The 144179-nt window shown below is 41.5% G+C and overlaps 3 protein-coding genes across 3 annotated transcripts; 1 reads left to right on the top strand and 2 right to left on the bottom strand.

The window, feature by feature from the left end:
• Positions 1–35025: 35025 nt before the first annotated feature.
• Positions 35026–65161, top strand: LOC139652010 (V-set and transmembrane domain-containing protein 2-like protein). The gene is made up of 4 exons (XM_071528931.1): positions 35026–35143; positions 57509–57678; positions 64508–64552; positions 64850–65161. Exons 1-4 carry the CDS (start codon positions 35026–35028, stop codon positions 65159–65161), a joined length of 645 nt encoding a protein of 214 aa, XP_071385032.1.
• A 5357-nt stretch (positions 65162–70518) lies between these two features.
• Positions 70519–82882, bottom strand: tgm2b (transglutaminase 2b). Its single transcript, XM_071528887.1, has 13 exons — positions 82779–82882; positions 78792–78971; positions 77246–77464; positions 76704–76822; positions 76098–76226; positions 75704–75881; positions 75393–75528; positions 74672–74775; positions 74333–74572; positions 73495–73770; positions 73225–73385; positions 72378–72514; positions 70519–71124 (listed from the first exon to the last, which is right to left on the bottom strand). The coding sequence occupies exons 1-13, from the start codon at positions 82786–82788 to the stop codon at positions 70974–70976; spliced, it is 2040 nt and encodes a 679-aa protein (XP_071384988.1). The 5' UTR covers positions 82789–82882; the 3' UTR covers positions 70519–70973.
• Positions 82883–85178: 2296 nt separating this feature from the next.
• quo (quattro) lies at positions 85179–116577 on the bottom strand. Its single transcript, XM_071528886.1, has 24 exons — positions 116304–116577; positions 104488–104685; positions 102337–103897; positions 101027–101230; positions 100568–100691; positions 99121–99214; positions 98577–98663; positions 98325–98441; positions 97184–97282; positions 96935–97083; positions 95909–96047; positions 95548–95670; positions 94959–95156; positions 93653–94683; positions 93064–93313; positions 92229–92318; positions 91646–91870; positions 89339–89509; positions 88524–88701; positions 87956–88072; positions 87441–87710; positions 86301–86578; positions 86066–86119; positions 85179–85853 (listed from the first exon to the last, which is right to left on the bottom strand). Exons 1-23 carry the CDS (start codon positions 116304–116306, stop codon positions 86081–86083), a joined length of 5745 nt encoding a protein of 1914 aa, XP_071384987.1. The 5' UTR covers positions 116307–116577; the 3' UTR covers positions 85179–85853; positions 86066–86080.
• Positions 116578–144179: the final 27602 nt, after the last annotated feature.

Raw genomic sequence — 144179 nt, 5'->3', positions numbered from 1 at the left:
GAATGAGCGACAGTCTCTCCACTTTCACTCTCACCAGCAGGGGAGGAATGAGACAGAGGGGAGGAAAAGCATACAGGTGCTTTCCTGGCCATGGCGCATGTCCGAATGCGTCCACCCCCAATGGGGGAGCGTCCCGGGGAAACAGAGAGAACCACAGGGGACAGTGGGCGTTCTGCCGGGTGGCGAACAGGTCCACTTCCGCCCTCCCGAATCGGGACCAAATCTGGTCCACTATGTCAGGATGTAATCTCCATTCGTCCTCCAGGGGCCTGCCCCTCGACATGAGGTCGGCCCCCGTGTTCTCCAGGCCAGAAATATGCAGTGCCTTGAGAGAATGGAGGTGCTCTGTGGCCCAGCGCCACAGGTTCTCGGCAGCCTTCAACAACGGTGCGGATCGCACTCCGCCCTGTCTGTTGATGTAGGCCACTGTTGAACGGTTGTCGGTCCTCACTAGCACATCCTTCCCCTGTAACAGAGGCAGGAAGTGCTATAAGACCAGCATGACTGCAGTCAACTCTAGTAGGTTGATGTGCTGGTTTGTCCCTGAAAGCTAACCCTAACCCGACTGACTGCCCCAGGCAGGTTCCCCCCCAACCCGTCAGGGAGGCGTCTGTGAATACCGACATGTAGGAGGTCACTCTCCCCAGCGGTGTTCCCTTCACCAGTATTTGGGGGGTCCCCCAATATGCCAGGTCCTCCCTGGCTGTTGGGGGAATGGTTACCATGTGATGTTTGTGACATCGTGGATCCAAACGCAATCTGGCAAACCATCTCTGAAGGCGTCTCATATGGAGCAGCCCCAGTGGAACCACAGGGTGAGCTGCCGCCATGAGACCCAGGAGCCGCATGACAGTCAAAGCCGTCACTGTTCCGCCCTGTCTCGCCCACCGAACCGCCTCCATGGCCGTTTGTCTGGGATCTAACAGACATGCCTGTAGTGTGGTGGAGTCCAGCTGCACTCCCAAATACACCGCCTGTTGGCTTGGTATGGGTGCGCTCTTTCTCCAATTGATGGCAAAACCTAACCTGGTTAAGTGCTGCACCAATTGCACTGTGTGGAAAATAGCCCCTTCTTTCGAGCAGGCCATAAGAATCAGGTCATATAGATAAAAGATGATATTCCCTGGCGGCGCAGGGGTACGAGCGCCATGTCCACACACTTCGAAAAAGTGCGGGGGGCCAGGGAGTAGTCGAACAGTAGTCTGTTGTACTCGTAAGCTACCCCCTGAAAGGCAAAACGCAGGAATTTCCTGTGTCTCGGCACCACTGTAAGCATCTTTCAAATCCATCGTGGTGAACCAATCGCCCGGCTGTAACAATTCCAGCATCTTTTTCACAGTAAGAATGCGAAATGGTCTCTGGGTGATGCATGTGTTGAGCGGACGGAGATCCAGAATAGGTCTCATATCTCCGGTTTTCTTGGAGACCAGGAAATAACCGGAATAGAGACCTCTCTCTCTGTCTTCCTGGGGGACCACAGAAACTGCTAGTAGTTTGTGTATCTCCCTGAAGAGGGCGCTCATGCCTTCCTGAGAAGACTCTTTTACACCTGTGAATGGGGGTGGTACGCAATGAAACTGGAGTGAGTAGCCCAGTCGTAACGTCCTGTCCATCCATTCTGTCAACACACATTGGGTTCGCCATTCTTGATAAAACTCTGTCAGGGGGCGAGCAGACAGCTGTGGAGCGGAGGAGAGAAATTCTCTGTATGCAGCCTCGGCCCTCGCCGCCACCGAGCTGCCCGGTAGGGGCAGAACGGTCCATGGGGGGCCAGGGGCAAAAGGGCTGGAGAGGCTTGGCAGCCAATGAATGGCCCACCGGCATCTGAAGCCCCGCCTCCACACTCGCATAACAGTTGTCTGATGCCGCCGCTATTTGTTCAGTGGCAAAAACGGCATTAGAATCAGCAGACGGCGTTCTCGCCATAGACTGTAATACACAGTCCCCTTTGACGTCCGCTATTCGCTTCGACGCAGAGTAGGCAGCAGAGACGGAAAACGCCGTTGACAGTGCTGTGTGAGACTGTCCTCACACACGTCTGCTTGCCTCTGAGGGGAGGCAATGATGACGTCAGCAGAATGGTCCAATGAGCGGGGGAGAGGAGTATTTTGAAAACTCATCTGCTCTCGCTCTGTATGCACTGGCCAGTGTCTAGGAGAAATCAAGCCCGCCGTCGGAAATGAGAGGCGGGGGGCCGACCTCTTGTTGGAGCCGGGCAGGCGACTGATTCCCCGTGCTTCACGAAGGATCTGCCGTCTGGAGCTCATCTGCCGGCCAAAATGGTTGAGAGGCCGCTCTGCCGTCATCAAGTCCGCGTTCTTGTGGACGAGTGAGGCGGGCCGAAGAAACGGCGTGCCGGTTTGTTGTTTATCCACCGTTCTTTCATGGAAAAAAGGTGGAGAGTTGGCAGCGACTCCCGGCAATGCATCCCTTCGTCCCGAAGCACGATCGGGTGGGTTAACGTTGCCGATACCAGCCTCCAACTCACGCCAACTCACGAGATCGGAGGGCGGAGATTGGTTACGCAACGTATCAGTCGCCAGCCACTCTGCTGTGTTTTCCGTGTGGAAGACAGGCAGAGCGGTAAAAGCCTTCCGGCTGCCTTCCTGTTGTCCCGTGGGACAGCAGGGTGGGTTGGTGATACTGAGACCATCAGCTGTCCCATTTTGGCCCGAAGACCAGGGGGTAAGGGGGTTACCGCACCACCGAACCGATTACTGCTCCGCCGCGCTTCTCATGTGGGAAGAGAGCAGAGAGCAAAATGATGACTGCGATCGCCGCTCTGGCCGGTGTCCCTTGTGGGAGGAGGACAGAGAGCAATCGGCAGTCAGGGTGGTAGGAATAGGCTCTTTATGGAAGAAGTAATTTGTTTTATTACAAACAAAAACATAATTCACACAAGGCACAATGGGAACATATCCAGGAACATTGTGGGGGGATGCACGGACAACGGCACTAACACACGGCTGGGGCTGAACAGAAGCCTCGCAAGCCGGGTCGGTTCCCCCCTCCGGCAGTCAGTATCGCTTCTTGCTGGGCAGCTGGTTCCCAGCATTCCAGGAACAAGCCAGCGGTCGACAGGAGCCCCGGGGTCCTCTCTGGGCCGGTGGCGGAGGAGGAGTGTCGCCATCGGAGCAAGCCGGTGGTGGAGCGGGCTGCGTCGTGGACGCCGGCGGGGGGCGAGAGGAGGATGTTGCGGAAGAGGAAGCCACATTACGCTGTCCACGCCTCTTGGACGCCGCCGTACACCGTTCCCTTGGGTCCTGGGAGGAAGTCTTCTGCTTGGCAGAAGAAGACGCCAACGGCAGATGCCGGCGCAACTGAGCCTTTTCCTCATCTAAACGTTGGAAACGCTGTGTCGCCAAGGTGACGGATGCGCCAAAGAGCCCATCAGGCGACATTGGAGCACCCAGCAGGTCTTCCTTGTCCTTCTTCTGAAGGGCTGTCAGACCGAGCCACACGTGCCGAGTACCGACGGTAGCCAGAGCCATGGCGCGTCCAGCGGCGGTGGTGATTCCCCTGGTTAAATTATTCATCTGTCCCACAATACGGGATACATAATCCAATTCAGAAGCAGGGGGGGAGGCTTTTCCAGTCAACACGGTGGATAGGGACACCCCCAGCAACCCCAGGTTGTTGGCTATGGCTGCCGTCTGGGCCGCCAGGTGGAAAAACTTGCCATAAAATTCCACCGTCTCCTTGTCTCTGGGTTGAGGAGGAGCATGTCTTCAGCTGGTTGACCCAGGAGAAAAATGAGCGGCCAGCGCGTCATCGAGTGGTGGAACACCAGAGCGACAGAAAGCGCTTTTCCCGTGGACACTGGAAAAATCAGAGAGGCCGGAGATAGGAGCCTTGCAGCGGAGCGGCTCCTTCAAGGATGCTTCCACAGCCGCCCAAACCTTGTCCAAGGTGGGGGCGACAAAGACCGGCTTGGTCCCTCCCACCCGCCGATACTCCCTGGGCCAGGCGATCAGCGGCGCGAGGGGGTTTGGGGGGGCGGAAGCGGAATCCCGGCGTTCTCAGCGGCCGTCCTCATCACATTGGGGAAGTCTCGTTTCAACCACGGATGAGGTAGAGCGTTGGAGGTGAAGGACGCAGCCATGACGGAGACGGAGGAGATTTTGTCATCGCTGTGCCCCGGTGGCATCCCTTCTTCATTCTCCGCTACCAGGGGAGGAGCCGGCAGCGGAAGCGCTGTGACAGGGGCAGAGAAGAAGGGCTCGGGCAAGCCCCCGGCGGCCTCCGCCTCACTGTCATCACAGCGGAGCTCGATTTCAGGGGAGCGCTGAACCTGATAGCGTTCGAAATGAGCCCAACGCTGCCGGCGTCTCACCCTGGAGAGAGCCCTGCAGCTGCTGCAGTCCGGCGAGTCGGAGACATGGTCCGTGGCGTGTTCCAGGCCGAGGCACTCGAAACATGCCTCATGCGGATCTGACATCGCGATCAGGCCGGGGCAGCCCGGGCAGTCTTTAGCAATGTTGGTCTCAGACGATGCCATCCTAGGCAAACTTGTTCGTCAGGCGCTGAAGAAAAAGTGGATGCTGAATGAGGGGCCGCTCGCCATTTATAGTGCGAGGCCCCATAGAGGGTGTATAGGCTCATCCTGATTGGCTGAGCACGTGCATGCAAATTTCAGTGTGCTGAGGTGACTAGATGAGTGGCTAAGCCAATAGAGCCCTGTTAGAGGGCGAAGCCTGTGTGAAATAGAACATGAACTTTTAAATGCTTCCCCTGCACAAAAGGAAGAGAGATGAGTATGATGGTTTTCATTTCATTTCCACAGATGGAGTAGACCAGCGGGGCGATGGACCTGTACTTTTCAATCACAAGATAGAATGCTGTGGAGACCCTGGGACAAGGTAGAGTCTGTAATTGAGATGATTTCAGCGGAGTGGTGGTTTGAGGAGCAGACTCATTCCCCCCATCTTTCACTCTGCCATGCTATTCTGGGTTCTGCCTTTAACACCCTACAATCTCCGTCCAGTCATTTGTAATCATTTTCGGTGATTTTGGTTATTTGTTAAGTAAAAATTCTGGAGCAAATTACCTACCATATTTTGGTGAAGACAGAGCTACCTTGATATTACTAATCCATGTGCAAATCGAACTTAATTTCAGACATAATTTGTTTTTGGCGCTCGATTTCTTCTTCTAAACATGTGATTTCTATCTTTCTGCTGCCTTGAAAAATTGAGGCAAGAGTGGAATCTATAAGAGAATCTATAGAGGTTTTTAATGCTTTTTCAGCACAAACTTGAAGTTTTGCTTAATTGTAAAATGTTGACCTCATACAATTGCATGAGGTCATGTTCTTTGGTACACCAGTGATTTCAGCAAAGGTTGGGGGGTTATTCATTAATTACATGAGGTCCCCACATCCTATTAGCCCTGTGCATAGGGCTTTGACTGGAAGAAAAGCATTTGGAGTAGGAATGACTTGATGACTGAAATGTTTGCATTGTCAATACCGTATGTTGACATTTAGTAATATGGAATGAAAGTGTAGTAGTTTGTGTAGAGCTTGTAATAGATATGAGGAAATCAGATAATCTCCGTCCTGTCACAGATGAACACTCTTCATCTGCTAGAAATACAATCAATTTAATGTAATTGTATAAATATATATATAATAATTCTGTTCACTTTTGAATTAGTTCAATTTGTGCATTTTTAAGTCCGTATGGTTGTCTATCATTCTGACAACCGTTTAGGGTTGCAGTGGCATTGTGTGGAGAAAGTTTGGAAACCTGGGTGTCAAGGAGTGTTAAAGAGCAGAAAAGGTGTAAGGAAAAGCTCACTCATTTGGTAAGAATATGCTACGCCTAACTCAAGATTGCACTTTTGAATTAGTCTGATTGATAGTGCTGCGGGCTATCACACTATCAGACAAAGGACTCGAGGGTTTGTGATTAATGATTGCTAGAATGAATTACACCTGTAATATGTGCAGTAACTCATCCATTAGCAAATAAAGAAATGGATATTTATGACAGTCATCAAACCATCTGTCTTGTTACATCTGTTTGACTTCTAAAGATTCAAAGTTTGAATCTAAAATTTCCCTGCATCCCATTTACACTTCCATCATCGCTCCTACCCCACCCCCACCCCCCCTCTCTTTGTGAGTGCTCTTTCAAGGTTAAGTGCTCCACGAATCTTCCCGTTTGCATGTTGCGGTTATGGCCTTGCATGACTGATGGCCAGTGACAACCAAAGCAGGTACTGCCAGCCCGCACTCATAAACCTTAGACACGCTTGGAAAAAAAAGGATTATCTGCCTGTCTGACAGCACTCGTTGCCTACAACTGCAAATGAGAAAGAGCATTGTCACCATGTTGCCAGGCCAAGTTGAAATAAGACATAGGTAGGGACCCAATAAAAAAATGTTATTCAGTAGACTGAAAGAGAGGACAAGCAATTTACTCCACAAGACAAAAAGATTTAGTACGCAATATTCAATAACAATATGTATTTTTCTCTTAGTCCAAAAGGCAGCATGTTTCAGTATTGATGTTGAGGTATTTGGAAGTCTAGACACACTTGTTAGATTATAAATTGCAATTAGAATGAAAGTATTTCAATCTGAACAGCCCCAGGCTTCAGCAGGTCATAACAAAAAAGAATCACAGTATAATTTTTTGTGACTCCAAAACAAAACTTAAGTGATAAGTGAAACTGAATTAAAATTTAATTCCAAAGCTTTGCATGAACTTCATCCAGTTGATGCTGGCTTTGAATAGACTTAATGTTAAAAGAATAAAAGTTATTTGACATTCATTATTCACTCTGAGGAACACCCGACTCATATCAAATAGGCGGTTTATATGCATTGTGTGACTTTTCATATATTCATCATTATGCAAGACTGATGGTTTAATAATAGCTTAATCATGGTTTTCCAGTCTATTGGCTCACATAATCAGCCTTTTCAGGAAATAGGATGAGAAATAGCGTACAACATGAAGCTAAATTTCATTATTATTTTTTAGTAAACAACTTAACCCCATCCACAAATGTTATCTCTACCCTCCAGCCTTCAGATCGGGAAAACTTGGAATCAAACTTTGTTATCGCATCACATTTGACACTTAGTCTTACAATTGTATATACAATTGCATTTCAAATGAGCCAGAAGGCTAATGACTTTCTCCTGTTGAATAATTTCTGAACTGCATGTCCACTCTGTCGCATGCTAAATCTGTCTGTTATATCGTCAGAAAGAATTTGGGCTGTTTCATGCCAAAACAAATTGATCATTGCTATTTTGAATTCTGTCAGGGAGTTTTCGGAAAGTGCTCTAAAGTGTTTTAAAATGGTTATGATTATGAAAACCAGATTATGAAATTTGTATTTTTAGGTCTCATGTCTACGGTTCCTCTCTAGTTTCCTTTTTATATTCTTCTCAATTTTTTTTTTAAACCAAGATTTGTTCTTTTTGAATTTGTTGGATCAAAAGCTCCAGCTATGATTTGTGGATATGCTGATCATTTTCTATTCCCTTGCAGAAGTCTTGCATTATTCAAAAAAGGGCAGCAGAGAGGTTATGTTCATTTGGGTTTTCTTTAATACACTTGGCCCTTTGCTGCTGTATTTTCTGTGATGCACTAACAGGAATTACATGGTGGGGAATTGAGAGGTGGAAGGTGTTAGCACTTCCTAATGCCCCGGAGAGCTGGCCTGACTTCTTTTATCTCAAATGAGCAGATCAGAGGGCTGCTGATGGATTGCTGACTGGCTGTGAGAGATTTTCAGCACTGCTGGATTTGCTCTAAGTCATGTTGCAGAGTTGAACTTGCATACAAATAACCCAGTTTTCTTTTTTTTTTGTACAAGGTGCATGCTTGAATGTTCCAAGACTATTCATTCATTGAGTGAATATTTTGAGTAGTGTGTCTGATTTCATTATTTTTATGTATTGATGAGAACCTTGTTTCTGTATGATGTGTGAAAGCTTTCATACTCAGTAAGTATGGGTGACACTGTAGTGGGACATGAATTTTAGACTGTTGGCAAGACCAAGCTCTTTTTAGGGGGGGGCTTCGGGCTTTAGGCCCCCTAAAAAATGTGTCATTATATATTATATTTAATAGTAATTCCTAGAATATAGACTGAAGACAACATCACACATTCAACAAAAGTCAATAAGACCCAAGCATGATTTTAGAATCAAAGAAAGAAAGAAAGAAAGAAAGAAAGAAAGAAGGGAGGAGGGAGGGAGGGAGACACAGCTAGAAAGCAGGTGAGAGAGAGAGAGAGAAATAGACAGAAACGTAGGGGATGATCTTCTTTCATTCAGCCTTATTTTCACACTGAACCTGCACTACACTCAGGGATCATTGTCAGCTCTGCTCCACTTTGGTATATTTGAAAAGCAAGTCTAGAAGTAATAATTCTAACAAATAAAATGAATACAACTAAACTATATCTTATTTGTGCACAATCTGTTTATAGAACGATGCAGTTGATTTGCACATCACTTGCATACGGTCAGCCACATATTGATCACTGCATTTGCATTGCCACAGTCTGCTCAGACAACAAGGCTGATATGTAAATCAGAGTACTATTTATAGTTGACTGAGGAAATCATCCATTAATGCATCACGTCTACAATGTCATGCAAAGAACATATACAGTATATATTATAACATCACAGACCAAAATATGACTGTCATGCCATATTGATTATTGATTAGTAACCATTAATCATCATGCCTGCCACAAATTATACTTTTTTGACTTTTTTGTGGATTTACGTACAACAACACTGTGCTGTGAAACCGGCCTTTGTTTAGCTACAAGTTAAAACCTAGCCAGTGAAGATGAGTCAGAGTTGACAACTGTAATAATAATTGTTCATAATGTGTACTAAGTATAATATTTGAGACACTCCTACCTGAGCTGATGCTGTTCCAGCTGCACCTTGTAGTGCGCTGGAGTGGTGACAAGGACCAAAGGGTCTGCAGGGCTGAAGACAAAACAGTTGTGTCACAGTAACCTGAATTTGGAAACAAATCTACTTCATCAGGCTACTCACTTTTACTTATAATGTTACTGAATTGTCGTGCACCCAAAACAGTCTTTTTCTGTCTGTTTTTCGCCTGGTTGTTATGTATTTAGCCCTTAATTGTGCACAGCCAATTTTCCACTTGACCTCCATGATTGATGGTTGCTAGGAGATTTGTGATGCAGGTGCAAAGCCCATGTCGACATGACATCAGTTAAAGTTTTGTTGTGTGGGAGTTCTGATCTCTTCATCATCAGCAACAACAACCAGAGGGTGAAAGACAGCAGCAGAGGGCTCGAGAGGTAATGCTTGAAGGAGGTTATTTACAGATGTTTTGTTTACAAATCCACGGGTCTACTGTTACCCTTTCCAGCACCCAACACTGAAAAGACTCACACACAGACACACATTCAGCCACTAGATGTGACTACTCAGGCAGGTGCGGTTTGCACCACTTTACACCAACATCAGCTTTGCTGTCTACCGCTGAACATCTCTGAATGCAGCATAAAGTCAAGTGAAAGGCTCTGCCATCAAATACAATATACCCAACAGGAAAAAACTAAATCTAGTTAACATCGATGGATATCCAAACTGCCAGCAGTAGGCGATTGGAACAGGAGAGTGAAATAATGAAGATATTTTACTGACGAGAATCAATAATGAAATAAAATATGGCTTTTTATGAAAATCGTTAGGCAAGAGAGAAGGCCTTGTTTCACCATTGGTTGGTTCACATAAATATATATTATCTATATATAAAATATATATTGTTTGCACTTCAGTCCTTGCAAAACATGAAGCCCTGTTGGCTACCATTGTTTTCACTCACTTCACCTCTGACATTTTAAGCTGCCATTCAACAAAAACCACAGGTTGACCTGTGATTGAAGTCTTTATGTGAGAGAATTTACCGAAGCCCAAGGCACTGAATTAGCTGCTTGGTATGCAGACAGACACACGGTATTCCAATTGAGGCATCACACTGTGATCCACAATCCCTAATCCATGTTGTTCATGGTCACGACTGCGCAAGAATGTGCTCTTCATAGCAAACAAGTGATTAGGGATTTTGAAACATCTCGAAATTGTATTCTGTGTCACGGAGAGACAAACTCTCCATTTTAATTACACTCTCTGACTCACTCCTTTTGTCCCAGTTGTCAAATGCAGGTATGTTATCACTGTGTTGACACTGCTACCATGATTGTGACTATGTCTCCATTCCATTCACTGCTTATCTATCCATTTCTTTTCTGCTAAGTCTACCTCTGCGGGCTGTTGTTCGTTTGATGACAACAGGGCTTTGTGCAAATCCATTTTCTAAAGGGATTACAAAAAGATGCTCTACTTCCTCATAGGAGACAACGTATATTTCTCTGTAAACCTTGTGTCTACTGTCTGAAAAACCCTGCTCTCAGTGAGAAGAGTGGGAAGTTAAATTTGAGCTCTTGGGATTGGCAAAACGGGACTGACCCAACCTTTCTATAATATTATAAATAAGCTATTGTCCTAATATTGTGTCAAAAGTAAGCGCACCCAAGAGACTCGGACAGTTTATTGCCGGCACAAAATTTAAAACATCACATATTTCAATTCCATGATGCAGGATATTACATGTAGATGACCATCATTTGCTCTAAAACAAAGAGTGTCAGCAGTTGATCCTATTATAGGAAAGGTTGCTAAGCGCTCTCATTGACGCAGTTCAGCTGAGTGATAAAGTCACTCTCTCTCAGTCAGTCCCTCTCCACTGGCTCTGCTTGCATCCTCTCTCCTTTTCTCTTTCACTTTTCTATTCAACCCGTTTTTATGTTTGCATATTCCAGGTTTTTCTTTAAAAGCTATAAAACATGATTGTGGCAAACAATCCAAATCCCCTATGTGCGATGCAGTGTGAATATATATCAAGCAGACTAAAGCTTTTGCACTGTGGGCACAGGTGGGGAAGGCACAAGGAGAATGAGTTATGTGATACAGGTGGAAATTTAGAGCCCGTACACTTTTATGAGCAAACCTGTGAAGTGTCACAGCGGCTGAAGGCAGGTGGAGCTCCACCCTGCCTGACCTCGCTATAACGTCGCCCACTGGGATTTATGAAACTTTACTTTGTTTAATAGGCCCAGGGCTTTGTCTCATATATCCCTTAACCGAGGACACAAAGAAAGGGGGAGACCATTCTGTGAATAGCAGAAAGGTTAGTGGTTATGTAAGGGAATCTATCTATCTATCTATCTATCTATCTGAGTTTTTTTATGTTGGTATTTTCGTCAGGTCTGCGCGGATCAGTTGAGACAAATCCCTCAGTCAAGTTGCAGCCATCAACAACAAGACTTCAGGTTGGAGTCTATACTTTTTATTTTGCACTGCAGCTTGTGGCTATACTTGCATAAACTCACCCTAAGCCTTCTGCCTGTAATTGTGTATAAGACAAGGTTTTCCCTTGCTCGAATCTGGGCTACATTGACATTCTGTCAGCATCGCACCACATGCCAGTTACTCTGCGGCTTGTCTAGTCTTCAAAAGAACAGTTTCCCCAGTTTGGTATGCATCCTTCATTGAGCCCCACAGTTTGATCGATTTCCTCTCTATTTCTTGTGTTTGTCAATGTTTGCACTCCAGCGCCATTTGTTACCATTGTCTCTCCATCTGCTTTTGTCTCTCAACCTTTCTCTCTTTCTCCACCACCTCATCAATCTCTATTCTGTAGCACTATCTCTATATCTGCTACAGCGCTCTCCCCCTCTTCCTCTGGCCTCTCTCTTCACTTTCACCACAGTTCTCTAGTGTTCCCTGGTGCTCCCTTGAGGAAACCACTTAGATTGATGTTTTATTGCATCTTTCAGCAGACAAGCTTTTACTGCAGTCCCACGGCTGCTGTACACCCTCTTTCCTAACTACAATTCTGCTTTTAATTGTTTATTTTTTGTTCTTTTGATTTGGTTGTGAATCTTTTTTTTGAACAATGTATTTATTGATTTTCAACAATAGTAAGACAATTAGACAATTGAAAAGCAAAATTGACAAAACATTACTGTGGCCAAATAACTAAATAAAATGTACAAATCAAAAAAGAAAAAAAATATACACAGGTGAAAAGTAAATTAATAAATAACAATTAAGAGAAGAAAAGGGTTATTCTCTTCTCTGTTCATACCCCACCTTTCATCACGTAAACATTGGTTACCATATGGAATCAAAGGTCTCCCTTTTACCCTTCAAAATATAGGTGATTTTCTCCATTGACAGGCAGGAAGACATCTCCCGGAGCCACTGACCTAAGTGCGGCCTACTTACATTTTTCCATGATAAAGCTATGAGGCGTTTAGCATGGAGCAAGCATATGTTAATAAGCGCTTTCTTTTTGTTTTGGAAAATTTGATAATTCGGATATACTGTATGCCTAGTATAAACAACTTAGGGTGTAGAGGTAGATTTACGTCCAGCCATAGGTGTCATTTACACTGGGGACGCTGGGGACATGTCCCCACCACTTTTTGAAATGGCTGATTTTGTCCCCATCACTTTTTAAAAGCATAATTTGTTAAAAATGTTCTGAAAAGTAGCTCGCAGAAAGAAATGTTAATTAACAAATGAGAATGCTTTGAGAAAGGTTTATTTGCACAATAAGAAAACATACAATGCAATGTAAATATAAAAGAAACAAATGTGCATCGTCCAAAAAACAGTAACATAAGCTAAAAAAAATAAATTTAAAAAAATCCCCCTAGCCTACTGATTCTAAAATGACCCAAAAACGTGCATGCGCCGATCAGTAACTTTAACAAATTCTTGACTTGTGTTGCAGCTGTGGATGTGATGCATATGGATGACTGTACTTGTGCGGTTGATGTTGTTGTGTGTTTTATGCTCAGTATTTTCATATTGTCGACTCTGTAGTAGCCTAGGCTATGCCCTTTTGATGCGCCGTTATGCAATTTTTTTCCTCGCCATAATTATCTACTCTGACCTCATACTCTGCCCTTATGTCCCCACCACTTTTCAACACAAAGTGACGCCCTTGTGTCCAGCATATCATATATTGTGTGCGATACCTCCCTCCAGAACTTTGTAATCTCCTCGCACTCCCACATACAGGGAAACAATGTTCCTTTTTCTTGTTCACACTTAATGCATGTGTCTGGGATATTTTCATTAAATTTGTGTAGTTTTACAGTTATATATGTGCACATTAACCAATTAAATTGTAATAGCCATAACCTTGTATTCGCCATTTGAGTACGGGCCTCCAAGCATACGGTACCCCACTCTTCCAAGGAGACTTCCTCCTGCATATCCTCCCTCCAGGCATTCAGTCGGCCTACAGAGGACTCAGTAGAGCTAGAAACCAACATGTTGTACAAAAAGAAAATTTGTCCTTTACTATACAAGTAATTAGAAATTGCTTCCTCCAAAGTAGACAGGAGGGGTAAAGTTAACTTTTGACTTTGGACTGCAGCAATAAAACTCACTTGCAAATATTTAAAAAAGTGTTTGTGTGTTAGGGATATCAATTTTGCTTTAATTTCTTCAAATGTCATCATAACCTCATTATTGTACAAATCCCCGATCTTACCTAACCCGTTGCTAGCCCACAAGCGAAATCCCGGATAAGCTCTCCCCGGATTAAAATGGTCATTTCCCCAGATAGGGCTGAAGCGGGATAAAGAATGTTCTTCTCCTAATACTTCCCGTACCTTGTACCAGACAGTGATCGTGTTTAAAACAATGGGATTACTGGTTTGTTTCTGAAGCTTTCTAATGTTTGTTGAGTAAATATACAACCGAAGTGGTAGTTTAGGGGTAAGTGCAAATGATTCTATATCTACCCATACAGGGAGCGACTCTGAAGAGAAGTAAAACATCATTGTTCATAATTGTGCAGCCCAATAGTACCACTGAAAATTCTGGGCTTTGAGTCCCCCCGGTCATATGGCAGGAACAGTAGGGTTAAACGGAGCCTATGGCATCTGTTATTCCAGATAAAATTTGTACATATCTTCTTTAGCTTCGTAAAGAGTGATGGTGGCGGAGGTAAAGGGATATTTTGAAATAAATAAAGTAGTTTGGGAAGGATATTCATCTTCAGTATATTGATTCGACCAATTGTAGAAATAGGCAAGTTTGACCATCTGTCTTGAATTAGTAATTGACTGTAGGATGGGGTCATAGTTGGCTGCAACAATTTTATCAACCTCGGGTACAATACGAATACCAAGGTAGGTGAAGCAGTCTGTTGAGTTGAATGAAGATATAAGGTCGATAGGCCTGATCGTTTCTGTTTTATTGAACAGCATCAATGAAGATTTGGAATGGTTTATTTTATATCCAGAGAAGCTTCCAAACGTCTTGATGACATCCAGCAGAGCTGGGATAGACCTTGTTAAGTCTGTTAGGAAAAGGATGGCGTCATCGGCGTAAAGAGCTATTCGATTGTCTAGATGACCTAATCTAATGCCAGAAATGTCACCGTATGACCTGACAGCCATGGCAAATGGTTCTATGGCCAGAGTGAATAGGAGTGGTGACAAAGGGCAGCCTTGACGAGCTCTGCGTAAAATATTGAAGGGTTTAGAGACAATATTGTTGGTGAGAATTTCAGCCGTAGGTTGTGTGTAAAGAAGCTTTATCCATTTACAGAAAATTTCCCCACAGCCAAAACGGGTCAGAACCTCAAAGAGATAAGGCCACTCGACTCTTCGGCATCCAGTGACAGAATGGCAGTGTCTGGAGAGTCCCTTTTTTCATGTAGGATATTTAATTCTCTCCTTACATTGTGAAATCCTTGACGCCCTTTAACAAATCCGTTTTGTTCTTGTGTTATTATAAATGGAAGACAATCCTCCAACCTGCGAGCAAGTGCCTTGCATAGGATTTTTGTATCTGAATTCAGGAGGGAAATGGGACGAAACTGCCCCTTGGTTTGTCTGGTTTCAGAATTAGAGTGATCAGGGCTCCTCTCAGTTATGGGGGGAGCAAACCATTCTCAAATGATTCCAAAAACATTTCTAGAAGTGGAGCTTGGAGTTTGCGTTTGAACTGTTTGCAAATATCTATAGGCAGTCCATCTGGCCCAGCTGTTTTACCTGCCTTCATAGAATCGATTGCCTCTAATATTTCATCTGCTGACAGTCTGGTGTCCAGACTACCCCTGGAGTCCTCTTGAGATATGAGGAAATTCAAGATTGTCGAGAAATCATTAATGGGATATTCAGAGCTGTACAGAGTTTCGTAAAACTGTTTGAAAGTATCATTTACAGTCAATCTACAGTCACCGCACCTTTAGTGTCTTCAATTGAGTTAATGGCTCTTTCTGATTGGAGTTGCTTGATACACCAAGCCAGAAGCCTTCCAGGTTTCTCCCCTTGGTCGTAAAACGTTTGTTTAAGTTTCATTAAACTATCCGTCATTTCATTGTATTGGGCTCTAAGTAGAAGTAATTCTTGATGTGAATTAGTGGATTTGTTGAGAAAGACCTCCCTCTCAAGAGTTTTAATTTTTGAATAATGCAGTTTGATTTTTTGTTGTGAACACTTTGATTTGGTGCTAATAAAGCTTATGATTTGGCCCCTTAAGAAAGCCTTAAAAGCCTCCCATCTTGTAGAGGCTGAGGTCTGTGAGGTGTTGAATTAAAAAAACATATCAATTTGAGTACTAATAAAAGCTGTAAATGCTGGGTCTCCAAGCCATCTTGATTGAAAGCGCCACCGAGGTGAACCCGTAACCAGCTTAATGTCAGAGTAGGTCAATGACACCGGAGCATGATCTGAGATCACTATACTATCGTAATAACAGTCCTCAATTTTATGAATAAGTGTCGCCGATATTAAAAAATAATCTATTCGTGAATAACTCTGGTGTGTGCCGGAATAGCAGGAGTATACTGTGTCATTTGGCTTCAACTCCCTCCAAATCTCGGCCAAATTTAAATCTCCAATAAAGTGCTTAATGGACTTTCTTGCTCAAGTATGAGACTGATCAGAACCAGACAACCTATCCCTCACCGGGTCTAAAGCCACATTAAAGTCACCTCCTATGATATAATGACCCGTGAGAGTTGAGAGTGTTAGAAACAAATTATCAAAAAATTTAGGGTCATCCTCGTTGGGACCATATACGTTAACTAGGTTTAGTCTTACAGATAATAACATACCCTCTACAATGATATAACTACCTGCAGGATCTCTGGTAGTTTTTAGAACTTGGAAAGGAATAGTTTTATGGATAAGAATCAGAACCCCTCGTGCATGAGAGCTAAAGGGTGCCGAGAGCACCTGCCCTTGCCATCTCTTACTAATCAAGGTATGGCAGTGTCCGGCAATTACCGGATAAGAGATGGGACTCCTGTAAAAAAATAACATTTGCATGCATTCGTTTTAATCTTGTCAATACCTGCTTCACCTTACTTAATTTGTTCAACCCCCTATAATTCCATGAAGTAATTTTAACCTTCACACTTTGAGACGTAGCCTAATATTTCCTTCCCTGTGGTGGAATTGAGTGAGAGTACCCTTGAACAGGAGAAGGCTGTAGTAACATAGAAGAAAGGAAAAAAAAGAAAGAAAAAAAAGACATACATACAGACATATCACAACATGGAACCACTGAACTAGTTAACCCCCCAAAAAAATCCCTTTAAGGAACCCCCCTCCCCCCTTATTGAAACTCCACTCTATGACCATCTCTACAGATCCACACAAAATGCGAGGAGCCATATGTTCCGCTCATACCCTCCCTCCCGCCCCGCTGCAGTATAATATGAACACACTGAATTGTGGCGCATATAAGCAATTCCCTCCACCCAAATAATGCCACTAAATAGAGAAGCACATTCAGCATGTTAATGCAACCGCAATTGTGGCATGAGGAATTTGTCTAAATTGTTTAAATAAATGCAAAATACAAAATCACCCTCCAGATTAGCTGGGCCACCCCGCGACCCGCAGTTTTCCGTTTCAACAACTTACCAAAACAATTAGGCTACCATAAAAAGAGCGCGCTTAAATAAAGTTATACAGGCATGTCATTAAACAGAAACAGCAATGCCCTCATTTGGATACAGAATGTACTTATTCACTCCAGGAAAATGAGATGACAGCGCTCTTGTTTAGGAAAATTAAAACATCTCTATTTTTTTTTTTTTTTCACATCGTCTTCGATGCACAGTTCAGTCCTCTGCTCCAGGTTGAATCCCCTTGTCCAACCTTTCAACAAAGTGTTCAGCCTCCGATGGATTTTCAAACATGTGGATACGTCCTCCATATGTGACCCTCAAGCGAGCTGGAAAGATGATTCCGTAGCAAACATTCTTAGCTCGGAGTTTCTGCTTGACCCCGTCGTAACATTGTTGTTGTTTGTGAACCTCAGCCGACAAGTCTGGGAAGAACATCACCGGGTGGTTTTTGTAGAGGACTTTTTGTCTTTTATTTATTTAATTTGTCTTTTAAGTTGAGAAACTTCATTATAACTGTCTTTGGTACGGTGTCGCTGTTTCTGTCGAGCTTTTTCGGACCAGGGAGTCAGTGGCACCTCACGATGATCAACGGAGAGCAAAGCGGCTCGAGGCCCAGTGCTTCAGGGAGCCATCTCTCCATGAAAGCGCATGCATCTTTTCCCTCTGCACCCTCTGGAAGGTTTATCAGCCTGAGGTTGGATCTGCGGCTTCTATTTTCCTGGTCGTCGATTTTGAAGGTGAGCATCTTCACTTCTGTTTCAAGTTTTTTCACCATGGCTTGAAGGGTTGACAGACTGTCTTCGGTGTTAGAGATGCGGTCTACGGCATGTGTTATTCTTCTCACATCGGTTCTAATGTCCTGAATTGCTGATAGCACACCATCCAGTTTTCCGGAGAATTCCATCTTCAGCCTGTTAATTGCTTTCAGGATATCACCTGAGCTAGCTTCGTTAGCTACATCAGTGCCATCTTCCTCCTCGATGCCTTCATGGCGTAGCATGGTGTCGTTAGCTTCTTCGGTGCTTTCATTCGTTGTTTCCAGGACTTTGGAACAGATTTTCCCTGGTTTCTTTAGCATTGCGAACTCTAGGAGTGTAATTAACTAGATTTGTTAAGTTTTGGGTAGAATTAGAGTGTTTTAATAAGGATGTGTCTAAATATGCAGTGGAGCTAGGAAAGCGTGACCTCTCAGCACCCTGCCATAGCTGGAAGTCCTTGGTTCTGTTTCTGCATCCACATGTTTAGAAACATTTAATTTTACAAATAGCAAATTTCCATCTACCAATTTACATTGTATATCTGACATTAAAAAACAAATAAGATGTGACATCTCAAGGGGCTTTTCCTACTACTAAATAAAAAAATCAGATAAATAATCACAGATCAAAAATGTACAGGCATGTTCTTATAGAGAAGTAACCACTATATGAATATAATCTTTGAAAGTCACACAAAGTGATATACAGGGTGATTCTGTATTTCAAGGACATTTGCATAATCATTCTGTAATTTATCACAGGCAATCATGTCAAATGATCCAAAGCAAAGCACGTGGTTTCTTACTTTATTGCTCATTGTATTTAATTTATTATAGTTCAGAGGATGAGAATAAGCGCCAGACAGACAGACTGACAAGGTGACAGCCTTACTGACACTGTGAGGTTTCTTTGTATCTGTCATTAAGAAACATCCCATTCACGACCATCACCTAGATCATCAGATGAAGTCTGTATCTTTATAGTATTTCATGAACCGAGAAAGACCAGGATAGGATCATCTGATGACAAATGATAAGAGGAAGAATATTGAATTTGGGCAAAATAAATGAAAGTGTCTCAAATCCAGAAAGCATGTTGTGCTGACTGGATGGACTGAAGGATTTACATATTTGCATTTGCAACATCATTCAACCACAAACCCGTTAAATCATCTTTGACAGTGACAGTTTCATCTATATGCCTGTAGGTGACTTTACCCATGAAGTTGCCTCTGACCTCAGGTCACATGCTGTGCTTGTAAACACAAACTGCCTGGTTCCTTAGCATTCCTGTTGAACTTGAAAGGGCCGTGACCTTGTGTTTAATCTGAACAGAGACATGTTCGGCCTAAACAGAGGTCATCTCTGGGTCGACGTCTCCACCCTCCTCCCCCATGGAGATGGTATCAGAGGCAGGGTGAGAGCAATACACTGTAGGATGGATTAGTAGCGGTGGCAGGTCATTACATGCGTGGAAGCTAAAGCTAATCAGAATGTCTGCAGGGCAGCAGGCCCATGGAATGGATCGCCACTGTTTTACCTCACAACACTCATCTGTACTAATGGTGTTGTCACAGCGCTGGCATTTTTATGGCCACCTATGCACATTTTCAATGCAAACACTATGAGAGGGTGTCCATAATTCAGGGTTTTTTTTTACGATTCTTGCATAAAAAGGGCATAATTTAACTACAAGAGGACAGGAAAGCTGGAGCAAATCTTTCAAGAAAAGAGGATTTTGCTTTAGTAGGAGAACTGAGAGGTATATTGCTGAGCCACATGACAATATAATTCACAGAATTTCCATGTTTCTTGACATAATACCTATAAACCTGTACTCTGAATACACGTCTACATGCATCTGTACATACGTATGTAGACTGTTAATGTGAATATGAGAACATTTTTGCACATGCTTTCAGGGTTGCCAACCTTGTTCAGCTGGTTGGAGTGACATTTTCATGTTATGGGCTGTAAGTTTTGCGCTTGCATGTCTTCGCCATAAATCATTATGGGTTACAAGCATTTCTCAATACCGAGTTCTAGTGTTGTAGTAGTATTATTTAGAAGTGGAGGAGTGCCAACCCCTCCCCACCCACCCAAAATATAAATACATTACAGACAGTTATATATTAACAGATGCTACACCTTGGGTACAGTAGGCTACAACAAATATTATGTTGCTGTCTTTCACATTCAAAAATAATTATCTGGACAATTTGCATCAATGCACAGCCGACCAAAACTGTGTAATTAACAAGGCAACACTTTAAAAGCATTAGTGAAGTGTTATAAAGTAATGCGTTTCTGTAATCACATTACGTTTTCCTGTAACAGAGTTGTTCCAGTTTCAGTAATCATATTGCAGTTACTCATCGAACAGATCATCAAAACTGTCACTGTGGAGAGACAGTTTTGATGACAGTTTTGAGACAGAAGATGTCCTCCGCCATTCTCTCGAGTCCTTCTCTTTCTCTCAGCTGGGAGAAAGAGAAAGAAGATGCCACGCTTCTTCTGCATTGCACTGTGGTATACAGGAGAAATTGAAGGGTACATCGTCTGCTCACTACAATTTGTAGTGCATTGTGGGTATTTTATAGTGAACTAGTGAATCAAATTAACTGTTGAGAATTCGGACACTTATACAAAATGGCGGACACTAGTGTAGTGGGTTTCGAACAGAGCATAAGACAAACCATCGATAAGTCCGGCAGCCCTCTGCTCCAAAGAGAAATTTGTTGTTCCCTCTTTCAGAAATATTTGTAGGCTACTGACTGCTCTCATTTACCATGACCAATGTGAGGTGTTAAAATGCAGGAAAGAATTGACATTGAGTTGTTTTTTCAAAATGAAGAGTCTGGGGAAAGTGGTTGTAGGAAGTAATGCGTTACTGTAATCACATTACTTTTTCCTGTAACAGAGTAAAGTAAGGCATTACTGTTACAGTTTCAGTAATCACATTAGGCTATATTGACTTATCTAACAGGCTACATGTCCCAAAATTGAATAAGTCAACATTTACTGTCATCTGCTGAGTAGAGTATTTGGTCAGGTGTTACACACTGACCCAGAAAACACTAACTGCAGTGAGCCTTTGTGTTATGTGAATCTTTGGTTGATTGTATAAAATATGTCTAGGCCTACTATAGGATAATTTACTTATTTAACTTTGGAACCTCTTGTTTTACTATGTGGGCTACTATACTGAATTATACACAATAGAAATACTGCAGAAAAGGCTTCAGTGTACTTTACTTTTTCACATTCTACAGTAATATGGATGCTTTTTTTTTTTTTTACATAATTACAAGATACAAATAACAAAATAGTAGTATGGAAACAAAAATTCCAATACTGTAATACAGTAGCATTGGCATAGTTTACAGTAAAATAGAAAATCAATGTATTTTGTGTCAAAGCAATGAAAACTCACACAGTTTGGTCCACATAGAACACTGTTGTGCTAACTGCATGAAGTATTTTGAAAAAGTTAACTCAGTAGTGACTTGTGATGAAAGGCTATAACCAATTGTGATGCCAGATTGTGAGTCCAGCCTGCGGTTCATATTGACTCATTAAGTTGACTCAACATCTTGCTCTTCATTAAGTGATGATTCCATATTATACAGGACGGGTGACAGCATTAGCACCGTCTAACAGTTTAAATAATTATACCGTATATGCCAGGTAGGCTAACTGTGGATGCAGATTCTTACCTCTACCCACCATCTGGTGAATGCCGTCTGTATTTCAACACATAGCAGTGCTGTGGGAGAGAGGGAGCCAATCCACAGCCTGTCCTTACCGTCTGTGAGCCAAACTGATTCCATCATATATATTTGAAATGCTTGCTATAGTATAAAGTGGCGTGAGATATGACTTGAAAGCGCGAGTCTCCCGCCAAATGCGTGAGATTTGGCAACCCTGTGCTTTAATCCTTCACATATTCTTCACATATTATTGCTTATTTATATACAGTACATTGCATATAGCAGGGCTAGTTGTCACATGGGTAAATTGTCTTAATAATTTGTCTAAATAGTAATTTCTAAAACAAAATATTTTAGAGCCAAAAGTGCAATTACATAATGTTTACTTTCTTAATAAGAGGTTACCTTTGTTGATTACAATTAGAAATAGCTTTAAATTCATTCTTTTCTGAAAAAATATTATTTTGGTACTTGAACCCACAAATGTTTGGCTTATTTGACTTGCTACACTGTTGCATCCACCCTCACATACAACCACAGAGCCACAGAGGCAGATTACTGCTATTACTGTTTTACTATTATTACTGATTTCTTTATGTGACTAAGAAGCCATTTTACATCATAAAACATCAAATTAAATGTGTATATATTATATGTAGTTATTTTATATTATGTGGGTTATTATTTTACCTGGTGTGTGGTGGTCGATTTCTGAGATGAAGTATGTTTTCAATACAACAGCCTATTTTTGATGTTATTATAGTATACTATATACTTCAGACAAAATGGAATTGACTGCACAAACACACTTGTCTATGTGACAACATACAGTGACATGGTAAGTTGTTACAAGTTGTCAAGTGGTATTTCATCAGTAGTAACTTTTGCCTCCAGTAAATTATTCAAAATGTAAAAATTCTGTTTTTTAAAGAAGACCTTAATCTAGCTAGAAAAATAAATATTGTATCTCACTAAAAAGGCACTGCTGAGAAATAAAGTGAGTAAAAAGTGTGACAACATGCCCTGGTCCCCCTCTATTGATATTTTGTACAATTTTATAATTACAGTCTTATAATTATAAATCTCCACCTATTCACAGCTCTCATATCTCACCTTGTCTTATGTCTCAGTAGCTTCTGCTGCTCTGGATAAACAGTTTGAGTATGTTTATATAATCAAATTTTGCTGCTTGATGATGATAATAATAAAATATGATGATACCCATCATATTTACATCATATCATAGGATCACAGAGCCAGAAATTTAAGTTTCGTTTTCTCCGCCATCTAGTTTCTCCGCTGAGATCAGGAGCCCGTTTCTCCCACACAGTAAGCAGGCTGACCAATATCATGCATGTAAGCTGAAGCTAAAGTAGAATCTATACAATTATATCGTATCACCGTTTATTTTGATGCACATGCGCGAGCTCAGTCCACCTGAAGCCCTCTGTTCTGTCGGGGGAGAGAGAGACACAAACAAGCATGGAGGTTTCATCACGGCGAGGGCTTACTGCCGACCTTCCCGAAGTTTCCCGGGGCCACGGTTCCGGCCAGTGCCCATAGCTGGGCGCCGATTTGTTCCCGATGATCCGGCCGAGATTTCGGCAGGATCAATGCGGGCAGTGGGCGCGGTGGAGACGACAGCGGCGGAGAGAGGAGACGGGACGCGCTGGAATGGAGATCAGTATGGATGTATGGACTATTATTCTGTATTAGCAGTCTACAGTGGAGTTAGTTACACCATTGGTCGGCCGTGGCACGCGGCACATCCATACACGGTCCAGCCATATACTAGGTTTTGACCTAGTCTTGTTCTAATTCATCCAAACCTCATCTAGACTTCTGGCTCAATGTTTATCTCAGCCTCTCATATGATTGGGAATAGCTTTATTTAATTACTGGGTAAATAGTGAGACTTTGTATCTCTGTATTTCTCCTGGCTGGAACTCCTGCAAGGGTCCTTTGTGTTAAGTAGCTTTGAGGTCTAATTAGCGCGTGCCTGTTGTTCAGGCCTCTGTTCAGGCCGTCTCTATGTACTTGAGGGTTAGCTCTGTGTGTGCTCAAGGATCATGGCGTGTGTGGAGGAGGTGTGGGGGGTGGGGGGGTGGTGTGAACTCATATCACCAACCTTCACTTCACAGTCTCTGATGACTTTAAACAGAACTGGGAAATTTATCCTTGCCATTGTGTAAGATTCAAGTAAGAGTTGTCTGCTTAGGTAAACACTTAGTTATTCCAGTGTATTAACCTATGGTAAAGTATTGTAAGTACACAATATTACTGTGTAGGTACTTGATGAAAATCTCCCTAATACATAATGTACCTAAGACGGTGTAATAACACAATGTAACTTCAAAGTATAAATGTAATGAAGGCTACTAAACAAAACATTGCAGCACCTACTTTTCTTTACTGAATTAATGTTATGTTGTGCCTAAACACTAAGGTGATAGGTTAGAATATCTGATGTTATGTTTGATGATTTGCCAGAACGATAGTTGAGTATTGTAACTCTAGTTCTATGATCACAGGCGGAGCCCTCTAACAAGGCTCTACTGGCTTAGCCACTCATCTAGTCGCCTCAGCGCAATGAAATTTGCATGCACGTGCTCAGCCAATCAGGATGAGCCTATACACCCTCTGTGGGGCCTCGCACTTTAAATGGCGACCGATGACTTCACTCCCTGCCGAGACACTAACACGAACAACATGCTGTGTCATAGCCTGGATTGACTGTAACAATGCAATTGGTCAGCCAGATATGGTTCCGCTCACACCCATGTCTATAGAAAGGGGGGTGTGAAAAACCAACGCTACACTTAATCATGTCGACAAACAGTAAGGTGTAACGCTGGCCAACCCAGTGGCAGGTCTCCATCGAGCTTCAACATGAGAGATTCAGGCCTAGTAGGTAATTTCTTCACAGGTCTCGTGTACCAGTACTGAGCACAGAACCGGAGAAAGACCCAGACACATCCAACAGATAGAACCTGATGAATGGACAGGGCGTCGACCAGGACGCCACTGTGCAGATCTCCACACCTGTTCCACTAAACAGTACCATCGACGCAGCCACACTCCATGTTGAGTGCACGCGGATGACTGCAGGAGGGTCCCTACCCGCCAGCACATAAGCCTGTGACATTCCTTCACAGAGCCAGTAGGCGAGTCTCTGCTTTTACAGGGGCTTGCCAGCCACACTGTCTGCATAGTACACAAAAAGCTGCTGTGTGCGCCTCACCGTGGCTGTACGTTCCACATAACATGCCAACGCACGCACAGGGCATAAACGGTGCAATCTCTCCTCTCTTTCCTCACCATGAGGAGGAGGATAGAAAGCTTCCAGCTGAATCGTCCTAGACCGAAAAGAACTATTGATGTTCTTGGGTGCAAAAGACGGATTCTGTCTGAGTGTGGTGCCACTCAGGTCCTCACATATCAGCAAACAGCTGGGATGGACCGAAAGAGCGCACAAGTCACTCACTCTCTTAGCTGAGGTCAAACTTTACAGGGTTAATATAACTGGTCTTGAAAAAGGTTGTTCAAAATATCCAGAACTCAACTTTTTATTCTAAAACTATAACATACACATACAGCTCAAATTCAAATCATAGGATTTGACAAATATGTTCACAGGATAATGCAGCACTGGTTGTAGGATAATCAAACTTAATAGAACGTGCAATGTTACCTTTAGTATGATGCATTTACAAATTCTAGTTAGTGACAAACAAATTTACCACATACCAACATAAAAAATGAGGGAACAGAAATGCTAATGCATGTTTAAAGACTTTTGATATGTAATACCTTAGGACAGTAAAGTGTACTTACTGGTTGGTAAGTTGGAATGGCTTCATTAAAGTAAAGTGATACCTGTGTATTTATATTGTGCTTAGGCTACAGTAGAACTCGCAATCCATTAGACACAATACCACGTCATGGGCCAATAATTTCCAACTGAAAAGTAATTCACATTTTGCTACATATAATACCATAGTATTATACAATGTACTTGCTGTTTGGCTTCATTAAATTAGTGTAACATCACAGTTCAATTACCTACTCATAGACACTTCTACCTTAGTGCTCAGCACGGCATGACTCATTAATTCATTAACAATAATTCAGTGAGGAAAAGAGTGGGAAATGGAACAAATCTCAGCACCACTTAGGCAGCTGCACTTGCTTAGTTTAATATATTATTTTTGTACACTCTACAGTTACATTGTGTTATTAGGTACATTGTGTATTATGGAGATTTTAATCAAGTTCCCACACAGTGATATTGTGTACTTACAATACTTTTTCATAGGTTAATACACAGGTTTTGCTGAATGATAACAATAAGACATTCCTATCTAATCAATGGATATGCCTAATAAGTCCCCATGGGCAAAGTTTACTGTTAAGACCTCTGGATAAAGAAAGTATTTTCAAAGTTTTCTAAATGAATTGAATATTTCAATTCCTAATGACAAATTATTTTATCCATTAATTTCCTTTTGAGGTCACTCCATAGGTCAGAAATTCAATTTAAATTGCACAAATCCCTGCAAATGAAAATATGAAGGGAAAGGGATTAGACATTATAAAGCAGTATATTTTTCCCTGTGATTAAATTATGGCAATCCCACAGAAATACCAACAAAAGATGTTCATTGTATGCAACTGTTATGAATTTTTACTGCCTGAAATCCTTCTTGCTCACTGGTCTCATTCTGTCTAGTCCCAGTGGTTCTACTTAACACACTCTGTGCCATTTATTTCCATCAGACTAGTCTCAGACAGTTGGTACTATTGTACAACCAGCAGCATTTTATTTGTTTTGGCTAAGGTAGACAAAACTTTGATAATTTCATTCCATTCTCCACTTATTTATCATGCAATAGCCTTTCGTTTATGAGGCTTTCTTCTTCAGATTCACAACATGGCATTTTATTTCAAATTATGTACCACCAAATAAATAACAGCTTGAAAAGCTCAATTAGCTTAATTAGCTATAAGCTGCATTTTTATCATTGCCAACAGCAGAAGTAAACAATGAACGAAGATCAGCTTTTTCTCTTGCAAAAATGTTTTTATTCAAAATACAATTTCAAAGTTTATGGACTTTTATTATCAAACATATGCATGAAATGAGCTGAGTGTCCAACAAATCCTGCATCTGACAATGCATAATTCATATCTCCCTAAGGCGTATGTAATCCTGCATGTGTGTGATTTCCTGCCCAGTATGAATGAAGCTTAAGCTTTTCCATAAATGCTCTCAGCAGCCTGCTACTTTCATCCTGGAGAGGAGAAGCGTACCCCACAGTACCTCTGAAGGAGCAATTACAGGACCTCAGAAAAGCCAACTGTCATGCTCCTGTTAGGGACAGCAGCCTGATGTGGACAAACTGCCCTATATGGGCTTACTTACTGCCAACCTGACAACAGAGCATGTATGTGAGCATGGATTTAATAAGAATAGCACACGTGCACACACACAAACACATGCACACCAACACAAACCCCAAACACAATACAAATAAAAGGCTGCTGTCCAACTGCGTAAATCCCCCTCTCTCCTTCCGATGTCTGCTGCCATCCAGCTGCTAAAATGTGCAGGGTGATTTGAAGTCTATGTTAGGCTTAGGATCACAGAGAATATGATGTGAAGGAGAAGGAGGGACATGGGAGTGGGAGGACAGCAGCACAAACAACCAATCTCTCATGTCTCTCTTGAGGACTCTCTTCTGCCCTGGCCACAGTTGCTGTTCATGAGCTCTAGCCACACCCAGCTGACAACACACACTACTGGGAAATTACTCAGCTATGAATGTGTGTTATCAGTGTCCCCAAAATAATAAAAAGCACCACTATATCAGGCATTGTGGCAAAATAGTGAGCAATAATTTAACTTTACCCAGAGTTTATCTATAAATTCAGGTCTACAAGATAAGAGATTTAGACAAAACTGGCTGTGATAGAAACTTTTTTATAGCCTTATTAATATGGTGATGAATGGCAAAATACAGATAAGCGTTGTTATTCATGCACAAGCAGCTCAGTCATTATAGTTTCTCATAGAAATGACCAATCATTCAACTTGCAGCCTTGGAACAAAACAGCTTGGCTATCTACAACCCCTGTGCCTATCCTGCTTTTTATCATCACTATAAAGTTGGAACCATACCGATTGCTACTCTGCCCCGCCGTTAAGCTGATTTTTTTTTACAGCTTGGCACACTGCACCAGGGCCCTTGTTGTTCAAAAGACACATGAATCCTCCAGGGGGTTGGTTTGGAGCACATGCCAGTTTATTGGGTGAGCTTGGCACCACTGCACATGAAACTGTAATAAAAACCCATCTGTTAGAAGACTGAAGCTGAGCCAGTCCAATAGAAGTGGAGCTTGTGTTTGTGTGTGTGTGTGTGTGTGTGTGTGTGTGTGTACACTTGACAATTTGGCTGACAATATCACAGTCCTCTTCTTTTTGAGGCCTTTCTCCTGTTGAAGGGTTGTGATTTTCAGTTATGTTTTTCTGATATCGTAAGTATGCTGTTTGTGTTTATATAAAGATGTAGATATATAGATAGAAATGCATTTTGGCACTGGCAAAAATAAGAAAGAGAAATCACTGATTTCATCCAAGACAAAAAATCCAAGCTACTGAACACATACAAAATTTGATAATAAACAAAGACATTAGCCGCATTGTCCTGATCGCTGTATCAGTGTATTTCAGCAACTGTAAATGCTGAATGTCGTGCCTCTCTTATTTCCTTTTGAAGGCAATGGCAATGTATAATAGTGTTGTCATGACAACAGGGTATAGCGATGGAAATAAGTAGCTGCACAGACAAGCAAATGCAAAATTGATTGACTCTGCATTCATGCTCTCTGAATCATGGGATCTGCCTTTGGGAATACTAATGAACACGAGACCAGTTTCACCAGCGGAACAACATATGAGTCTACACAATCTAGAAATCTCATCACCTTACAAATTAAGTAATGCATTTTTCAGGTGGCCATGGGCAGATGGAGCTCCATCGTTCTTCATCTTTTCCTCATTTCCCTTCTCATTATTATACGCCACTTTTTTCTTTTTTGAGCAGGTAAGATCTCTTGAAATCAGAGATTTTGAAATATCTTTAACCATTCAAATTTACATTTGTTTGATATGTGAACGCAGCAAAATGTGTTACGACTGCAGTATCTGGGCCGATTTTCCCATAATATTCTTACGGCCTGTTGGGGATAAAAGTGAGGAGGGAGATTGAATGTGGCTGACCTGCAAGAGGCTTTATTGTTAAGTATACTGTACATTCACATGGTTTAAACTGTAAGATTGTGAGATGTGGAGTGGGTAGTAATGAAATCCATATAAATGCATGAGAGAGTCAGGCAGTTCAGCAAGCTTGTGTGGCAAAAATGCTATCAAAAGTCTTACATGTCAGTGCGCTCCAGAAGAGTGTAGAGTAGGCAGCTGAGTGGGCCAGCTGAGTTGTAGTACAAGTTAAATTTTAGCAGTCTGTTGCACAGTTTTATTCTTCTTGCAATTTGAAGGAACATTAATGAGTACAAGTGACACCAGAGCTTTCAGTGTTGTTTCAAATGGGAATAAACTTCATCAAACAAAAATGTATACAGACAATTCTATCGCTAGCAGCCTACTGTAGCAAAACACATAATATATCTCAGGTACCTCAAGTACTTGTCTTCCAGACAGGTTGCTTTATCAAGTTTTTTCCTAACACGTTTTCCTGAAAGACAGGCCTATGAGGAAATAGCTTGAGAAATATAGTTAGTGCTTGAAGCACATTGTTTTTTTTATTTACTCTACCTGCTTAAGCCATTTTAGGGTCACGAGGGGTTGGAGCCATAGACAGCAAAAACCGTAAAAAAAATAAACAAAAATTAGCTGGAGTCTATGCTACCATTAGCTGTAAGGCAGGGAGACACCCTGGATAGGTCACCAGTCCATCCATTGCAGGGCAGATAGACAAACTCATCCTCACTTTCATACTATTGTTAACTTAGAGTCTCCATTCCACCTGACCTGTCTTTGGACTGTGGGAGGAAACTGAAGCACCCAGAGGAAACCCACACCATACCTCAAAGAAATCATTGAATTTTATTTCAAAATTCTATATAGATATATACTGTCCTTATCTATTTTGGGGGGAAAATGCAAAATCCACAACTAATTTCAACCTCCAAATTTTATACATTGTAAGTAAATGCCTCAAGATGACTAATATTATCACCAGTACTAAATACTCTCTTTTATTTTCATGCCAGAAGTAATTTTGTCACAGCAGGTCATATTTCATATCATATTTTTGAATTGTGCTTTTCATATGCCTTATTAAAGTAGAATCAAAGTATGAAATATTTGCAGTTCTTCAGTCTTTTGTTATTTCTACTCTTAGCTACATTGGCTAAAACATGCTGTGTTTGAAAAGAAGTAAGATAAGCATGGCTCCGCACCTGACGCACCTTGATGGCTTAAAATGCCCCACACAGCTACATGGTTTGCCTGGTCAAAATTCCTGTCATTTGGCTGATCAGAAGGCTGGTCACTTCAAATAACCGGCCAGTGGGAGGCTGAAGGGTAGAGAAGTGGACTCAAGAGAACGGGAGCCTGAGGTACTGATGAAAATTGGTAGAAGATTAAAAAGCAGTTTGCTGCAATCTGCACCCACTGGGTTGAAATGCCAAGGGCTGCACAGAGTGGGAGGATAGAAGATTGCATCACCTCCTGTGTAAAACGCTTGCTGTAATGATGCTGTATTAACTCTGCACTGTTAATAGCCAGAGTAGGTCTTTAAGTGCTTGTCCAGCTTGACATAAACTAGCAAGCACTGTAATTCCATAGAGATGGCATTTAAAGTAGGTGATTGCAAAGCTCCATTGATTGCTGAGTCATTTGGTTATTAAATGCAATAATCAAGTAAAGGGACAAGGAAACTTCAACACATTATGTTCAACTTCATAAGTAAAGACCACAGTAATGTCCTCACAGTATGAATCATATTTATCTGTTATTTGTCAATACTTTGTCTCCTTCTTGTCAAGCCCCACTTTCATTACTGCAACATCCCATCTTCTTTATGTTGTGTAATAGCAATAGCCAAACTTAAGAGTAATGCTGCAGAATTGTTTATCTTAATTTGACCAAACAAGACCCTAAATGTCTCCAAATTGTACTTGACACAGAATCGAATGTGCTGAAAAATAATCTCTGAATGTTTGGCACCATGAGGCCTATACATGTGACGCACAATCCAATCATCATCACCGCTCCCCGGTCTATCTTTATTCATTGCGTGTTTCTGTCAAGCCACATTAGCCCCAGGAGGAAGGCGCTAAACGGCAGAGAGGGTTAATGTGCCGAACCTGCAGCTGCTGGGTTGCGAGTTGACATCTTCGCTTCTCAGCGGCAGCCAGTTAAAATTGCAGCAGAAATGAACAGCAAAGATTTAGTGGAGCGGGAAGCTGAATCCAGTGAACCAGGAAATGGTGGCGAGGTTTTACCATCATATAATTTTTCCTGAATGGTCAGCGAGATGACAGGTAGAGACAGAGGAGAGAGGCTGGCCGGTGATCTGCCTGACTGGAAATTGATGGGTTTACTGGAGTGTGAAAACACGTTCCTCCTGTTCTGAACTTGTGTGCCATGGTGTCATGTTCATGAGGGGTCATGTGCAGGCAAATGTCATCATATCAGTCAGTGCCACCAAAGATTGGCCGACAGTTTGCAGTCTGGTGGCTTGACAGTTGTAAAGCAGGGATACACTTTCAACCACACTGCAAATTTGATCTCTTATTCCATTTTTAAAATCATCATAAACAATGCACGGTGGCGTTGTGTATAAAGTATTGCAACAGGAGAAGGCTTAGCAGGAGAATGCTTTTATTTAACTGTCAAAATGAAAGCGTATAGCTCCTTTCCTGTGTGGTACTTGCGATGCACTTCTTCCAGTTGCACTTCTTCTGATGCACTGAGATTGCTGAGGCTCCAGACCCCGAAGAGTTCTGGTCCCGGCCTTACCGAGAAGCTGTATTCTTGCTCCACCACTCTGCTCAAATCAGCTTTCTCCTCCGCTTGACCCCCAAGGGGGACACTTTTCTCAGAGTGTAAGCCCTGCACGTCTTCACCTGGGTATAGCAACATTTTCCAACATTTGACTCACAAAATAGCCTTGCTTTTAGAGGTGATACCCACATCATTTACATGCTAAAAAGCTTGGCCATTGCAAAGAGAGAGAGAGAGCGAGGGTGAGGGAGAGAGCAGAGGAAGAGAAGCCTTTAGGACTTACATGCCGTTGGAGCTAAATCCCTGTGGATCGTGTAAAGGATCCAAAACACTCGCAACGATTGAGCATGCATGCGCCCACATTCTAAGCCCTCACCTTGTGCATTAAAGCAGCGGTTATTTGGTTTCTCCAAAGCTTGGAGCTTGGTTTAATATTCATGAAGCGCTGTACAGCCTGAGATCTCTGTGTACTAAGGAGCCAAAAGGTATTCTGTTATTTGAGCATTAAAATGGTAGATGTGGTAAACAGAGCACTGGAAAAAAGTAACTACATGAGAGAGAGGCCATTTCCAAGACACACTGCCGTTTCCCCGGCCTTTTTAGAATATCAACACATGTATCATAAGCTGAGGCTCACTGGGTACATTACACTTACATAGGGACTATCCACAAACATTTTGACTGTAAGAAGACTGAAAAATAATCAGAAATAAAAGTGTATTTCATTTACCAATGACAGCACAAAAAAACATCTGTCTAACCCTAATAAATAAGCAATATTTTGACATGATTTGATTTTATTGTTATTTTGAGAACAACTATTGTGTTCTACATTCCCTGCTGATTGCGTCGATTTGCTCAGAGAGAGAAGTGTGCTCTTGTGCTCTGGTATCTAAAGCAGCAGGTGAAAAAAAATGGCTGAATGTGTCAAAGTGAGCTCAATAAATAATGGATGTCATGAAGCTTCTGTGGAAGCTGTCGGCTTTGAAATCCACTCCCCGGTTGAGTCACACTCCCAGTTCGCTTCCTTCATTTTACATTTAACGGGCCCTGTGCTGTATAACCGTCATCTCCGACGCACACACACACACACACACACACACACACACACACACACACACACGTACACGTACACATACCTCATCTCTGGATGGGGCTGTCTGAAGCAGTTAGCATTGGGGAGGTGCCGAGCTCAGAGCTACCAGGCAGGTGTTGTGTCCTTCTCAGGGCCTCGCGTCTGCATACATCAGCTTCAATTTCACCCTCAGTTCCCCCGGCTTGAGCCCGGGGCTGACACCTCTAGGAAGAGAACAGACAGCAACACCAGCCAAGAGGAAAAATAAACGGCTATATGAGCCCCTTTTGGACCTGGCGCACAGTCAGGCTGGTGGAGTTTCTCAAAGACCTCTAAGGTTAACCGGTTTTCTAGCCATGAATTGATTTCTGAACTCGTCAAATGCTGCTATGTGTTTCTTGTTTCTATGAGTTGACGGAGCAGGCATTTAGCTTCCGATATCCCAAATGTTTAAGCCTCAAACAGATCATATTCCAGTCTTGCTGACACCAACAGAAAAAAAAGCAGGTGCCTTGAATTTCAATACCTCATTCAAGCTCTAGCAAACAAACTGATTTTATAGCCCCCGCTTGCGATCTCCATATGACTGTAATACATCTCATATGAACCTGGATAATCATAATAACAGTCTTAATCTATTCATATATTTAAACAAATGTTGACCTTTTTTTTCCGGCAAATCTAAAATGCACGCAGTCAGCTCTACACGTGAGGCTCTTGCACAGATGGATCAAAGTCACCAGGATAAATGGTTCTCTTGCCTTTGATAATAATTAATTACACACTCAAGCAAAAACAAATGAGTATGCAGACTGCATATTAAATGTGGGTGGATTACACCTCTCTTGAAAAACCAGAGATACACACTGGCCTTTTTGCGTCGTTTGCTTATCACATATTTTAACTTGTTTACCTATTAGCGAAAGAGGAGAGCAGAATTGTCTTGTTAGGTCAGCACAGATGGCCTGTCAGGATCTTGGACTTCATCTTGGCATTAGGCATTATTTTAATGTACAACAGATATATAAAGATATATATTTCCCTGTAAACAACAGCAATTATATGAAAGTGAGAGAATATGTCAGGGATATTCAATCTCTCGTGCATCAGCTAGTACATGCTGTACAGTAAGGGATACAGAGAGAGGTATCATGTGCTGTGTATTGTGAAGTTATGCTGATTTATGTATTTCTCTGCAGAATACCCACAGATACAACAGAGAATAGTCCTTTTAATCATGTATCTTCAATGCAAGATTCCTACAAACATCTAGTGAATCTTTGGGCTGTTGTACTGTGAGAGAAAGAGCATGGGCTAAGGCCACATGTCTTTTCACTGAGCCCAAACATGTTTGTGCAGTGTCAATCTTGGATGGCTCAACCTTTACTGTGTGACTAACCATAGGCTCACATCAGAAACAGCTTTGTAGCATGTGAAGGCAAATCTACACAATAGATGCAGTGATGGAGGACCTGCAGCTGTGGGCTACTCTTCAGAAATCTTCTTCGCAGCACTTCACAACACTGTGGCGATCGACGCCCTGATCGCCCTGATGAATAACGCGTGTGCTGTTTTATGAATGCTCTACTCAGTTATTCAACCACACCACAAATAAGTAGCCAGCCTTCACAAGGATGACCATTAAAATTCAAGGGCATCATTTCCATCTCGATGCCCATTAGGAGGCTGCAAACTGTCTGCATGCCAATGGGAGACCCCATAGGAGGCAATGCAACATGTGAGCAAACATCTGGGACAGCCAGACCTAGGTTAATCATTCTGTTATGCTCTTGCTTAATTATGGTGGTAGACAGCAGTTTGGAACTGGTACTGTGGATTTTTCCTGAAGTAACATGTGAGTCTCCCAGCATCCTGCAGGATAAGACTGATGTTTAGTGGATCTAACTGCAGTAGCAAACCTACATGTGGAGCTGGATAGCTCCAGGTTACATCCTCTATGGAAAACATGTGCCAATCGAGTAATCATATAATTCTTGAAATAAATATTACAGTGAATTATGTGGGAAATGTAACAAGTGTGAAAACGATTAAGTTATGGCAATGAAAACGTCGGAAAGCTTTTTCTAATTCACAGCAAATGTTAACTGATCTCTTATTTCCATTGTATCGAGAATATATTAGAACCAGCTTCATATCATAGACTTTAATAACGGGTCTAAATATTAAAGTTGAAAACACACCATCATTATTATGAGATCCCTCCGCCTAATTGACTCTCCATACAAGCCGCTGCACCTGTCTCCACGCTCGCTCTCCATCCGCCGCCGCTGGCGCATCTCCCGTGCAGAGCCGAACAGAGGAGCCAGTGGCGCTGAAAGCAGCAAGCCGTCTGTCACCAGCACCCACTTTATGTCTGTGAGGGCTTGCTCTATTTCTCGGAGACCAACAGACAGCCAGCACGGGTGGGGATATTTTTCGATGCTCTCCACCTAATGTGACATTTTCACACAGCACTCGAAATACCAGCTGAAGCAATGGGAGCGTTTGGAGTGGTGATAGGGATTTTACATTACGCGGGACTTTATATTCAACTTAACGCCGCTTTCAAGACGGTCGGACACGGCGAGGTAGACAATCACATCTCTGGAAATGGTAAGTTGTTGTTGTTTTTTAGGCTATTTCTCTGTTTATTGGCGGTATGCTGGCAAGAAGTAGCCGATAGATCCTAATGTTGTGATATTTACTCCAGAATAGGAGTGACTGGGTGGGGTTGCCTGGAGCCTTGATGATTCTGGTGGTGCTTTATTATTATTTTTTAAATTTATCAATTTATTTTCTTATGTTACAAACAAGCGTTACCCGATAGATACCTGTCGACTCTATCTTGTAGTCCCAGAGGAGCCTATGTGGTCACTTGAGGTTGAGGAATCAACTAACCAATAGACTGGTCAAAACTTCTGAATATCACGCTTTTATAATGTTTTTGTTAAACTAATGTCTCTGCCTGAAGGTGGTGGGTTAGCACGGGGTTGTGTAGCATTTAATCCCCCACAGTATGACCGATCAGTTTTAATAACTTATTAATAGCGTGTAATAGCCTATTTTAGACTTTGTGGGCTATAGGCTACACCACAAATTCATAATCGCTTTTATTATCCTACACTGAAATTAATTATGAATTGGCTTCAGAATGACCCATTTTTTAATAAAAATAAGTTACAGCGAATGGGGCTTTTTTAAGCTGTTTGTGTTTCAGCATAAAGCACGGGCACTGCAATATTTCAGGTGGCTGGTTGAACCAGATGAAATAGCCTGATCAAGATGTCTTCAAGGCTGCTAGGCTGAATTGTTTTCAGAGGACTGCAACGGGAACTGTAGTGATACTATGATACATTTTAAAAGGACAGGAATAACAGTAAAATAAAAAAGGGTCCTAGTGATACCATATGAGACAGAAAAAATACCACAAACTACCATCAGGTCACTCTAAACTCACTATTAGGCATCACAAACACGCTATAACTCATGCATATAGGCCTGTTGGTGATTTTTCGTTAGGGTTAGGACCGACACGCTGCATCACAACTCTCAAAATAGGATGAGATTTGAAAATGTACTGGCCTACCTGTATGAGTTAAATGATGCCATTCTGCAGGCTGTATGCTTTGTGAAGGCTCTGGCCAGTCTGTCCTGGCCTGCTTGGCGCCCACCCAAGATAATTTAAAAGTTTTTTGTTTTTTTTGTTCTAACTTTAATTTATCCAGGGAATATCAACTGAGCACTCATGAGTGAGCACTCCTTTACAGTAGCGCCCTGCTTCACATACTGTATAGCCCATAGTTATGCAAATTCACACCTGCTCGCTGCCCAGTCTTCTGCTGCTGGCCACTGTCACGTGCTTTACTGACAGAATTCCCTAGCCGGTCCGTCCGGGGATTCAAACCCGCGACCTTCCGGTCACAAATCCTAAATAAGGATCTGTGATTTGTAATAGATAAAGGCTTATCATCCTTAAACTCAGCATATCCGGTGTAAAAACTTACTATCTTGTCTAAGACTAGCCTACATTTATTTTTTAGAGTAACCAAATGTTAATTTTGAACACTGTAGGCTACTTTAAATGATCCATCCATAAGCATATAGCCTAAGCAAAACAATGTCTTGGACATTGACAAACACAAATTATGTCAAGTGAGTAGGCTTAATATGAATGTAGAATCTTATGCATACCCATACAGCTATGTTAATTTAGCTGTTCAAGTTAAGGCCATAACGGTTAGGAAGCACACAGCCTAGTCTTGACTGAAGTTAGCTATGTGGACATTAAAGTAATTATTACCTCCACCAAGGAGGTTATGTTTTCGGTGCTGTTTGTTTGTTTGTCTGTTAGCAGGATTACGGAAAAACTACTGGCCCAATTTTTATGAAACTTCGTGGAAGGGTGTAGCATTGGCCAAGGAAGAACCCATTACATTTTGGAGCGGATCCGGATCCGACTCAAGAACAAGCAAGAATAGCGAACGAAACGGCCATATTGAACCCCCCACCCCTCCATCTCTACAGAGAGCTCCTGGGAGCACCCAGAGGAGAGAGGGGATCTGTGCTGCCCTAGGTGTCTTTATTTGGGGGTGGGTGAAGGCTCTGGATGCCCTGTTCGCACCTTTAGCTTCACCCTGCTGTGAAAATATATTCACACCCAGGTGCCACTTGAAAGAGAGCGAGAGGGTGAATTCTTCGGTGCCCTTTGCCAGTTGGTACCTCTATTTGTTCTGTTGACCGCCACTTTCTCTGACTAGTTGGCTATGGCAAAATAAAGGGTTAAACCAATATTGGCCTTTTATTAAATCGGCCAGTCAGTCTTGTCCATTGTTGATATGATGGAGATTCATCCCTCACTGCAGCTACATAAAAACATTTAATTGTTCAATTATGTGTTTTTGTGAATTCACTCTTGATTGAGTAGGTGCAGTGGGTCACCCTGCTTTAAGGAGCTGCTAACCCACCTACAATAGTTTCATTAGTACTGGTTTCAGTGGAGCATTTTAGTGTCCCATGATGGCCTAAATGCTGTCAGAGGCTTTTCCACCCTTTTCCTCCCCTTTTGGGAAACACTGTATACTTAATAATTTTTGGATGAATATGACATAACATAAAGCAATATTCCCAATGTATCGCTGTCAAAAAATCAGACAGAGAAATACAGCAAAAGAAAAATCAATATTCATATTTCTGAGCCATAAATTACTACTACTGTCATGGTTTAAGTTAGTTTGAATGAATACACCGTCACGGTTTAGAGACAGAAACAGCCAGCCTTTCTGATAAATCTGGCTGGCATCTGCATTACTTATCCCATAACACGGAGAGCTGGTAGCAGCTGTGGGGGATGAAGCTTAGAGAGGAAGATCTCGGTGTCTGTGGATGGAGACAGTCTGTGCAGCCTCAACAAGTAGAATAGCGATAGGGGGTAATATCCTGATAAGATAAGTGAAGGGGTGTGTAATGGAAACAGCAGGAGGATTCAGACCCAGTTACACAATGGTAAAGATTAGTTTGTTGTTCTGATACTTTGATCTAATGGAAATGTCCATCCTGGTCTTTGGTTTCGCAGCTGTGAATATGTAATTATGGTTCTTAGACTTGGAACTGAATTACTTGAACAGTCACCCTTATTATGGTACAAATTGGTCTTCTCTTTTTAGCTATAACCAATTTTTAAATATCCTAAACAATGGCATCCAGTAATCTGTTTTGGAATATATTGATACCTGATATTGATTTAAAAGGCACAGATGACTGCGACCTCTAATATGTTACCGTTTTGTAAGTAAAGGTTTTAAGACAGCTGCTGAAATAACTTCATTACTATTCCATGAAGAGTCTTATTTTCAGCTGGGATTAATTTTAACAGTGTCAGCTTTTTCAAATGTTGGATACCTCGTTTTGGAATTAAACTCTTTCATATATCCCAGCATCAATCCAGCATTTCAGTTTGGTTTTGTGGTGTAGCTTTTTTCAGATAATTGTCGTTTCACATAACACAGCCCAGCAATTTCACCTTTCTACAGTAAGTCCAAACATAGATTTACTGTTATTTAATTGTGTGTGATAACCACTTCATCATTGTGTCTCACCAGCCGTCCCTTGAGCCTTCTCTGCTTAGCAAGTTAGCTTTAGCTCAATCACTATAAATGAGTGTGGTATATAGCGGTTGCAAATGGATTAACTATCTTGGACAGGTTAGAAAATCAATTAGCATGCATTACTCCCAAAGGGACTTAATTAAAATCGGCTTTAAAAGCTGTGTTCTCTTTCCCAGTCCATGTCTCATACTAGCCATGAAGAAGAATGCCTCGGGGCGTGGAGTCTAACAAGAATGAAAACTCATCTGGAAATGGGACTGTAGAGATTTTTAAATCCAGATCCAAAAGACAATCTTCATCTAAAAAAAGCCCTTTGTTTTCACTTTTGGAAGACAGTGGCTCTAGCACCAGAAATGAGAGCAGCGGTATCCTTTGAGGTTAAGTAATCCCCCGGGGAGTTTTTTTTATTTTTTATTTATTTTTTTTATCAGGCCAGACACTGGTGGGTTGATAAATTTCCCAGGCAGAGGGGAGCTGAGCCTTCATGTAGAACAGACAGGCTAGATGCGGCGTTCCGGAGAGCGCCTGTTAGATCCAGCCCTGACTCATTTGTTTCAGATAAGTGCATTTGGCTGCAGCCCGGTCGGCCCCCTGCACCCCTGCACCCCCCAGGCTGATGTGTAGATCGAACGCCTGTGAGGTTAGACGTCAAAATATATGTTCCTGCGTGATGACAAAGTGTCCGGGTTAGGTAGAACAGCACCTTCGCCTCGCTGCGTGCCACATGTGTCCGAGTGTGCCTCTCACCTGTCAGGCTCACACGGGTCAGGTCTCACAAGGTTACATTCGCACAGCCGGTGAAGACGGGAGGAAGACCTAGCTATGAGTGAGTATTGTGTGTGGATGTGTGGGCTTGTGAGCTTGTGTCCTTGGCGGCAGAGTAAGACAAAATGATGATGCCTCGCAGTGTTTTATCATCAATTCTGAGCCCTTTATTTCCAGTACAAGCCAACGCAATGTTTCTGCTCTTTGGTAGTGTTCATCCTGTTATCCGTGTGTATACCACTTTCACAGTGTGGGGGCGTGTACCAATTCATTAGGCTTCCAAAGTGTCTGGGATCCTCTGCCAGTCCTCTGCTTGGTGTCCCCTTAATGAGGACGGCCAGCCCAGGCAGTTTGCATTGGCTTTCAATTTAATGGAGCTCTGACTGTGTGGGTGGGGGCAACAGATTGTACACTCATGCTGTCACAGTGGAGGCCACTGGCGGAGGCTCGACAGGAGCGAGCAGGAGAATGACAGGATGGTTGAGACGACGCACAGCGGTGCGCTCCCACAACGAGAGGATACAGGAGGTATGGTGGATTTTAACATGTCGAAACTTGAGGGGACAACTGCTTCCTCTGTGGAAGCAGTATGTAGACTAATGTCTGGTGTGAAGTAGTTACACTTGTCATGACCTACAGCTGAATAAATATTACTGAGTCAGTCTGGCATCAATATTATGTTGACAACACTGATGTTTTAAAGATTGAATTAATTCTAGAGATTTTGGAGAGCAAGTGATGCTCTTTCAATTCTGGGTATCTCAAAATTTGGGCCAAATTGCATATGTAAAGTTGTTTATTGTTGATTAAGTCCAGTCTTTGAAACAGCTACTTTCATTTGAGGTTTATTCAACTGTAAATAGAAACAAAACGTTCATTTGAAAGAGCTGGATGCTTACCCTGGTCTCACTGCTAAATGAAAGCAGCATAACAACAAAAAGATCAGCACTTGAAAATTGCACTGAAATACTAGAGAGGAAAAAAAAATCAAAAGAGACACATCATGGCTTTGATCACAGGAGAAAGGTCTTAGGGAATTGAAATCACAGGCACTGGAAAAGGCAGTGAGGGATAGGTCCACAGGATGTGACATTTAGTGGTGAGCCTGGGGAGTTTAGCTTTGTGTGGGTCCTTATCTCTCTTCACATGCAGTACACGCCATGGACAGAGAGCTTCAGCGGGATAACCTGTGGTTGAGACGCTCAGGACTGGGCAAAATTGGGTATTTCGAGACGTGGTGAATTACTTACTCTGACACTGATTTTATAATCCAGAGGATGGAGAATATGTAAGTTTGTACCTTGTATGTATGATGAAGTGCTGGTTGTATACACTCACTGGGGATGTGAGCATGTGTAATCACTGGACCAACCCTAGCTTGAAATTAGCATTAGGCTGACTGACTTGAATTGAAATACTTTACATATTTACATTTCTGAATGGCAGATTTCATCCAAATTCAACTTTAATTCAACTTCAAATTTAGTTTGACACGGATCACTGCATGTTGATCTAAATTTGCAGAATGCTCTAAGTGCCGTGGTCCATCAGTGAAGCAAAGCCGTTCTTGCACGCCACTGTCCCGGCTCATGAAAGCGTGCACACCATCACAAAAAGGCTCTCAAGGGCAACATGCTTGGAAGGAACCTAATTTTAGCTTTCATCCCTGGGGAGTCCAGATGGAGTACAGTGAGGAGTCTCGCCGATGGCTCCAAGCTCCATGTGGTGTCAACACCAACTTGCTACATTGTGTTGCGACACACTGGGAGGAAAGGCGGAAATAGCCTGTGAGTCTTCTGTCCCAAGGGCTATGAAAAATTCACTCCGGAGGCCTGGAGTATCAGCTGCAACAGGCAGACAGCTGCTCGCTTGATTACCGGCTCCATTCTTATTTCATTATTTTACCTTCCACCTTGAATGGAGGCTGAAGGTCTCGCAGCAAGCGATTATTTCCCCAAGGAGACTCCTGTCGGCTCGCCCCACCGCTGACTCTGAACCAAATAGAGCATTACTGACTTTGTGGCAAATTCCCAGACTACATATTTTTGTTTATCAGCATTATGTGTTTTTCACATTTGGTTATAAGCTGTCGACAACAGTAACTGTGCTGTACAGAAATCCCTTGGCACAGTAAGACGGGATGATAGTAGGATTCACACAACTGTTCAGGCATAACATATTGGTCTTTGTCTGTAAATGGAGTTGTAGCAACATTGTGTGAACATGTTACTATTAATGAGGAAATTGCAGTTAAAAAGTAAACCGAATGGATTTGGTTGCTAAATAATGACATGTTGTTACAGCACTGGCATTGGGTGATAACAGTATTCTCCTGAAGAGCATGTTTTTCTTTCAGTAACAATACAAAGCGCTGTAACAAAGCACTGTAACCCCCAAAGGTGTTTGCCGTATTCGGTACCAAGATGTAACTTCCACTAGTTAGTTATCTACATTAAAGCTTTTTAGGATCAAGATAAATATCTGCAGTGGGTCTCTTCATTACAGGAGCTTCTTGTTGTTTCATCCACTGTTCCCTTGGGGCTTCCCTGATTATTAAAGCCATTCATCAAATTAGTGAAATACCTCCTCCCACAGGGATTCTGTTCACAGGCTATTTACATTCACCTTGGTGGAAGTTACGACAATAGCTGTCTTTTTATGCCTTAGTATATACAGTATCTACTTTTTTTTGTTCTCAGTGAATCATTTGCTTTGTTTAACACCCTCTGGATGTGACTCAAATGAAAGCGATGAGTTAATGACTCTTTGATTTTACTAGCTCTCCCCTTAGGGTGGCACCTTTTGTACCTTTTGAAAAATGTTTGTACTTAACCTAGAGACGGATTTCCATGATGCTTCCAGCTACCTTACACTTGTGCATCGCTCCAATGCCTCTGTGTATCTTGCTGTTGTGATAATGCTTTTCTTACACCACTTTTTACATGACTGCAAGGCATTTGTTAAGATTCATTGATTTCATGCATAGTAATACATGCGTGTGTTGTCTGCATTCTTCCATTATCTGTATTCTCTTTTAGACAGTCAGCAGCATCCAGCTGGGCACAAAAAGGCAAAAAGATTATTACAAATTAGTTACCACAATGCCCATTCTCAGTGAGAAGAGAGCACAAGCTTAATGGTCTGACAAAGAGAAAGGGAAGCTTGCAGTGTAAGTGATAAGCTGACGATTCTCCAAGGAGGAAAGGAACAGCGAAGAGTTAAAGAGAATAACTTGTCTTTATGCTTTTCAGTCTGATTTGTCCCATCAGGCCTCAGACTCTTGTCTTGAAGTCATGTACCTGCATGCGTGCACACACACAAAACACACTCTCTTTGTCTCACACACATGCACAAGCAAAGATATGGTACACTTGCTTCAAGCCCATGCTAATTATCCCTCAGTAATTTAGTCACTCTCACACAGCAGCACAGGCTCCCTCTTTTAGGAGGGAGGGAGAGAGGGAGAGAGAGACAGATCAATGGATTGACCTCACACTGGCACTCAGCCTGGATTTATCCATCTCATTTTGCCCAGGACTCACCTGAAGTGAGAAAACGTAGAAGAGTGGTCTCCTCTGAGATTGAGCTGTATATATTCATTTGTTTATATATTTATGTCCTTCACAGCCTTGCTTTATTTCATTATTTTCCCCCTTTTAATTTTTAATGAGTCTTGGGTGGATAGCGAGCAGCCGCTCCTGTGTTGTCATGGCCACACTTCTATCATTGCTCTCTGAGCAATACAGTGAAAAATGCCAAGGAGGACCATTTTAAAAATGCATGTACTTGCATCTTCAAACAAGCATCCCCTGCCATTGCCAGAAGATGATTATGACAGTACTGCCTTTATGAAAATCTATACTTAGAAAAGGCCAAGCCAAGCAAACTCATCCTGTTCCAGCTAAATAGCATTATATATGAGACAAGCCAGCGTTGCTTTAGATTTCTCTGTGGAAGTCAATACTCACTCCAAGAGTGCATGTTTTTCCCGTCTTTCCCATGCCAGTTTTCAGCCATAAAAATATACCAGTGGCGCCAACTATTGTGTTGATTTAGCATTTGGCCAAGGTTATGGGATTGATTTCTGGTGACTCTAATTTGATTAAAGTCAGGAAACAGTTGGATGTCTGCTGAGCAGGCTTGTCAGGGGCTGGTGTCGGCACAGTGCTCACTGGGAGACAGCCTGTTTGTCAACAAGTCGTGTTTCACTGGCGGGTTGAAGAGGGCGCCTGCATTGCTGGCTGAAAGGCAATTTGACAACTGTCAGATCGATAAAGCAAAGGGGAGAAGAGGGAGGGAGGGCAAGAGAGGCAGGGAGGCAGAGCGCTTGTCTAGCCATAGCATGATTTGATGGTAATAACTTGGGATGTATTCATAGAGCTATAGGTATAGGCTATAGGTATGTCATGGAGGAGAGAGAGAGAGAGAGAGAGAGAGAGAGTGTATGTGTGTGTGTGTGTGTGTGTGTGTGTGTGTGTGTGTGTGCGTGTGAGTGTGTGTGTGTGTTTGCTTGTGGGCACATTTTTGATTTGTGACTTTTGTGATTTTGTTGGATTATGATATGTTTGTGAGTTTATTATAAAAAAACCTCCAGCCTCCAAAGCCTCCAGCATAGAATATTGTATTTCAAGGAAAACAGCATTTAATTACAAATCATCTGTCCTTTTCCTTACCATGTTTATCACAATAATTGATAAAATCAACTAATGGGACAGTTATTACAGTATGTTGATTTGAAGTAAAAAAAAAATACAGAGATTCCAAAACAGCTAATGTATAAAATGTTTGTGTACTGTATGGGTGAGATAGATTGTTTCTGCCACTAAAAATCCAGACCAGACTTAAATAACTTGTATTAGAAAGGAAGCAGCACCCACTTCAAGGATAAGATCAGAGCTGCAGAGCGTTATCCTTCCTTATCTTATCCTTCCAATTTCAAATAAAGGATTCCAAGCCCAGAAACGAGCAGAGACCCAATATACAGCAGAGGAGGGAGATGAAATCCTAGGCAGAGACCATTGTTTTAATTCAGCCCCATGCTGACCAGCACACTAATTATTAATATTCATAAATGAAATATGGAATAAACTTGAGATGGAAAAGAAGATGGTAGATGCTATACATGAAGCTAAGTTATAAGCTAATATCTAATATGACTAATCATTAATTCACAAATTTTATGGGAAATGTTTGGGACATTGATTTCACTCCAGATATATTAATTTTTATTAATAATGTGTGGATTTTGAGGTTGGAGCCGTGGAGGAGTTGATTTGATGACAGCTGTCCAATGGAACCTTTTCAATACAGATTGCTGAACAAATGTTTTTCCTTTATTCCTGCCACTTAATCCCTCACTTTACATATTAACCATAATAGGCTATGTCATGTTTTCAGGGCGAAAAAACTATATCACACAAAAAAACAACTTGTAAATATATAACATTATCATTGTCTTTGATGGATGAAAAGCTTTTTCCTCTTCATCAAAACAAAATTTCAGTGGTAAAATAAGTTTGGTTTCTTCTGCACTAGACGTTCGTTGTGCATGGTGATGACAACTCAACTCACTTACTGCCTGCTTAGTCGTGTGCAATATGGTTTATTGGCCTGTATGATATGACTCATGCGTAATGTGATCTGTCTGCCTTGGAGGAGCGAGTGTCCCTTCACTCAACTGTGCTCAAGTCGTGCATTGTTTGAAATGTGTCCTTGTCTTGTTATTACCTCTGTCATTGCGGTTAGGTTTATTCAGGCCTTTATCTTCTGGTTGAAGCCTGTACATTTATCCTCATGCTTTTCTTCTTCTAACTTGGTTGCTGAAATGATCTCAGCTTGTGAGTTATGTGCTGCATCTCTGATTCTCTATTAGACCCAGGGCTGCGTCTCGCGAGACAATATGCTTTCAGACGGTGATGTGGGCATGTAAGCGTATTTGCATGTCACACTATGATATGATCTATTAATAGGCTACATTTTATGTAATTATTGAGCCATTTTTAGTATCGCTTACATAACCTATCTGGCAGGGCGGGTACTTGACAGGATGGGTTGACGGAGCAGCATAGGTGGGATAATCCGGGCATGCTAATGAAACCATCATACATTATTTCTGCTTTTTATTCATATCATTTGCATGCTCTCAAGTCAGAAACCACAACTGACTGCAAGGTTTGATATGGTTCTTTGTTCAGTGACAATTGATAAAACATTTACATGCAACATTTATCATAAGTAAAGTCAAAATTTGTAAAAATGTAAAAAAAATAAAAATAAAAAGGCAGTCAATTTAATTAAACAATCCAACGAGCAAGACTTTAATCGTGGCAATGAGTTTGACATTAAATCATGAAAAGCAGACTGTGATCCTCTTCTACTCAGTGACAGCCAGTCCTGGTGTATTTCATAACTACTCAAGAGGATAATGCTTAGTTTCACAGAATATCAATAAGAATATCATAAGAAAATCAAGCTGTTATAATCTTTATTCCGGTATCTCAAGGCCTGCTGCATGGGCGAGTTAGTGAAAAGTTCTTTTCCCAAGTTGCGGAAAGTGACAATAGCTCTGATGCACATTATTAGAGATAGAAACTCTGACAGAAAGTTTCACAGTCGATGCGCCAAAGTTCCATGAAAGTGCTCTAATGGGGCTCTTGACAGACAAGTGTAGAAACCATTTGCATTAGTGAAGAAATTTAAAGGAGTGGAAAGAAGTATGTTCTAACTCAGCTACAAATGCAGAAACTGACAGGCTATAGGCTTACTGTATATAGCGTATAACATAGGGGAGGATATAGGGGATTTTTCTTGGTAGCCTAAGTATGATTGCACATGCTGTCTTATGTAGTTTTCCCATGGCACAGTCACCAGGGTGCCATGAGCATCAAAAGGCAAATTCAGGTCAGTCAGTCGGGTGTCAGACACTTCTCCATACCTGTGTGCTATCAAAGCTTATCGTGCACATCGGCTGCTACAGCACTAGAGGAAGTCATTTTCTACACATTTTGTCTGTTCATTACTTTTATTGATTATTGAGTTATACTGTTGGGATGAATCTTCACACTTCAGCTGTTATTTTTCACACAACTCCCACAATCCTCCTCTTGTATTCAGAAAGAATGACTTCATCTGCTCTATCTTTGACTTCATGTGAACATCTGAGGAAAAATCTCCATTGGAAATACATTTCTTATTGGTTATATATGTATATATATATATATTGTTACCACAACTCCAGCCTGTATGCATGTATAATGTGTGTTGTTGTATACAGTATATCTCCAATATGTCTTTTGCCATTTCTGTTTTTGTGTCTCTACATTTTACCTTTTATTCCCTGTCCTGATAATGAGGCTGCTTGCAAAGAACAAATAAATAAACAAACTTAATGGTGTAATGGATTCAAACAGTATAGTAACAATTACATTTTGTCTTTTGTTCACTGAAAAGAAACAAAACACAATTAACTGAGAGGCAGAGTTTGTAAAACGGCAAATTTATTATTTTTTAACGCTGCCAACACATGATGTTGGCAATCTCCCTTCAATTTATTTTTCTTGCTTATTGTTCATTCTGTCCTCCTCCTCCATCTGTTGGGGATCAGAAGAAGAGTTCTTATTTTCTCCTTTGATCTTTTGAATTGCTATGATTCCCTGCACTTGGAGAAATGTTGCTATCCCCCTTGGTTGTGTGTTTGGAGGAGATCGTTGTGTGTGTGTGTGTGTGTGTGTGTGTGTGTGTGTGTGTGTGTGTGTGTGTGTGTGTGTGTGTGTAGGCACATGCGTGTGCCTGTACATTGGTGTGCATGTGTATGAAAGCAGAGGTGTTTTGAAGAAAGCATGTTGCAGGATTATTGGAGAAGGAGTCAGCGGGGTCAGGGAGACAGCAACAACAATTATAAAACATGCAACATAAACATACAGCAGCACCGCTATGGTCATTTTGTAACAGCAAAATGCACATTTGACATGTATTGTACACACACAGCTACATTATTTACATCACATCTACATGAATTACTTAACATACACACACAAACACATGCTACAATGCAGCACACACCCACACGCACACACCCACACACACACACACACACACACACAAACACAAGCTACAGTGCAGCACATGCACACACATGCACACACACACAGGATAAGTCTCCCAGGATGTTGAACACCTGCCAGAGCCAGTGGGAAAGGCTCCAGGAGATGTAGTGAGCTACTTGGAGAGTGTTGGAAGCATCTCTTTATGCCAGACACCAGAGACCCAACAGGCACAGACTGCCCACTCAGCGAGAGAGAGGGAGAGCGAAGGAGGAAGGGGGGAGGAAAGGGGGGGGGGGGTGAAGATAGGTAAGTGAAGAAAGAAGTGGAAGGAAGCTCTAATAGGTAGAGAGTAACAATGAAAAGGCAATAGAAAAAAAGGAGAGAGAGCAGAGAGAGAAAATAGAGTAAATTTTCAACAACATGAGTGGGAGATTTGTGGGAGATGTTACTTGGGCTGAGAGGGAGAGAGAGAAACAGAGAGAGAGAGGATAGGACCAAGAAAGGATTCAAGACAGAGAGAGAGAGGTGGAAAATTGAGAAAAAGCTTGAGTTTGCAGAATCTGGGTCTTATTGGCTGGCTAGGGAAATGGAAAAGCACAGGAATTACCTTGCAGCTGTAAGCCTGTCCTGCTGTAGCCCCGGACTCCCAGAGTCTTTGAGGACTCCCCATGCAGCTCTGTCCTTGGCTTGACTTTCACTTCACACACTGTAGTTTCAAATGGCTGCTCAGTCTGAGCTAGGTTCATTAATTCTCCACTGTTTTCTTCCTTTATATAATGGTTGTAGGTAGCAGATAAGGACCGCTTTGCATATTTGAAAAGGCACTATGCGTTGATTGCAGCGGAGGAATCTTGCAAGCAACCAAAAAAAACTCCCATGTATCCCATTATAGTATAGTTACGCTCCAAACCTTTAAGATTGTGTTTTTCCAAACATCTCTTCATTTGTGCTCAGTCTTTTTTGTGTCCTCGACAGTCTGTTCCATACACTTCTTTTTTTGGCTGTGGGCAGAACACAGCCTGTTCAAAGTGACAGATGTTGCTGTCAGTACTCTGCCACTAGCGCTGTTGATACTGTATCTTGAGGACAAATGCATTTCATGAACTGTTTCATTAAACAACTTTTTGAAAAAAAAGTGCCAGCACCTACATCGAAGAGCGAGAAGACTCTAATGATAGAAGTGCTATCCCCTGTTGTTTTGCTCATATATTTTATGCACAGTGAAGTTCTGTTCTATTCCGGCTCGTCTTGTGATATGCTCTGTGGGTGAATTGACGGCGCTGACACCATATGCTCAAAACACATTGTACAAGACATTCTGATCAGTTTTGTCAAACCCTGTGTGCTGTTAATCAGACATCTCAGAGTAGGAATGTCAGTCTTGGGTAATAAAACATTAAAAAGAAGAATAAGAATAAGTGGAAGAAGGACCTTATTCATACAGCACCTTTCAAAACTGTGAATCCTTACTAAATAATAAAGAAAAAGATGAATGCCAGACATGAAACCAGTATGAAAAGATAAAAACATTATATAACGGCCTTTCTGCAAAAATGAGCTTCCAGACTCAAAAGCACAAATTACACATCTTACCTCATGCTTGCTGCCCTGTGTTTTTCCGTCCCTGAAACCACTCTAATTGTCGTTAAAAGTCTAATTATTCCCTCTTTGCTCCATTAGAAGGTATAAGGAATGATATGGCAATCGGTTGCTTGAGAGACATTTGTGTTTTGTGTTACCAAATATTGATTTTGTTTTACTGTGTAACATTCAAGCAAGACTAGTCTAAAGTGGCTGCTGCAGTGGTGATGCAGGATAGATGCAGCAGTAGATACTTCTAAAATACCGAACCGCTCCCTCAGATGCCATTTCTGAATCCGCTGTACTTGCTCAGTTGAGGTTGTTATATGACGAAGACCATTATTGTACTGTTGAAGCCTCTGTGTAGGCACTTGTGCATTGAAGATATCCTGAAACATTTTATGATAATCAGGAAAGAAATGCATCATCGGCTGAAAGTGTCTCTCGGGGCCCTATTTAAACTATCCATGGCGCGTGGTCTAAAGCGCATGGTGCAAGTGCATTTAGCGCGTGTCCAAATCCAAATTGCTAGTTAAACGACGCACAATGTGGGCGCCAAGTAAGGCGCAAGGCGCAAAGGGGTTGTACTAAGTCCCTTAATTAATCATAGGTGTGTTTTTGGCGTAACATGAACTCAACCAATCAGAGTGTCATCTCCCATTTCCTTTAAGAGCCAGGTGCGCTTGCACCTTGGCGCATTGCTATTTAAATGGCAGATTCGGCAAGTTGGAGAAACAAACGGTTTTCTGCTGAGGAAACGGATCTGCTTGTGCACGATGGTGATGTGTGTGTGCGGGTAGGCCTATGTTGTGCGTCAGGTGAAGGTAAGATGCCTTTGCAGTTTATTTTCATGACTTTTTGTTGGGCTGTGCTTTTTACATATTTACTGTGTTGTTTTTCTTGGTTGTAGGTTGCATATTTAGCAATTGGCAAAGTGTGATGATGGTTAACGAGACATGTACGTTGCGCATTTGGCACTGCGTAATGGTGAAAGCATATGGCAATTTGGCAACAAAATACATGTCAGGAACGAAGTAAAGTGCAAATTTTCATAGTAGATGATCCTATTTTTCTATTTTGCATGGTAACGTTGTGTGTGTGTGTGTGTGTGTGTGTTTGAGAGAGAGAGAGAGAGAGAGACGCATCTTACTATCTGAATAATGCGCCCTTTAAATAGCAGGAAAATGCCATTGACTTTAGACCAGGTTTTTGTTGGTCAATGGCGCAATCGCTTTCCGCTGCCTCAAGATAGCAATGCGCCAACAATGCGCCTGACCACACCTCATTTTAAGACCAGCACGCCCATGGGCGCACAGATGGGCGCAAGTACATTTGCTATTTAAACAACGGGGGCGCTGGGCGTGAAAATGACAACTGCGTCGGTCGGAAACTAGCAATGACACTTGCGCTGCGCTTTGTGCCGGGTGTAAGATAGGGCCCTTGGTGTCATAGTGCTTACGGTTTACCTTGCCATCTGAGGGAGAGTTGGAGCTACGGTAAGTTGTCCCACAAAATGCATCCCGCACTGGTACAGAATCACCAGAAAATATACTTATTGATTGTTTCCTTTTGATCTGCATGGAAAAAAATGTTCCGAAAATAATTTGCCCATCTAAAAATTGTACACAGAAAAAGACATCTATCTATCTATCTATCTATCTATCTATCTATCTATCTATCTATCTATCTATCTATCTAAGGAAATTATCCTGACAATTGAAAATAAGGACATTTAATATTTAGTTTCCATTAGTTTCCAGTTGTTCCACTTGGTTACATTTTGTTTCACATTAGGTGAATCAAAGAGTGCGCAGGCAATCCTAGTCTCCATTGTTTTTTCTACCCAGACAATTTAATCCATGTATAATAACTGACTGTATAATTAGGTCCGCATTTCTCCTCCCGCATTATTTGGTACATGATGAAATTAGGTGGGCTTCCATCACTTTCGCCCTCCATTTTTCCCTGTGTGGTACATAGATCTGCAAGAAAAATCCCATATATCCTGCCTCCTCCCGTCTGTCCTTAGGGAATCAACTTTCTGACAGAACTGCAGGGGTTAAAATAACACCTGTTGTTACACCAAAAGAGCTTTCAGCTCGATCACAGTGATTCCCCAAGGCGGACAGGGAGGAAACATCATACATGGCATTCTTACATAGCTCCAAGACACCTACTGTATGGCACATCTCTCACAACCTGTTTGTAGCTGATAGGTCTGTGAGAACAGCATACTCTCTGTATTCTACACAGGAGAGAAGCCTCTTGGTGTCAGCCTCAGAAATCAAACGAGGAAAGTGTTCTTTGCCCTTGTATCTGCCAATCACTTAATAAGAATCCATACTGTAGATGAAGAAGGAGCCGGAGCGGAGAGGTAGATTGAGTTTGCTGAAATGTATCCTTATCTAGCCGGTTATATTTCAACCTCTTCAGGAGAATTTGCATAATGGAGGAGAGATGGAGAGAGATGACTTGCTGTCAAGTAGCTACAGTGTATTTTTAACAAGCCCGTCTGTCTTTTACTGTTAAGTACTGTACGCTGGCCTCGCATGCTCACAGGACAAAGACATGCACAAAGATTTAGTACCTTACGTATTCAGGAAAAAGATTCCTTGGCATTTAGTGCTAAACATGGAGACAGCTTGTATTGCCTGTATAATGGAGACAGCTTGTTTGGAACGTGGCACTCGGCTGTGGAATTTGAACGTTTCTGGTACAAACACAGTTCTGTAAAAACTGCGGTTGGGGCTGACAATAAGTGACTCAGCAGCTTGTCAGGCATGTAAAGGGAATGGTGTGTTGATTTGTACTTTGTGTTGGTCTTAACTGTGATCGCTGAATATAGCTGCATCCATCAGAGGAGCCAACACTTAAGTATTGGTATTGGTTTGAACATTATCAGTGTTGAGTTATTGTGCATACCTTTCTATTTCTAATTCCTTTTCCAAGCCATACTTCTTTCTCGTCATTGATCTCATGGATTTAGTTTCTCTCTGCTTTTCAATTGCTCTCTCTCGCTTCTTTTCCTTTCCCTCTCAGCTCTTTTTTATCCCTCACTTGCTTCACATCACCTCTGCCCTTGTCCTCCTTTCCTCTCCTTTCCCTCTCTTCCACTCCCTTCTTGGCCTCTGTACCTCCTCATCCCTACGTCTCCCTCTCACAAATGAGGCCACTGCCTGGCCGCGAGCGGTGGTGCATCAAGGGCTCGACTCCCGGGGACCCAGTCAGTCAAACGACACCAAAGCCCTCTGCACTCTTCCTCCCTTCTCACCCACCTTCTTTGCATCTTTCCAATCCGTCCCTGGATCAGTTTTTGCTCTCTGTGTCACAGATGCGTAAGGCCAAGTGAACGCCAATTACAGATACTTACTTCTCTCCTCTTTGCTCACCTGGCCTACAGATTCTCCATCTTTCTATTGGCAGGGCCTGTTTGAAAGAGAGATTATACAGCCTACCTTAGAGCAGCCACAGTTTATTCTCTAATCACTTTTAATGTACCAAGGTGGGCTGTTAAAGCGCCCTTTTCGCTATTTCACACCAATGTTTATCTGACATTTTACATCTCTAGATTGAGGTAGGTAATGTGTTGAGTCATTATTCCTGTAGAGATGTTCTTCCATCTTCCATTGTGATGTTGAGTCTATCATCATATCATGTAATGAATTTCTTCTGTATAATATGTTGGATACTTAACTTTCAGTGTGAATGCATTAGACAAGATACTTTGTGGGCTTTTTAGAAGTTGCTATATGTTTCAGGGCTTTTTCAAGGCTGCAGAAAGCAATATAATGATTTAATGGGTTAATACAAATTCACAATGAAAACATTTATGTTTTATGCAATACTGAACCACAGACTATTTAGATATTAAGGTGAGTATACAGTAGGTTGTCAGCAATATTATTGGTGAAGCTTGAAAATGTAGTGTTATCAGAGAAGGGTCATGGATTTTGCTCCTTGCTAAATGAGCAAATGTAATAGATTGAGGCGGTGGGCAGAGGGGGGGTGGGGGCTGCCCCTATTGTTGATGGTAACCACTTAGTCTCTAAATTACGGTATATACAATATACAGTAATTACTGTTTCAAGTAGTTGACATTTTCCTTGAAAATTTATTTATACATCCATAGTGACAATACAAAAGTTTAATTGCAGGTTAAAGGCATAATGATTCTTTGCATTAGCCTGTGCAGGCTTTGATAGAGCATTCCGGTGAAATCTGGGCGATTACTGTGCCAATTATTATGTCACCAATCTACGTAATACGTCCCCTCAGTCAATCTTAAAGGAATAGTTCACCCAAAAATGAAAATTCAGTCATTATCTACTCACCCCCATGCCGATGGAAAGTCGGGTGAAGTTTCTTAGTCCACAAAACAGTCCTGGAGCTTCACAGCAAAACAGTGTTGCAGCATTCTCCTAAACAACCAAAGTTGCTGGGGACCTGTCTTAAAACGTAAAAAAACAACCGGAAAAAAAACGTAAAATCCGGCGTAATCCAAGTCTCCAGAAGCCCCGAGATGACAAGTTGACTTGCACCCTTTTTTTCACTGTGATCGAGCTAAATCTTCTCTGTAGCCGCTGAGCTCAAAGCCGCGTTCACGTTAGCACGCACCCCGGCTGAAGTGGGTGCACAAGCTCGAATGCGCGTACATGCGCCGCTAGACGAGATCAACGAGAACTCGCGATCTCTCCATACCTCCGTTTACACTTCTACCCAGAAGCTAGCGTCATACACAACAGAGAGAGCTCTGCTGAAGTTGGAGCAACAAGTGCCTCTGTCGGATCTAACGTTACATTTTCAGTCTCTGATCTGTTACTTAACCGTTGTCGCTTCTTTCAATAGCGCCGATATATAAAACGGTGGTTTGAGTGTGTTCTTTTCATGGATGCTTCAACAGAGAGAAGCGTGTGAGATTTTGTGTGCATTCTTCATCCCGGTACGTATCGGTGACTTTTCACAAACTACACTACATGACCCAGAAAGACTACAGCTGTGGCTAATTGCTCTTCGTCTGGATCTCAACTCCTCCGTTGAATCCCTCCGTTACGGTCCAAAAATCCAGGGAAGAAAAACAGAACTACTTCTATTGAAGTCGACAGCTGTGCTGGCCGCGTCACTACAAAGGACTGAGGTATGTACAGTAATTTATAGACCTTTTTTGCAAACATGGCTACAGGGTATAGCTCTGTTCTCACCGTTGCCAGCAATGTTATAAAGCCAAATTTCTGTCGCAGTGCTGTGATCACATATTTTGTGTTTCAACATAATGTATAACACAATACAGGTGTTGTCACTGACACATCTTTCTGTTTCTGTTGTCTGACGACTGCACCACTATAAAGAAAAAAATGATTGATCAAGGGTCACAAAATGCTAACAGTACAGAAATTAGCGTTAGCCTTGGTTAGCCAGTTAGCATTTTGTGACCCTTGATCACTGTTGCGCAGTCGTCTGACAACAGAAACAGAAAGATATGTCGTTATATATATCGGCGCTATTGAAAGAAGCTACAATGGTTAGGTAACAGATCAAAGACCAAAAATGTAATGTTAGAGCCGACAGAGGCACTTGTTGCTCCAACTTCAGCAGAGCTCTCTCTGTTGTGTGTAACGCTAACTTCTGGGTAGCAGTGTAAACACGGAGGTATGGAGAGATCGCGAGTTCTCGTTGATCTCGTCTAGCGGCGCATGTACGCGCCTTCGAGCTTGTGCACCCACTTCAGCCGGGGTGCACGCTAACGTGAACGTGGCTTTGAGCTCAGCAGCTACAGTGAAGATTTCGGCTAAAATAAAGGGTGTAAATGATGTCTTTTCAAGTCAACTTGGCATCTCCGGGCGGTGGATTACACCGGACGAGCTGTATGGAGCCATTTTACGTTTTTTTCAGTTGTTTTTTTACGTTTTAAGACAGGTCCCCAGCAACTTTGGTTGTTTAGGAGAATGCTGCAACGTTGTTTTGCTGTGAAGCTGCAGGACTGTTTTGTGGACTAAGAAACTTCACCCGACTTTCCATCGGCATGGGGGTGAGTAGATAATGACTGAATTTTCATTTTTGGGTGAATTATTCCTTTAATGTTTTAATTGAATCAAATGTGCAGTAACCTACAAGCCATTTGTAGCCCCTTGTGCTACCCAGTGTTAGCTAAGGGTCAGCACACTAACTACTCAGCAGTAAGAAAAATCCAATCTGTCAGCAAGAGGTCAAAGTTTCCTCATTTGGTTGAGGTGTTTAATGTGTTTGTTTATTGAGGGCTCTCAGCTAATTGTAATTGGTTTAATGAAGCAACTCTTTGACCACTGCAAATGCACAGAAGATGACATCAAAACAGTGACATGTAGTTTTGGAGCTCTGTTAGGAATGCCTTATAAAACAAGAATTAAATAAATGTTCCAAAAATCTAATTTAAAAGGTAAGTGCTGCAAGATCGCTGTTCTTATCTCCTTTTTAGATGTAGGCCAGATGCCCAGAGCAGCACTTCGTCTTGAGGCAATAAAACAAACGGAAACCCATTTGTTCAGCAGTCCACTTACTCCAATAATATTTCATTAACATGCTCATATAAAATCAATACAGACTGTGAGTAGCAGAGAGGGAGAGGAAGAGCAACTGTAGGGGGGGGGGGGGGGGGTGTAAATGCAAGGCTCAATGGTGTGTGATGCATTTACAACCAATCATGACTTGGAGCGGAGCTGTTACACCGTGTGGACCAGCTCAGATAGCCTGAACGTGCATACACTTTCACTATACATTAACCACATTAATTAGCATGCTGCAGTGAATGGAGGTGGTCAGTGCTGTATGAAATAAGCAGCAGAGGGCTGTCTGCATGACACTGAACTGACCGTAATGATATTACATTTCATGGCATATGAACTCAATATGTATTTTTCAGGTTTTTATTCATTCTATTTATAGAAAGGAATCATGCAAATGAACAAAGGTTGCGTGTGGTTGTGTGTGAAGTGTTTTTTATTCAATTTCATACGTGGTTTCCAAAGGTGAATGCAATGCTGGATTTTTAAGGCCAGTGGGTTTCAATTATGTATCTTTTTTACGGTTCTACTCTTGCTTCATATAGCAGTATCTAAAGGTTATCATAATGTAAATCTACCATATTCATTTATTGCATATTAATTTGCTGCAATCCTCAGAGTAGTCAAGTCACAGTTGTCACATCTCATACATTCATCCACCAGAACACCTGAACAATGTTTTATGCAGACTTTCTTTTCTCAGCAGCAAACTCCAAGTTGTAAGTGTCCTTCAACTTAATTATAGTATCATCCATAACAACTTGATCCGTTTTTATTTTTATTTTGTCACGATCACCAGATGGTGCATCATAGACAGCCACAGTATTATCTCTCTCAGAGTTGCTCACAGAGCCAAGCTCCAGTCTCTGTGGTGGGGAGTAGAAGTGGATTAACAATGAATTTCTGTGTGTTTTAAGAGAGCCAGTTAAGAGGATTGAGCTGTGGGTTTTAATGGCTGGATGTGTGGTTACAGATAGGGGAGCATTTGGGGAGTTGATGTCTCCATTTTGTCCAGACTTCTATAAACTAGAGGGATTAGAAAGTGTCCCCCCACACACACTCGATGCTGAGTCAGAGAATATGCACAGTGGCCTGGAGGAAGAAAGAGAATGGGAAAGTGGGAGAGTTTGTCAGTTTGCCTGCCAATGCACTGTTATGATGAATTATTGACCATTACAGAAAGCCAATCCAGAGGAAATTATGTTCAGTGTGTAGGTGGTTGGTCTTGGGTGCAGGATTGAAGTGCAATGGCAGTTCCAAATTAGTATCCCTAAAATTTTCAGCTAGGGCTGCTATACTGTTGACAGCAGGATTGCATAATGTCCTTGCACTTTTTGAAAGTTTGCATTGCGCTCCCAGCAAGTTTAGACTACTCTTGAGACCAAGAAAAAGATTATGTCAACTGTAACAGGCCTACTTTTTGGACAAAATGAGATGAGGAGAAAAGGTCAAGAGAATGAATAGTGCAGAGCTCAAATGCATCTGGTTTCACTCATTGCAGGATTGTATACCCATCCAGGCAGGTCAAATTCTTGAGTCTGACTGATTGGACCATGTGACATTTGGACTTTTTTCTGAAATCATCCATGTAAATGTATGCATATATGTGTAATGGCGATAATTCACCAATTGTTTGATGGATCATATGAGCCTGTTAAGTAAATGTACCAAGGCAGTGGTTTGATTGGCAAATCAATACCTTCTCTCTGAATTTCTCATTGCTACATTCACTTGGCTACCAACACGTTTTACTTCTGTGATTCACACTGTTTTTCTCTTGCTGAAAAGAAAGTGTGTTGTAGCAAAGTCACCAGTGAAATGTTTACGTTTATGTAAAGGTAAATTATATTCCTCTTGTGGATTTACAGTATATTTCTGCCATCTTAGGCACATCTTTCCTTCAGACCATCAGTCTCTTCAGCTTTCTTCTGTCTTTCTCTCTTCCAGCTCTCTTTACCGAGGTGCCACACGACATCACGACACGGAGCGGCGAGGACGTAGAGATGGCCTGTTCCTTCCGCGGGGCGGGCTCTCCCTCCTACTCCCTGGAGATCCAGTGGTGGTATATTAAGAACCACAGAAACTGGCAAGAGAAGCCTTCCTGGATCAGCAATCAGGTAAGCCACCAGGGAGAACATGTTGGAGAGGGGGGTGGGGGTCTTGAATATATCATCACCACTAGTCAGGTGCTTCACACCAGTGGCGTCGCCAGGGTCTTTCTTTCGGGGCTTAAGCCCCGGATATTTTGAGATTAGCCCTGAATATTTTTGATCAGTTAATATGTAGTGAAGTTTACATTGTTCAAGATTTTTGTCGCCTCTCACCAGCCACGCTCCATTGTGAGCGCTGTCTGCAGAGATCTGCCCGCACAGAGTGCGGGGTAAATTCGAGTTAGTAGTCAGAGCGGGCCGGTTATTGTACGTGAGCCAGCTTTGAAGCTCGGCTTTGGGTGCATCGAGGTACATGCCGGGACACAAATCGAACTCACCTGTTGCTGCTTGCTATGTGTGTCTATTTGGTAGGGGGCTCTGCCAATCTGTTAAGGCTGGGTATTGGCAAGGACCTCATGATACGATACGTATCACGATACATGGGTCACAATACAATTGTACACGATACATTGCGATACGATACATATTGTGATACATTGCAATACTCTACATAATTTATTGGAAATTTAAAAATAGAGCTGAAAATACAACTTGCTGTGTGCCACCTGGGTAGTCTAATATGTACATCACATTATATTGATAACTTAGTGGACAAATTGAGTCAAAACTATTTAATTCAAAGGGATTTGAGAGAAATTTAAGGACATTTTAAATCCGTTTAAAACATGAATAATTTTGTTTTAATGTATCGATACGAGGGGCTGGAAAATCGATACAGTATCATGGAAAAAAATATTGCAATACTCAGCTATATCGATTTTTTTGCACAACCCTACAATCTGTCATCTTGTAGTTTGAGTCGGACTAAAGGAATAGGCTAGGTTATGGATGATTTTAATCGGTCGGTCCTAGTCTAGGTCAGAGAAGGCAGGAAAACACAACGTCAGCCAGGAAACACAATGTCAGGAAAAGACACAACAGCTTATGGATCTTATTCACGTTTTCAAAAGAGGAAGAAAGGTAAGATATGTTATAGGTTAGTTTAATCAAGTGATTGATTATCCATATCTGGAAAGACAGCAAAAATCAGGCAGCTGTGTGGTGGCGAGTTGACTAACAGGCGGCCAGATGGACACTGGAGTATTAGCTTGGACTGACACTTGGTTGATAGCTTCATGGTTAGATGCCTACAAGCTACGGCAGTTTTTTTTGTTTGTTTTTTTTTAGCTCAACATCTTCAATATAATATTGGATCACTGTAAACAAAATGTTACTATTTCTCTCCAGTCAGCTGGTTAGTCAGTTAGTTACTGAATCCTCCCATTCAGGTCTATTTACGTGGGCTGCTGAACATTAAATGCAAAAACTAATTCTCTTCACATGAAACATCTATATTATTTTCAACTTAAGACATTGTTTCCCTTAAACGTGAGAAAATGTTTAAAAATGTAATTTTTAATTTGTGCCTCTGTATATTTTACTATGCTGGTAGACTCCTCCAGCCATTCAGAATGGATTAGGCTTTTCATGGTGATCTTTGATGTGGCATTGAAAATATCAGCTTCCTAACAGAAGGACATCACAGGTTAAATAATTTACTTCTTAAAATGAGTTATGCTTAAAGTTAAGTTAATGCCCCTGCTTCACACGTACAGTAATTGATCAAGATTACGTGGGCTTAATCCTATCTTGACATAAAGCCTTATGACAGAGCTGTTTTGTCAAACATGGTATAGGCCAGTGGTTCTCAAACTTTTTTGACTAATGTACCCCCTTGAAAATATTTTTTCAGCCAAGTACCCCCTGACCAGCGCAAAACATTTTTGGAAGCAAAAAAGTAAAAATGAACATAGATAATGTACACTACAGTATGCACAGCAGTGTGCATGTTATTTGGCAGTGTAAACATCAAGATTAAATAGAAGGATGGTACTTACAATTTAGTGAGAAACATGGGCTTGTGCTTCACTGAGGATCTTTGTCATTCTGGGTGGCAGGGAGGCAACTGCAGTGATCAAGCTCTTTTCCAGGCACAGTCTGTTTCTCTGCTTTGTTTTTATCACAGTCATTGCAGAAAAGGAGGCCTTACACAAATATGTGGATCCAAAAGGTAATAGCTGCTCCAAAGCTTTCTTTACCAACTCAGAGTGTTCCCTCTTCACAGAAACCCAAAACTGTGTGAGAGTGGATGTTTCAAACTTCATTTGTAGGCCCCTGTCAGATGACACATCCAGAAGTTTTTCCTGATGACTGACAGAAACTTGCTTCTGTTTGTTTCAGAGAAATGGGTTACTCACCCAGTCCAGCTGTGCCGATTTCTCCTTCATGTTAGGGAAGTAAGAATTAAAACCATCAATCAAACCGGCCAAATGTCCGTCTATTATTGCCTTCATTGGAGCTCTCTCCACATCCTCACTGGAGAGGAAAGCATCCACCTGGGGAAAGCAGGTGAAATCTTCCTCTGCACACGCCCTTTTCCACAGCTCTGATTTCTTCTGGAAACCACCCACCTTGTCATACAGGTTCAAAATGTTGGTGTCCTTGCCCTTCAGACACACATTGAGTTCAGTAAGTTTACCGAATATATCTGCAAGATAGGATAGCTTTGCAAGCCAGTCTGTGTCCTCAAACAAAGTGGCATGGGGAGATTCGTGCTCTGAGAGAAAGGTGCGCACTTCAGATCGCAGTTCAAACAGCCTGTTTAGTATTCTACCTCGAGAGAGCCAGCACACTTCTGTGTGTAATAACAGCTGTGTGTGTTCAGCTCCCATGTTTTCACAAAGGCTGTGAAACAGTCGTGCATTAAGTGGCCTTGACTTAATAAAGTTAATTACTTTGACAGCGTCACACAGAACGCCATGCAACACTGAACTCATTTTCTTGGACGCCAGTGCTTCCCTGTGTATGATACAGTGAGTCCACTGCACATCGGGGTTCTCCTTTCGAATTCGCACCATGAGTCCTGTCATTGACGCAGCTGCGTCCGTACATAAACTGGTGCAGGATTTCCAGTTCCGGCCGTTTTCAGAAAAGAACGCATTAACAACATTAAAAATGTCCTCTCCAGTCGTTTTTCCCCCCAAACTCTTGCAGAAAAGTACATGTTCACAAACGTCGTCAGTACCAATATACCTCACGAAAGCAACAAGCTGTGCCTGTCCACTGATATCTGTCGATTCATCGAGCTGGAGTGAAAATGATTCACCAAGCTTTCCCACAACTTGATCAACAATGTCTGTGGCAATTGTATCTATTCTGCAGGAAACAGTGTCATTTGACAAAGGCACAGTTTTTAGTTTGTCTGCTGCGGATTTATCCAGCATAGTCTTGGCCAATACAACAGCGGCTGGAAGTAGCAAGTCTTCAGCAATGGTGAATGGCTTTTTTGCTTTAGCTACTAGCAAGGACACGGCATAAGAAGCCTCAAGTGCTTTGGCTGAGGTAGTAGAAGCTTTTCGCATTGTTACTTGGGATGATCTGAAGTCAGAAAGTTTTCTTTTAAAAAACTCTGGTGGCTTACCGACATGACACTGATGTTTTGTGTTGAGATGTCGTTGGAGGTGGGATGGCTTCATGGAACTGTTGGCTAATTTTTCCCCACAAAAGAAGCACAACACCTGGGGGGGATTGCAGCTCATGTATGTAAAACCATAAAAACATATTCTTCCCGATACTGCCGATATTTTGGTGGCTCCGTTTTCGCTTTCTTTTTCACAGATTTCGCTTCTTTCTCATTGCCACTACGTTTCACCCACTTATCCATTTTTCGATTTCCGTCTGGCTTTTGAAATCAAAACTGGCTGCTAACTTAGCTCACAGTGAACTAACACCTGACTGGACAAGATGGCGCTCATTGAGAAAGGAATATTGAATATCAAATATAGTTTGTTGAATTTGTACGTTAGTACACAGATTTTAATTTAATTTATTATAGCAGAACTATTTTAGGAATTATTCACGACTGATATATAAAACTAGAAATAACCACCTCGCGGTTGTATGCCTCTGCCAATAAACTTTGTTTCATCATTGCAAGGACAGTCTTTACTTCTTGAACATATATAATTAATCTCATTATTAGGTCAACTTAAAGGATTTTGGTGTCTGCAAGTGACAGCACTTCCACCGTTTTTGTAGAATGACCTAAGATCATTTTCTCAGCTACAGTGATAATCAAAACATTATGATGTCACAGTGAAGTTGACCTTTGAACTGTTGCAGTGTTTCCCCTAGAATTTTTTTCAGGCCTGGTGGTAAGCACCGAAAAAACCCTAAACAAACGAGGCGCGCGGGATGGCATATTGGCGTGGTCGGCTTCGGTCAGATGGCGCAGCAGGCGGTCTGCAATTTATATTTGCATTCAAATTTTTGTTCGCTTGGTATATTCAAGACTTAAAACAAAGTGATCACAAGGAGAGGATGACTTAATAAGCTGCATTTATTGCATAAAAATAAAATGTGTAACCTATGACCTTTGCAAAACATTAGCACATCATGAACACAGTGTGCATAATTAATTGCTGCACTTTATCTTCCTTGGTGCCGGGGTGCCAGTCAGGATCAGGCCTGACGATATTAAGGTTAAATCAAGTCAAGTTAGTCAAGAGTCAAAACCTCCCACAATGGACCCATGAAATTATCAAACATGTCATGAACCCAGAAGAACCTGTGTAACAACTGAAACCAGCAACCATAGACAAAATGAATATTCTTTAAACAAAATCACCACACACACACACACACACACACACACATATACATACACATACATATTGTCCACCATTTGTATTAGAATATTCCTTAGTTCAAGACAGTTAAAGAAAAGAGTCCAAAGCTCAACAAAAAAGTAATTCCACTCCAGAATTTCCTTATGACCAAAAATAAAATAAATGCAAGTTCCCTTACAAAAATAAATCTTCACAAGTAATCCCCAAAATAATTCCACTTCCCAAAATAAACCAGTTTTGATGAAAGCTGGTTAGACTCAAGTCTAGGTCACGTCACTTTATTCACCAGCACGGACTTGAGAGGCCGGTGCAGCTGAGAAGACGGTGCTTTAGCTGCGATGCGGATGGCGTGTAATCCCGTTTTTCCCTCGGAACTGGAGGATGTCGGCTTCGTAGGACGAGCAGCTACGGCGATCGCGGACTCAGCCTCTTCCCTGTGGTGAGTCGCCATCTTAGCTTTTGGCTACGCCATAGTTGCTTGGAAGGGAGTGGGTTGGAGCGGAACAGGAGAGGTGAATGCCAGCTATCGATTGGGTGGATAAGTGGGTGTGTAAAAGGGTGCTCCAAAACCAAAATAAAAGTTTTTATTGAAATTGCAGATCGCCAAGCTCGCTCGCATCGCATTCAGTTAGGACACGGTGTGATAGCAGTGGCACTCGCATCGTGTCAAGAGTTTCCCAGGCAACGACACAGAGGTTGACTCACGTTTCGGAACAGCGCCGCACAGAGGCTCCCAAACGCAAATGATTATTGATTTTCGAATGAATGGATATTTGGCGTTATTTTTGGCATTAACACAAATATTTTTTTGGCCTGGCGAGGGTTCTCGTTAGCCTGAAACACTGTGTTGGATATAAAATGTCATCACTTCATCATTTTATCTTATTAGACATTTGTGTGAAATTTTGTCATAATTAGCGTATGAATTCTTGAATTATGGCCAAAAACGTCTTTTGTGAGGTCACAGTGACCTTGACCTTTGACCTTTGACCACCAAATTCTAATCAATTCATCCTTGAGTCCAAGTGGACGTTTGTGTCAGATGTAATGAAATTCCCTCCAGGCATTCCTGAGATATCGCGTTCATGAGAATGGGACGGACGGACAACCCAAAAAAATAATGCCTCCGGCCACAGCTGTCGCCGGCGTGGAGGCATAAAAACAACGTTTAAAAAAAATTCTCACGTACCCCCTGCAGTACCCCAACGTACCCCTAGGGGTACGCGTACCCCTATTTGACAACCACTGGTATAGGCAATGGTCTTATTTCATATTGGTGATACTTTTACTACTCAAACTTTTACTTTTCTTCCAAGGTATAACCTTTCTTTTTTTATCTGTAGAATTACAAAGTCCATTTTCAGTTTCAGTTTTTCAGTTTTTCCAGTTTCATATTGTGGACAGAATTGCTTGGTCTGAACCTAAAGCTTACTGTACATCAGGCAGATGGAAATACAATATTAGCCACGGCAGAAACCCTCTGGCACGGAAACGAATGGATAATTGCTGATTAGCATTTGCCAGCATTGGGGGAACAGGTTGACTCTCTCCCATCGTGGGGGAACTCAGGCTCCCCTGTTGTGCCTCTAGACACTATAATTGGCACTGAGGAAGAAATAGATTTTCAAAATCTCTGTCTGCTCCATGCATAATTCATACCTATGCCCAAAAGAATACCTCGCTGCCTTCACATACACACACTCTCCTTCTCAGAGGCCTGCGTGCTTGGTAGAGTGTATGTACGTACACACACATACAATACATACACTAATATAAACATGCACACAGTCATGCACGTGTGTATACACACACACACACACACACAAACACACACATAAACACACACACACAACGCACGTAGCTCAGCCGCCAGGATGTTACCAGCTGTACAGAGAAAACAGTAGCTACAACAGATAAGCAATCCAAGGCATTACAACTAAGCTTTGTTATAGAAACTATGTTGAAAACATGAAACATGCCTGTCCACCATAATGCTTTGCTGCTGTAAGCCAATGAGATGAGACGTTCCTATAGCGATGAGATGTGTTTGGAAAGCGCAGCCCAGATCAGCCTTGTGTTACTAATGCATCATCCTTATCTCCGTGCAGGTGGTGCCTCTGGAGGAGACGTCCAAAGATGCCACCAAAATTAGCGTGAGTTTGATCTGGCATCAGCTGTCAACTGGCACCAAAGAAAGCAAATATTAAAGAAAACTAGCAAACTTTCATGTTAGACTGACTATGAAAGCAAATGAACCCAAGCAGCTTCTGCAAGATTCATTTCCATTAATGGATAGATGCTTAGTTAACTCTGAATACATTTCTCATGAATTTTCTTGCTGGTGAGAGTGATACAGACTTTTAAATAATTAATATGTTTTTCAATTTATAGTATGCACAACTCACACGGGTATGGCTTGAAATGAGAATGCATCATCTTTTTCCCGTTAGGTGGTGAAAGTGGCCGGCAGCAACATCTCCCACAAGCTCCGCCTGTCCAGCGTCAAGCCGTCGGACGAGGGCACGTACGAGTGCCGCGTCATCGACTTCAGCGGCAGCGTGGCGCAGCACCACCGCGTCCGCGCCTACCTCCGGGTGGAGGCCGAGAGGCTGGAAGACGCCCAGCCGCAGCAACCCGGGCGCCGGGCGCAGGGGAGCCCGGCACACCCCCACCCCCACACCCACCACCAGACAGAGGGCAGGGAGCTGAAGAGGAGATCGGCTGATAGCGCCACTGACTGCAATGAGAGCTGTGCGCTTTAGAGCGGGCGGCCCGTCCGTCTGCAGACACGGCGGCGTGCGTGTGCAGAAATGGGGGGGGAAGAGGAGTGCATGTTCCTGATTTATCTCTTAAGAGGCAAGGTCATTAAGTTACACGTCATCACAGAGGGGAGGCGTGGACCATAACTGGACCCTTTGTGTTCCAGCTACATGTTTATTGATCAACTCAGTTGCCGGTTTGTTTGTCTATCTTTACTATGGTTGTTTGGATGCCAATGCTGTTGAATGCCAATGAAGGGCATGATTATATTGTCAATACACATGATTATGTTTACTTTGTTGCTATGTTATTTGTCTCTGTATTTTTTCCCGTTGCATTGAGTTGATGTTTATGTGATCATGAGGCTGTAATGAGCGAGAAGAACAGGTTTTTGTCTGAGCAGGTCTCCTTCAGTGGCGTAGAAATAACTAGCACCCAGATTTTTTTCCCTGGTTACGTGTTAGCAGAAAGTCATAATTGTCGTGGAGAACATAGCAAATAAGAGGTGCACAGTCATGGTTCACTGATACAGTTACGGCTATATCAAAATTGCTCTGAAACAGACACTATGCTTTCAAATGCCTCAGTTATCTGCTGTCTTTTATTAAAACATATGCCAAAAGCTGCAGTATTTCAATGTAAATGCTTTCTAAGGAATGAAGAATGAATGACACTTTTTCATTTATCTAAACAACTTTTTCACAAGTGGTTTTATCGTTTATGTAAACTTTGTTTGAACATTTTGAAAGAAAACTGTCTGTATTTTAAAGGTGTAGCTTTCTAAACCACGACTAGAATGTTTGTCGGAATACAAATGTATGCCTTCATCATATCAAGATGATTTGTATATTCCTGTGTATATTCACTGACGCTGTACACTTTTATTGTTATCACTAAAATACAGTTTATTCTGTGCTACTTAACCAAATGATTCAAGAAACAGAAGTATGTTAATCTCTCCAAACTTTTGTCATCGTTTTCTCAACTACAGTATAACTTTTTGTCTACATTTTTACATGGAAGACTGTCAAGTTTTTCATCTCTGTATCACGTTTCTCTTCTTGACTGTGTTTGTTCTAAGTGCTGCTGTTTGATATTTATTCTGTTAAATACATTCCTTTTAACAGAGAGAAAGAAATAATGTATTTGGTCTTTTTTGCTGTGATTTTGCTATTTTGTCCTGGTCTGTAATGCGTTTATGATTAAATGAAGTTACAGACATGTAAAGGTTTGCAAGCTGATTGTTGTTGACAGTTGAAGAATGGATGTGAAACAAAGCAAAATGCACAAAGGAGCCACAGAGTTGATGTCTCAATCTAGCACACACAGTTTGCTGTGATTATTCACTTAAAAACTCAAATATCTTAAGGTGTTTTTCCACCTTGAAAGTATTGGGATTAATTCATATTGGAGGCTCACAGTGCATGTTGTGTGTGTGTTGGGGATGGGAATGTCATTGCTACATATTTCAGCTTTCAGTATACAAAACACTCAGCAAAACAGTGAGCTTGCACTGAATAGTAAGCATTTTGTCAGCGCATTCATGTTACCACTGAATCACATTTAGACGCAGGGAAACTGTGATAGGGTAACAGTGTTAATATGTAACATAATAGCCCAAGGCTCTTTGTTTGAACTACTTCTCATATCTGACACAAGGGTCATTTTACCTCTAATATACTCTATTCTTGTTGTAGGTGGAAAGCAGAACAAAGGTTAGAGAGAGTGGAGGGGGAACCATTTTCAGCACACAGACTAATTAGTTTGCGGCTCCTTTGGTGACTTTGTTCATTTGATCTCTATCTGATATATCTACTTGTTATGGTATTCAAAGTAATAATGCATATGGTAGATGGGAGGATGAGAGCCATTTTCTGCCCATCTGCCATGAGGCGATCAAAGTGGAAATTATCTTGTATCTACTATTGAATAATAAAAGGGGAGATACAGCAATTATCATTCTGAACATCTACAGTATTGACATGCACAATACAATCCCACATGCAGTACACATGCATAATGTTCCTTTCACTCCATTATACCTTCTGCTAACCGGTGCTTGCTGCTGCACAGTTGTGTGTTGCTGCCAGCTACTGTTCAGTACAAGCAATGCTCTCTAGCTCCAGCCTTCAGTTTGTTATATTGCACTTGCTGCCTGTGACCAGTAGAGAGCAGCTCTTCCTCAAACCTGAAGAACAATCACATACAAATGCACCAAGGCTTGTAACAATGCGCACACATATAAACTACTTTTATACTCTTAATATTCAGCCAATAACAAATAAAATACAACATATAAACTCCCCTCTCTAAGCACTGCAGTCTCTTTTAAAAACATTGTCAAGGAAGGACCATATGTCCAAACCAGAACTCGAGGGCTTGGAGCCAAAGGGGCGTAAGTGCGTTATAGTAGATTTTACAGGAGAGCCAAAACAAATTTTGATCAAACTTGGATCAGCTGCCGTTACCACATACTAAGCACAATATTTTAACTTTTTGCGTTATCAGATTGAGCATTACTATAAAAACAACACTGCTACAGTTTAAGTTGAATTATATTTGTTAACTTTTTTTTAAAAATGGCAAAAGAGTGAAATACGCCTTTAGGCACAAACAGTGTCCCGATACAGCCATGCAGAATATAGGCTTATTAATATTCATTTTAATACAAATCTAGCAATTACACTTCAATCAACACTGAAATATAAAACAAGATCAGAATGAATATCTTTATGTTGAAGTAACGCTCAGCAACTGTCACCATGGCCTTTAAAATTGTAGGCTACATGGAACATATCAAATTGATTGATACATTTTTCTCTATTAAAAACTTTTAATAAACCTTTTTAATAAACCTCTGTAGACATAGGAATCTACTTTTTTCTAAACTACTACTCACTTATTGATGTGTCCTGGGACACATTCAAAGACCTGTAAAACTCCTCATAACACTGAGGGAGAACTTCAGCTACCAGCAGTCTTACTATCAGAGCTCATCTTGACCAGTTCACACTCCTAACATTATAAAATAACATTTTGAATCTATAGGCCTAAGTATTTCATGGGAATATTAATATATTTACATTCATCTAATATTGACCTAGAATATTACAGTAATTAAGATATGAATAGGATACTCAAAATGATGTGATCATGCTGCCATGCCAGCATTACTTACGTCAGCATGCATTTGAGCTGACCTAAGTGCTGTTAGAATCCTCTACCCACAATGCTTGTTCAGTGTCAAAAGTGGGGTTTTGCTTGGTGTCAAAAGGGCGTAAGTGCAGTTACGCCCTTTTGGCAGCAAACAAAGCCCTACTTTTACTGTTACGGCTTTCAGCTTTTGTTTAATTAAAACTTATGGGTTATGATTTCAGTTGTGTCCTTTTGGCACTGAAAAGATCTCACTGAGAGCTTTCAGTTGATATATAATACTCATATACGCCTAAAAACGCACTTGGAGCCGAAGGGGCAAAATACTGTATGTGTTTGTCCAACAGTATGGACTGAGAGATGCATCTGAAACCTGGTTAATGTCTTCATGTCTTCACTGCACATGGATCAAGCCTAATGTCAACTATCACAGGCCTATGTTGTCGTTTACATGTAATACATGCCATTCGTGATAAAGCAATGAAGTCAATTCAAATTTATTTATAAAGAGTGACATGTTATAAATTTGAAGATTATGGACCCAGAGCTTGTGTGCATATAAATGCTCTGTGTTTATATTGAGATACAGGAGCTGGGTGTTCTATGTCTATTTGAAGGGGTAAGATATATATATATTTAATAGCAAAGGATATAGATATTGATACAGAGAGGCTTAATATATTCTATCTTAGGTTCAGTGTTTTATACATTTATACACTGCAAGGGCAGTACATTTTCTTGTGACATTAGTAGTATAGTAGTAGTTTAGTTTGACCAGTACAAGTCAAGAGAACAAGAAGCACTTAGGAGGTCAATAATACTGAGAGATGGTGCATATAATATTACCATACATGGTCTCAAATGCAACTTCATCACACTTCACCCCCAAGGCTTGTTTTAGTTTAGAAATTTAATGTTGATTTTTATGCTATTTCACCACTATGCCACCATGACATGACAACTGCACATATGAACACTGTATAAAAGCTGGCATGAAACTTGAATCCATGCTATCAGTATTCTTGAATGTGAGCTGTGATGAAGCTCTTCTTCAGCCATTATTAACCAGATTGAAAGTAAATAGTTAACATTGGCTACAACATAGAGTGTTCTGCTTAAGTGTGCGACTTACAGGATGTGCAACTATGCTGACTCAGCGTTACATAGCTCACTACTGACCTTTAATCATAGTTCAGTCATTAGTTTTATGCTATTTAACAACCTCATTTTGCCAAATGGTGTTCAATTATTCCTTGCTCTGATAAAGGTCTATTGACTGAAAGCTTCGCTGAATAACTAATATTTCTGCATCTGACAGTTCAATTACTCTTACAATGGCAATATCGTTAGGAAAATTGCAGTACATTAAATGTTCAGTGCCAAGGCAGCGAATAGTAAGAAATTACATTGAATGGTATATTGTATTAGTTAGTTTCTCTATTGGATATAGTGCATTTTCGGTCAGGAAATGTCGATATTCAACTGCTGTGGTTTTTCTAGAGGAAACTTCTTAGAAGAAGTTAGAAATGGGGGGCGATGGTAGTCCTCATCCTCAAAGCTTCAAACTTGGGAAGGCATATGGATCAGCAGAGTTATACAGTCAGTCTCCACCACATACAATTTTTACAGCCTTTTGCTGTTAATGTGTATATGTGCTTCCTCCACCCTGCAACTCGTCTACCCATGCAATCAATGATGCCTTAGTTTCATTAAGGATCATTGCAGCTACACTACATGTGCTTCGTCTCATCTCGAGCTTCATCAGTTGCTATCAAGGATGTTATTTAAATCATCGACAGTCTGTGTCAAAATTTAGAAATTATTCTCTCCTTTACTCTTTGTAAAATTGTTAACCTAATTAATTTTGATTCTTTAAAGCTCAAAAAATTTCAACATGATCTCACTCCCCCTCCACTGCTTGACACAAGAATACTACTAGCAACATCAGACGTGCCTCTCATTCTGTTGTTCCTAGTAGGTGTGCAGTGCAATCATACTCTCTGTGGCTTCAGGCTTTAGAACGACAGTATTGTGTCCTGAATAGAAGAAGTAGAAGTGCACGCATTTGCACACTGAATTCACGCTGCCACTCTTGAAGGTAACATTTTGGCCAACAGGGATTGTTTGAAGCATTACATTAAAGGATTGGGAGCTTGAATCCAGTGTGCAAATATATATATAGCTATATTTCCATTTGTTAACTAGATCACACAAACACTACTATCGTGTAAAAGCTCTTTTAATTTCAGCACTTACAAATGATAAAAATAGCACATGGTACTTAAAATACTATTCATCATTTCAGACTTTGAGAAGAATCCATGTCAGATGTTCCATTTAAAAGTTCTGCATGCATAGGTTTGGTTAGCTTTTATGAGCACAGAGTTCACCAGTTGCTCAGGTCACATTAAAATACTTGTGGCTCTGATAATAAAAACATGTTCAGGTATCACAATCAGCAATAAACAGTAAAGCATTTTTATATATCAAAATACTGTGCAAAAAGATAGCCCAAAAGTTGGTGCATTTGCTAATCTGAAGATGACTTCACAGTTATAAACAATTTCAAATAAAGATCTGTTTGCACAATTTGTAAAAAAAAAAAAAGAGGCTGCATCCTCCTGCTATCTATTGGAGGGTAAAGGTAAGGGTTGGGACGCTCTATTTGCCAATAATGACATTTCTGTAGCCCTTGACGTGACACAGCTTGTTGCTGTCAAAGTCAACCACCAGTTTTCTAAGCCCAGAGTGGGTGGGTGTGAAGTAGATTTTCACCTTGGCATCTTCCCCAGGTTTCACTGCGGAGCCCAGCCTAAGGGTAAATATTTAAATATCACATTAGTGACACACCATGAGCACTTGATCACACTCTGACTGCATAAATATGTATGCTATTGATCACTGCTTAATTGGGATTACATGACAGTTATGACTATTTATGGAGATGATGGAGATGGAGCTGCAGTGTTTGAACTGTTCAGCAGCAGAGTGAAGACAAGATAGAAAGAAGTTTTAATGACAATTTCACTCCTGGCCAAACACTAGCATTACTGACTATGAAAATATATATATATATATATGCTGACTGTCAAATGAAAGCTGCATTTGTTCATCATCTCATCATCATTCGTGCAGTCAGAAATGTAAAGCTGTGTTTTTATCTAGCCATGGATTGGCTGCTCACAACGTTACTCACTGAAGGAGATCAAAGTATTTCCTCACTAGCCACTGTTATTGAATTGACACCAAAAAATCTATTTTATTGGATCATGCAGAGGAAGGATAACTATTAATTTCAGCAATAACAAGCCACCTCACTAGTTTTTCATCGACCTCATACTCCTCTGAACCCCTGTGTATTGCTTTGCCAGTAGGCTCTTAGCCTGGTTGAATAACAATATGTCCAGCCAGACTGCCGCTGCATGAGGACCTGGGCAACACATCTTAAACCAATATCATGCACATCTCAGAGCTTGGAGGTCAAAAGGGGATAAGACATTTCCTTTACATTTGCATTGCATTGCAATTAATGATTGCAAAGAAGCCTAATTTTCTTTTCTCTTTGGATTCATTTCAACAGCTCAGCCAATATATTGTCATTGTCAGACAGGTTTAGTGAGTTGGCTTGGTGAGATAGCTCCCGTTGCTCCAGGTCCTGTCAAAGTATTTTGACAGTTTCCTCGGGCTTTATCTTAAACAAAATTGTTTAAATGAATTAATGAATGGATGGGTAGATAGCTAAATAGGTAGGTAGGAATGTCATTCTCCTTCATGTTTACCAAAGGTTTGCCAGCATATTTGCTCTGTTCACAATTACTTGCTTTGCAGAAACAAATAGCTGAAACACATAGCAGAAACAGAAACACATGTCTGTTTGATCCAAGTGCAAAACATGTAAGTCTATAGAGAAGAATGTTGAAATTGTATGAGGTTATAGTGGTTAGTCTGATTTATGATTGGGCAGGTGACGCTCTCTGTGAGTGTGTGTTGGTGCTCTGTGTGTAAATCTGAGTGAAGGATGGATTGAAAGCTGGTTTCTAGTTGGGTAATTAAGCATCATCTCACCTCTCAGTGAGTACGTGTCCACCAGTGAGGTTGGCCCCCTCGATGCTGAAGCAGCAGTTCTCCAGCGGGTCTGGCAGAGGGTTCTGGAGGGTGATCTCTGCAGCCAGCTTTCGATTCTCCTTCGGCTCACCGAGGATCTGCAGAACACAGCCATGTCTAGATGTTAGCTGGCACAAGCCTTACAGTAAGTACAACACTCTTTGGCTTAGGCCTAACTCTTTTGATGCCTTATGAAAGCCAGTGGTATTGGGTTTCATAGAAGCATGCCTTGCTGTTTCGTGTGATACTGTAGATCTTCAAAAGAATGTCAGTATATGACATTCTTTTGAAGATCTACAGTATCAGACTGAATCAGATGACCGTAGGCCACAGTAGCAGTACAGTAGCACTTTTCTTCAAATGTTTACTTCTTAGAGCCATCAGGTTCCATCACTCCATGATGTAAAAAGTATCTCACTGGAAATAGCCCTGGAGGAGCTTTTCAGATCAGCACCAGACTGGAAGAAAAACTTGTTCCCTGGCATGGCTTCAGTGGTCCACTAACCTTATTTTTTCACTTCAACTTCATTTCTAATCCATTTTGAAGGCTTGTTTTTGTTGGCATTAAGGTTTCTGCTATCTGGCTGATTAAAACTTCCAATCTCAACTTCAACTTTAACTTTGCATAGGCCTATATCATTATTAAACTGGACATCATATCATTATATACATAATTGTTTGCCATCATTAATGGCCATTAATGACCCGTCTTCTTTTCCTAGAATTACAAGATGGTCACATTGGGTCTCACAGATTGTCTTCTTGTCTTGTTACATCTCCATGTGGCGTTGCAGGTCCTTGTACTCACTCTGACTTTGATCTCAGGGTTCTCCAGTACGATGTTTCTCACTGCCAGTGTGGCGTCTCTGGTGCTGTAGTCGACCAGCAGAGCTGCCAGGCGGATCAGGTTGTCCTCAGTGAGTGCACCACCATACTTGGAGTAGTTCATCCTTAGTGGAACCCGCCTCTCTGGAACAACACATAAAGTATTAGGAATTCAATAAACACTCACACTGAAAAGCTAAGTGTATAAAGCACGCTTATGTGAATAACACATGGTGACTTGGCCTGAGCTCACCTGCTCCTGGTTGGAGTTCAACGTTGAGCAGGTCTTTAAAGCCGCAATTCTCTCCCAGTATTCCATTGTAGGACACGGATCTGGACCCAAACACCAGGCGGCACTTCTTCTCACTGGGCGTGTTGTTAGTAACCACAGCAAACACATCAAAGTTGCAGCCCTTCCTCATGTCTGATGTAACCTTGATAGTGAGGTGCAGGCCTTGGTTCTCCTGCTGCTGCAGCAGCTTGTTTTGGTGGTTGGCCTTCTTGAAAGTCTCCCTTTCTTCATCAGAGCCTGGTAATAAGGATGATACTAAATCACTAATTAAGGCAAACATTTTGTTATCATAAATTAGAATGGAACTATTCGAGAGTTTAAATAGGAGAATACTAAACAACATAAATCTCAAATTTGACAACTTCAGGCTTTGCCATCCCAAACAAGCAATTTGTATAGAACAACTTGAATCAACATGTGTAATGCTGATTCAAGTCTGTATAAATAAATGGTTATTAATTTGACCTTCCTAAACAAAAGCAATGTAGGTTAACTCTGTCTACATTAATAGTAACACACATACTGATAAGGAATGTATGAATTTACACAGCAAGAGACCTTGGTGAGTCCTGTTGGTATGCAGAGGAGGTTTGTATATTCTTATGGATAAGTTTTATCATGGCGTGTATGGCATATTCATAGGCCTATTCTGTGTCTTATTCAACCTCCTTTCTTTGGCTTTCTCAGCTTGATCCTCAAAAAGGAATGGTCTGAGCCTGTTGATGTCCCTGAGTTTCAAACTGTGGTTTGGTTTTTGACTGAGCTGTTAAAGTTTGTCTACTGCAGCGGTGCTCTCTACCTTCACGGTACTTGTACAGATGAGTGATGTCCTCTCTGGTGTCGTTGCCAACACTCTTCGTGCTGATCTTCTGGCCGACCAGTGTGGAGGTGGTGACTCTTCCTGTGCTGCCGTCTTTATTCTTCATGAAGGTGATGATGTCAGCATTGACCTCGGCAAAGACGAACGGGGCATCATACTTGAACATGAGCTCTCCCTCTTTGATGGCCCTGACAGGGATGGGGCCGCAGCAGTACACTCCTGAGCGAAGGGTGAGATGCAAAAACAAAGATGTTAGATCCTCCTTGGTCAAGACCTCCCTCAATCAAAAAGGCTACATTGGTATACACTGTTAGTTACCTTCACTTTTCTCCTGAGGAGTCGGGTCACTGGCCTGCCAGCCATTGAAATCTGATTTGAGGTCAGGCCTGGTCATCCAGCTCTCCACCCAGCAGTGATAGTTCCTGCAGACACACATGCACCATCAGCTGAATGAATTCATGCACCTCTAATCTGGTGCTGTGATAAAGCCACCTCTTAACTCTTCCCAATTTGCTATTTGGCAGCAAAACTGGATTTTCTCTGAGCATTATTACCATATTACCAAACCAGCAGTGCAAAAATACAGTATATTCCATTACAGTTCCTAGTTCCTAGTAATGTAATCCTGGTATATCTGATTAAATATACTCTCTTATATATCTAATCCCTAAGTAATGTATTCAGATTACTTTAATTTACTTTCAAATCACTTTACCATATTTTAGGTATAAAGGTACAGATAAGAAAAACTGAAAAATTACAAAGTTCAGGAAATGCATTTCAGGTTTGCATATAAACACACGTAGAACAGCTGCCACTTTTTAAATGGCCTCCTTTCTTGCTTTCACTTTAAACTATTCCAAGTAAGTAATCCTCAAATTTTTCACAAATATCTATAGTCAGAATCTATTATTTTTTAGGTAATGTAACAGAATACAGTTCTACTGTTTTTTGTATTTAGAGTACCTAATGTATTCTGTTACTACCTCCCCCTGTCTTATCCTGTCAGATTTCATAAGTGTTATATAAGAGTTCTAACCAGATCATCTCTCTGGATCCCTGCATGGGCTGTCCATCCTGATCGATGTAGCGTTCAATCACCAGGTTGCTGTTGGTGTCGTGGGCTGACAGATAGTTGGTGATGACTCGGCAGGGGATGCCAAGGGCTCTGGAAACTAACAGGGCAGAAAAAAACAATTTACATGATCACTCAGGTACTCGCTGGAGGAACAAAACTATCTCTCAACTATCTGTTAAAATATTTAGTGTTGCGTTGTGCCTGTTAGAGACAAACCAAGTGTGTTTTGCATTCTGTCCATTTTCTGTCCATTCCATTCTGTTGCGTGTTACCTGAGCAAGCCACTGCAGCAAACACCCAGCACTGTCCGTAACGTACAGGTTTACAGGCACTGGTGTCCCAGTTCTGCAGGATCTCCACACTGCCCTTCCAGGACATGGGGCTCACACCTCCATCATAGTCATTTGTCCATTTTCCATACAACACCCCGTTGTCGTCATTACAATTCACCTAAAAGGTAAACAGGATCTATCTATCTCACAGGCGCAATCCAAGATTTTGACATTCAGTTTGAAGTTGCCATTTAAAAAAAAAATAAAAACATAACCAAAAATTGTATCTATGCAAATTAAAAAAAAAATGTTTGAAGTAGTAGCCTACAACTGCAAGTGTCTCTTCCATATAGAAAACGGTGCATGGAAATGTATAAAATCAGTGTGACCATACCATGGCACTCAGCACTCTGGACACATAGATTGGATTCCTTCTTCCTGAGCAGTCTTTACCGGGATTACGCAGATATTTAGGATTCATATCCAGGATCCTCAGACAGGCATCCAGGATTCCAGTTTCAAACTGGAAGACAAAACCACAAAAAACGGCAGACAACATTTACTTATCATGTGTTAGTAAGTGATAACACAAAGAGGTGGAAAAAAGATTAGATTAAGCAAAAGATCAAACTTTTATTTTTTTAAATTCCTCTCAACAGGTGAAACACACAACTAATCTGGCCTTGTGTCATGCTGTGCATGAACAGTAGCTACTAATGCACCAGATGTGAACACCTCTGTGACTTTATCAGAACCTGGTAGTCCACTGTGAAATATAAATACCACAATCTTAATTTCATTGACCATTGCTGAATTAATACTGTGTGTTTGCAATAATGTAACACAACATAAATCACTTGGTAAGGAGACATTTCTCCCTTATCAGAATAAGCTTTGTCCAAACTGCATGTCTTTATCATTGTGTGGCACAATGCTGGCTCTCCTGTGGGAACATGTGTGTATTCAGTGAGGCTGATAGCGTCACTGTTGGTGTTGGTACCTGGCCAAAGTTCCATGGTGTAGGTATGAGATGTTTGTAACTTCCTCGAAAGATGATTCCATCCTGAGACAACACATACTCCCTCAGACTCTCCTCATTGTCCATATATACCGCATCCCCTGTTGCCAAGAGACATTGCAAAACAATACAATAATGAAACATCTCCTAAATGGAACAAGGCTGGCACAGTATAGGTCTTTATTGCCTGGATGCTATCAAGAAACACATACATTTTCATTCACAGTATAATATTCTGAAAGTCCTGGAGTCTATTCATAACATCTGAGTGAAACATGAACTTTTACTGAAGCATATATATACCCTTCCACCCACCCACTCACTCAATCCCCCCCATCCATAATCCCTTACACTAAACTACTACCATTCTCCTACATGGTCACCACTGCTGCTGATATGACACCCCTACTCCAATTGCTCAAGATCTCAACTATGGTATGAAACCTAATCTAAGCATTCCATAGCCTAAGGTTGCTACACAAGATCCACAGCCTGACAGCTTGACATATGGTGTGTTTACCCACCTGGACACCAAGGGTTAAAGAGCAGGATAAACTCGAACCGGCCCGATCGCCCCAGAGTCAGGGTGTAACGGCCTACAGGCGCATCTGGGGGAGAGCAGATGGACAGGGCCACCGTGTTGCCGGGGGGACTGCTGACGGCCGCGCTCCAGCAAGAAGTGTCAATGTTAGCAGACAGATCAAAGGAGGCCCTGGTGCCATACTGGTCAGAGGGCTGAGGACCTACAGTACATGTAGCAATCAATATGGTTAGAGCACTGAGACTGCACTTGGGAAGAAGCCAAGAGACTTCAATGATGTATTTGTGTCTTTCAGTGAAAATTAAATGGGAAATGGAAAGTTAGATGGTACATTCCCACAGTATTCCCAACCCCCCCCCTTCATTTAGTTCAAACATCTCTGGAATCTCTTCTCATGCATGGACAGCAAAACTGTATAATGGCACATAATTATGACCAAAGGCGATTGGAACTCAAGTCTCCCTTAGTGGCCTCAGTTCAGATTTGAGTTCTGGCAAATACCATGAACTCAAGTTCCCTCGTGTTCACTTCAGGCATCGGTCCAAAGAGTCAAGCCCTTCAAGTCTTCCACTGAGTGCAACCAACCAAACCATGGGTGGGCTGTTTCCTCATCTGCTTCTCACTTCGATAGTACTAAGGGTCCTAGGCCAATCCACAAAAAAATACTTGAACTTTAATGCTGATACTGTTATCTCTGATAGCGCACATGCTTTCCTGTTGGCGGCCACACTTCCTGTTAAACAGTTTTATTTGATGGCAAGCAACTGTTGTGTTATCGTATAAGTTCATCCAAAAATTAACTGAGGAGAAGAGACAGATAGTTTTTCATGTTGTTCCAGGGTTTTTTCAAAGGCCCTGAAGTGAATATCTGAGGCTCCCAACAATAACAGACGTCAATTAATACCCACAGAGCAAAGAAGGAAGAGTTGTGGATAACAATGAAAAAACAACAGAATAAGACCTTACAGCTACTGTAAGGGCACTCGCTTTTAAAAGCCAGTAGCAGTTTCAACGGCAACATTAGGTAAAAATTACTTCCTTTTCCTTTTCAAAAAGGCCAGACCTCAACATGACCGCTCTTTATTCCCTATCATCTTTGAAAGGCACTAGGCGCTAGGGAAAATAAACATGGCCTAACGCCAGTAGAAACACACAATTACAATAGGTGTTTCCATTGTTCCCCTGACATCCTGAATGACAGGACACAATTACAATGCTTTTCCCTCTTCCTCTCCTCATGAACTGTTACTGTATGCAACACATTTTTCAATATTTATTGAGAGCTTTGATGCAGTAGTGAAAGTAAAGTCGCACTAAAAGTCGCTCAAATATTTGAAAGCATCTTACAGAAACTCAAATATTTGAAAGCGTCTTATGCATACACCTGTAAAAGACTGATGTAAAACTGTACATGCTGTTCAGAAAGTTTTTATAAGAAATGTATTATGAGACGACTTCTACTAAACCCTAGATACATATAATAAAACAATTTCTGATGGAGAACCGGAGGTAATAACCCAGTGCTGTACCTGTTTCTACGATGCAGGCAAGAGAGCTGGCTCCTGGTTGATACTCTCCTGAGCGCAGCTGCAGGTTGACTGTGAACGGCTGGCCTCTCCTCACGATGAGACGCTCCACACCGTTGAGATCGGTACGATGGTCTGTGTTATTGAACTCACACTCCAGGTCCCAGCGAGCAATGTCCAATGCTTAGAAGGAGAGAGGACAGAAATAATAAGTGAAGAATCTATTTTTAATATACAGAGGATCAACCCTGTTAAAGTGTTTTTCCATTTTGTGAACCAAGGACTTAAATGACCTGCTATACTTTAAAAATGTCCCCACTTTTTTTTTAAAAGAAAGTGCTAGTCAATAGCACAAAGTATTACAGAGTATTTTTAAATGGGTGGATTTTGATTTTGTGAGAAAAATCTTACAATTATCTAGAATTGTTGGATCAATGCTGAAGAATTAGTTCACCATGTCAGCAAAGCAATTGAAGTCATTCAGTATAATTATTTCAAAAGTTGTAAAATATTTACTCCTGTTTTTAGCACTCCAGTCATGTCTTGGTCTATAATCCTTAATGCCTGTTTTACAGGAGGATAATGCATATGTTTAATTGTGCACTTAAATACCACAACAAAGTCTTCATTAAGAGCAAGGGGTAAAACTTAGAGGTGTGTATAGGATAAGGAGTATTTAAATGAATTTACAAGGTTGTAAAGTTATTTGTCCAACAATGACAAATAACTTTTTATGGCATAGCTGTGGTGAATTCTCCAGAAAACTGTGGTTACCTATAGTCTGCATTTCTTGCCAGACATTTTGCGGTTCTGCATGTGGCTTATCTTTAGCCTTCTAGAAGCTAATTGCTTTCTTTGCTGGTATAACAAATTCACTTCTACAGTATAATGAATGCATTTTCCAGTCCCTGAGTGATCATTTTATGATCTTCAAAGCCTTTACAAATTCTTTGGACCTCAAAATGTAGGCATGTATCAGATCAGCTTCGAGCAGGACACTCGCTCATTTACAGTAAGATATTTTTGTTTTGCAGGGCTTTCTGAAGGGATTTAACAAGAGGTAAACACAGACAGGCTGAATTAGTTTGGCTTCAGTCACTCCCTGTTAAGTGTGCCTCCTCTCCAGGGTGCGACGTGACTAAGAGAATCCCACCCTGTGATTTCCTGTTTGTAGGAAGAGTTCAAGTCCTCTTGCTGCCTCACTACTGGCTGGGCTACTCCTTCATTTGTCAGGAGGTTAATCTTTCCCTATACATTAAGCCTCGTGTTAAGGAAAGCCATGGAAACAAGCATGAGATGGTAATGTCAAGGCTATAGGACTCGGCTTGAATAAACAAAGGCTAAGCTGCAAGTGCTTCCTGCTGTTTTACATGACGTCCAGAGGGGATCATTCTTTAATATTCCTCATGGCTCAGATCTTTTACTGATCTTGACCTTAGCACAGTTCCTACTTGCAGACATGTCAGTGTAACTAATTGGGGTAAATGCCTTAAAGATGACAAAGCTATGTCTTTTGGGACAGCTGTTCCATAGGATTGTTGTTTAAGCTATTTGGCCAAACTTTTACAGAGACTACTTTTATTGGTTTGGAAAAATATTAGGCTTTTGCTGTGAGCATTTCTAATGCCATCTAGTCATTTAGCTGACAGCTGATCAGAGGTCAACTAAAAATAAGCATTGCAATGCCAAGCATAATCTATAACACATCATATTTGACTGTTAATTGAGGAGCCATCTGGACAAAGCAATACCTCACTTGCGTCTAAGAAATTGTGCAATTTTTTGACCATTCTCTGAAGAAAAGCTTCTGGGAAAGTGGGGCATTAGCTCATCATTCTGGAGGACAGAGCATGGCAGAGCCCCATTTTGTGTAACAGTAAAGCTGATGGGGGTTTTGCTCTTACACACCTAGAGGCAACACAGCCCAGTAAAAGTGATCTATGGCTTACAGAATGTGTAGACAATTAGGCAGATTGATAACATGTGGAAGACTGTGACCCAAAACCTTTAACTAACCAAGACTAAACAACCCATGTAAACGCTCTAGTGGTGCAACGGCACAGTGTTATCATTCTTAGTTAGTGGTGTGCTTCATTGTGGCTGCATAAGTAGATATGAATGAAAACACATTTTCATTCACTTCCACACAGCAGAGCAAGAATGTGTGGTCTGAAGTCAAACAGTTGTGGCATGACAAATGATTCATGTGGTGTAAACCCAAACTGAATAGATTTTATTGGCACACAGTGCAGGGTTATATAACGTGAAGCAGTATAGCATGGGGAGAGATTTACTATGTGGGTCTGCCCAGTTCCTCCTTGAACCTGCCTTTTTCACTCACTATGTTGTACTGTGCACACCCTGCAGTCTACCAACCATGAGCAACACCACAGAAGGACTGTCCAGACTGAGCAGCACTGAGGCCAACATTTAAGCCTAATAAGGAAACTAAAAACAAAATCTAGCAGGGTGAAGCGGGCAGCAGCGGGTACAGTAAACACCATTTAAATCCTGGAAAAATAAATATGTAGACTCCCATCTGAAGTAAAATAACTTTTACTCTTTCCGTCCACTGTGAATGAACAATGCAGTGGCACAAAACCCCGCTCTCTGCTGAAAATGAGGTATCTTGTTTTTTTCCATCCATGCTGACTTCAGAGCTGCATACTGCAGCAATCACAGGCATTTAGCTCTAACTGAGCGCTTTGTGCATGTGCATCTACACATGGCAAACAGGTGACACCGATTCCCCATTACTCTGTTTATTCTAAATACAAATGCTGCAGTGGAGTAAGGATGAAGGCATTGCATACTACAACTTTCTGCTCGCAGGGTGGAGAGAGGATTTAAATAAAGCAGTCTGACATTCCATATTTTGCACTTGCTTGTGGTTTTCAGCTGCTTCAGTAGGCCTATGTTAAGGAATATTCATATACTGTGCCTATGAATTTTAAATTATATATTGAATGGGAAAATGCACACTTTTCTTTTTTGATTGTAGACAAGCCATTTAGACAAGACAATGCCCTGTTACTAGACTAAAGATTCTCTGTTGAATATAATTACTATAATATAACTGGAAACTGTGTGCATATTCTAGTTTCTAATATCCCTCCTCTGATACTTTTGGTGTTCTACACATTTTGCTTGCACAGACAGGTCAACAACAACTGTAACCTCTAGAGGTGATTTATAGCAAACCTTGAAGTTTGAAGCATAGTCTTCAGCAACAGTTTTGAATGGGTTCAAAGGGGCTTTGGGCAACCTATTTCTAGGATGTTGTGCCTGTAAAGTTAGCTGCAGTTAACTGGTAGAGGCTCCAGCTGCTCTCAACTGCTATTAAAAGCGTAAAGGTCCCAGTGCAACCATCATCTCCACCTCGAACATGTGGGTGAAACATTTTTCGAATACACTGGTCTGCAGATCTTGACTGAGTGGTTCCTGCAGCATCAAACCAGCCACACAGAGCGTGATGATGTGTGCAGTTTGTGATAACTTAACAATTGTCACCTTTCTTAGACATCGTGCCTTCAGTGTGTTCAATGGCAACATTGTCCTTGGTGTTTATTGAAAGGATGCCCTTCCTGGCTATTCTGTGCTGCAAATAGATAATATAACAGTGGTAGCACTGAAAACAGTACACCATCAAAATCAATGCTGGATTGTATTTTCATCAACTAGTAAAACGCTGAAGGTGCTCTATGTGACTTCAAAGTTACATCAGTTCCCAAAAATCCCAAAAAACAAAACACATCCATATTAGGAAATGGTGGGAAGAAAATATCAAAGCCTGATGCTTGGCATCTGGAATAGAATAGTTCTGGGGGGAAAAAGTTGATGTCACTTCAAATGGCAATAGTTATGTGTCCAATTTCAATGTGTAGCCCTTAAGCTGTTATAAACGGATAGGGCAAACAGATATTCATTTAATATTTACAAACCAAAGGCAATTTACACGAGGCTACTAATAGAAACAGTGGTAAAACCTACCTTGAGCCATGGTTGCAGCTGTGTTCGTTGACAAAAGCAAAAGTGTGTTTTGAGAGGATTTTCAGCTCAGTAGGCAGTGTGTGTCTCCGTGCCGTTATCCTGACGGTCGGGGTCTTATTTGTAGCCCTCTTGCGCGTCACCAGAATTCCTGCGCAAACAGAGACACCGGTAGTGGGCGTGACGCACCCGCGCGCGCGCGCACACACACACACACCGCGCACGCTTTGAACCCGCGGACCCTTATTTAATGATAGACAGTGTGGTGCAAGAAAAGAAAACCGTAGCCTGAAGATGTACTACTAATATTTTAGTCATCATCTGTTTTTTTTCCAGTGAATGGGCAGACCCAACCCATGTCAACCAGTGATCTCTGCAAAAGTGTAGACTGTAATAGGATTTCTGTATCCAGATCCCTGATGTCACGCATTTCCTACCAATATGGTGCTTTACCATACAATACACAGCTCATTGGCTGTGGCTGTTTGATTTGATATAATCACCTGTTAATTTATGGCAATCACCTGTTATTTTCCTACCAAGATAGCCTTGTGGTGATGTAACAGAATACTATAAATAGACCTATTTTAATCAAGCTATTCTAATTGTTAGACTACACTTTATACAGCTTCATACAGAACAGCCGCATCAAAATGAAATCCCTATTAACATTTACACTGGTGATGAAAGGTGAAGAGGGGGGAATTTACAGTTCCAAGTGCATAAGAAGTACAAATACAAACCAAAACAATGGCAGCATTCAAAGTGAGAAGTCACTCAGTCTCTGAGGTTTCCCCTTTGGTGACTGAGATAAAAGGCTCGCCTAAAGATGATCGTTCTTCAGTGCATAATTATGGCAATAATGACTGACACATCAATAAAAACTTGATCAGTATCTGTCCCTACAATAAAATGTGTTAATATTAGCTACATTTACCAATTACATCACTGCAAAAAACGACAATAATGAACACATTATTGTCATTATGCCATTATGAGTAGAGGAACTAGCCAACCATATGGTCTGAAGCACACTGGGCAGACAGTTTTAACCACAAACATGAGTCTTGGCTGCAGAAGTAGGTATTACATCAAGGAAGAGAATTTAGTGATTTAGGTTTACAGAAGGCTAACCTAAGCCAGGCCTCTGTCCTGACTCTCACATTATTCAGTCAGTGAACATTATGAAACAATAGCCTATGTAAGGTCTTGAGATCAAGATTCTGAGACTAAACCAATAAAGTCAGAACCCAGAATTCTGAGTTTTCTCTAAGAATTCTGACTTTAATCTCAGAAAACTCAGAACTCAAATACATTTTTCACATTTGGCCCTAATCCTCTTCCATATGTTAGTGATGGGAATTTAAAGTAAAAAACTTTTTTTCCTTAGCTCTTTCCAGGGTTGACTGTTAAAGGGTTATAAAAGTCCACATATTTCAAAGTCAAAATTATATAAAAATTCTGATACTGATTTTTTTATGAGCAAAGAAACACATTTTTCATACATCACTTACTGAGACTTAAGGAAAAAGTTAAGGGGAAAAAACTGGATAACAAGGCGTTTGGATGGCTCATTTCCTTTCATTTAGGCAGGAAAATGCGCTGCTTCTATTCTATATTATTTGATACCCCAATTGATAATTTAGATAAAGAATAATAATCTACAAGCACTGAAAATATTGGTTTTCTGGTGATTTTCTGATGATAACATGTCATTATTTTCATGATAACACTACTACATGAATGTAGTAAGTTGTGCAATCATTACTGTAGAATTACTGCGTAATACTTTCTAAACATTTGCTTACTTGTCCTTTCCTTTCCTTCTCTCGTAAAGGGAACTTCCATGTTCAGATGACTGATAAGGTTGTTACACTATTATTACTCAATACCTAATATGAAAATATAGGTAGGTAACCATGGGACCTGTACTGCCAAGTAAAGTCAGGCTTGATACCTCAATATTACACTGATTTAGTTGCTCTATTCCTTGGTTCAATACAGTGATGAGGTAGTTACCACATTATCACTCAATCTAATACGAAAGTACTAGATAAGACAATGGAAGCTGTAAAGTCAGGCACAACTTACTACATTAATGTAGTACCGTTATAATGCTAATACTCTAGGGTAATATTGCTGTAATTACACAGTTACCCTGTCATTTGTGTACCGTGACGTAAAGTGGCCTACTTTCAAAATATTTGTAGATAGGTGTGAATGGAAATATTATGCCAAAGTAAAATATAAGCCTCAATCACCACCACTGGAGTTCAGATATATCAGTCAGGCTGTATGTGGTTTTAGGTTTACTGTAAGATAGTAGGCCTTTGGAGTCATTATAGCAAATAAACACACACACACTAAAACAAACATATGCATTATCAATGCAAATATTCTGTATTTCAAATAGAAAACCATACAACTGCAGATAGATCAATATCTTTATACTAGTAACATATTAGTTCATACAAAACTGTTAATAAAAAGACAAAGTGAAAATGCTTTACTTTCAGAGAGTCTGTTATTGTACAGCACTACCTCGGTATGCCATAGCACTGCGATAAACATGTACAAAACACAATGAAATTAATGACATAAAAGATGGCACAGTGTCTTTTTGATACAATTCTTCACAGATTTTAACAAGATTTTATTAAATGCCTATGATAGCTTTATGAAGGATGCTGATGAAAGTCTACAGAATGGTTTAACCTTAATCTACAGTATAGTTTAGCATTATGTTATGAATAACCAGTAAGCTCACAGACTATTTTGATAGCTTAACATACCACATCTATGATCCTTTGCATAAGCTATGACACTACATTGATTTACAGCATACTAAGCAAAGCCATGTCAGACATGCATTTCAAAATCGATCACTGCATATGTTCAAAATACAGTACATGTAGACACTTTTCCTGATCTGTTGTTTTAGTGGCAAGATACAAAATATAGAGTGGTAATGGCTTACAGTAACAGCCAGTATAAAACAAGGAGATAAAGTCTGTTACAATAGTCTTCTTTACACAGTAACTCTTCTTTCTCTTGACTCCTCTTGGGTTATTTCCAAATCTGTAGAAAAATACATGAAATTGCAAACATGATATGAAATTGATTGTTATTAGAATATTCTGTGTAATAGAATGAATTGTCATTAATTCTATTACACAGAATACTGTATATTACTCATTAGGGAACACATCAGATCACTCCAAAAATAGTAGCATTCTTTACTGGTTTCATTAAAGATGGGTGGTCTATGATTGCCAAACTAGCAAACTTACCCTGTATCTCACAGGTCAAACCTCAGTTGATTTTCCAACAATAGTGTTCTGAACCTGACAGATTCAAGAAGCCATAATTAATTAAATATTAATTACAACATAATAATGACCACAACCATATGAAAATACCACTTGCAAGGAGACATAACATAAAAAAAAGTATTTGGCTGTATGAACAATTACTCATGAGTGTGAATCACTGGTCATTGATCATAAGACTTGTATCACCCCACACCTTGCCACAGGGTGGATCGCTGGTCTGGTACGGTGGTTTGGGTTTGGGCTTGGGTGCAACTGGTGGTGGGGTTTTCCCTGGAGCCCCAGCTGGACTGTTTGGTTTAGGGAAGTCTGGGGAGGCTCCAGCTGGATGGGCTGCTGCTGCCTCCTTTATGGTGCTTGTGGAAGTGCAGACCGAAGAGGCGTCCTCCGCCTCTCCTCCAATAGCAGAGTGGAAGCTGTGACCTGAACTGCTGAAGCCACTCACACTCTCTCCTGAGGACTCAGAGCTGTCCACTGGAACGGAGGAGAGGAGACTTGATGATGCACATGATGGATGGATGAATGAATGAATGAATGAATTAATTAATTAATTAATTAATTTATAGTCAATGTATTTAGTTATGCAACCATCTCGCCAAACTTGAATTATGTAACTCAGTTCAAAAAGTAAAAGCAGTCTGAAGGCTTCCTGTGTAATTTCAGTCTGTGTATACTAAATCTAGAAGGACAGATTCAAGTTGCATTCCAGTCAATCTAAACTCAGTTCCTCTTAACCGTTGCATTTCAGTGTGTCTCTTACGGTGGGATGACACAATTGGAACACCAGTCAGTCAGTAGATTATTTGAGCCTGGGCCCTCTCCCAACTAGAGGGCCCAGGGCACCCTGACCTCTGACCTCCGTGGAGGGGGGTGAGTGAATTTCTCTATGGGGATCAATAAAGCATCATTATGATCTATGGGATTACCACTATGATCATCATTTCTAAAAAAAAAAGATATACCAATTTTGTGGTAAACTCAAATGTGTGATGGTCTGAATCCCCAGACCAGCTGGGATAATCAGGGCAGAGGAAGGAGAAATGCCCCCTGCCCCATTAACAACAACTATTAAAGTGCCCTTAAGCTAAGCACTTCATACCCAATACCTAGTGAGGTTGCTTGGGGGCAACCAATAATGGATGGTTCCCAGGTGCGGATGGCTCCACTTTCTCTCCCACGGCAACTCCTCCCCCAGCCCATTGCAATAAATCTTAAGTAACATTCTGGTCATGTAGTCAGTAGTTCAAAACATATTTACTGCAGTGCTACACATCAAATGAAATCACCCACATCCACATACTATCCACAGAGACACTACCAGCACCAGTCCACTCACACAGTAGGTTCTGACTCCCACTCTCATGGTCCAGGTCATCCTCCTCCAGGACTCCAGGGGGCGCTACATATCCTCCAAGGCCCCCCGCCAGCACCCTCCGCTTTGGCCCACACAGGTATCCCACAGGGGACAGGGACCCCCTTCCAGAGGAGGAAGAGGAATGGCTGCCAGAGGAAGACGAACTGCTCCCTGAACCAACAGAGTTTGGCCGCCCGACAGGAAGCCCGGCCTGCGACCCACACGCTCCCACAGAGGCCAGCACCTTGCCTTCTGAGGAGACCAAGGGAGAAGAGGCTGTATGAGATGGACCACGAAAAGATGGGAAATGCCAAAGAGGACAATTAAAGAAAAGATTAAAGATTTAAGAAAACTATCACAAAGACTACTGAACACAGTGACCAAAACCAAACTGATGAATCGCTGAATACACTGGAAAATATTTGCTCAATACTGCAAGGAATGTGATAAAGAATACTTTACAAGCAGTTGCTTGTCTTTGAAGAACTTCGCCTTACCTCTGCCCATCAGTACATAGTTGACGGCTCTGTCGTTGATCGCTGCATCACTGGGCTGGATATCCATGAAGGGCTTATTTCCTATACCCATGAACACTCTCTCCTGCATACGCACCTCTAGTATAAGCATGAGAAACAATACTATTACATACTACTCAAATTTAAGAACATGTTGAGCACAACTTCAGGCACAACATCACTGTAACTAATAATTAAGTGATTTGCAACAACTGTCTTTGGTGCATCAAAGTTTTTGTGCAGCAGATTGTTGCCACCATGTTGCATCCAATCTGATTGGATGTTTGCCTGGCCATCTGTGTGCAGAATGATCAATGACAATTACTACTCTCATTATCTTTGGATGGCCATGTTTGATGTGTATATACATAGATATAGATAAATGTGAGTGTATTATGAACATGCAAGACTGCATCAAATACATTTCTATAAGTTAAATACAAGTGAGCTGAGAGACCGTTGAGGAGCCTGAAATATAATGGAAGAGACAGTGCTGTGTAAGATAGTGTCATGTACAGTATGTGTATTGTGTGTGTGTGTGTGTTGATACCTCTGTTATGTACAGCCTGCTCCCAGAGGATCCGCTCCAGGTCCTTGGTCCAGGCCTCTTTCACCTCCCGGCTAACTGCCTGTAGTGTGTACGTGTCCTGGCTCTTCCTTCTCCTGAACCAGATCTCGAAACACCGGCCGCTGTCTCCGCTGTTGTGGGTCATCCCGATGTCTGACGTCTAAATAAATCCACAGAGAAAGATGCATCTCCAGAGGAACTTGATTGATCCTGTGAGACGGCAGCTTCAAATATGGCGGGCAGTTTGACAAGTCTGTCAAACACAGCTTCAATATACAGTAGCTGAGGTGAACAGCGCTCTACTGGCCTGACTACAAATACAGGAGGTACACTAATGTAGTTGGGCCTGTGGGCTATGGGCATACATATGTCAGTACTAAACCACTGGAAAAGAATTTGACTTCCTTCAGTAGATGGTGATGATTGATGAATGATGATGATGGTGGATGATGGAGAGAGTATAGAAAATTGAGAAATGTTAAATTTACATGTAACTGATGAGCAAACAGTGCAGGGCAAAACTGCTTTCATGACATTTGTAAGAAGAAATCTTGTGCTGAAAGAGGAAGTAGTGGTAATACTCATGCCCTTGAGTATCGCCCACACAGCACAGTGAGTAATGCTTTCATTTCATTTCACATTTTTAACAATAATTCCTTTCAGAAATGTCAATCGCTGGCCATATGAAGTAGTATCAGTCCAAGTATGGGCCTATGAATCCAATGTGGCTTCATTTAAACGAGACACAAATGTGTGTGTGTGTGTGTGTGTGTGTGTGTGTGTGTAAGTGAGTGTACCTTGAATGACTGTTTGTAGATATATGTGTCGTTCCCTACATCTGTCTTCCTGGTCTTGCTGAAGAGGACGAGCTCTTGGAAGAGAAAAATGTGGCGGAAACATTTTTTCTTCCGGAGTGTCACCAGGAACTCATCCTGGCGAATCAGCTGCCCCTGCTCCTTTAGATTAACCTGCAGTATAGGAAAGGGGAACTTACTGAAGATCATCTTCTGTCAAGTTGTGGTCATGTAGTCAGCAAAAACACACAGCAATTCTCAAAAAAACCCAAACACTTTTTTAAGGGTTTTTTTTGTCATTATTGCCTTTATTTGTTAGTCTAGTGAAGAGAGACAGTAAAGATTGGGCAGAGAGGGGGAGTTATGCAACAAAGGTCCAAGGCCAGATTCAAACCCAGGACATCGCAATTACATGGCATACGACTGCTAAACCACCAGGACGCCCCAAAACATTTTTAATAAGCAAAAAATGAAAATCCAGCATTTTCCCAAAAGACCTACCTCAGCTGTCTCTGCAATTTCTAAATTCAGTTTTAACATAACTATAACTATTAAACATAACTAATAATGGCAGATATGCTATGATTCATTATTCAGACATCAAGAAAAAATAATGGACTGATAGTAACTAAATGGTGTCCTTATCATTTCTAAAAGTACAGCAGAGAATGCAACGTTAATGGAATAACCAACAGAATTCCTACGAAAACCATCTGAATCCAAATCCTTTCCTTCAGTCTCGTAAGTTATAATGCTTTCCAGCTACTGGAACTCAAGACCAACATCCTACACACAGCTCACACCACACCTTTATATTGCACGGAAAATTCTTTATCATGTATTTTCCTGTACACCCATCCCATTACATCACAGCCTAGATTAATCAAAAGTATTGCATAAATGGCCAGATGGGAATCATAGTTGTTTATCTTAAGACTTATATGTCAGTTAGCAAATGACAAAAACCACCACCCCTTATCCAAATACTACTGAAGAAGTAAAATTCATGCCTTTACCTGCTGCCCTACTCTCCTCTCCTCATCACAGTAAAGATTCCAATGATGTTGCACAATGATGGACGAGAACATGATAAGTCTTATCACAACTAGTCAACATCCCCCTATCTTATACTTTATATCCAAGCTGCAAATGCTTTATCGTTACCGCATAATTTATAAATAATGTCATTCTCTGTCTTTCTTGAGAGAAAAATTCAGTTGAAAAAGTCGGTATGGAATCCTTCTTCTATCAATCTTGTCAAACACTGAAACAATAAAAAGGTAAAAATATAGCCGCAAGTGGCCATTAATGAGGTCCAAGCACATGGGGCAAATGATTTGACCGTGAGAATAAAAGCTTCATCATTTTGGAAAAGTTCTACATCTCAATGTTAGAACATTTTGATGAAAGTGCTGCAACTGCAGGTGAAATGGAAAATTGGCAATGTTGGTATGGTAAATATAGAGTGCAAACAAATATGGTCTGACCCACTTTCAAGCCCTTTGCAAACATTTATATTAAATTTGGTTGCTCAAACATGTAGGCTTAAAGAGATTATGCATGCCTTCCTGTTTGCTTGTCTTCTCCGTCAACTTCTTTGTGTGTCACAGCCAAACTGTTCAAATGAAATTTGCTGTGTGTAAAATTCGGTAGAGATTAAGGCATCTGTATGAGAAAAAAACCCCAAAATGGTGCTATTGCAAGGTTGGCCTGATTGTGGCGCTATGGAGCATGACCAAATGCGGGTGACACCCTTCTGGGTCTGTCCCAAACATGTATGTGAAATTTATTTATTAAATTTTTTTTTTAGCATCAAGCATTTAGAAATTATGTCTCACTTCCTGTTTGCACATCTTCACTGTCAACTTCATTTGTGCACCACAGCCAAACAGTTTGGATATTCAAAAATAGCCATAATCTAGGAAGTGCATTTATGCTGTGTGCAAAATTTCAGATTGGATGAAATTTAAAATTCCAAATGGCAGAAAGACTATCATGGCCGAAATGAAAAGCAGTATGTGCAATGGATTCATCTTTAGCCAAAGAATCTGAGTTGAACATTTTGACTCTACGTCTTGGTCTAGATCTATGCTTCAGCAGTTATTCAGGAGTTAAAAGTAAAGTTGCTTGTTATAGTGCCACCATCTGGCTGATTTTTTGCTGCAGTAGTGGGGGTCTCTGAGGCATGGATTGTTTTAAGGCAGTATAAGAAGGAGAAGAAGAAGAAGAAGAGAGTCCTAACAAAAAACAATGCGGTTCCAGCACCTGTGGTGCCTGGACTCCTAAAAATAAAACTGTCAAGGCCCTTACATCGCAGTGATGGATATCATCCATGGCCAGCAGATTGTTGCCATGGCGGAGCTGGAAGTGGACGACCTCCAGAGCGGCCTGGACTTCGGCCATCTCTCTGATCTGTCCTGGACCACACTCCCTCATCATGTCCTGGAGCAGCAGGCTGTACTTGCTGATCCGCTGCACAGGCTTCAGTAGGTACGACCACAGGTCCATCTTATCCCCCAGCTTCAGCTGCTTTTGCTGGTATAGCAGGTGAGGAGACAGAGTAGTCATTGAAACTGCAGCAGTCCTAGATGAGTACTGATGAACTGATGAAGCTATAAGGACTATGCTGAAGCTGGAGAGGAACAAGCATGCTGATATGTAAGGGGCAGCTCAGGTCTGAAACAGTGTGTATAAATGACGTAGATTTTCAGTTAGAAAGAAACATTGATTAAAACAAAATTATTTGACTGAATGTCATTATGTATTATGTTCACAATACACCATTCTCTCTACTCTCTTTCATGAAAGATCAAGATGTGCTTTTTTCACACTGATGGAGTAAAAGGTAGAGAGGGGGAATGGGGAGCAAAGGGAGGTTGGCAGTTGTTCTCACCTTGAAGAAGGTCTGTCCATGATTGATGAGTAGACTATCAGACTGTGGTTTGTTCTTGCTATACAGGGCATACAAAGCAAAGCTCTCTCTCTAAAACAAAAGGAATAAATACAGACTATTAGACACCATGCTTGTCACTTTAGTTTCATTTACTGCATTATTTGTTTACTGTTGGCCTGAGAAATGTGCACCAACAAATGAATGTAACTATTACTGAAATAATTTCTATTGCTTTTTTCAATTTCTATTTTCAGTTTAGATATCATAGATTGTATTATTATAAAAGCGTTTACAGTAGACACACGGTTCAAAATGCAACAGTAATAATAAGTGTGTGCAAAATTTGCTGTATGTTTTACATTGTGACACTTGCACATAATGTGAATGTGCATATGTAACAATGTAAAATGCATACTGGACACAGTGGACCATAGGAGCTCACAGCTGCATGGGCTGATTAATTCACATTGGGATTCCTGAGCTAAAGCCTAGCATTAGTCCATGGCCAGAACACATCTGGAAGGGTTTTTTTTCAGCAGTAGATTATGTTGAATCATTATGGTTTTGGTTCAGAACAGGAAACCACTACTTGATCTGCTTCGGCGAGATTGGCCAAATCTGGTTGTGTCATGGAAAAAAAAGAAGATTTGAAGATTTGAAGATGTCACAAGCAAAATCAAAATTTGGTCAGTGTTTGAACTTTTTGAAAATTTTGATTTTTAAAAAAACAAAAATAGCAAGGTGAAATATGTGCCACGCTTTCAGAACAATTGACCAAACTGTAACTTCTAAGCAGTACTTCTGTGTACTAAATGATGTGTTGCTTGGGACCCACGTGTCGCAGGAAGCAGCGGCCCACTCTGAAGGGCTCTTTCACGGAGCTCTCCAACTCCTTCAGGAAATGATGTCGGTGGAAGTCATGGAGCTTCTCTAAGTTGCCGAAGATGCTCCCCCTCTGGCCCCTGAGGTCCTGGGGAACATCAGCCCTCTCCAGCTCGGGGAAGTAGTGCTCTCGAACGTATCCCAGTGCCCTCACGTACTCCCTCTCTGTGGACAGCAGCTCCTCCATGATCCTCTGCAGTTTCCTGCTCCAAATAGGAAATGAAAAATGTAAGAGTTGGGAACTTTCGTTGTTGATTTTATTTTCAGTCAAAACCAAAGCCAGCAGAGTTCGAGACCAAGGCCAGCGTTCCATACGAGAAGACCATAACTCAATTCACACTTTATTTATCGGTTAATAGCAAAGCATTTCTCTGTATGATGTCATACAAAGCTGTTGTTTTATGACTATACTACTGACAAATGATTCATCAATACAACATACATATTCATTTTGCAATATCCCGGAAAGCATCACCATGTTTGTTTTTGGGTCTGATAAACACTGGACTTTAGATAACTGTGGAGGCAGGGGAATTACTTACAAAACATTGCTGCCGTTTTGTTCTGTTGGTGTGTCGGTGAGTAATGACGCCTCTCCTAAATCTTTAGGGCTCTGGGCGGGGGCTGAACATCCCTTGGTGGGACCACCCTGCTCTGAGTTACTGTCTATATTTGACTCACAGCTCAAGTGTCCTGAACAGAAACTCTCATTTCGAGAAATGGGCAAATTTGGGATGGGCTGCAGACTTTGTCCCGGTGGGTGTGTCCTGCTCTGGCAGCGGCTGTGTCTTGCACTCAGAGGTGAGGAGCCAGAGATAGATGTCAGACTGGAGCTCACACACGACCCCTCACTGAGAGACCGGCCCACGGCTTGGTGCCATGGAAACTCCTTACCCCCATCGATAGATTCAACCCTCCTCAGATCCGCCTCGCTGCGGTGCTCTCTTGGCCTCCATTTGGTTTCTGGATGGCAGTCACCATTTTGTGGCAAAACAGGAGTCATTTTGCCATCTTTCCCGTGTGTTTCAGGTAACTGCTGTGTTTTGGTTTCTCCCCTCTCGCTCCCTTTTAAGTCAGGGTTCAAATGGAGGTTAAAACATGTAATGTCTGTGCTTTCCTTAGCACCACTGTCCCTGCTCTCCTCCAGGACCCTCTCTGAGACACTGACCAGCTCTTTAGGAGAAGGTGACTCCTGGGTCAGGGGCGAACCAGCCTCCACCACTTTTCTCCTCTCCTCATCCATCTCCAACACTCCCACTTTCCCTTGAGAGGCTGCAGCTGTGGCCTGCTGGTTCTGGTTCTTATCTACGCCTTTCTTCTTCTGCGTCTCCTCCAGATGCGGCCTGACTTCTTGGCACTGGACCCAGGCTGCATTCCACACCCTCAACAGCCCCGAGGCCCCTGATCCTACGGCACAAGCCTTAGCTTTCACAGCCTGGAAGTGTGGGGTTGAGAATTCGCCACTCAATCTCTCTTCATACATCTTGAGTGTGCTTAGACTGGCCTTAGCTGGGTAACACCCCTTCTCTACCTGCTCCAGATAATGACTGCATTCCTTGGCCAGGGCAGAGGCCTAGAGGGAGGAAGGGAGGGAGAGAAAGAAAAGTTAAATCATTCTAAATACTAAATGTCATTCAAGTTTTCCAAGTACTTAACAGTGGATGAGAGATTGATATCTGTTCATGCGAGGGGTTAATGGACACATTCCACACTGTTCACAAAAAAGGACCAGGATAAAGTTTAATATAGGGAGAAATGAAGGAAGTGAGAGAGGAATTAAATCTGTCAAATGGGGGGAAAAGCACTGAACAGCAGTTTGACAGAACAAAATTGGGTTTATACACAAACCTGTTCACAGAAGCGGTACAAATGCACCAATGTGTCCAGGTCTTTGTACCTCTGTTCTGCCCGCAACAGAAAGGCATCCATATTAGATTTGAAAGTGCTGACCACAGTCCGAAAAACATCAGTTGTAGGACTGGAGTCACCGGTGCCCATCATCCTCTCTGCCTCCATCACTAGGGTCAAGGCGTGCTGTTGTTTCTCCTATGATCAATGATAAGATGTCAACTCAAGCTTATTTCCTCCCCTTGCATATAAGTTCTGAGTCTAGATATACTGTTATGGGTGCAATAATTTACGGATTTTCAACTTTGGGTAACGGAGAGCGGTAATGCTTAATTTTCCAGGTCTGCAACTTCCTCTATTTTCTTTATAATTAGTATATAATGCCATAGTTCTTTCCAGGAAACCACCTAAGAAATTGACAGTTCCTTTTTAGGAAATTATTAGGAAATGATTAGGAAATTGCAGATCCGGAAAATGAAGCGTTACCGAGAAAACTGGTACTCAGTTTCAGGTGAAATTGTTTGGTTCTAGTTTTGTTCAGTCAAATTCAACAGCCAAATAAGCATGACTTGTTCCATTGGTCCAGTACCTTAGTCTGTGTGAGAAATGGGTCAAAGTGCTGTAAGGCTTTTTCAGTGCACTTCAGGGTATCATCTGTTGTGTGAGAGTCCTTCAGTCTCTGCTCACCCTCTGTATTGAACCATGTCCCAATCTGCAAGATGCGGTAGAGAATTATAAAAGGTTTGCTTTACATTTCATATTTTTCAAAATGGTCACGTTGATGGAAATATGGAGAAGAGGAAACCAACTTTCTTCAGTGTATGAGTCCGAGACAAGACATGAATGAACTTCAGATGTTTCAGCACATACTGTATTGCACATTTGAATGATGTGACCAGGATCTCCTAGGCAAAAGAAAGCTAATATAATTGACAGAAGCAATGCTGTACCGTGCTGATTTTGCCCTCCATCTCTCTGAGTCTGAAGAGGAATTCCAGCTGCTGCAGTGACTCGTTGGATCTCATCACCAGAGTGTGGAGCTTCTCCTCCACTTGGTTATACATACCGGTCACTGACTCCAGAGCATCTCTGGAGGGAAGGTGAGACAAACATTAAGGGCAACAGATAACACTCAACTTGAAGTGCATTGTGACGTGTCATGAGTGCAATTTAAGTGTATTTTAAGTGTATATGCACTGTCCTTACATTAGTGTCACATCAGAAAATGTATTATGTGACCATAAATCTGGCAGTACTGTTATGAGATTGTTATTAGCCATACAGTTTCCTCAATTATTGAACAACTAGAGTTTTTGCAAATATTGTATGTTATTTAGGCAATAAGCCAAACGAGGGCATGTTTTATATCATTTTTTACAACAGTCTATGGGCATTGTTAGGTGAACCGGTGGAATGGCTAAAAACCTCTTAGCTGTTCTAAAATAATTCTAAAAAGTGAGTGGCTTGTTGTCTTTCTAAAATTAGAGTAACATACCATTGTAATAAGAAAAAAAAAAGAAAATTGAGAGTAATTAAACTTATTTTTCCACCAAGCAATATACAGTAGTTCTAGTATCACTTTGACTGGTGAGTTTTGGTTGCCGCATTAATATTCAAATTGTAGTTACTGCTGTGCGTTTATCTGATACGACTTCCAGTGTGACTCAGAAAATTAGAACTGCGGACCATAACTATCTGTTCTGTGGAGTGTTTTCTGTCATGTTCTGATTATAATGATTATAATACATAATGTGTTTACAATATTTTTTATAACAGCTTATAAAGTCTTCAAGTCAAATGCAATGTAATAAATGTGTTGAGAATGTGGTTGATCAAGGTGGGTGTTAGACTATGCAGATGCAATGAGCTTCTGAAACTGTACATTCTGTGAATTAACACCATTTTCATAGCCATCATGATTGTGATGAATGTCTTGCAGTATGTCCAACATGTTATGTTCTGATATGTCCTGATACCTGTAGTCGTCTGACTGCGGAAACCGAAACTCCTCTCTCCTCATCCTGGCCAGTACGGCCCCCCCTTCTCTTTGTAGAGTGACCAGTCGGACGTCTTCCAGCACCTCTTTCATTGAAGCCCTCTGCTCCTGAATGCATAGCTGCACATCCTACAGCAAACACAACACAAGCAAAGTCAACATGTGTCACACCATCCAAAATGTGCAGCACACTAATTACATTCCATTACAGTATGAACTTGGAAATTACCTGAGCAGTGTCCATCTTTTTACTGCCATCCACTTTCTTGATGGCCTTCTGCAGCAAACTGTCTGCTCCTCGCAGGTCGGTCATGAAAGAAACCAGTCTCTGAAATAAATAAAGTTCAAGACAGGCTCAATGGAGGCAAATGATGTATTGTGAGGGACTCAGGAGCATTGTGGTGGAAGAACACTATATTTCCACCGTCTGGTGCCTACAGGCAGTGCCAACCTGAGGCCACATACAGATACAGTGAGTTGACCAGAGCCACAGGCAGCTGCCCTGTGTGTGGCCGGCAGGAGAAAACCTCATGGATACTGGACACTGGCATTACTGGCATAACCCATATCACTGTGAGTTTGTTGTTCTGCCTGGTGAACTGGATTCAGACAAAAACCAAATAATTTGATATGCAGAAGCTCCTGAGAAAACCAGGTTTTTTTTGATTATTTTATGCTCAGTTTTTATTCTGTTCATGATACAGTAGCAGCCCCTGACCATTGGTCAATGTGGAACTACAGCTCTTAACATTTACTCATTCCCATTAAAGTATGTTGAAATATACAGTATGTAATTTATGTCATGTAAATGATGACATGACACATTAGCTTCCCAGTCATTTTTGGATTAACAAAGTGAATGTAGCAAGCGTGGATGTAAGAAGTACATGGTGGAGGACCTGAGCCAATGACAGTTTGTCCTGATCAACGTTTCATTACCAATAATATCTACCCCCATTCCTCAGTGATTTATAGCATAATGAATCATCTAATATCCATCCTACAGAAAGGACAGGATTTTCCTCCTGTGATCCTATCTTGCCTCCACCCAATTACCAATGCTCATCGTGGTATTACAAACAACAGAGATGATTAATCTTATGTGTAAAGATGGGTGGGTAAAGTCATCCCCAGTGGGCGACCTGTGGTTAAACAGCTGTCTCCGCCCCCGTATGGGAAACTCCAAGGGTAATCAAAAGTGTGGGACCAATGAGAAAAACAATGTACGAATGCAAATCTAGAATCTCAAATGATCTAAAATATCATCAAGAATCTAAAATAGATTCAAAGATGTTTTCTAACTAATCATTTACAGTGATGTGGTACCGCAGACGCAGCAGTATTGTGAATTCAGAGTGAATATTCAGTACCTGATGGAACTGCAGCCAGTCAGTATGGCTGTAAGTGAAGGTCCCGCCCAGGTCAGAGGTCAGCTGGGGTCCCTCCACCGTCTTGTTCAGGGCTTTCAGAGAGGTCACCATGTCCATCTTATACATAGAGATAAAGACTGCGTCAGGAGTGAAGGAAAAGCAGCACACACTCTGTAGCCTCAAACTGAATCAGACTAAAGTCACACAGAGCAAAGGTGGACATAAAAAGTTGTTGTGTTCTGTATTTCTGACCTGCAACCCAGGCTGTTTCTCAGGGCGAGGACAGGTGTCTTTATCCACCAGCATCAGGATACTGTGGACAGCATGCAGAGCTTGTTCCTATAGTGGGCAGTCAATAAGTAAAATTGGAATTGAGGCATTAGATATGATAGATGACTGTCATAATGAAACATATCAAATGCATTGTGTTTGTTTGTATTGTGTGCAATTACCTGTAACCTTCCTTGCCAATCTCTAATAGAACCTACAGTACAGTACAGTATGTATTGTATGAGTCAACTTTAAAACCTGATAAAAATGAGAATGGCTCCCCCTGGTGTATTTCTTTATCTCTAGCAATCCAGCAACTTGGACAAACTTGAACTGAACTTGTCACGCTATGTTGGTGATTTGCATTTCCAGACACTAGACCTGACTAATCCTGGCATCCACTCAGTTTCATTATCTGTGAATCTGGGTAAGGTGTCTGACAGTTTGACATCTGTTGATGGCATGACGCTTGGTTTGTGAGTGTGTGTGTGTGTGTGTGTGTGTATACAAGGTGTGTTGTTCTAACCTGTGCCATCAGCAGAGCTTTGTACAGGAGGAGGGGAGGAGGTTTCTTCCTGGCATCGATTACCAAAGTCATTCCCAAATCTCGGACTTCTCTCCTAAACATTGAATCATGTTGGAACGCATTATGACATGTTCATTTCATCACAGTAGTCTTTATCTGATCAAGTAGCATTCAAGTGCTTTTACGCTTGACCTCTCTCACCTTTCAAATCCATATCTATCTTTTTATCTCGCTCCCTCACACACACACACACACACACAAACACACTTGCTACCCTTCACACATCTCATTCCACACCCTTGACGCCTTCACACACCCCTCTTAATGGCCTCTTCTTAGGTTACCAGTGGGTGAGTCTATATCAGACATGGCTGCCAATTCTAGGAAGGCGCTGCATACCAGACAGTTGGCAGCCGGCCTGGCTACAGGCTGCGTTGTTGTTATTGTGGTTAGAGTGGCTCTTTACTGGGGGCAAAGGAAGGCCAAGCTGTTCAGTTGAATGGCACCTTGTACTTCAAAGTCTTGTCCATTAAAACCAGTGTAAACACAGAAGAGGGTAAAAGTGTTCAGTAGTGGACCTTTGATGTTCATCAATGAAATCGCTCTGGGAAAAGGTCAGTATGGGTCAATGTTAATTACAGTTACTGCCAGCCGATCTATATGAGGAGGCAGAATTTTTAATAAGGTTGTGATTCTAAAGAGAATTTAGTGCAATCACTGTTTTAAAGTAGTAAGACATATTGAGGTAACGATGTAAAGAGACAACACTTCACGGATTATTAAGTCTTGAGGTAAGAGCGTGCTTCATAATATTCAAAAAATCTGCTGAGACCGCAGGATGAAATATAATTTAAAATGTTATTCTAGTGCCCCCTAGTGGCCAAAATACATATTACAGACATGCACCTTTTATTAATTGTATGGGCACATATTCACTTTTTCACCAATGCCTTCCTTCACTTTTGTAGTATTCACTGACACACAACCACATATGGGAGCTGTCCAGTAGGCCAAGAACAACATCTTATGTTGTTGGTTGATGTCATGGGGTCACAGCCTCTGATAAGGCAAGGCAAATTTAACTTGTGATTTTCCCTATACAGAGGTCACCAGTCACTAGATTCTAGAACATACCTACCAGCAGTGCCTAGTTAGCTTATTTAACATAATATGCAGCTAAGGGATGCAGTTTATCTATTTCAAGCGGTTACATTGTTTAAGGGCCATTTTCATACACAGAAAACAAAAACACTGATAATGCCAAAATATAAGAGAAATTTGCTTTGTTTACAAAATTTTTAAATATGCAGTATTCTTAATACACGCACACATGCTCAAGGACAGTTATTGTGGTATGCATTTCTAATTCACTTCCCCCACCCAGATTAAAAGCCTCTCAAGCATTCAGTCTGTATTAATCCAGATACTAAAGCATTGGTCCCAGTACCTAGGTATGGAGTGCAGGTAGAGCAGTAGCTCACAGACATCCTGGGCTGATACAAGAGGGCACGTCCACTCCTTCCTGTCACCATGGACCTCCACCACTGCCCTGCCTGTCTTGTCCCTGCCGCCTAGGGATGGGCAGAGAGAGGAGGAGAGGTTAGACCAATACTACAATATGATTGTTCTGCAGGAAGATGCAAAGATTAGTCATTTTCTAACAAGCAACAACACAATGAAACTACTGCTCAGTGCTGTAAATAGCATGCTTTGACAAAAAATGAAATTGTCTTGAACATGCAGAATGATTTTTTCCTTCTGGTGACATGAGATTGAGATGAGAAATAATTAAAGATTAGGAGATTATTTGGGGGACTGTAAATGCAAAAATGCTTTAAACATATAAAATGGGACCATCACAACTAAATGTAGAACTGCTGATGTCAGACACATTGGTGCAAAGTACCTGGTAAACAGATAATGCCCAGTTGAAGCAGACCACTGATGCTTCTGAAGCTGGATTCTTCACTTTGCACAGAAAGAGGAGTGTCAGAAATGGGAGAAGCCAGTTGAACTTGGGGAGAGGATTGTTTGTCTGTCTTTGAGTTCTGCAGTTTGGCGTCTGGTCCATCTGTGGTGGAGGGAATTTCACTCTTGCTTGACTGGGAGTCTGCATGTCAGCAAAAGACACAAACATATTGTTTCACCACAAAAAGCAATGAAAGTATAATAAATCTAAATCCCAATGAAGCATTGCAAGAGTTATTTTAATCCATCAGACAATGTGTTTCATTTATTCTTAATGGCATTATTCTATGAAAGAGCTCAACTTCCCCATAAAGATTTGTGCTTGAAGTGATGTTACTGGACAGTGTAAACACCAGTTTGTATATTCTGTCCAGCAACCTTTGCCCTCTTAATACCGGCAGTAATTCTGCATGAGAGTTCTTCAGCCATAACTCTCAATAGCCCTCTTTCAACATGGACCTACCCTCCACAGCTGCACAACTGTATACAGACAGCCTTTAAACATTGGACATGGTCTCTGTAACAAAACACTGTGGTGGCCTGGCTACTAAGCTTGGCTTTGATTTCAGACATCCTAATTGGCCTCTCTTAAAAGCCAACAAAGCCTTGCCTGTGTTCTCTCTCCTTGCTACTTTAATAGTCCATGACAAGCATGTCTTCAGTCAAGATCTCAACATGCCCTTCTGAGGGCGTAAGGGTGCATGCCAACGGGTGCAGGGGACACAGCAACCTCCTTCTTGTCTGTTATTCTGTCTCTCTACATTCCCTACATCCTTTCACCCAATGGGCACAGGCCCTCCCTTACAATGGGGGGCAGCATGCTATTTCCGTTCTCTCCCTTGGTAATGGGAATGATGTGAATGTGACCGTTCTGCTCAGGAACCCAGACAGCAGAGGGAGAATCCCCTTGAGAAACATCATAGTCAAGTCTGACCTATGCCCTTTGAACCCCCATTCTAAAGAGCCCTTATGAACTGTGACCCTCAATGGAGCACGTTCCCCAAAGCACAAGAGGCCACGGTCGAGTTTCAATCAGTCTTTTTGGAGTGAATGGGTTCAGTGGCCCGTTGAGCAGTGCATCATAACAAATGGCTATGTGTGCAATAATAATAATGTACAAACTTTGCATGTGGGGGGGTTTAAAAAGAAGCCTGCAGGGAATGAAAGACTGAATCAAAAAATCAAAGCTTTTAATGTTCAGCATAATCTTGTCACAGAGGCTATCAAATACATCCACTCATTGTTTACCTTTTTTAGAGGACTGCCGTCTTCCCAGTTTTGGAGATACCTGACTAAACACTGTGCCTTTCTTACATTGCATTATGCTGGGAATCATTTCAGGACAAATGTCACTGTAGCTCCTGTTGTTGGGTTTATGGAGAAGTGGACTCCCTTTGGGTGTCTCTGACACTGTGGATAGAGACCTAAGCTTGGATTTGTGTTTCCCTGATGGTTTCACGACCTCCACCGTCTGATGTGGTTTCATGTGGCCGTCACAGTTTTCCAAGACTGGAGGAGGTGAATCTGGTATTGGATGCACCTTAGCATCATGTCCTAATTGGCGGGAAATAAGATTTGTCTGCACTTCCTGGCTATGGCTCACCCCAGGGGTCAATTTAAAAACCATGGGTAATTCCTTCATAAGGTTCCCTGATTCAAAACTTGTGGGAGGTTCTTTGAGGTGGGACACAAAGTTCGCTGGTGTTGTTTCACAGCATTGTCCATACTGCCGTGGCTCATGACTTATCATAGGTTTATTACAGTGGTTACAAGAGGTTCCTAGGTCATCCCCTTGAGCTACAAGTGTACCCTTGGATCCAAACTCCCCCCCTTCACAAAGCCCAACCTCCTCTAGGGCAGCCAGCAGATCTACACTCCCCTTCTCAAAAGTGACTGGGTTTCGCAATGCTGCCATGTAAGAATCTCTGTACCTACACTTCAACTCTTGATCAGTGGGCTCATGCCCTAGCCTTCTCTGGCTGCATGGTGTACAGGGCTCTTCTGCATACCGAAGAGTGCATCCACTGGGGGCACTGTTCCCTACCGGTACAGGTGGAGGTGGCCTGACTGGTTTGAACAAAATTGGCGTGGGTGGATTTGGATGGCTGTCAAGTTTATCCAAGGCCTCCTTCCCTTTGGCAAAATCAACCAGGTCTACATAATCACCCTCTATCTCCCGATAGTTTCGACTGTCCCAGGTATTCGGCGAAACCCAACCCACAGGTTTGATTAAGGGTTTGGAGCGGGATTTGGGGGTAGGTTTGTTATGTTCCATTTTAAGTTTGGAAGAACTATCTACAGGTCTCAAAGACACTGACATCCTGTCCCTCATGTTCTCCATCGGGAGGGTGGAAGAGTTAAAATGGGGAGGAACTGACGGCCGCTTTGGCTCAAGAGGAGCTTCACGAATGACAGAGGAAGAAGTGGGCATGATCTTAGGTCTGTCCAAAAACTCTGGAATAGCTATTTTAGCCCAGGGCAACTTTATTACTCCTTGGTCTGTAGAGAGCAAGCAACGCGAGAGAGGAGTTCCATGGCGTCCTTCATTGACCTCCTGCAGCCAGTCTTCAGTGAAGATGCAGGGGTAGGATGTCTCGGGGATGGGGGTCTCCTCCACTTCTCGACATCCCTCTTCCAGAAGGCTTTTGAGGACAATACGTGCTGCTTGGTCCCCAAATGGTTCCACCTGTAGATAGAAGTCCCCAGGACGCAGCAGCAGAGGGTTCAGAGGTGCTAACTGGATGACAGTTTTGTCATGGAGACACAGCGGCCAGCCCTCACAGCGGAAAAGCACGTCAGAGTACGTAGCCTGGGAATAGATATGAGGAGTACAATTTCAGTGTGATGTTATTCTAATAGGCTTTTTTGCATAGGACATACAGTGTACATTACCTTCAGTGCTCCAATAATTATAATTAATCTATTTTATGAGGGGCCCCATTTCTATAGCATTGTAGTTTAAGTTTATAATGCAAGACATCTAGATTACAGATTCTTGCCAAAAAATGTTTTTATCCTTAAGACCACTGTTTAAGTAAATCACTGTTCACTTGTCAAGGACATTAAATAAATATACAGTATGAACTGTGTTACCTCACTTGCATGCCTGGCTAAGAGCCACTACAAATAATTGGAATTCATACAGCAAGCAGCATCTTGAATATATCCGCCATTCCTGCAGACAAGTAATCTCTTTGTTCACCTTTCTTTTTTTTTTTATTTATGTGTGTGTATACACACTAGTATACTGGTATGTACTAACTAAGTTCTATCTTATAACTTCATAATGGTTTTATATATAAAGAATAGAGAATAGTATAGACATGCTGTTTGTATTGATACATGTTATGATAGAGTGTGTGAGTGCATGTGTATGCACTTCAATGCATCTATACTCACACATGCTGCCTGTTGCACACTCTCCAGCAGGTGTTTGGAGGGGATGAGGAAGTCCAGCAGGCAGTGAAGCGCGTCGCCGTGGTAACGTTCCTCAATGGTGCGAAACAACTGGCTGAGAACGACAGACGCTGTGGCCTCAAAGGGTGGGAACAGGGCCGACAGGGCACTCTGGATGGACGAGTCCAGGGATTCTGGGTTCTGGAGGAGAGGGAGAGGTCTTGGTGGGTGACGTTACCTTTTTAAGAGCAGTGGAATTTATTGCTAGAAACAGATTATTACAATCTTACAGATTACATTACATCCCCCTGAAAACCTGGATTCAAGATTTCGGTTACCCAGAGACATAGGTTTAGTGGCATACAGTTAAAACAAGACTAGGTCAAAACCTAGTATATGGCTGGACCGTGAGTGTGCCACGTGCCACGGCCGACCAATGGTGTAACTAACTCCGCTGTAGACTGCTAATACAGAATAATAGTCCACACATCCACACTGATCTCCGTTCCAGCGCGTCCCGTCTCTCGCTCCACCGCTGTCGTCTCCACCCACGGCCCGCACTGATCCTGCCGATCCAAGCGCCAGGCGCTCTGTTACCCGTCAGTGCCGAAAACGCTGTTTGCCGGACACCGGGGGCGCATCGTTGTCGGGACCCCGGCCGAAATCTCGGCCGGATCATCGGGAACAAATCGGCGGCCAGCTAGTGGCACTGGCCGGAACCGTGGCCCCAGGAAACTTCGGGAAGGTCGGAAATAAGCCCTCGGCGTGATGAAACCTCCATGCTTGTTTGTGTCTCTCTCAGAACAGAGGGGCTTCAGGTGGACTGAGCTCGCGCATATGCATCGACATAAACGGTGATATGATATAATTGTATAGATTCTACTTTAGCTTCAGCTTACATGCATGATATTGGTCAGCCTGCGTACTGTGTGGGAGAAACGGGCTCCTGATCTCAGCGGAGAAACTAGATGGCGGAGAAAACGAAACTGAAATTTCTGGCTCTGTGATCCTATGATGTGCCACGTGCCACGGCCGACCAATCGTGTAACTTGATCACTCAGTCACTCAGTCAGTCACTCAGTCAGTCAGTCAGTCAGTGACAGACATTCGCGTTTGTAGGGCTGGCCCCACTGTTGCGGTCCAGCCAAAAAATATAACCCAGGATAAGCAACTTTTGTTTTTGTAACTCAACCCCTCAGATCAAAAAATCAAAATGCTTCCTAAAATACCCCTTTCACCTAAACAGTATGACGAGACAATGAAGAAACACAGGCACATTTTAACCTCAGAACCACAATTTTCATTCATATTCAAGGACACCTTAGATAGAATACCAACACCTACTCAAGCACATGGTTGTCAGATCAGACTTCAGTCATTACAAATAAAAGGCATTACATTCATGGAAACTACAGATGTAGATGGTACACAGTGCAATTTTGCTTCCAAATGTTGTTTAATCACCATAGTGGAAAAGAAATCAAATCCAAGGTCTGGGTACATGCTCAAGCAAAAATATAATCTATCTTATCAATTGCCCTTGTGGCAAATTCACTGTAAAGTAATCCACTAGACACCAAAACCAGGACTGCAGAGATCAAATGATCACAAAATATTAGAACAAATGATGGCAAAAATCCTGTTACCATGCATTAAAAGGCTCAATACAACATCAGTACATTAAGATACAACTGGGACTGAACGCAGAGGAGGAACTTTCCAGACAATATTTTAAGAATTGTACTGGCTTTTCGACCCAGGCACATTAACAACAAAAATCATTAATACAATCAAAGTAACTCTTCCTATAGTAAGTGTTTTATTTCATCATATATTATTTTGAACCAACTGCTGTCCAACTGAAAACTTTGTATTGCATGAATTTAGTGTTGGGCATGCTGTTTAAATCCCTTATTGAACAGCCTATTTCCATATGACTTGTAGTCACAATGAACAATCACAATGAACAGCTAAAGTGCAGCAAGTAAGAATGCAGGTTTGGACAAGTGGATAAAATCCTCACAATACAGGGTCACACCAGACTACCCTCTCCTCTTAATTCAATTAAATTATGCTTAAAAAAGGCAGAATGCCCCATCATGCCCTGTTTATATCATGTTTAATACCCTATTCAACTTTTCTTCATTTAGGGCAAATCTCTGTAAACATGAAATTTAATGTTTGAAAATGTATGAAATTGAACATGAAAACAACAAACATGGCTGATAATGAAACAAACTGCTGGCCTACATCTTTTCAGAGCAACTTCTGGAATGCATGGGATTCTAAAAGCCCTGCGCATGTAGGAGTCACATGCATGTGAAGATTAGTACCCTGTCTGAGTAACGTGGACAGTGAATTTCAAAGGTAAGTGTCTATTTGGACTTGAATTGTTATTGACAGCACTGCTTTGTTTGAAGAATGTCCACATGGCCAAGGCACGTCCAGAAAGGATGCTCTGCAAACATAAAAGGACGGGACAGATATTTTTCTTGGCCTCTTACCCCTCACTGTGCTGGCTTGGAATGCCTCAAAGTGATGTCGGCTTTAGACTCAGGAACAAAAAACAAACAATGATATATCCTTAATGATATAGCTTTCTGCACGAGTCCACTTTTGGATCAACTGACTACAATGAAGTCTCAGCCTACCTGTATCTTTACAGGTAATATGATCTCTAACAATTTGAAAGCTGCAACATAAGATCAAACTCACCAAAATTCAGACAGGATGAACAATCATTGTGCTCGATCTACTCAACATAAGACTATGAGGTAAATTAAAAAGTGTCATATTTACAGGATCAAGAGGAGGATGTTTGAGCGAGCCTAATCAAAAGCCCTTCAACATGATCTGGATATGATTACATCTGTCCTGTCTCAGTATGTGGAGCTTGTTTCATGTCCGGCCAGGATACACCTCATTTAAGCTGGTACACTTCTATCAGGCAACGGTCCGGTTCTGATCTTATTCAAAGGGACAAGTAGAGGAGAACAAAACAAAAAACGTATGGTCCCCATCATGAATCCCCAGAAAGTGTAAAAGGACACCGTTTTCTGTTAGGACTCATGCATGATGCTAGTGTTTACTGCACATACAAGTCTGCTTAAGATAACCATGCTTATAAGAACCAGTATACTGAGCGCCTGGGCCTTGGCTAAGCTACTAACACCAGCTGTACCATGGGTGCAGTCCAAGCAAAACACACGGAAGCAATTCAGAGGAAAAGATTGAGGCCATCTTTTGTGCACTTTTCAAAGGTGAATCAACACAATTGTAGAGCGCAGAATGAAATATGGTTTAGAGGTGGCGATGCTTGAAGATGTGGGGATTGTTAACATTGATTCAGGATCCTTCACACTTGCTGTAAAATAGCCAAATACATTTCTGACTACTTGTTGAACATTGCTGCATACTGTCGATTTGATTGCGCAATACGCCAGATGAAAAGATTCAAGTCGAGGCATGACTGTGAGTTGTATGTTAAATACTTTTATTTTGAGGCATGGAGAGAAATTTCACCTTCCCCAACAAAGTGGAACATCCTGAGGAAGGTGCAATGCTTATATGGATCAGTGTTTTTAATCTCTCCATGCCCTCTAAATAAAGCTATTTAATATACAACTCACAGTCATGAATTGTACTTTAACAGCTTAGAGGTAAGCTTTCCCTTTATTATTTTTTACTTTAGTTTTTCCCAACTCATAAGCACCTGTTGACTTTATTTGAAATCCTCCCTAGATCTACAAGTTATTGTTCCCTTGAGTATGTACAGTATAATCAAATAAGGCTCTCTCACAAATTAAAAAAGCGTAATATTAATATCGAGTTGACAGCTGAAAAATAGCATGGACTTCACACTTATTTTGGATCTGGACAGGTCTTAGCACCAGGCCGCAGTAGGCATGCTATTCATACAATCAGTTCACAGTTCCCTGCTGTGTTAGTCTCCCCGCCCCTCAGAGGAGTCTGTTTTTAGCCCCTTCCTCATTTAGCTTGACAGCCTAACCAGGACCAGACACTGGCCCAGGGTAAACACAACTGCAATAGCTTCAAACGCCTCACTTTGGCTAGCACTGAGGCTACGCTGACCTATGTTTTGCTAACTGGTGCTAATGTGGCCAACTGGGATTGAATTGGGATCATCTGTACAAATAAAAGCCATGAAAAGCTGTGAGGAAAGGTCATCAAGTTTTAACTGTTGTTCATGATTCGCTGAATAAATATACTGAGCTATATTCATGCTGAGATATTCTGCAATTCAATTTGAATCATTGCATTCAAGGTCATCCAAGACTTAGTTGTTACACATTTGCTTACTGTGATCCAAGGTGGATTTGTCCACAATGTCTGTGAGATGAGTCAGCTTTTATCAAGTTATGTCGGATGTAAATATGGCCATCACATTTGACTCACTATTAATATTTGACCAGTTATACCAAGTCTTTGTATCTCTTGGCGAAATTACATGGCCTCAATAGAAAAGAATGCTTCCTTTTTCTGATTGTGCACATCTGCCACAATAGATTAAGTACTGTGGAACAGAATACCTTTGAGGCTGACTCTTGCATGGTAATGCATCACAGCTGTTAAGGACTGACTAGAGCCATTCAACTATAAGTTCTACTGTATGTCTCAAAGCTAACGGTAGACATGAGGCCATATCTAATAAAACGCAGTGCCCTGAAGTTACTAGGCTGAGACAATCCATTTCCCAGTAAGTAAGTTTTATTTGAACCAGTGTGCAGCTTGGCGTCTGCGCTCTAACAGACATAACATCATTTCATTCATGATTCCAGAGAACAAAGTCCTGTCTCACAAGAATTTATCGGAGCATGTAGCCTTGTCAGCTTGAAATCAAAGCTTCATAGCATTTCAAACTTAAATTGGAATTTGAGTAACCATTGCCATCATTGCCAAAACATGGCTCCAAAACCATTTGCAGTACCCTTCAATTGAGATGCAAACCTCTTTTTTTAGTAACCTTACTCCTGGTTGAGATGACAACGTCTATTGCCTGGATAAAATTTTCCTTTAAAACAAAGGGGGTTAAACTCAAGAGACATTTCCCCCTGACCGTGACTCTTCACTATGGGTGGCTTGGCTAGTGATATTCATATGAGTAAGACCCCCTTGAGATTCAGTAAACATAGCTCAGCTGGACCCATTTCAGACAGGCTGGCTCGCCAAGTGAACTGAGAGGAAGAAGGGTGGCTGCCGGTGTTGTGAGTTCTTTTGTATCTCATTACATCTGACAAACTGCCAGACAACAGGCCAAACAGGCCTGAGCTCTGCACAGTTCAGCATGACTTCTTCCAAGATAAAAACTAATTTGTGGCAGACGGGTTTCTATTACGCATAAAAAATCGAGATCTAAAGAAAGAATCTGATAGCAACCCTTTTGGCCTCTGAGCATCAGTAAGCTGGCTAAGAGATGCTTCAGCCAGAATGTTGCACAAATCATTGGTCTGAAGTCTAGTGGTAAGAGCAGCAACTGAGAAATAAACAAGCAAATCCTTTTGACTGCAGTGTCCCATAAAACACTGACACTACAGATAAGTCTATCTTCTGTTTTGTCTGCAGCAAAGCAGTTGCTATTGTATTTCCAACAGTTCCTCCCACTAAAAGAGCTCCGGGCTTACAGCAATTTGTTCAATCCCATTAACACCCAGACACACAATCACTAGCCTACATCATTATGATAACACATTATGAGGCAACTTTATATCAATGTACAGTATCTAGCTCTCATTTCCTTTTTGTTAAAAGACACAGTTGTTACTTCTCCTCCAAAAGCATTTTACTCCCACAGATGACCAGTGGGGAGCGTTCAATCAAGCTTAAATCCCGAACCTTTATCTTGGCCTGCAGAGACACTGGGGTTTGATCTATGTCCAGCTGACTACCACATTCCTCGGCCGCCCCCTCCACACACTCAAGCAAGCCTGCTATGTAGTCGAGACAGGGGGTTTCCCTCTGCCCGCTATTGTCCAGTGGAGCCTGCGGTTTAACTCTTTTCAGCTAGCACTGACTTCTTGAAGAGCTTCAGTCTCTGACAAAGGTCATTGTTTGACATGGACTGACATGCTAGTGTGGACTAGATAGAGGCATCTGTTATGAAGGTTCGCTCTCTCTTTGTCTTGCCTACCAAAGAGGCCCGCTGGGCATCTTTTCCTGTGCTGGCCATTAAGGAGTTAATTGTAGGTTTCTCTCTCCCTCTCTCTCAAGATATTGCCTTGGGCTTTGGTCAAAGAAAGTCAGGACCCAGATTTGAGCCGCAGTATAAACAAGCTGTCAAGGTGTGTGTCGCACGATGTGTGCATTGGCATTTAAAGCTGTGTCATCAGCAACAAAAGGTCGAAAGCTTAAAGTAGGTAAGCCGACCACAATGTGATTATCATTAGGATTAACTTCAACTAAATGGCCACAGCTCTTTTTGTGACATGTTGCTGGGATTTGTTGATGTCCCTTTCTAGACTAATCATCACATTTTTGTTAAATCCTGGTAAGGGATGGACTGTCACATCACCTCCAGGGGAAGAAAACCATAAACCCAGGAAAGTAATTCTCCAGGTATCTCACCAGATTAGAAGTGACAGTTCGGGGGTTGAGGCAGGGTTGCGCTGACCTGCCAGTAAACCCGTTGATTCCTGCGTGTCTGGCCATGCAGACACGTCCAAGAGCCACATACAGCACACCACCAACCCAGCCATAACAACAGCAGATTACATTATGTCTGAGTGGACACAGGGTGCTGATGGGACATGACATCTATCGACGTTTTCTTCCCAAAACAGACAGTGACTGAAATAACCACAAGAGATATTATCAGGGAAAGGACAATTAAGGTTCAAGAAGGGGGACAGATCTTTGTTGAGTCTTGCCCATGGGTAGATCTCATCCGTCTTTCATTACTTTCATTTCATTTAGAGTTTGAAAGAAAAAAACTAAACTGAAAGGCATATGTAGAAAATATATTTACAATGTATTCACAACTCATCACTGAAGTCCTCACACAAAACCAAAAAGTCCCAAAATCTTGTAGCAACAATAACAATAGCGATAATAATAACAGCAATAACAACAACAACGACAACAACAACAATAATAATAATAATAATGATGATAATAATAATAATAATAATAATAATAATAATCATAATCATAATCATAATAATAATAAGCATGTAGCCAGTTTTTCCCATTTACAAGCAACTCCCCCCTCACATTCTCCCCTTTCTTTCTTTCTTTCTGCCCAGAGTCGGCATCTCGTCTGTTGGTTGGTGAGACAGTGCTGTCTTTGTGTGTGATCCACTCTTGTAAAACTCAGCCCAGGGCTTTGGCAGAGGGGCACACCATTCAACTAAGCCATCTTAAATCCTTTTAACACTGCTCGCCCAATAAAAAGGCCCCTACAAGACAAGACTCCTACATCAATTCATCTAGTAGCTGCTGCCATGAGCACACTGTTGCACGGTGTGCGTTCGCTAACAGCCCGTTGATCTGGCAGGGCCTGTGTCCCATTGACTATGCACTGCTGAACAACTCAGACTCAGTTAGTGAAGTTAAGAGGCCACATAAATAGTGTGTCAGGTTTCTGGTGTTGCCTTTGTCCTCACATCTAACAAGGAAAACAGGTCAGTTTCTGTGTGGTCGAGCTGATATTCAAGTTCACAATTGAAGACTGGGTGTGACGCAATGCTGAATTCCACATTTAATTCGATTTTCATCTCATGAATGAAACCTGAATCTGTAAATATTGGAAAAAAAATTTATATATTCTACCGTGAACTTGTGTTTAAAGTGTTTAAATTCAAATAATTTTAACCACCAGGTATCAATGTAAAAATTACACAAAGAAAGCACACGATCAAGTCTCTATCTGTACGGGAACAAATTAAAGACTAAAGGCCAAATGCAAATACACTGCTGTAGACATTTGTCATGCTGAAAATATGTCTGTCTTTTAATGTCTTGTAGGACAATGAACTGAGTGTATTTGAATCCCAAAATGAGGCATTGTTGTCGCCACTGTAGAAATTAACAACACTGACACATAGCTGCAGTTCATGGCAACAACCACATGTTATGAAATGTAAATGAAAAAAGCAGTTCTAAACTGATGCTTGTATCCCTCACTCCTGTCTCACCTGAGGTGATAACTGTCTGGATGTTTTGAATGATTAAAGCTCTACAGAAAGACTGACTTTCTCTCCTATCACACCAGATCAGTTTTTGGTGAGGGAAGGGAGACAGGAAGGAGAATTCAGCATATTTCTGAATGATCCCACAGGATCAATCAAGCGTTATTCAATATTGCCCGCGGTGCTGCAGTGAATCAGTTGCCAGGAAGCAGGGCAGGGTTTGCACTGGGCTCACAACAAGTTTGGCATGCAAACCCAAGTTATCAAAAACTGGACGGCCATCCCACATGCTGAAAGACCCTAATGTACAGGAAGATCAAAAGCAGACATGCAACATTTCGAAAAACATGTTTTTGTGGGTGACATTTATTCAATTTTTCCTCTCTTTCCTTGGGACGTCTCCAACAACTGATTCCTAATGAACCACTCCCACTTAACATGACAAAACAAGGCTCTCAGCTCTTGTTTCCCAAAGCTTGCTTTCTGGCAAAATATCAGAAAGAACATTCAAAATACTTTCTCTTTGGAGAGTCCAAAACACCATAATGGCTCCCATAGTTCAACTCTCAAGTTTATATAGGCCGGTTCTGTGTGTTTGTTGGTAAGTGGATTGAGTGTGTTTATGGGGTGTATGACATTGGCATTTGCTGCTCTTCATTCTTGAACCATGCCAAGAGTCTTTGGAGGCCAAACAAGTGCAGAATCCAAACAGTGGTGGAGCCTACATGGTGTCTTCTACATTGACGGATCACAACACACAGCATAACACTAACTAAGTTGCACTGGAGACATTTAGGACCATTTATCAATTTGATTTAGAACTTTAAGGTTCAATGCTTCAGTTACTGTAGTCTTATCTAACAAGGTGCCACCTCATGCTCTGCTGCACAGATGCAGTTAAAGTTGTCCGGCTGGTTTTACATTCAAGCAAGGAGAAATCTATTGTTGTGGCCTCAGAATGTTGTGTCATGACCACCGAACGAGCTACAATGCAATCATTGTCTTCCTGAAAAGGTAGCAAAAGATGCCACAACAACATCTTTGAAACTCAGTCTGGGATGGAAATGATAATGTTGCAGTAACTCTGTATCACAATGAAACCTAACTTATACAGATCCTATAGCTGCTCAGACATTTCTGCTGAAGACTTGGCAATAGCTCTCTTTTGAAAATGCACTGCACAGTCTCTCTTGAGTTTGACCCACTTTGGTCATGTAGAGATAATAAACACACTGAAAATATCATTCACAGCTCCATGACAACTCTCAGAACCTTGGCTTGCTGACTGAATGAAAATAGAAATTGTTCAGCTCATCCAGTTCCCTGAGACAGATGTCTGCAATTATATTTTTTCTTTCTACAAATCACATCAGAATTTACTGTATGGATTTTCCTTGTCTCTGCTGCTGCAAGAATTTGGCTAAATCACAGCGAGTGGAGCAGTGGGCAGGAATTGTTATTGGTCTGCCAACGGGAGCACAGACGATAGTATTGTAGAGATGTGATGACTTGTCACTGGCACGGGAGGGAGCTACTGATGACTCTCGTGTGGTTGTTCAGAGAGAGACACAGCTGTGACCCCAGCTCAGCCGGGCCAACATGTCTACTGCTGGCCAGTCAACATCCGGATACTCTCACACAGTGTGTCCACACTGTTTAGGATAGTTGAGTATGGTATACATACACTGTGCTGTATCACGTTGCTGTAGCTGCACTGTAAAAAAAAAAAAACATGCACTGTATATGACTGATCAGCATATCTGGCTGACTTGCAAAGCTGACTGATGAGATGCAGTAGGTGTGTAATCTCTGTAAGAGTCAGGCGACTGTTGTTAATTATCTACAGACTAAATAAGATACCTTTGCTATGAATTAAGAAAAGCATCATCTAAAATGACTGTTTTGCCTTCCAAAAGGTTGAGAATGAGGTACGGTTAACTATGATCAGTGATCCATAGTGAAACTAGATAATTTACCTGTACTCCTTATTGTAATGGAAAGTAAACTTTACACATCATAGCTTTCATTTTCACCATTTTAGGTGCAGAGCAGACAGACCTACTCAGCTGAATCCAAACATGTTTTGGCAAGGCGCTGAGCACATCCAAAACCCAAGAGCAGCACTCACACGAGGTTTGATCATTTGCATTTGCTTTGAATAAACTTTGAATCCTGCAACAGACACAGACATTGCAACTCACATCTGTGCTGCAAGACCACCAGTTTGCAGTGAGTGAAAAACACATGCTGTTTTTGGTAAGGCCTTGAGTAGAACGTGCTTGACTTTGGTAGTGAATGAGTGACTCTTGGCTGTCCTTGTCATACAGTAACTAAATGCAAATACAGTGCACACCAGCAAGCACAGACTCAGGTTTACGTGTATCATTACTGTGTGTTAACCTTAGATAGAAAATCCAGCTCATGCACAGTGCAGTAATCTAATAATTTTGATTTGAGAGGCTAATGACTTTACATTGGAGGGGTTGTCACAGAAGACTGTCAGTCATGCATGAAGTAAAAACAATTCACCATGTAGGGAGACAGTTGGAGCTGTAAAACCTGGTCAAACAACTGCTCAGTAGATGTGAAGGGAAGGACAAAGTACAGTAGTGGCCATGATAAGCTGCCAAGTCTGGACTTCTTTAAACATCCTTCCTTCCTGCTCTCTTTATAGCTATCCCTGATTTGGCTCAGATATACTTTATGGGTCTGACTAGCCTCCCATACATGGAGAGTGGAATATTTAGTTTAAATAAAAAGTTGTGCTAAAAGCAGCCTTAGGAAGTGCACGATGCTCACTGGAAGCTGAATTATACATCATCCTCATCTTGGGTCCACAATTATGTGCATTTATTTGTCCATTTGCGTAACAGCAAAAGCACATAATAAAAGTTCAAAGAAGCCACATCCTTCCAGAATACCATCGTTGAGTCTAACATGTTCTCTTCTTGTGGCTCAATCACTGTCGTTAATTAGACTCTATTGTGACCAGGATAAGGCTAGTCCCCTAAAGCCATAAAAGCCCTGTGGTTTTGGGGATGGACTTTTTAAAGGGCAGACCACTGAGTTGGAGAATCACTGTATATGTACATGCAAAGCATTCAACTAATATATACTGCGAAATACTCTCGGCTTACTCAAGTATGTGTGCCATCCGCATCAATTAAATCCTAATCAAAGGACTTAAGTATTGCCAAAGAAACAAAACAAAAGACTGTGTGACTCTCTCTCCCTCTCTCTCTCTCTTTGTCAGTGTGGGCATACTTAAGAAGCTTGAAATGCTGTATTCATGTGAAAGAGTCCCACCAACTGTGCTTAGGACAACAAAAAGGTTTGGAGACTGCAATTACATTAGCTTTGTACAGACTTATAAATAGGTAATGTGGGCAGTAAGTATTTGAGTATCATGATACAGAAAAAAACGTCACTACTTCTAAACAACACGTGAAACATTTCTTTTTTTTTTTGGCTCTCTGTGTAAACTAGGCTTACAGGACACAACTTGCAAAACTTCAGTCACGCATGACTGGAAAAGCCACAGAAATAAACTGACAACAAAGTCACTTGTCCCTCTGTCAGTTACTGGGTCAGTGGAGCAATTTAACATGTAAACCAAAAAGAAACGGCTGACAGGAAGAACACAGGAGTAAAACCTAGAAAGTGTGGTTACTCTACCATCTTAGCAGGAGTATCTCTTCTAGCCGGCAGAAAGTTTGTTCATTTTTGATCCTGATAATCCTCTCCAGAGAACTTCCCTGGGGTCTGGGCTGAGAGACTTGCCATGTTTAGTGTATCAACAACTGAAGTGCTGCCATTGGTTGTGGTCTGCCCACATGACAGTCCGTTGTCTTGATGGAAGAGTAAGTAAAGTAATTTCCATTCTTCATAGACTTTCCACAAGTCTTGAGTGCGTTGCACAGAAAGCAGCAAAGTTTCAAGCTGCCTGTTGCTCCTCTAGATCCTCTTTCGCTTCTCTGGCTCCACCGAGTGTTTAGAGCAAGTGGGGGCGAGAGAGAGAGAGAGAGAGAGAGGGAGAGAGAGAGGGAACCAGGGAAGGAGAGAGTGTCTGAGAGGGGGAGGAGAAAAGCTTTCCCTTTCAGAGGAAATCCCCCTCGAGGCTTTTCAGACTTTCTTCTCTCTCACACACACACACACACACACACACACAAACACAGAGCTCGAGCGGGTCTCTCACACAAACACCAAGCACACCCACAGACACAATATGGCACAAATGGACACACACAAGTAGGCCAGCATGCACACATGCGCACACACAGGTCCTTATTGGAATTTGAGATAATGTGTGTCTGAAATTCTTGTGCATGCAATGTGTGAACACTCATTTGAATACAATGACCCCACCTGCTTCGTCATGCATCTAAACACACACGTGTGCTCACACACACACACACACACATACACACACACACACACATACACACATATACAAACACACACACACATGCACAATCCCTCAGCCCAACATCAGAGAGCTGCAGCAATCCAGCCCCTCCTTTGTGGCCCCTTTCTTTCTATTTTAATCATTGGAGGCTTTGAGAAGGCTAGTTAAGTCAGTCTTTCTCCTCTCTCCTATCCCTCGGAGCCTTCCACTGTCTGCTCCAGGCTTTCTCATTTCCTTTCTTCAGCCATTCTCTTCCAGCAGACAGCCCAGTGTTTGACTCATATCAAAGGGAGAGACAGCAGAAGGGGCTTCCCTGCAGAAGACCAAGAGTGCTGCTACTTCCACATTAGGCCAGAGGAATGTAGGGTTACACCCTCTGGACTGCAGAATACATCTGGGGCTGGAAGATCTGTAGAGTACGAAACCCAAGACCTGCAGCGAGAAGCTAGCTTCATCACTGAGAAATTCCTTCGAAGGAAAAGATTGACAGGCCACTGTTTATTTCCCTCAGCTGAAAGTCAAAATGAGCATGGGTGAGGTGGTTTGGACGGAGAGCTCACAGTTGGCCTCTACCTCTGTCTGTTTGTTCACTCAAAATCCAGACCTCAGTTGAGAGTCCATGAATATTTTCATCATGAAGTAAAAGGATAAAACATATTTATTTGGATCAGAAGCAAAAACGACGACTATTTCAACAGGTTGCAGAGCTGTAACATTTGGAATGTGACTAATCTCTCTCAGTGTCTGTGGTTTCCCATACTGCAAAAGCAGCAGTCTCTTGAACATTCCTCAAATGTTTTTCTTTCAGAGAAAGAAAACCATGCTAATTTGTCTTTCGCCCCAAACCACAAAAATATGTAGGTGACATTCTTGAAATGTAGTATACTGCTCTCTCCCTCTTTCTCTTTCTCTCTCTCTCTCTCTCTTTCTCTCACTCTCCTTCTCCATGTCAAAGGGCTAGACCCTGCTTGCCCGAGGTTTTGGCAGATGTGTGTCACTGAGGAAAAGACTGTCTTTAAAGTGGACAGAGGTTTTGGCAGGGGATTAAGAAGATGGTTAGAGAAACAGCAGGTACTCCACCTCTCTGCTCTTTTTTTTATCTCCTTCACTCCGCTCTGCCTTTACCTTTTTCATTTCACAGAGGCACCCGAAGCGTTTCATGCTATTTTCTCCGAACTCACTTTTCTCTCGCTGTCTTTTTTTCTCACCAGTCCAGGCTGCCTCTCCACCAGAAACATGATGGTGAATCCGAGGGCGGGCAGGATGAAAGAGGCCACAGCGGGCTGACACTCAATTCTGATCCCTCCTTCATGAAAACCAGATGGGCTGTCCATCTCCACCAACAGAGAGAGACAGAGAGGGGAGGGCTGCTTTGTGTGTGCTGTGAGTCAGAGTGTGAGAGCTTTGATAGGGTATGTGTTCTTAAAAACACAGACGAAAACACACATGCGTAGACTCACAGAACCAGACTAAACTAGACAGGGAAACATACACAGACGAGGGAGAGAGATACTGAGATATTGCCAAAGACAGGAAGTCATGAGCACCCGCCCACACAAGTTCATTAAACAAACATGTAAACACTTCTCGGATATACACATGAACACACACTCACACACAGCAGGATGAGACCCCGAGCTCCCCCTCTTTCCTTCCTGCCTCCTCGTCTAATTCCTTCCAAGTGAGTGGGAGACCCCTAAGGCAGGAGAGGACGACCCCTTCTGTGATTTACTTCAGACCGACACCCCCCTATAACCTCCCATGTACACTTAGACACAGCAGCCTACGGTCTGACTGTCTGGTTGGGTCTATTAAGTATGACTCAAGGTGAGTGTACACGGTAATATCGTCATTATGGAGCGGGCAAATACCCCCTGATCTACCCCCTGCATCAGTTCTGGGATCAATTATCTATTTGCTCTCCAAGCCGAAATTCATTAACTCATTCATTCATTGTGTGTTTTCATTTAAATGCAAGCAGAGACCAGCTATTTCAACATAGATGGTCCATTGACTGTATCGCAAAATCCCCCAGCCTGCTCTTGGCGGAGACCCAAACACTTTCGACAGATCTCGGTGACATTATTATGAAGTGCACTAGCTGTCTCGGCGACGAATCTCTGAGTAGCATTTTGCCATAATCAGCCCTGTCTTGACGGGGGCAAGATGAAAGGAGGAAGCCGAAGACAATGGGCTTATCTGTCTCTCCCTCGCTTCACTTTCCCAGAGAGAAAGCGACCTTATCAGTGTCTGGAGATCTGCTGCTGCGTCTGTGACATCATTTCCTGTCCGACCCAGGCCCGTCAAGATTAGGGGGGCCAGGGTTGCTATTTAGACGCTGGTCGTTAGACGCTCTTTCAACAAACAGAGGGGGATAGCCGCCCCGGCCTCTTCCCAGCCAATATCTGTCTACACCGCAGATGTCTTTTTGTGTGAGGTATTCCTGAGTCTTTTAAGAGAGGATTTAAGGCATGTTTTGACTGCTGGTGTGTCTCTGTGTGATGCCGATGGAAAAATAAGGGTCATCTTGAGAAAGCTGTGCATTCTGGGGCATTCCAACAGGTTGAGTGGGACTTGGACCGTGTGTGTGTATCTGTGTGTCTGAGTGTGAGGTGTGGGCTTGTCGTTCATTGTTCATTCAGGTGCCGTAGAATGTCAACTATCTGGAAAGCAGACTTGAGTGATATGACATGACATTAAAGTTTCCCAAATGCACGTTTCCCCTGTAATTGTAAATCCATCAATCTATCAAGTTCCACAAATCACGCTCCATTTTTATGGCTAATAAAAGACACGACAGAGACTTTTCCAACACTCTAAATTGCTTTCCATCTGGCCCACTTTAACTGCTTTTTTCCCACTGAGATTTTATAATGAGACATCACATTTTAATACTGCAACAGGGTCTCTTTGGGACACAGACACATCCTTTGTCGGCGTAGCTAGCTCTCTCATTTCTCAAAGATTTCTTGCTTCATGAAAAAGTTTTCTCATTGTTTGAGCCTAAGAGATATGTTGCTTTTAAATCTAAGAGAAAATCTTCATATAATGTATGAAATCCAACTTTTCAATAAAGCAATAATAACTCATTTATTGCACTAAAATAATGGACAGTATAATTAACAAATGAGAAAATGGCGCCAACAATGGACAGTAATTTGTATTTATAGCAAGGTCCAATGTAATCCTTTTGCTTGCATGCACACTCTGTATATCATATTAGTCTGTTGCCTGTAGTGCAGCAGCTCAGATATCCCCTTGGTCACGCACTCTACATCCCAGATAATACTGTCTTGATGTCATTATATTACTAAATCCTGTTTACAGCAAATCCACAATATGAACTTCAATCCCTTTTGGAAAACAATGCCCTATTCCAGTGATTCCTACTCAGCTGCATTCTAGGATATAGTCTATCTGTGTGAGAGCTTAACGGATTGGATACTGAGATTAATGGGCCTTGCACGCTCTGCAGGAGAGGAATGATACATTAAAGACTTTTCACAAACTGGAAACATCTTTACCATAGCTGGAAAGGACAGGATGGATTCCCCCCCTCCCCTTTTTCCATATGGACACATTCTGTAAGCTTCTAATGAGTGGCCGATTGCAAGCGAAGTGTTTGTGGTTTAGTGATATCACATCAATTTATAGTTACTGAGGACTGCACTATGAGCATGTGCAGAGTAACGGCTATTACTTTCAATCAAATCAGTTACTGCACCCTGAAAATAGAGGATTTTCCCATTTCTATGGAATAAATGCAAGCTTTTGGTCAAGAGAATGAAATAAGGATTTAGATGCAACATTGATTATTGTCATATGTGAATGTAGGGCAGATTCCTTTAGAGATCATGCCCACTGAGCAGTTCCACATGTTTTGGTTGTTCCCCTCTGTCCTGATGTGTTTTCCTGAGAGTCACGGCGCTGGGAGGCCTTAACCTCAGCTGACCACTGCTGGGTCCTGGTCCAGTGTTGGAAGCAGGTGTTAAATTCACAACAGCAGACAAGCCTGAGAAAAAAGGGCTGCAAGCTGAGGCAGAAGAATGTGGGGAGCTTTAGGCTTTGGCTCGAGGTGACTGTTTTGTTTTGTTTTTGTTTTGTTTTCTCTCTCTAGAAATGGATTCAGAAGAAAATGTGATCATACTTAGCAGACAGTTTGATACAGTTGCCAAGTCAAAAAGAAACCATTTGCACACCACACACACAGCACCACACTCCCACTGTCTGCGCAAATGCTAAGCAACATCTCCTTCTAATAATCCTGTAAGCTTTCAAACCAGTCTTTCACAATGAAATAAAGCCTTTTGGGAAGTCACTGGACTGGAGCAGTCATCAGAACACCCAAGAAGACTACACCAAGACAATATTTAAAGGTGGGCCAGGCTAACTCTGCAACTCCACTTGCCTGTGTAAGCAAAGCTGTCGACACAATGGTGTTTTGGGAGCGCAGTATATGAAAACAAGGCCTGCTGCTGGGCCATGGGAAACAGGGAGGCCCAAACATGCAGCTGAGTCAGAGATAGACAGACGGACAGGCAGACATGTTGTTTCAGGTTAGGTGGAGGACAACAGGTGCGAGTGTGTGAGAAAAGAGTGGCTTGGAGGAGCTAAGCCTATGCTTTTCTCATCCTCCTAGAACAAAATGACCAGTCAAGACCAAACATAGCAGACAGTAGACCGAGATTGTCATGTTTGGTTATCACTAGACCCATCAATAAACAGAGGAAATTAGCCTGCAGGAGACAGCCAAAAACTTTATTTGAAAGTTTTATTAGGAGAAGGCTTCTTTTCACATGAAGTGGAATGTGCAGTGCCCAGCATCAGCAAGAGATTTATGATGAAATGTGATTCACACCAAGGTTGATATGAGAAAACAGGAGTGTTAATTTTCTTGGGAAAGCCCAACACAATAAGCCAGTATTATGTGAGCTCTATTAAAATAGCAGTGAGTCACCACAAGTCGGCCCAGACATCTGTAAATCAGTCCTGTCAGCTATCCCCACCCCTCCATTTTTCTCTCTGTTTCTCAATCTCCCCTCATCTGTATCTCCGACTGTCTTCTCACTGCCTCCCTCCATCCTTTCTCTCCCGGACCCGCTCTAACTGCTTTGCCCTTTTTGACTTCGATCTCTCAACCCTCTTCTCTGTCAGCTCTTCCATCTTGTTTTTCTCCATCTTGTCTAACTTCCCCTAACCCTCTCTAGTCCTCTTTCAGTCATTCCTTCTTCTTTCCTCCACTCACTCCTCTCCTCTCACCCTGACTCTCGCTTTCCCTCCCTCCATGTCTCTCACCCCACTTCCTTTCAATCTCACCCCCTTCATTCCTCCCACCGTATCAAACTTTTGTCCCCTCCCTTCCTCCGTCTTGCAGGGTGTAAGTGGGCAGTCCAGCAGCAGCTGTTGGGAGATGGCTGCCTCAGACTGGGGCTAATCTGTCTGATTTAACACTTTCTAACTGGAACTTGAACTGGATGAAGCTGATAATCCTTTACTGAGAAAAACTCTTGCTGTGTTGATCGTTTCCTTTCTCCCTCTGTCAGTCTGTGTTTGTGTGTGTTTCTCTCTCTCTTTCTCTGCCCCGCTCTCTCTTTCCTGTCTTTTCCACTCTATTTGCAGTCTCAAATCGTTTATTTCCCTGGGTTAGATACTCGCCGTCTTTCATTTTTCCCTTCCTGTTTTCTTCTTTCACACCCATTCAGCTTCCACTAGGGGTGTCTGCTTACGTAAAGCTGTATTTGGTTGCGTTCATTTTCTCAAAGCCTCAGCACTGGCCTGCTTCCCTCTCTTTCTCTGGCTTGCGGTTATGGATGCAGCAGATGTTTGGCTGGCCATAAAGACACTCCACACAGTGGTGGGATGACAGTCTGAAAGACCAACCCAACAAACAACAAGAGCAAGATTTACTGCTCCCATGACAGGGAATGAAAAACACCAATGGTAGAAAGAGAGTGAGAAAGAGAAAGACAGAAAGAGAAAGAGAGACAGACAGAAACTTAATTGTGACACATCCACACTAAATGTAGATTTTTAACAAAGAATACACTTAAAATACACACATGCACGCACACACACACACACACACACACACACACACATACACTGTAACTGTAAACCTGTTCTCTTGCCTAAAACTTTCCTTTACCAACTGAACTTGCACTGTACACATTACACCACTAGGTGGCAGATTTTATCAACTATCACAATTGGTAATGGCGTTGCTGCTATAATTTGGGAACAACAATTGTGTGATTCTGCCTTTGCCAAACACCACAAAATAGAGAATGTGGTATTGACCTTAAAACCATCCTTGCTTGTATTCCAGGCATCTGAAACAAAAGGGAAACAAGACCTGACTTAAAGTCCAAGAGTAGAATCTCCTAAAAAGGACAAGATGTTTCACTGAAAGAGCCTGGCAGAAACAAGGACTAATGTTAAGTGGTTCCTCCCTAGTGCCAGGTGAAAGCAGTCATCTCCATTGTCAGGATAAATTGATCCAGATGGCATGTGGACTCGTAGCATTCACAGCATACTAACCCTCTCCTCACCTGCCTCCTTATAAGGTATTATTTGAAGACTGTCTGATATAGGGCCCATTCACACAAGCACAATCAAGGCTTTTCACATCTGTCTTTGTCTAGTAGCATGATAAGGTGCAGTCTGGCTTTAAATCTGGCTTTAGCCCCTCTCCTCTGTTGGTAGCAGACCAAAGTGAAATTCAAAGGCCAGATTATGCATGTTTACAGTGTTGAAATATCTCAAGGGTTGAGCACTTGTTAAAGTCAAATATGAAAAGACAGCTTTTCTGTAATATACACAGGGCCATAAAGAGAAGCAAGCATCCTTTAGTTGGTATATACCAGATGCACCTGAAAAAATGCAGCTGATGTACACAAGCCAGTGTGGTAAAGTTATTCTGAGCTTCACAAATTGTGTCAGATGTCGTTACAAACCAAGATCAAACAGCTGTAGGTCTGTAGATATTATAGAAACACCACACACAAGTTGTCTAGCATAGGGTGTGTCTGATGCATTGTGCACAATAATCCCTCACCTGTGTGCATGTGTGTGTGTGTGTGTGTGTGTGTGTGTGTGTGTGTGTGTGTGTGTGTGTGTGTGTGTGTGTGCGTGTGTGTGTGTGTGTGCATGCGTGCATGTGTGTGTGCACGTCTGCACCTGTGTAAGCAAGAGATCTGACAGGGACATTAGTTGCAAAGACCTTAGTGTTTAAAGTGTTTACCTATGCACACACACATACACACACACATGCACATGCACACACACACCATAACTGAGTCTTCAAGCAACATAGCTTGCAGACTCTGCAGTCTGCAAGTCATTTCTGTTATGCAGCATAGATCCCCCATCCACATAATGTTATGGTTAATAGTTAAATTCAAAATATGTCAAAAACTACCAGCTACTGGATGCTTGGAACTCTATGTCACAACTAGAAATATAAGTTGTTATTAAATGAATCACACTGTCACCTACCTAATCATTCTTATTATGTTTTTTTTTTTTTTTTTTACTGTACTACTATGTCACTGTCACTTACAAGCGCTTTAAATTATTGTCAATTTGTGTTTAAAAATCAATAAACAAAGTTCATAAAAAAAAAAAAAATCATTCTTATTATCTTTATGGGTTGCAAAAGGCTACATGTCTAAAATATATTCTTATAAGCTGTGAAATGAACAGATGGTAGTCTCAAACAAGTGTGTGTGTGTGTGTGTGTGCGTTTGCGTGCGTCTCTGTGTGTGTGTGTGTGTGTGTGTGTGTGTTTGTGTGTGTGTGTTTGTGTGTGTGTGTCTCTGTGTGTGTGTGTGTGTGTGTGTGTGTAACACATTTGTCCATTGTTTTCTTTCTGGACTTGTGGGATCTGTCAGGTCCTGGAGACAAAAGGTCACGCCCCCTTGGCTTCATGTGCTGGGGTCACATCAGCGGCCTGTCTGTGGCTCAGCTGCCTGTCATGAACGAAGACGCCTGGGTCTTTATTTTAGCACTAATGCAAAAGGTTGAGCTGTCACTGGGATCTTACCAGTTAAGCAATAAGCTTTGAAAAGTGTCGCTTTTGTAACTGAGCTTTCACTTCTCCATGTCCCCGATTTAGTCCCAACTACACTTGAGTATTATTAGCTTTTTTAACTTTCAGATACATATAATTCCCTTTGCAACAATTCCTTTTCTTCTGTGACTATGCTTTGGAGTGAGATGTTTTACTACACTTTTGAAATATTGTCAAGACAGATTTATTACTAAACTGCTTGTAATGATGCTTTATGGATCATGAAAGAAATACATAAAAAATCTAAAATGTAGAACTGTGCCTTGCCCTTAGACAGATGTAATCCCCAACAATTTTACAGCATGCACTTTGCTCTGTTTCTCTGCTGACTACATTACAGCAGGCTTGTCTGTTGCTGGTTTTCACAATTCCAGCAGATGCAAAGTCACATTTCCTGCATAAAGGCTTTTAAAGTTTCCTGGGACGGAAAGCCTTAAAACCCTGGACAAACACAGGCAAGGGCAGACAGGTGTGTCAGTAAACCCTAAACACATGCACACACACACACGCACGCACACACACACACACACACACACACACACACACACACACACACACACACACACCTATGACAGTAGCTAACAGGTGGGATGCCATGATGGAAGACCTAAACAGGGAAGTCAGTGACACTGCTGTCCTTGTGTAGGATGACAGGCCTACAGGTAGGAAATGTGATCTCTAGAGAGAAATGAATGGCTTTTATTACCTTGGAAAATGTATTGACCTAGTTTGTTCGATTGTCTTTTGTCTAAAAGTCCAACAGAAACGGCTCCATGTTCTATCTCACCGCTGCGATAGCTTGTATCAACTTTCGACCCCATTATTTTTGACAAAATATTTTTAAGCTGTATCTTAAGTATTCACCTGTCCATTTTTCTCTGAGGATGTGAAAAGTTTTTCAAAGATCCAACCACACCAAAAGAAACTGCTTGCTGTAATTTCCCCAAGGGACACTGAAAAGATCTGAAACCACTGCAGACAACTGAGTTGAGACAGGCTTCAAAGCAAAGTATTGGAAAGTGCTATTCTCACACAGAGCAAGCCTTAACTACAGCCAGAGAAGCTGCTCTAATTGGCTTCCCAAATATAAAAAGTATCTATGTGAAAATGTGAGGTAACAATCATGTCTTAACTATAAGTTTGATTCAAGGCACGCCGATCTGAAATGTTGCCTTGTTTGTTGTCTTGTTTATATGATGATGGCAATTTACATTTCTATCACAGATCACAGTACTTTTTACCATCCATCCTACCCTGCCACTGAAAACAGACAAAACTGGCTTTAAGGCTGATCCACTCTTAGAAACCCCCTGAAGGCTTTGAGGAGATTTAGTACCAAAAGATGCTTAAAAGTTCTGGGGTCAGGCACACAGGCAGAAAAACAACAACACTGCAGTAACACAGACTTCACTGGAGCAATACAGTCTCCTACACAAGGAATAGATTATGTTTTCATGGTTTCACATTCAAATTCCAGATAGATATTATTATGTGATTATATTAAAATTTGAATACAGATAATGTGCATTTAATGCTCAGAAAAAGCAAATGATCAGCTATAATGAATGAACTAATGAACTTTACTCTTGGTTCTGTGGGGCAGTTTTTGATAAAAGCGCCATATAGCTGTTGTGTTTTCATTCACTTTTCAAGTACATGGTTTTCTAAGGGTTGAGGAAATTCACCGACCTCTTGGGCTTATTAAAGTCTTTCAAAATCCACTGGGTAATGTCAAATATGCATTGTCATCAAGCTAAAATGAGGCTGTTTCTTAGGAAAATTTAACAGCGAGGCTATGCAATAATTGAATTTTTTTTTCATTTTTAGAATTTACCTCCTCAATGGCTTGGGTGTTTGACAATCTGAACATAATATTCAATATCCACTGATGAGACTTGAATATGACTATTCATGCACAATCTAAATTATGATCACTACCAGGTCAGTTGGAGGAGTGAGATAGCTGAGAGGTACTTGTGAATTTTGTTCAATATCATAATGGACACAGTTAAGTAAATAGTGAGCATTGTTTCGCAAATCAAGCGTTTTTTACTGATAATATTTATTCAAATACGTTTCAACCTTGATAGCGAGCATGTCCATCAACTCTCTCTCTCTCTCTCTCTCTCCTTCCCTCTAATTAACTTTATTTGACTTTACTTTGGCGATTTGCTTTAAATTGCCACCACAATGGGCTGATTATCTTGTTACTGTAACTTGTAACAAATACTCATCTTGGATACTATTTGTACTGTTTGCAGATCTGTGTATCTGTTTGCTGATAGCGAAATTGCTAATTAATTGTAACCTTGAAAACATGGCACTTCTGAGATGTGTATCAAATATTAACACTCCCCTCTAGACCCAAACCGCAGGAAAGTGTGAGCTTCATTGGGGCAGACAGGGCCTGAGGCAGAGTGTTTCACACTATAGTGTGAGTGGGTGTGTTTCATCCTCTCCCACATTCTTCCTTTACACACCTGGAGGCCCAAATGAACTTCTCCCAGTTGATTTAAGCATTTTTTTAGTTTGAACTGATGAAACCCCAAATTACCACCTTCTCACTTCTTCCCTAATTTGAATATTGTAGCAAAAAGCTTGATTATACTGAGTCACAGAATTCAAAATAACATAGGGCAAAAAGCATTTGTGTATGCAGTATTAATTTAAAACAACCAACTGAAGAAAAGTGACACACTGTCTGTCACTGTATCAAATAGTCCAATCTTTGTATCCATCCAAGACTATGTATGATTTAGTCTAAACGTTGTTTGAACTTACCTTGTAATGACCTTCGACACAGTTTTCCACCTATATCCAATAGTCAAATGTTAGGAAATTCACTCTTCTGTCTTGTAAAATCTGCTCATTTTTAGGCAGAAGATTGAGGAACAAGCTGCAACAGCATGCCATGTCCCATGTAACAGGTGTAGCCTTGGAGGCAGGGTGGAGGAACAGAAAGAAGGAGGGCTGAAGTGAATTTGGGGCGGAGACAATGCATGGGCCTACTTTAGACAACATGTGGTCATGCTACAGCAAGCCTACCTTTCATGAACCATTCATTCTCTCTCTCTCTCTCTCTCTCTCTCTCTCTCTCTCTCTCTCTCTCTCTCTCTCTCTCTCTCTCAGTTGTTGTCACAGTTGTTGTCACTAGAGGGTAGTATAAAAGCCATGGTCCCAAAAAGCACTGCGTCCTAATTCACAATGGAAGCATTTAGAGACAATTTATGGGGCACATTTCATACAGTGCTTTCATTATTGTGTTGCATCTGTCAGGAAGGACAGTTGCCACCTGCTGGATGAGTTAGTAAGTTGCTCAGGTCTGTAGCATGGCCTGTAACCTTTTGTGCTGACCTGAAGGTGCAGATGCAGATGCAGATGCAGATTGCAGAAGACGGCTCTGGATTCCATTTCCATCTGGAAATGACTGTCTCTTAACAAACAGCAGTTCCAACATCCCCGTCTGTTTTCAAGTCTTTTTTTAAGTGTTCTCTGCCAAAATTATCATATTGAATGTAAAAAGATTCCTGGGGTATGATGGAATAAAGAGAAATGTTAAAACAAACTTTAATCTCTGTAACGCTTAGATGCAAAGTAACCATGCCCTCATTGAAGACTTCGCACAGAACACATCGGCCTTCATAAGAGAAAATCAGCTGGCGACAGAAGTTGCTGGAGATAACCTCTTTTGAATAAATATAGCTGTGCACTATCTCATGCTCAGCCCGACCCTATTCTGGCTGTGCCCAGTGTGCCTGCCTTCCACCTGTCACACAAAAAGGAGCTCTGAATTTGGGTCAAGCAGCCCCAGGAGTTATGAGACAGAAGCTTGTTCAGACTGCAGCATCATCGCATGCATTACAGTATGTGTACCACAACATTTATCTGTGGTGCAGATCAATTTATAAGCTACTGTGTATCTGCCAGGATAACAAAAATATACCCTTTATTCTTACCTCTATATTCATATTTGCACATATTCGTTAAAAAATGGACGTCTAATAGAAAAGCAGCATTTTATGAACAGCTGGGTGTATTCATTTCTCAACCTGTTCAAATGGAGTTTGCCCTTGTAATCTTCCACCAGTGAAAATGTTGTTGTCTCAGGAACAGATGACATGTTTTTAGATGATGAGAAATGTGGATGTACTGACTGCTTATGCTGACTACATCTTGGTCCATGTGCTTGCCTCCGCTGCTAACCCATATATGCAGTGCCTCCCACTTCTCAGACTTTCTCAGCATGGCTATGCCTCCTCCTATACAGAAGATGTTATCACAAGCCCCCTGCTGTGTTGATCATGCTGAGATGTAGGTCAGTTAAGTCTACACTAATCCTTCACTCTTAAAGTCTTTAATGATTGGCTGTGGTTCAGAGAGCGGCCACAGACCCCCTGTCCTTTTACCCCACTAGCAGTGCCTTGGCTGGGCTGAAGACTGCAGTAGCAAGCCTCTACAGCTGGATCAGCTGTCATGCTAATGGCTAGTTACCCCATGTATAGACACAGACCTGGCTGGCTACATAGTGACAGCTTAATGCAATGAAGCACTGCTAGTTGATGAATCTTGGACATTGTTTGGAAGCAGTGTTATGCATAAGGAGCCTGACCTACAACATGAAACAGCCTTGCACACTTACTGTAATATTGCAGCAAACTTAAAATGGATACATAACAGGAGTTACATTGGATACAATGGATACATTACCAGTAACCTTGAAAACACGGCACTACATGGCAGATACATTACTAGTATATGGAATATTGAACAGAAAGGGGAAAAAAACAAGTTATGATAGAGAGAAAAAGAAAAGAAGAAAAATATTTGGTGGCTGGTGGTGATCAGCACATGGGCAAGTTTCACCACCACTTAGATAAATTAAGATCACTCTCACTCCTCAGTAGTGTTCATCTGTTAGTCAATCTTTAAGTTAAAGAGAGCCGTAAACAACCATACGTCACAATGCTGACACTGGACAGTACAACCAGTAGGCAGTGTGAAAATAGGGACCAGTTCCCTTTTAGTGATTCACTAACTACATGGCCCAAACGTCAGACAGAGGGCACCATAGTAAAAGCTAGCTGTCACACTTTCTTCCACCTACTTTACTATTCATATGGTAATGCAGTTGCTGTGTGTTTCACAACAATAGGTTCTCTCTTCCAGTTTAATGACAAGAGGTTTAAGAATACATGAAATACCTTTTTTGTAAACCCATTGTATGTATTTTTTGTTGTTGTTGTTGTTGTTGTTTTGAGACCCTGTAAAATCTGACAATTTCCTGTAAAATGACAAAGCACTTTAAAAACAATGCCAAGCAGTTGGGATGTTATCACAATCCATTTGACAATACAATACTTACAGCAAAATTGACCCTTTTTTACCTTTAAGTTCCATATGGAAGAAGTTGCTCCAGGCATTCAGATATTTCCAACAATGCAAAATATAATCTGCTAATGAAAGCACTTTATATGCAGGGCAGAAACTAAGCATGCTGGTTCAAAACCCGGTGCAACACAAACAGAAACACTAATGAGCTGAGTTTTGATCTGGTGCAGGAGATGTACGTCTAAGACCGAAGCAAAGCATTAGGAAGTCAGCATCTGTTTGTGTTGCCATTCAGTTCTTATTGATGAGATTTGCGGTGTATGCTTACCATTACCTCTGTAGACATACTACTTGTCCTCAGGCTAACTTTAGACTTCAAAGATATGTATTTTCGGCAAATATGACTCATTTCCCCCTATCCATAAACATAAAAGGCGTACATTGAGAGCGGCATCTTGTTTGATGCAGAGTGGAAAATGTACTGTGTAAATGAAAAATGAATCCCACACACTATACAGTTGCAGAGGAAAAGCAATTAATGATGATTGTTCTATATACTGTAAAAGCATACACCCAATGAGGTAATGTTACATTTTTAATATTTTATTTTGTTTGCATGGATTGAAAATAACTAGAAAGGATTATTTAGTAACATCACATTTAAATCACGCCAAGACCACATAGAATTTGTGACTTAAATGATGTTATCAACTGACCACAATACTATAGCAAAACCTTGTGGTGCATGGAAAAAGCCTAGCCTCTGTAGGATGTTAGAGCCTGTCTGCATCCCCTCAGGTTAACCTTTGTTCAGAGTCTCAAGAGAGGTACTGTTTGCATGAAGTCTGACTTCCCCAGCTTCCTCCTTAGATGTTATTAAAAGCCTCACCACAGGCCCAATCAATGAAGACAATCCTGCTGTGTATTGTGGCACTGTGGAGGGTAATATCTAGAGCATACTGAGAGCAAGGTAATCAATCAATTCATTAAATATAGTCAGGCATTACATTTTCTCACTATTCCAAACACACATGTCCTTGAAATTATCCAAGAGAAAGTATCTTAGCAGTAACTAGATGCCTGGCAACTGTGAGCATCTTGGCAGATGAAAATATTTCAGTGAAAAATTATATCAAATCAGCATTAATGGCTGACAACAACTTAATAACTAACGTTGCTGCTAACATACACTCAGCAAGTCCTTCTAATGTTACATCCTGAACAAAGGATTAAGCCCACTTACAACAAAGAAGACATGGCAGTTCAACAAGGACCTAATGAAAATACTACAGTCTCTTAGCTACAACAGCACATGTGTGCTTGCTTGCCTAATGGCAAAAAAATGAGTTATTCATACAGTATAATTTATTTCAAAATCAGATATCTACCATTTAAAAAAGTGACACATCCTCTTATAAAGTGATTGCTGGTATGAAAGTAAAGCACATTATTGATTACTGTTACATTTGAAGTTATGTTTTTGAGGATCAAATCATCTTTTCTTTTAAAAATTCAGCTAGCATCTTTTGGATATATATTATTCTATAAGCTGATATTTTCCTCTATGGAGTGAGAAAAGTTCAATGCTCAGTTTCGCATAAAGTACTTTGACTGCAAATGGAAATTTTTTGATTCCAAGCTTCAAAACACACACACACACACACACACACACACACTCATAAATACTGCTCTTCCCCACGCACTCCCTGATGCTACCTTGAAAGATCCCTTATTAACTGTCTGTCTTTGTATCCCCTCATTACCATATCCATAACAACCCCCTCTGCCTTGTATGCCAGAGTGTGAGATAACAGGGCCAGAAAGCTCATTAATCCAAGGACACTGGTTCATCTGGCATACCCAGGGCTCGACCCCCCCCCCCCACACACACACACACACACACACACACCCAACACACACACAGCGTCTCTCTTCTCTCTCAACACACTCCCATCCCTACAACAATCACACCTAATAGGAGGTCCAGGTCAAACCAGCGTTGAGGAAGACAGGAGGGGTTTGGCATTATTGATAGAGTAACCATGCAATCTGCTACAGGTTTCTACTGAGGATGAATTACACATCTTGGAAGTGAGACTGACTTCTGTCCAGCCTTAGCAAAGCTCCTAGCTCTTCAAAGTTTCATTGATTTTAACAATAACTTGTAAATTGAAAGCGGTCTTTGTCAAGCAGCATAAGGCTGGCTGGAAGATAGTCACATTAGCTAAACACTGCATGCTACTGTGAAATGCTTTCAAACAGGAGGTACATCAGACTTACATAATTGTGATGGAGGAAAGTGGACCATTACAACCTGCACAGGCGAAAACAAAAGTGCTCAGTAAAAGGCAAACTGGATGCTATGAAAGTGTAATAGGACACTGGAAAAGACATGTGCAATAGCAACCTCTGGTGGATCACAGGCTCTGGGTGGATGGGTGGAAACATCGTAAAGGGGCAAATGTGGTGACTGTGTGTGTGTGTGTGTGTGTGTGTATGTGTTTGTGCCTGTGTTGCGTTGTCTTCATGTGTCTCTGCACCAAGATACATGCTATAGAAAGTATTTCCTGAGAGGCAAGCCACAATGCATATATTTTGAATTTGAATGTATTTTATTTGCATGTACACTCCTCAAAAAGAGGATATAGTTGCTTGACCGACAACATCCTAGAGAGCCAGTCCCTTGAAGACCTAACTATAGCATCAGACCTGTAATATTTAACTAAACCACCAACTTTACATCAAGAATTTACACAGTTTTACAATGGAGATTCAGGTGTAAGACACATGTAGTGTAAGTGTAACGCTGGCATAATGTCTTTCATGTAGGTGTAGTGTCCATGAGGCGTTCAGATTTATTCTGTACACGTTCATGCATTTATATGTTGAAGGATATTGCCACTTCGATAGTTATTTCCATAGAAAAAGTCTGCATGTGTAAATGCCTGCCTTCAAAAATAGCCTAACCCCAGGGTCAGTAACAGAATTGTCAAACACAATCAAGAAGGGTTCACCGAGCTTGGCAAGACCCTTAAGGAAAGTTTCAGATGTCCGAGCCAAGACTCTCCATTTGTGCAAGGCCTTTGAGCAGACGACGCAAGTGCTGTCCATGTTTTGTCGGTAGGCATTTACACATGCAAACATCAGAAATTTACAAGGAGATGACTATACAACTGGATATGATCATGAACGCATATCATGTGTAGCGCCGATGCTCCAGGTCGGTGTTGCAGGTACTGGTTCTCAAAGATAACGGCAGAAACCCAGGTTCATAGATACACACACATACACACACATGCACAGAGAGAAATACACACACTTCAGTGTCAATGCCAGACTTTTGAGGAGAGGGTTATGTGTATGTGTGTAAGTGTGTGTGTACGCAGTATGTTTGCTCATTATACCTCTGCAGCAGAGAAAAGTAATGACAGTGGAGAACAGAAAGCTCTAATGTAGAACTACATGAGACTGCCAGCTGAGCTGAATGCTTTGTTGAAGGATGAATATTGCTCTGAGATTTTTCTTCCCATCAGATCTGTGCTTGCTCTAGAAATAAGAACAGTAGATTGACTATCTCTGGGCACAGGTTGCCATTTGTAAGCCCCAAACAAGCTGGGAGAAGGTCTGGGCAGGGGAAATGAGCCAGACACGCTCTCCCCTCCCTCAGCAAGAAAGGCCAGTGTTTAGTGAACTTCGCAGGTCTCAGGTGTGAATATGTGTATGAACGTAATGCTTTATTCTCTTACAACTATTCCCTCATTAAGACAATGTAGCCAGCCTGCCCAGTTAAAAATAAATATGGACAAGGGCTTAGGTTTATATAAATTGCCTTCAAAAGAAATCAGTGCTGTGATTTTGTTGAGTAGAGTCAGGTAGATACAATCTAAATTGCTTCACACCTGTTGCAGTAAACCTATATTTCTAACACAACATAGAAAAACAGGTACACTCAAGATACGTTTTATGTTTGTTGCTCATGGATTCTTGACATTGCATTCTGAGCTTAAAAATGATATATTACTATACATAACAAGGGTCAATAAATGCTGTTATAATGGGTTTTTGGTAAAGCCTTATTGAGAAATGCCAGTTCTCTCTGATCAAATGGAAAGAACACTTAGATTTATCGTGGAGCATGTGATTCCACTTGGGTACTGTATTACTGCCCGTACTTCTTTCTAAAATGAAGAACTTGAAGTTGACCTAATGAGAAGAAAAAGATAGATAGAATGACAGATAGAATGACATGAAAAAACGAATCCCTGGGTAGCAGGGTGCTAAATACAGACACCAACTTATTGGTATCTGGCTCTCTTTTAATTAGGGTCTGGCAGAGATGATCACAAAGCTAATTGTCAGCAGTGATCTTCACAGTGACTCCCAGTTACCTGTATCTTGAGACGTTCTCTGTAAAAATGAAAAGTTTCTATAATGAGGCAGCAGATTTTTTTGGTTTGTTTTATGCAAATAGATGTGTCACATCACCCTGGATTATTTAAGCCTCACCAAAATCTGTCTTGCCTTTATTTATTCAGACACACACCCAAGGCCATGCACTCACACACACGCACATGTGCACGCGCACACACACACACACACACACACAAAATAAATCAGACAGATGAATGTTTCAAGATATTCTTAGATGCTTGTAAATTTCCTGTCCTCTTGCCAATGTTAGGTGACAGTGTAAAATCCTGATTATGCACATACTGAAGAGGCAGAATCATGAGTTATCACACCATACTGTGCAAGTTTTCCATGAATGTCACTTGGGTTAACATGACAGAAAAGGACACACTGCAAAGACAGGGGATTTGTTGTTGTTTAAAGGACCATAATGGTGTTTTCGCATGTTTTAGCCCACTTACTACAATTCACCTTCACTTTACATTAATACCAACTATTTTCCAAAGCATATAGTACTTTCTTAGATGATTGAATGCATTTTTCTTACTTTCCAGGCAGCCATTAATTTCCATTAATTTCTGTACAATACGAAAATCAACTTGAAACTTGGTTGAGTGAACATCCCACCCCAGTTTATTTTTATTAAAGTTAATTCATTGTTGTGTGGTAATTTAGCTGAATGTGCACATTGATTTGAATAGTCCACACGTCTTCTGGTGCGTTCACGTGCTGGTGGGACACTCCGACATCCAGGACTTCAAAGTCGGCTGCCAAACAGCATTGCATTCATGTGCTATTTGGTCAGAAAATCAAACCCAGAAGACCAAAAGGTAAACAATAAAGCAAACATCTATGTCATGAAAATGATGATATGGCTTTGGCTTCTTCTTGCTTCAAAAAAGTTATGATAGTTAGTCTGGCTAATAACCAAGTAAGGGATCGTGTGGCAAGCAGAGCAAACCTGCAACTTCAATTCTTCAGTCATGTCAAGATCATCCAGCCACACTTCATCAACAACTTTAAACCTATTTGAATACAGTTACTGTAAACAAAATGAATTGGTTGTTGAAGCCTTCACTGGATTACAGCAAGCAGGGAGCTAACATACAGAGTTCAGTTTTTCTGTGACTTGATGAATTAATGGCAATAGCACTTTTTTGTAAAATCAAAACAAATGAGAAGCATAAACAGCAGACTGCTCTCCTTACAAACTGCCAAACGACTGATCCCTTGTGATACAGTGCACATGGGCCTGTTCAGCACTAGATAGAAAATAAGACAAATATTCAGGTACTTACAAAGATAGTTCTGAAACACAATTTGACTTGTACCCTGCACATTGACAGTTCATGAAACAGAACATCACTGATTTATTGATGCATGAATTCTAAGGGAATATGACATTTTCAAACCCAAAAGACGAATGTTGGCCTGTATTTTGTACAGCAGTCGATATTCACATTCATTTAAGTTATTTTTGCAGTTATTCAATTGTTAGAACGTAAAGCAATAGAGGTAATTGTGTCTTTAGAACTTGCATTTTTACTGTTAATGCTGTTATCACACTTTAACTGGATTTGGCCCATTTGCATTAGATGCACAGTTGGGAATCCCTTAGGGAACCAGCTGTTTCCAACATGTTGTAAGGACAGACGAAGGGATGCCTGAGGAGAGATGGAAAGATAGAGAAACAGGGAGCTGCACATGTGCACACAAACACACACATACACACAACCACACACGCACACGCACATAAACACCCATGCAAATACTTATCAAGGTCTCACAGATTCTCTATCTACCTCACACTCACATTAAAGGACACACACACTGGCTCAAACATGAAAGGCACAAAAGAAATCTCTGAACACAATCAAAGACAGACATGCTTCATAATCCAGTATGTATAAACCTTCTCTTAGGGTTCCACGCACACATAAAAACAAAAACAAACAGGCTTACATATCAGTGATAGATGCCAGCAACTGAACCATATTCGTCTGCAATTTCAGGAATATTATGACATTCTGATCGACAAGTCTTTGCTATCATGGGAAAGCTCAGCTTCTTATCTTTCATTTGCCTTCTTCCCTGTGAGTCACATGCAGACAGAGATCACTGGAGCTCTTGGAAGTGATTGTCTCCCCATTTCCTTGCTTCTCATATTTATGCCAGTTCGCACCTCTTCTGTATGTTCCTGCTGCGACTTTTCTGACTAATAGGAACCTCACAGACAAAAACAGTGGCAACTGACGGATACACCTAGGACCAAAATGTTTTACAGCAGGTTTTAAAGTGCCATGTAGCCTGATGTTAGGTATTTTGTTACTTTTTGTGATTGATTTGTTGTATGTACCCATGTATGCCATAAACAACATTTAGACTCACACCTCAGTAATTAAACATTACGGCTTTCCTTATCTACTTCTGCACGTGTGTGTGTGTGTGTGTGTGTGTGTGTGTGTGTGTGTGTGTTGCATCGTTGAGCATGCTATCTGTGTGCAATGTGTGTCCATGCAGACAAAACTCATTAACACATGCATACACACTGATGGATGTGACAGGAGCGTTTGTTCATGCATCTCACTTACATGGCAATCGTCAAGTCACGTGTCATGCCTTTACACCGATATAGGTGTAGCACTATTGTTAACATATTCATTACCTGTGTGAAGACCTACATTAGCACCGTCTTCTGTGCTACTATATGACAGCAAGGAGCCATTAGGAATATACAATCAGAATCACTGGCTCAGAGACAACCTCCAGAGTTTTACAGTAGGCTAAATACTGGCACACATGGGAGGACAATACCTCACATAATGTGCAGTATCAGCCATACTTGTATATTCAGTGTACCTCTACATGAAACATTCAACACTGTCACTCCTCCTATATGTTCTGTGTTACTAGATGAGACATAAATGTCCACAATGTGTTAATTCACTGTAGTATTTCCATGTAGGCATAGTAACATTGTGCGTGAATGCATCAGGGATTAGCAATTCCTTGTAGGCCTATATAATGTATTAATGCACTAGTGCAGAACAGATGCATAGTAGCCTGTGTATTCATAATACATAACAGACAAATAGTTCAGAAGACACACTGGCAGCTGGTGCTGGTTTTCCCAGCAGAATCATGAATCAGTATCATCACATTCAGTGTGGATTTTCTTTTATTTTAAATCAGAAGACTGTAATATTGTATATTTTGTGTTAAAATGCGAGTTTTACTCCAAAGTATTTGTCAGGCTCTTTGATAGTCTGGTATTGCGATGGTCTGATCACCTTTTTGTTTTCCACACACTATAACTGAAAAGCATTCCCAGTGGTTTTTGTCTGAAGGTCAACCACTGTGTTCCCCTGGTCAGACCAGAATTTTCACTACACACACACACACACACACACACACACAACCACCACGTTGACCCACGCTGGAGACTTGAAATTTTGCTCCCCACAACATGATCTTCAGTTTGAGATCGCCACAATTAGTTAATGGCCACCAGGCTGGACAGAATTGTCCTCATCTGGTCAAAATCCTCTCGCTAATCTTCTCTCAAACCACGGCTAATCCTGCATTTGCTGACTGGCATCTACCAACCATGATGACAGTTGTCAACAGTGTTAAAGAAGAGAATGAAGTTGTCTGTCACTTTCTTTTTGGAGGTCAGATAAAAGCAGTGAGGCATTGTTAGCTTTGCACTTTAGCACACATGCTAATCCCTCTGTCTCTACCTCTGTACCAAAGCTGCTTCTGCCCCCGTTTGGTTGCTTCAGTTCAGTTTTTTTTTCTTCCCCTGCCTGTGAATGTCCATGCTAGCATTAAGGAACCATCTGTGGCTGTGTTTAATTGGCCACTGGCTCAAGGCTCTGCTGCTGGTTTTTAAATAGATGCATTGGTTAGCCCCAAATGGAGCGTGGTCAAGCTCTGGAAATGTGTATCAGTGCGTGTGTTTCTATGTCTATGTGTGTGTGAGAGAGCATGCATGCATGAGTGTGTTATAGTATAGGCATTTTTCAAATAGATAAACAGACATTGAAAAAAGAGATCCAAGAAAAGGGAAGCCATGGTGTAGCTCCTGTGTCTGGGTGTGAGTGGCCTGAATGTTTGCAGCCCAGCCAGGGAGAGAAAGTAGCAGCGGTCCTGAAATACTTAAGAGCTCAACGCTGTTGTCAGTGGACCAGCCAACCGTGAAAGGCTGTGACGCAAACCAAATGAGCTGCGTTCACAAGCCTTCACTCTGGACTCACATCCAAACCAGCAACAACATCTATACAGCTATATCTGTGCAACCTTTCAGCAAACCGGTCAACACAGATTTCTACTGCTGTATGCAATATGTCAAAAAATAAAAAAAGGCGATTGCCATGGCAATGTGAAAACAACCTTCCACCCTCATCTCCTCTGCTCTTGTCTTCCCTGTCAACTATGTAGCAGTAGTTGTCACTCTTTCTCTAAATCCCCCCCTCCCCTTAATTTTTACACAGTAACAAAACACGAATGAAGTCATAGAGAAAACACAATGATCACAGAGAAAGAATATGAAAAAATATTTACATTTGTGTAAGCAAGATGGGGAAACAAGGGGCATGAAAAACTTTAAAAGAGACAAAAGAAACCATATCACAACAAGGAGGAAAATGCAAAATGTACAAACGTCACATTGATGAATAAAATAACTTAAGCTCTGTATATCTCTGAAGAAAACAATATCAGAGGGGAAATGAGACTGTGCTCATTAATGGGAGGGTATGTGTGGGTGTGTGTGTGTGTGCGTGTGTGTGTGTTTGTGTGCGTGTGTGTGTGTGTGTGTGTGTGTGCGTGCATGCTCAAAGAGAGAGGGAGCAAGAACATCAACTCAAGTCTATTTCTATAGCCCTTTATTACAAAGCATGTCTCAAAGGACTTTAAAGTGAACGAGCCTACCAAGATCTAACTTATAACCTATCAATCACAAAACAAAATGATGCAGTACAGTATGCAGCAGAATAAAACATAAGGAAATGAAACAAGGCACATTGTCCTGCATTTTTGCTATTTAATTTAGTAACCATGTGTTTACAGCTAGTCAGTTATTACATTCACCAGGACCAATTTTATTTGTAATCACAGCCAAGACACTAACTTTAAAAATACTGATATTGTCTGAAATATGATTTGTAAATGGGAGCATGCAGCAGGGATAAAGCTAAATCAACAGCTAGCTTGCTGCCAGCAGAAAGACAATTCTGCTGCCTCTTACTAAAAATAACACACGCCTGCAAGAAGTATGCTGGGGAAATAAATGGAACATGAAGTGGCTAGCAAATGGCTAACAAACTGGCACCATTATTAATTAATTGATTACTGTAACAGTGAAACAGGGGGTGAATAGAAAGGCATGGCCACCATTAAAATGAAAAATTTCCAAGTAGGCTACTATATTCACATGCCACACAGTGACAGATCTGTCTCCTCCATCTGTCATAGACCCCCCCACCCCCTCCTCCCCCACCCTCCACCCAACAACCCCAACACTAACCCTTCCTCCCACAGGGTTTCATGAAGACAGTTGTGTTTCACCCAGGCACGCTCAGTTTTATGAACAGTATTCTGTGCCCCTGGTGGTACATCACCAGAGGGTCCTCAAAGTGTGATTGCATGCAATGTTTATGCCACCAGGGCCGGAGCACAAGCATGCAAGCGTGGAAGAGAAAGGGTGATACTGGAGTATGGCCTCTTGGGTTTGCAGTTTCTTACGATTGCTTTGGCTTCATGGAGTTTCAATCTGCAAAACAGTACCAAAAGCCAAACTGGCTCACCTTGATCTCACCTTAATGCCTCACAAATAAGGTAAATAAATAAATCACTGTCTCTCTATATCTCTATATATTAGCAGCTTATTACTACACATGCAGTTCAGTCATGTCTCATTACTTCCAATGGCATTGCCCATGTTAGTTGCACTGCAACATAATTACTAATTGCTTAACAACTACACTGCTTTCAGCATAGAAACCAAAATACATAATGGTTTGGTGTCTTGTCTGAAAACTTTACAGTAAGTCTGATGCAGAGCAGAGAAAATACAGTAAATTGATGCCATAAGGTACATTCACTGAATGTGTTTACAGTAATGTCATTGTGCATCTAGTTTGTGATTTGGACACATGCAGCCTTCTTTTCTGCATCATGATGGACACCATTAAATGTATTTTGCCATTATGTGCCGTGTGTAGGATTTTGATCCAAAAATCTGTCTCTCTATATATGTGGACAGACTTAAATAAATTACAACCTCTTGCCCATTGCTATTTGGATATTCTACATATTAGGAAATGACAATTGTATAGTTTGTTTGATGAGAATTACATTTTTCTTGGTGGTGTGATTTGATAACTAAAATTCAACAAGGAACATATCCATTGTTCTGATACCATAGGATAAACCTTTTTCATGATGCATTACCTTATTTGATAGTTATTGTTCTGCATGCTGTATGTGATTTTGAGCCCAAAATTAGGAGTTTTGGTGTCTGTGTTTGTATGTATGTTTGTGCATTTTTGTGTATGTATACTGTATGTGTTGTGTGTATATGCGTGTGTATGTGTGTGTGCATGGGGGTGTGTGTGAGTGTTGTCTTTGTCAGTGTGTGTTTCTGAGTCTGTGAGTGTCTATTTATGTGTGTTTGTGCCAGTGTGTGTTTGTGTGAAGGCTATATATGTGCCAGTGTATGCATGTGTCAGTGTCTGTCGTGCTTGAGTCACAGATCATGTGACGGGGCCGATGTTGACATGGTTAGTCTGCAGATGGGAATAGAAAAAGAGGCACAATCTTGAGAACCAAAAAGAGAAATGAACCGGCAAGCCTGATTGAGAGGTGGCACATTTTTTCGACGTTTGTTGTGGTGACATTTCCAGTCTGACTGAGAGAAAAAAGAATACCAAGAGAAAGAAATGTATTAAAAACAAAACAATCCAAGCATTCTATCTCGTCTCATGATGGACTTCGATAGTTGTTCTTCCTTTGCTCGGCTTCCATACAGGAAATAATTGGTGTGACCTCTGGGAGTCTCACATAGATCAATTATCTGTGTTTTTGTGTCAGCACCATCTTGTTACAGCCTGACTGAGGCAAAGGTCACTGTCAGAGAGGCGGTTGATTATGGAGGTTGAATCCACTGGGTGGGAGATGGTGTAGGCAAGGTGGTGCGACTGAGCGGCAGGTGAAAGGAAAAGGGGAATACAATTTGAGTTGTTTCTTATGTGTTCAGAATTGGATAATAACATGGTCTCTGCAACTGTGACACTTCTTCTTTGGTTTCATTTATAAAGGAATAGGAAATTTCCTGGTTGTGGTGGCACTGAAAGCAATTTACCGATGTGCAGATACTGTTGAAAGATGAATTGTGCAATATATTGTTGTGACAAATAGTATGGGTGTTAGAAGTGACAGTGCAGATAGGCAACATTATGCTGATGTGGAATTTTCTCATTTATATTGCCCCAAATTAAATTGAGTTGGCACAGTCAAAAGCTAAAAAATAAAAAATAAAAATAGTATCAATGATCTGCTTCTTGCTCCCATTTGTTCTAATTCAGAGGAAAGTAACTCACAGGGCTATAGAGAGTGAGAGATTAATTCATATTATGCTTAATCTCTATGGGCTAAAGAATGTAAATCCCAATTCATTATAATGATATATTATTAGCATTATATTGATAATAATATAGGGAATATATATAGGAAATAAATATATAGGAAATCCTACACATTACCTTGAGAATGTATAATCCAATAATGGCAGAGCACTTTCACCTGATTACATGAAGATGAAAGATCTCCTTTCAGTGACATATAAAATTCCTGCAATACAAAGCAGCTCTGACTGCTGGCCAAGGCCTTGTTTTTCCTGAGACAGTAACCTCCACTGGGCATCATCAACCAATTGCCAGTGGTTTCTGCCAGCAGCCCATAAACTCCTCTGTGTTCCTGTCATCAGTTTCAACTCTAAATTGGAGGCATTCACTCCAGGCACCAGAGTCATGAATAGGAGCCCCGCTAAACCAGGATGAGGAACTGCACCGTCCTGCTGCGACCTCCTGCCAGAGCCACAGCTCTGAACTGCTCAACCCATCTGACCCACTGAGGAGCTTGGAAAAAACTGGCCAAGTCAGCACTTACATTTGCAATAGGAGGGAGCAGAAAAACATATTTGTGTATAATTATTCATTTAATTAATGTATAATGTATCTGCTCTAATGTTACTCATCTGTTTGCTGTACAAACTGGCCTTCATGTTACTGGATATATTTGAATCTCTCTCATAGCACAATCAGTTTTGCCACTGATCTGCAGTCCTTGTCATTAGTATAGGAGGTAAATACCCGAATCTCCAAAGTTACAATACTCATTACATGAATAGCCACAAAGAATTTGATTCCTTTGGATGCTGTTCATGTTTTCATTTGTCCTGTATCCTCAATTAGTAATCACATGGTTGTAACTCATCTTGTTTACAGAAACCTGTGTGCATAATTCAGTGGAACTACTTGTTTTTTGTTGTTGTTGGTTTTTTTTTAAAATATCATGGATAATTTATCTAGAAGAAAATAAGTGTTAATTAATCAGCAATAGGCTGCATAAAGCAGCATGAAAAGGACATTTTAAAAACGTTTCATTATGGTGATAGCACTATTTTTCATGGCCATGAAAGCCCTGCATCAGGGTTTAGAAAAGGTAAAAGACATTTGGGCAACAATTTGCAATCGCCTCATTCCAGTATATTAATCTATAGTATGTCTTAACTAAGCTAAACTTACTGTACAATATAGAAATTCTACTGTATTCAATATTGTATATGCACACACACCACACACACACACACACACACACACACACACATAAACACACACACCTCACGTTTTTTCTGTTTCCCACTATGCAGTATGGACCCCACACCCAGAATAGACTTATTTACCATCTTTTAAAAGTGCAGCACTCGGGGTTATAATAAATCAAATGAGCAGAGAAGAATTTTTAGAACTCGTTTGTATCACATTAGAGAGGTGTTGACAGGGCAGTATAGCAGTGAAATGTCTCCTACTGTACATGCACTGTGAAACTGTATAATGTGCTTAATCAAATGCACCGGGAAATATGACTATGTCTCTTATAGCTATAGCCTATTTGGTTTGAGAGCAGCAAGTGAGTGCTTTGGACGTGTTTTGTGTGCTCTGCATTGTATGCTGGAACTTACAATATGTGCAGTTATTGTGGAACAATACCAACGGTACAATTGAACTGGCATGCTTTTGTGTAGGAACACAACCCCAAAATGCACTTGAAGTGTGCA

The sequence above is a fragment of the Centroberyx affinis genome, unplaced genomic scaffold, assembly GCF_046629955.1.
Source record: "Centroberyx affinis isolate AG114_WGS23_722 - 3 ecotype Tasmania unplaced genomic scaffold, CSIRO-AGI_Caff_v1 ptg001738l_1, whole genome shotgun sequence".
Classification (NCBI taxonomy): domain Eukaryota; kingdom Metazoa; phylum Chordata; class Actinopteri; order Beryciformes; family Berycidae; genus Centroberyx; species Centroberyx affinis.
Note: the sequence above shows the minus strand (reverse complement) of the source record. Positions and strands in the feature narration are given on the sequence as shown.

Excerpts from the sequence above, each read along its gene's own strand:
- tgm2b (XM_071528887.1), bottom strand. Across the intron at positions 73,771-74,332 it reads TCTGTACAAGTACCGTGAAG|GCTCTGATGAAGAAAGGGAG; the intron begins GTAGAGAGCACC and ends CCTTATTACCAG. Across the intron at positions 71,125-72,377 it reads GGACACGTACTCACTGAGAG|GCTGGGCTCCGCAGTGAAAC; the intron begins GTGAGATGATGC and ends ATTTACCCTTAG.
- quo (XM_071528886.1), bottom strand. Across the intron at positions 94,684-94,958 it reads TGTACCGCTTCTGTGAACAG|GCCTCTGCCCTGGCCAAGGA; the intron begins GTTTGTGTATAA and ends TCCTCCCTCTAG. Across the intron at positions 93,314-93,652 it reads CAAAACGGCAGCAATGTTTT|GAAACTGCAGAGGATCATGG; the intron begins GTAAGTAATTCC and ends TATTTGGAGCAG.
- LOC139652010 (XM_071528931.1), top strand. The coding sequence starts at position 35,026 with ATGGGAGCGTTTGGAGTGGTGATAGGGATTTTACATTACGCGGGACTT. Across the intron at positions 57,679-64,507 it reads CTTCCTGGATCAGCAATCAG|GTGGTGCCTCTGGAGGAGAC; the intron begins GTAAGCCACCAG and ends ATCTCCGTGCAG. Across the intron at positions 64,553-64,849 it reads AAGATGCCACCAAAATTAGC|GTGGTGAAAGTGGCCGGCAG; the intron begins GTGAGTTTGATC and ends TTTTCCCGTTAG.